Here is a 144179-nt window from a genome sequence, read left to right as displayed (position 1 = left end):
ATGAGCGGTTGTTGTTTAGCTGCTAAGTCGTGTCTGACTCTTTGCGACCCTATGGACTGTAACCTGTCAGGATCCTCTGTCCCTGGGATTTCTTAGGCAAGAATACTGGAATAGGAGTCCATTTCCTTCTCTAAGGGATTTTCCCAGCCCAGGGATGGAACCCGTGTCTTCTGCATTGGCAGGCAGATTCTTTACTACCCGAATGAGCTGATAAACACAGAAAGGTTCTGGTACAGAGCCTAGCAGGGCCAGTATCTCTCCTGGAAAAGACTCCAAGGCTTTGGTGATATTATGAGATGAATTTTTATTGTCTGTAACACTTTCTGTGCTTAGTCACTCAGTCGTGTCCTACTCTTTGCGACCCCACAGACTGTAGCCCGTCAGGCTCCTCTGTCCATGGGGATTCTCCGGGCAAGAATCCTGGAGTGGGTTGCCATGTTTTAAAATCTCCGCCATCTTCCTTCTGCTTTGTCTTTCTCCCTTCCCCCCACCCCCCCACACCTCTTTCCCTCTCTCTAACCACCCATGGGAACTTCCCCCACTCCCTTCATTTAGCATTCTTTTGAGTCTTCAGAGCTTAGCTCATTCAGTTTTGTCTGCGAGGTGGCAGTGCCTAACTCAGCCAGCAGATGTCACTGTCGAGTAGTTACGGAATCCGCCCCCACCAAGTCTCAGGTCAGAAGCTTCAGGTTCCCTTGGATGGATTTACTCCCTGCTTGGTTGGCTTCTGTAAGGTCTAAAACCTGTGCATCATATTTACTCGAGACAGTGGTGTGGCCACCTCTCCACTTCAGATATGACGTTCAAGAAGCGATCTCCCCGGGGTCTGCGATCCCCAGCTTTCACCGGCCCCCAGCGGCAGCACATTGCCTCATGCCCCAAGAAGTCACAGTTGCCCTTCAAGGCTGGTTCAATGGCATTTAATGGTATCTAACCCTGGCCCATTGCCCTCTGGACTTGGATCTTGAAGTTGTGGCCAAAATGTTAGCTCCGAAGATGGAGACGGGATCAGGTACCACGAGGTCCCGAGGGCAGGAGCCAGTCTGAGTATGTCCCGTCACTTGATAGCAGACAGGACTCTTCATCAGCTACTCAGGACTCCAGGCGCCAGGCAGCAAGTTGAGGTCAGGGAGTTTGTTTTATCTACTGATTTGGAAAAATATTTAGCCTCCCTGGAACAGGGATGTGCATTCCGTGTGCCTGAAGCCATGAAATTTGGCAAGTCCCATATCAGATGCCTAAAACCGTTATACAACTCAGTCTAATTTAGAGTGTAAGGCTTCCAGAGGGAACCAAGTCTCTCCCTTGGTCCCAAAGTTCCTGCTGGCAATTCTTAGGGTCCAACACTATGAATCCATAACAATAAAAATGGTAATGATAATAATAACCATTGCTCAGATTTGACCTACAGTTCAAGACACACAGCTTTGAATAATCAGAAGCTTGATTCAGCCCAGAGGGAAATATGAGTACTTGTGTAATAATTTGGCCATTCTACAAATGAAGACAAAGGTACTGAGAGTGTGAGCTGCAGTGAAAACATCTCCCGAGTGACTGTTTCTTCCACAATTGGCTCTGCCAACGAGAAAACGAAAACCATCTTTCTTGCCATTTTTCAAAAGAGAGGTCATTCCGTGTCTCATATAATCTTTATTCAAAATTGTCTTAACAGGGTTTAATCCTACTTAATTTTGCATGGTATATACAGATCTGCAAGAGCAAGTACTTAAAACTCTGTTCTTCAGGGAAGTAACACTTAAAATGGAAAAGTCAACTTACAACTAGAACGTCTAACATATAACTTCCACGTGATTTAACGGTACTTGTGTGTGTGTATGTGCACAGAACTGCAGAAAGAACATACATTTTAGACTTAAGTAGTTTTGTGTTCAACCTGCTACTCAGCAGATTCTTCAGTTTTCTCATCTTTATGTACTGTTCCTTACACAGAAGTGTATTCCACTAATTTTGTAGAATAAGGGAAAAAAGGTCACAGGATAGAAAAAGGGTACAAAAGTTAAATAAGTTTGGGAGGTGCTGGGTTGAAAAAAGTTCAACTGATGCTTTAATTATAGTATCACTCAGAGCCTTTAATATATTAAAATAGAATGAGACTATCACAGAGGGAGAGCAATAGACAAAGCACAATGAATATCCTGCTGCTGCTGCTGCTAAGTCGCTTCAGTCGTGTCCGACTTTGTGCGACCCCAAGACGGCAGCTCACCAGGCTCCCCCGTCCCTGGGATTCTCCAGGCAAGAACACTGGAGTGGGTTGCCATTTCCTTCTCCAATGCATAAAATTTAAAAGTGAGAGTGAAGTCGCTCAGTCATGTCCGACTCTTAGTGACCCCATGAACTGCAGCCTACCAGGCTCCTCCATCCATGGGATTTTCCAGGCAAGAGTACTGGAGTGGGGTGCCATTGCCTTCTCCGAATGAATATCCTAGAGTTGTCCAAATTTGGGGCAACTATGGAAAATTTTTCTCCTAGAGCATCTCATAGAATTCAGGGAAATAATGACTACATTCCTCAGTGCTCTTCAGGTTGCAAATGATAGAGACCAGACATCAGCTTAGAAACCAATAGCTTGGGGAACCAAATCAAAGGCAGGGCACAGGTGGAGGTAGGTAGCCTCATGGCTGGCTTGAGCAGCTTATAGTAGTATTTATCGTGAAGTGACCATGTGCCAGGCACCATTCAACAGATTCATAATTTGTTCAACCTCACCACAGCCCCATGAGTTAAGGACAAGTATTATCTTCTTTTTACAAAAGTGGAAGATCAGGTTCAGAGAGGTTGCATCCCAGGCAGTCTGACTCCAAGCCCACACTTGGAACCATTGTTCATTGTGTGTCTCCAAGGACTTAAATGCTGTTAAAGTTTAATTTCTCTGTGACTCTTGTACCCTTGAGTCTCTTTCATTCTCTTCAGCTCTCCCCATGAGATTAGAGACCCAGCTCCTACCTCTGAGATCGCCCTCTCACCTCCTTCCTACAAAATGCTCCTCCCCCTTAATGTTCTATTAAAAAACCTTCTGCAGAAGAATTCTGACTAGTCCCTGACTTGAGGTCAGGTGGCCAATGTGGGGACAGGAGTGTGGGGTGTTCTAATGAGCTCAGCTCACGTGCCAATACTGTGGCCAGGAGAGTGGAGAACTACAATTAGCCACACCCGCTATGTCAACAGGGTCCTTATAGGGTGATGGGAGCAGTTCTCTAAAAGAAGGTGTGTTTTCCAGAAGAGGCCTGAGGCACTGACATTCTGAGCTCTGACACAACCCATGGTCTTATAAGATCACAGGGGAGATGTATGAATAGTGGCCCACATATTTCCAGGCACCGGAGTAGGTTGTTAGCTCATTGCAGCTACTCTTCGGGTTTCAGAAGAGAAATATCCTCCTTTGATTGGGGCTGCTAAACTAAGCAGGTGGAAGAAACTAGCTGGGAAGAGTGCTTTGTATGAAAGCCACAGAGTTAGAATAAGGTGTGACTTTCAGGCCAAGGTCCACGTCTCAGGGGACAGGCCAAGCTGGAGGACAGACAAAACCAGGTCAGAAGCCCAGGGAATGGGGCAGCAAGATCCAGCTTTGTCATGAAACACAAGATATGTTCAGAGGAAACAGGCCAGGAGTCAGCATGCAGAGGTCTAATCTTGGTGAGCAGGTACAGGCTGCCCAAAGCCAGGTTTGGACATGCCCACTTGGGCTGGAGCCCAGGAGGCTGAGGTTAGTCCTCAAATGTAGAAAGGAGGCAGAGAACAATGCCTCAGATTTCAAAATCTGGGACTGACTAGGGAGCCAAGTGATACCAAAGAGACTTTCCTCCAGTTCCTATAAGGGAGAGTCAGCACAAACCGCACTCTGATTTGCTTCGACCATCTATGCCCACTCATCTGAAGATCACCATGGACCCCTTGCAGGAATGGGCTGTCAAATACCAGAGAGTGATACACACGGGGCCCTTGGTGCCAGTGGCTTCGGTTCTGACTGGCAGTCTTCAGGGCAGTCTTCGTGTCAGCCACTTTGTTGTCAGGATCGGTAGGGAGTGGGGTCCTCTTGTTTGTGAGACTTGGTCCACATTTGTCAATTGATCGTTTCGTACTGCTGCTGTGATCAGTTACCACAAACTCAGAAGACCTGGGGAAAAAAAACAAACATGAATTTATTATCTCATGGTTCTGGAGGTCAGAGATGAGAACAGGTTAAAGTCATTGGACTGAAATCAAGGTTTGGGCAGGGCTGTGTTGCCATGAAATTAAAAGACGTTTACTCCTTGGTAGGAAAGTTATGACCAACCTAGATAGCATATTCAAAAGCAGAGATACTACTTTGCCAACAAAGGTCCATCTAGTCAAGGCTATGGTTTTTCCAGTGGTCACGTATGGATGTGAGAGTTGGACTGTGAAGAAAGCTGAGTGCCAAAGAATTGATGCTTTTGAACTGTGTTGTTGGAGAAGACTCTTGCAAGTCCCTTGGACTGCACAGAGATCCAACCAGTCCATTCTAAAGGAGATCAGCCCTGGGATTTCTTTGGAAGGACTGATGCTAAAGCTGAAACTCCAATATTTTGGCCACCTCATGCGAAGAGTTGACTCATTGGAAAAGACTCTGATGCTGGGAGGGATTGGGGGCAGGAGGAGAAGGGGATGACAGAGGATGAGATGGCTGGATGGCATTATGGACTTGATGGACATGAGTTTGAGTTGGTGATGGACAGGGAGGCCTGGTGTGCTGCGATTCATGGGGTAGCAAACTGTCGGACACGACTGAGCGACTGAACTGAACTGAACTGAACTGTGTTCCTCCTGCGGGTTCTCAGGGAGGCTCCCTTTCTTTGTCCTTTTCAGCATCTAGAGGCTGCCTGCATTCTTTGATTCTTGGCCCCTTCCTCCATCTTCAAAGCCAGCAGCCCAGCGTCTTCCAGTGTCTCTAACTCTGAACCTCCTGCCTCCATCTTATAAGGACCGTTGTGATTACCTTGGACCCCAGCCCTTTATAATCCATGATAATCACCTCTTCTCAACGTTTCTCGCTTAATCATACCTGCAAAATCCGTTCTGCTGTGTGAGCAAACACATTGACAGTGTTTGAGGATTAGAAGTGGACCTCTGTGGGGAGGAGCATTGGTGAGAGTCCACAGCTGCCATATTCACCTGTGAACCTCCAGACAGCTTTGGCCTTTGTCATGTGCCCCTGTCATTGTCACGGTGCTTCCATTGGTCCGTTCCAGATTTTAGAAGCACCTTTCTGGGTGCTTGCAGGATGAGAGCTGCACACCCTGGACGTATGAGGTCTCCTTCTTTGGGAGGATGTGGGTAGAAGGGCCATGCTATTTCCCGAGTTGGGGGGCTTCTGTGAGAGCCATTGCATGTGGGAGAGGCCCTAAGCACCCCAACCTTCCCTGACCATTGTGTTTTCCTCCATGAAGGGGAGACTTTCTCAGCAACCTCTAGTCTCTAGTTACAGCCATATAAATTGCTATACTTAAGCAACCTTTATGGAAAAGCAACTGGGATGGATAAATCTCTCTGGAAAAACTCTCATGGCTGTGCTCCAGGAAAAATGCATGAGAATATTTACCAAAGTCTTGTTTGTAACAGTGAAAAACTGAAAGTAAAAAAAAAAAAAAAAAACTGAAAGTAAGTAAAATTTCTTTCAATAGCAGAATGGACACATAAATTATTGCTATACCCTACAGTGATCAGCATGAATGGCTTAGAAGTATGCATATTGATATGGAAAAATATTTAAAATATAGTGTAAAGTGAAAAAAACCCAAGTTATAGAATTATATTGTTTAAAGTCATAGGAGGTACAAGTGTAAAATTATGTTTGGTATGGAAGCACCCCAGCTTCTAAATGGAACTGGGTTCCAAGTGAAAATGGAAAAATGGAAATATTTATTATAGCTAAGTGGTTGGGACCATGGGTTTATTATTCTCTATACTCCTCTGTTGGAGAAGGCAATGGCACCCCACTCCAGTACTCTTGCCTGGAAAATCCTGTGGATGGAGGAGCCAGGTGGGCTGCAGTCCACGGGGTTGCTAAGAGTTGGACACGACTGAGCAACTTCACTTTCACTTTTCACTTTCATGCATTGGAGAAGGAAATGGCAACCCACTCCAGTGTTCTTGCCTGGAGAATCCCAGGGACTGGGGGAGCCTGATGGGCTGCCGTCTATGGGGTTGCACAGAGTCAGACACGACTGAAGTGACTGAGCAGCAGCAGCAGCAGCATACTCCTCTGTATATTTTAAAATATTTAATAATAGAGCAATAATTAAAAATTTAAGCATAAGACATAGTTATTTGGGTTATTTTTGAAAGCAACTTTTTTTTTCTATCAGTTCAATTCAGCTGCTCAGTTGTGTCTGACTCTTTTCGACCCCATGGCCTGCAGCACACCAGGCTTCCCTGTCCATCACCAACTCTGGGAGCTTGCTCAAATTCATGTCCATCGAGTTGGTGATACCATCCAAACATCACGTCCTCTGTCTTCCCCTTCTCCTTTCTTTCCCAGCATCAGGGTCTTTTCTAAGGAATCAGTTTTTTTTTTTTTTTTTTTCTATAATAAAATGTTAAAAAGAAATTTGAACTAGTTTCATCATGGAGTCAGACTACATACTGAGCCAATGAATGATTCAGTTTTTCAACACTTTACCCTGTTTAAACATTGATCTGAGTAATCAAATGTCAACTCTTCAATTATTATATAATTAGTAATTTTCCTATTTGTCTTTCTAAACAGCGTGGTTAATGAGAATGTATTCTCTTGTTTTCCTTTTGTACAAAATTCTACATGGAAAGGGGGGTAAAGGGAGTTTCTCTATCTAGAGTAATTCTTACTGAAGCCCTTGCTAGTATGGTAATTACTGCAAGGACTTGCTTTAGCAGGATCAATGTTCCAGAATTTTTCCTCCAGGGACTTATGTAACAGATATTAATTTTCTCCATGGAATTGGATGTAGACATATGCTAGATAAAATTTTTACATTGAATTCAGAATTTCTTCACCCTGATAATATTCAATTTTGAATATGACTTTATCCAGATACTAAGATGAGAATCCAACCTTACCAGTTCTACATTTCTATCTTATACAAAATGCTACTAGTAAATATGAAAGCAACTGTCACTTAGAAATTTAATCCAGTCTTCCTGCCTATTCTCTAGTCACCTGGTACTATGTACAGTCTTTACTCTGCAAGTATCCTGTACTATTTCTCCAATTCTCCCAAATTACAAGGATGAGATTCTTGACAGTTTGTGGGGAAGGAGAATTTAGAGTTGAAAAGCAAGATTTTGAGAGTTCCAAAAGTGCAGTCAGAAGTGAACATACAACCGTTCTTATACATTTTGTAGTTGCTCTCTAGAGAAGTAAAGATAATGCTCCTCTGTGCAAAATTTGAGATGCATCTTTTTCTCTGGGTGGACATGAATGCAATTGGCCACATGCCCTTTTGCAGTACACAACTTTCCCAACCATACATAGCAGCTCTAAGAGGGATTATCTCTAGTGTTTTATATACATCTTAAAAGAGTAAATATGCTACAAACAATTTAAACGTGCAACCCCTTGCTTGATAGAATTTTGTAAGTGCCTCTTTGCACTTGCAACAGTAAGTATGCAATTGGCTTGGGTCTGCTGAGATAGCATGTACAATAAGAGGCATTTTTTTGGCATCTGTTTCTGCATGTCTACTCAAATAGTCTTAGAGTCAGGACTGTTGAGTCATTTCTCCCACTCACCCAGAGAGGTTCCAACCATGATGTCCCCAGCAGAGACTGGGGAGGGGTGGTGGGGCAGGCATGTACTTGGGCCAGTGATCCATACAGGGTTCAAGCAGCATGACAACACAGTGATGCAATGGTAAATTGGTTCTGCACACAGATGGCACCCTTGAGTAGAAGTACAGTAGCGCCAAGTTATGTCTCCTAAATAATTTTGCAATGCCCCGTGCAAGCTCATCCAGTCAGTGGAACATCAGCAGTCCCAGGCAACAGGAATTCTGAAACTCAGTAAAGCATGGCACCTAGAACTTCCTATGGATGGAATGCATGATGAATTTCTTTTATTATTTAATACACCTCCCAATAATCATCTAGGATTAGAAAATTCCAAAAGGAAATAAAACCTGGACAAGTCTTTGTTGAATTTGTTCGGATCATTGTCTCTGTTTCGATTAGAGTTGATTTAGTGTTTCTACATGTACTTTAGAAATATAATACACACATACATAATATATAAATATAACATACACACACATATATATATGTATGCATGCTAAGTCGCTTCAGTTGTGTCCAACTCTGTGTGAAAAACCTATGGACGGTAGCCCACCAGGCTCCTCTGTCCATGGGGATCTCCAGGCAAGAATATTGGAATGGGTTACCATCCCCTCCTCCAGGGAATCTTCTTGACCCAGGGGTCAAACCAGCATCTCTTGTGTCTCCTGAATTGGCAAGCTGGTTCTTTACCACCAGCGCCGCCTGGGAAGCCTGCACACATATACACACGTCCACATGATTTTGGACAATCACTCAGAAAATTTGCAAGTGCAGCACAGGGTTAATCTTTACGACTGAGACTTCTCTTTTCCCCTTTGTAATTAATAAGTATTTTGTGGGGAGAGTCTGACACTATGTAAATACCTGTACCTATTAATTTATAATTCAGTGATTGTTTTATCAGTGTGAACAGGGGCATATATGTTTGGGTAATAAACTATTACTACCGTAATTTATCTTGATATATTATCCTTGTTTTGCCCCCATTCAAGCTGGATTTTGTGTTCTTTGGGCATCCCCTCATTCTTTGAACACTTCTTGCTTTTTCTAGCATAAGATGATCCAGGCTTATCGTCCACTTTCCCCGCTCCAGCCTGGAGCTGCTGTTTCCTCAAAGAGCCTTGTTTTCTTTCAGTGGAGGCTGGTGTTTGGAATCCAAGAACCCTAGGTGTGCTCATTTCTCTTGGGGTGTTTTTGCTCCAGGCCCTTTTAATGGATAGCTTTTCTGTCTGTCTGTCTGTCTGTCTCTACACACACACACACTTCTTATATACTATTCATATATATATACACACACACACACCTCTATCTGTATTTATTGCTATGCAGTGCTGTGCTTAGTCACTCAGTCATGTTCTACTCTTTGGGACCTAATGGTTTGTAGCCCACCAGGCTCCTCTGTCCATGGAGATTCTCCAGGCAAGAACACAGGAGTGGGTTGCCATGCCCTCCTCCAGGGGATCTTCCCAACCCAGGGATCGAATCCAGGTCTCCCACAATACAGGCAGATTCTTAACCATCTGAGCTACTGGGGAAACCCAAGAATACTGGAGTGGGTAGCCTATCCCTTCGACAGTGGATATTTCTGGCCCAGGAATCAAACCTGGTCTTCTTTACCAGCTGAACTACCATGGAAGCCCCATCTATTGATATATCTACCTATTTATTGAAAACTGTGACTTCACATCCATATCACCAATTCCAATCCATCCACTGAGCTCATTTATTCCTTTCCATATTTGCATCTTTCTTCTGCACAAACAACCAGGCTCCATTATCTTTACTTTATTTGCTCCTTTGATCAACCTTACTGTATTTGTACACGCTACCATCCCTTCTCTGCCAGAGGCTCTCCTTACCGCATGTGGACATCCTTTGCTGGGCTGCCTTTCCACACAGACATCCTTCTCAGCCTTGCCTCAGTGCCCCACCTGGCACCTCCTCCCTCTGCTCCCTGTGCAAGAGCTCTGTATCCTCTCGGACTGTGTGTGTGCTGCGTTCTCCTTGCTGAACTCTGACACCTGCTCTGGGCCATTGAGGCTCTTTCCTCTTCTGGTGCACAAGCCACCTTGTTCTGCCTCACCTGAAAGTCTTGGGAGGAAAGAGAAGGGAAGCAGAGGAGGAGGGGGGTAGGAAGAAGAGGAGTTATATGTACTTTTGAATAATGAAAAGCCCCTAACTCTCACCTCACCCAATAATCACTGAGCCATTTTAAAAAGTAGCATTGATTTGAAGACGTGCTACATTGTTGGCCTTCCTGGCAACTCCTGCCTCTGCTCAGCCCTGGCTGTCAAGCCCTCTTATGTATGTTTTAGTCCCTTCCTTCTGTATGATGCCAGAGCACAAACCCAAGGAAATAGGCTTCTCTCAGCTTCCTGTATCTTCCTGCCGTCCTCCCTGCAAAAATGCCCTGTGATTTACCTTTGTTTATTATTCTCAACAGTCCCATTTCCACCCCTGCTCTTCCTTATCTAAATATGCCCGTGGATTGACTTGGGTTTACTGGAATCAAAATTCTCAGGCTCGCCAAAGAGCTGGATAGCAATCAAGGTTTATTGCCAGAATTTGTGTACCAGGAACTCCTGACTGAATTTCCATACGTGTTTATTCCTGAGTCTGGAGCTTTCCTTAGGTAACTATTTCTGTCTTTTAAGCCTTGGCATTGTACCTGGTACATGATGGGCAGTCAGCGTGTATTTGTTAGATTAGAACAACTGATCCTGCTTGATATACTAGCCTACATGTTCCAACACTTGAGCTGAAACTAGAAAAACTGTCATTTTCAGTCTTCTGATAATGTATTAAGTTGTCCCCGTGCTCTGGGGAGAACCAGTCAGAATAGCTGTTAGTGATGAAAAGTGGAGCAGTGACCCTCCTCTGGGATGGAGGGCTGTGGGGTAAATCATCTTGGAATCACACACACAAGGGCTGTTACTGGGCCAGGCTGCCTCCCCACTTTCTTCCCTCCAGGAAGGGGAGGGCTTTCTAGATCTGGACCCAGGACATGATATTCCAGATATTGGAGCGATGCGTGTTCTTGCTACCATATCTGAGTGGAGACCCTGAAGAGCCTGGCTGCACACACAGGCCACACATTCCCTTCCCTTGTGCGGCAAGAGACACGAGAGACTGTGTCAGGGTCAAGGAACTTTGCTGGGAGCAAACGGACTCCACATGGTGTTGTTGAAGAGAGAATAACCCTCTTGGCAAATGTACTGATCTAGAATGTGTTCTGATGTCTTTGGGGGCTAAGGAACAACATCCAGTCCCAGGGGGAGAGGAGGGAGTCTCCCCTGAAAGGAATGGGCAGTCTGACCACCAGTTGTCCTGAGTAGAGGTTAGTCCTGGGGAAGGAGGTGGGAGCCTTAAGAGGAGCGGGAAGAATGTCCTTCTTTCCCCAGGCCTTGGGTAAGTCTGGCCTGGATGCTAAAAAGCGGAAGCTTCAAAAACCTTGTGTGGTGGTGGGGTGTGCGGGGCTCTGTGCCCTGAAGGCAGATGGGGAGGGATTCAGAACAGGTGGTGTCTGATTCTCATCTTTATGTTGTACTCCTTTTCTGTGATTTTGGAAACACACATAAACAAGCAGACAGACACAAACATAATTCACAACACCTAGATTGGAAGGAAAATATCCTTGGAGCTATGGGTAGATTTCATCATCTATATATTAAGAAAAACAGGATACATCACATAGGTTTGGCACATTCCAGGTCGTGCTAGAGGTGAATCCGACTGCCAATACAGGAGACTTATATAAGAGACACAGATTTGGTCCCTGGGTTGGGAAGATCCCCGGGTTGGGAAGATCCCCTGGAGGAGGGCATGGCAACCCACTTCAGTAATGTTGCCTGGGAAATCCCATGGACAGAGCCTTGTAGCCTTGGCAGGCTACAGTCCATGAGGTCACAAAAGAGTCAGACATGACTGAGCGACTAAACAACAAAAAAATCACCCCATACTTTTCTAGATGACCCTGGGATGGAAGGAAATAATGTTCTGTTGAGCACCACTAAAGCCTTCATTTTCACTTGAAGATAAGTAGGGTTGATGAGTTCACATAATGTGTCAGATTGCAGACCAATAAGAAAGCCAAAAAGGAAACCAAGTCATCTAACTCCTACAGGTAAATCTTATCACCCTTTTTACCTGGATAAAGAAACAAGTTGAGTGGTTAAGAACATGCCTTACACCACACAGTTCATAAATGTCAGTGCCTGTGTTCAGTCCCAGACCGAGCTGGTTTCAAAGCCCAGCCATTGTACTTAAAGCCCACCCATTGTACTTCATCACATGATGCTTATAAGCAGATTCGTATCCAGATAGGAAATGAAGACATCGTATCCAAATAGGAAATGCTTGACACTTTCAGCAAGATGTTTCCTCCATTTGTTGCTCACAACTAATCCGGGGATCATCCAGAGATTTTCTGATATTTCAAAAATTATCTAATTTTCTTTTATAAGTTACTGTAATTTTTACTCATAAGCTACTGTAAAAGTGAGAGATAATATATAAACCTCTAGAAAAATTTTTTTGTTATTACCTACTTCTCAACTCATTTTGAATTGTACAAATAAACTTGCCCAATCCTACATTTTTTCAGTATGACCAAATTCATCAAGGGAGTTTTCATACAGAGATATAAAATGTCAATGTCAGGGTAAAATTACCCTGAACGTACTCCTATTAAAGGTAAATCCTTTAAATACCTGATTGTGGAAATTAATGATAACTGTATTTTGTGAAATGAAGCTAAATATTAAGAGGAGGTTTCTGTGTAGACGTTTTTCACAAACTTAGCATTTTGACTACTGCTAATTCTGTTAAGCATCACTACGAACAAAGCTAGTGGAGGTGATGGAATTCCAATTGAGCTATTTCAAATCCTGAAAGATGATGCTGTGAAAGTGCTGCACTCAATTTGCCAGCAAATTTGGAAAACTCAGCAGTGGCCACAGGACTGGAAAAGGTCAGTTTTCATTCCAATCCCAAAGAAAGGCAATGCCAAAGAATGCTCAAACTACCGCACAATTGCACTCATTTCACACGCTAGTAAAGTAATGCTTAAAATTCTCCAAGCCAGGCTTCAGCAATACGTGAACTGTGAACTTCCAGATGTTCAAGCTGGTTTTAGAAAAGGCAGAGGAACCAGAGATCAAACTGCCAACATCTGCTGGATCATGGAAAAAGCAAGAGAGTTCCAGAAAAACATCTATTTCTGCTTTATTGACTATGCCAAAGCCTTTGACTGTGTGGATCACAATAAACTGTGGAAAATTCTTCAAGAGATGGGAATACCAGACCACCTGATCTGCCTGTTGAGAAATTTGTATGCAGGTCAGGAAGCAACAGTTAGAACTGGACATGGAACAACAGGCTGGTTCCAAATAGGAAAAGGAGTACGTCAAGGCTGTATATTGTCACCCTGCTTATTTAACTTATATGCAGAGTACATCATGAGAAACGCTGGACTGGAAGAAACACAAGCTGGAATCAAGATTGCAGGGAGAAATATCAATAACCTCAGATATGCCGATGACACCACCCTTATGGCAGAAAGTGAAGAAGAACTAAAAAGCCTCTTGATGAAAGTGAAAGTGGAGAGTGAAAAAGTTGGCTTAAAGCTCAACATTCAGAAAACTAAGATATGGCATCTGGTCCCATCACTTCATGGGAAATAGATGGGGAAACAGTGTCAGACTTTATTTTTGGGGGCTCCAAAATCACTGCAGATGGTGACTGCAGCCATGAAATTAAAAGACGCTTACTCCTTGGAAGGAAAGTTATGACCAACCTAGATAGCATATTGAAAAGCAGAGACATTACTTTGCCAACAAAGGTTCATCTAGTCAAGGCTATGGTTTTTCCTGTGGTCATGTATGGATGTGAGAGTTGGACTGTGAAGAAGGCTGAGCACAGAAGAATTGATGCTTTTGAACTATGGTGTTGGAGAAGACTCTTGAGAGTCCCTTGGACTGCAAGGAGATCCAACCAGTCCATTCTGAAGGAGATCAGCCCTGGGATTTCTTTGGAAGGAATGATGCTAAAGCTGAAACTCCAGTACTTAGGCCACCTCATGCGAAGAGTTGACTCACTGGAAAAGACTCTGATGCTGGGAGGGATTGGGGGCAGGAGGAGAAGGGGACGACAGAGGATGAGATGGCTGGATGGCATCACTGACTCGATGGACGTGAGTCTGGGTGAACTCCGGGAGTTGGTGATGGACAGGGAGGCCTGGCGTGCTGTGATTCATGGGGTTGCAAAGAGTCGGACATGACTGAGCGACTGAACTGAACTGAATTCTGTTAATCTGTCATCAGAATCATGCTGTCCTTTAGAACCAGTGCACACAAGATTGCCTTTTCCTATATGGATGATCTGAGAGTTACTCTTCACTGAAATATTCTCAGTAGTATCTGTTCATGTTTCCAATCCACTTGTAAATAAGGCATAATCATAAATTGCCGCTGCTGCTGCTAAGTTCCTTCAGTTGTGTCTGACTCTGTGCGACCCCATAGATGGCAAGCCCATAGGGCTCCCCCACCCCTGGGATTCTCCAGGCAAGAACACTGGAGTGGGTTGCCATTTCCTTCTCCAGTGAATCAAAGTGAAAAGTGAAAGTGAAGTTGCTCAATCGTGTGGACTCTTCACGACCCCATGGACTGTAGCCCACCAGGCTCCTCCGTCCATGGGATTTCCCAGGTAAGAGTACTGGAGTGGGTTGCCATTGTCTTCTCCAAATCATAAATTAAATAGTCTGATTTTACTGGTGAAAATCAAAAGCTTTCTCATTGTTATAACATAGGTGGTCAACCAAATAATCCACAACATGCTAATATGTAGTTTTTTGGGTTTATTTTAGAAATATAATGCAAAATGTCAATATTCTTGGGGTACTCTTATCTCACATATAAAAGCATTTCTTCATAACTATCTGTACTCTGTCCTTTTTGAAAAGATGCTGTAGTTCTTAGCGTAACTCAGCCATATAATTTGAAGTAACTTTTAGAATGTCAGTGCATGTAAAATTTGGTTATGTTGGGTTGATCTTTTAAAATAGAACAGAATGTCATTTAGTCTCACTGGATGAGAAATATTTCAACATTAAACACTGTGTTTCATAGTCACTAGATAGTAAAATTTCCCATATGTGTATTTACTCAGGAGAATAGCTAATTATTAGCAATTAATAACTAGAAGGGTGATCTGAATACTAACCTCTGCTTGTGAACTCAATTTGCATGCTTTTTCATACAATTTAACAAATAAATATGAATATATTTATGTGCATAAAAGCTTGGAAATTAGAGCTTTCCCCTACTTAATAGAGGTTATCAGAAGGCTGTAAGGTATTTTTCTTTTTAAAATACATTTGCAGGATATCAAGGGCTTAAGAACTATCAGAATGCATGTGGAAATTTTACACCAAACACATATCTAGCAATTTATAGCAGCAAATCATTGTTATACCCTTCAAAGGGTTTATCTTAGGAGGGTACACATTTATACCAAGGATGATGCCATTGACCTAAACCACTGTTTCTCATACTCGGGGGGGGGGGTCATGATTTCTGGGGTTCCAAGGACATAGTCTCAGATTCTCCATTAGTTTCTTTTTTTTAAATATATATGTATATATTTTTTGGTTATGCTGGGTCTTAGTTGTGGGACTTTGGATCTAAAATCTTCATTATGGCATGCAGGATCTTAGCTGAGCGTGCAAATGCTTATTGCAGCTTATGGAATCTAGCTCCCTGAGCTGGGATCAAACCCTGGTACCCAGCATTGGGAGCATCAAGTCTTAGCCCCAGACCACCAGGGAAGTCCCTCCACTAGATAGTTTAAAAGTTGCATTTATATTTATAAGGTATCTCAAAAATTTAATATCAGCATATTATGGATCATCTGAATGACCAGATCATAACTGAGTACTGCCAAAAATTTCTATGCTTCTGTTTTCGTTTGTGTTCTTCATTCATTAACATCCAGCAACACCACTGTAATTATCATGGGCTAATAAGAAAAGAGCACAGCTATTATCACACCAAACGAAGGCCAAGCAATGACCTGGTCCTGCTGTCCCAAGCTTTCCCAGGAGACTGAAGGGATAAATAAGAGGGAATTGCGTCATCACAAGGCATGCAGTGGTACAGCCGTGCTGAACTCCAGAATATCCATAGTATAGCGGTCAGTGCTACGTTCACGTTACGAGTCACAGCTTAGCTTCAGAAAAACAGCACCTGTCAAATCTTATGTGAGTAATTTGAATTGTATTGGTTTGTCATTTTCTTTGAATTGAATGTTAAACTTTGATGTGGCTTTATAATTTTATAAGTGCCATAAATCCAAGGATTTTTAACCCCTAGTTTTATGTTGGCACACATCAAAGTAACATTGCAGTAAAAGTAATTTAAGACAACACTAGATGATCCATGAGAGTATTTCGTTTATAACCTTTCATTTATTTTGTTTATTAAAAGTGGTCCTTTGAAGAAGCAGTGCTCTTAATACTTTAGACCCTTTCTTTAGGAAATGCCTCTATTGTGCAATTCTTTGAATATTTTCAAGTGTATAAATCGTTCTGTCTGATCACAGACATGTTAAAGTCATCGCAGCAGATACTTTGCATTTGCCAGACTAGCACCTGAGAAGCCTCTTTTGGTCATTGTCCCTCTGTTTTCCTTTCTGGAATGCAGTCTTGGTGGAGCTGCCAATCACGGTGCCCCATCCTTCCTCCACCCCCCACCCCCTGGCCTGGGGCAGGACAGGGGATCCAAATGACATCAGTCAGACTCTCCCTGGAATTTGAAGCTTGAAGCAGAGTGACATGAGGACTGAAAATAGTTGAAGCTGATTCATCCCAACAATGGAAGTCTTAAGAGGCTGTCTGTTATTTCCTGCTCCTTTATTCCCTGGTTTTGCCTGGATTCTGATCCTTTCCAAGATTTGCTGGTCAGCTGCCACTTAAATTCTGTGGACTAACCTAACCTTTCAACAAATCCCTTTATCTTTGATAAATTTAGCCAGAGTTGGTGTCTGTTAACAAGTAACCATTGATGGAGATATAAGAGTGAAGTCTGATATAAAGGGTTAGTGACAATGCCAGGAAATTTTATTTGGGGTCAATAAAATAATGTGGAAACACTGTAGGTAGCATTTACTGGGGCTCCTTATCTGGCTGGTGGTGGTTTAGTCTCTGAATTGTGTCTGATACTTATTCAGATATTTATTCCTCTGGCTCTCTCCCTTCAAGGTCACCTTGGGCTAGCTGTGTCTCTCAACTAAAGGTGGTCTCTTCAGGGGGTCTCTACCCAGTTCTCTTCTGATTTCCAGTGGTCTCTCCCTTACATGTGCCTTTTGAGCCTAATGTATTAACTATCCCTGTGGTTTTCCTACTGTTGTTTAGTTGCTGAGTCTTGTCCGGCTGTTTGTAGCCTCATGGACTGTAGCATGCCAGGCTCCTCTGTCCTCCACTATCTCCTGAAGTTTGCTCAAATACATCTCCATTGAGTTGGTGATGCTATCTGACCATCTCATCCTCTGCTGCCCCTTTCTCATTTTGCTTCAATCTTTCCCAGCATCAGGGTCTTTTCCAATGAGTCGACTCTTCCCATCAGGTGGCCAAAGTATTGGAGCTTCAGCTTCAGCAACAGTCCTTCCAATGAATATTCAGGACTGATTTCCTTTAGGATTGACTGGTTGGATCTCCTTGCACTCCAAGGGACTCTCAAGAGTCTTCTCCAGCACCACAATTTGAAAGCATAATTTCTTCAGTGCTCAGTCTTCTTTATGATCCAGCTCTCACATCTCACATTTCTCACACTACTGGAAAAACCATGGTTGGTTGGTGGTTTAGTTGCCAAGTTGTGTCTGACTTGTGACCCCATGAACTGTAGCGGTCAGGCTTCTCTGTCCATGGGATTTCCCAAGCAAGATTACTGGAGTGGGTTGCTGTTTCCTTCACCAGGGGATCTTCCTGACCCAGGAATTGAACCTGCATCTCCTGAGTCTCTTGCTTTTCAGGCAGATTCTTTACCACTGAGCCACCTGGGAAGCCCCTCATCTGGCTACTCATTCTATAAACACTATTGAAAGAAGCTGTGGCGCCTCGTGGCCTTAGGATCAAATAGAGCTTGTTTTTTTCATTTCCTAGCTGTGTGACCTTAAGCATGTTACTTAAACTCTCTAAGCCTCAGTTTCCTTGTAGATAAATGGGGCTTAATAATAGTATATGGGCTTCCCTGGTAGCTCAGTTGGTAAAGAATCTGCCTGTAATGCAGGAGACCCCAGTTTGTGGTATTGTGAGGATTAAATGATACAAAGTATATAAACCATGTAGTAAACATTCATTGTCTAAAGATTATGATAAATTTGGAGGGGAATTTTATTATTTATCTGTTTTGGCTGTGCTGTACAGCATGTGCGATCTCAGTTCCCTGACCAGGAATTGAACCTGCACCCTCTGCAGTAGAAGTTCGGAGTCTTAACTGCTAGATAGCCAGGGAATTCTGATGATTATGATAATTTTAATATGTTTTATGAAGTCATCATTGAGCTACATGCTGGGGCTGCTAAAATAATCAAAGAAATTAAATCCACTCATATTCTTCTTGGAAAAAGCACTGACTTTGTTTGAAGTGGCACACTGGTATTCAATTTAGGGAGAAAGCAAGGAATTAAGTACCCTCAAGGAAATGTTTAAGTGATAGCCAAGTGAGGATGGAGAGAGAAGATATGTTAGCCAGGGAATGACAGATTAGACATTTCAGACTGAAAAGTGATGTAATATGATCTGGCCTCTCTAAAATGAGGGGACTCTTGCCATCTGTGTTTTATTTCTGGTGTTCTATGTGGGATTATTGAACTAAGAGACAACACCTGGTGATAATTCATAGTTGCTCACTTTATGCATAGAAAACAGATCCTTGAAACAGATTTTGGGACTGGGTTGTGTATGTGTTCAAGAAGCACAGAGACTGCTTCCTTAACAAGGCAAGGGGATATGGGCCATGGGTAGCTCGTAGCCTGGAGTGGATCACGACCACTTGAATCATCACGGAGTGGTATCCACAAGTAAAGTGCAGGTGGAGGAGAGAAGGCATGGGGAGATCAAATGGCCATAGGACTTACTTGTTATAGCGACAGTAATGTTTGTAAAGACTGTGGAGTCACCGGCTTTTTCTGACAACCGTAGATGATACGAGAGAAATGGAAACCTCTGAACATAGATTTAAGAATACTCACAGGGTTTACCCATCAATCCCAATCTCCGGATTCCTCCCCACCCTTTTCCCCCTTGGTATCCATATATTTGATCTCCATGTTTATGTCTTGATACTATGCATAAAATAGATAACTAATAGAGAACATATTGTATAGCAGCAGTCTCCAACCTTTTTGGCAGTAGGGATCAGTTTCATGGAAGACAATTTTTCCACAGACTGGAGCAGGAGGGGGTGGTTTGGGGATGATTGAATTGCATTACACTTATAATGCACTTTGTTTCTATTACATCAGCTCCAACTCAGATCATTAGGCATTAGATCCTGGAGGCTGGGGACCCCTGCTGTATAGCACAGGGACCTCTGCTTAATGCACTGTGGTGTCCTGAATGAGAAGGAAGTCCAAAAGGGAGGGGGAAATTGTGTATGTATGGCTGGTTCATTTTGCTGCACAGGAGAAACTAACACCACATTGTAAAACAACTATACTCCAAATAAAATTAATTTAAAAAGAAAGGGTACTCATCAGGAACCAGATGGCAATGTAACCTCAGTGTTGGTCCAACTGCGGGGTGAAGGATGAAGTGTTAAAGAGTCAGTGCAATACTCACACTTGCTAGGCCTCTTAGCCTAGGGTATAGGCCTTATCCAGATAACCACGATGGTGTCATCACTCACCTAGAACCAGACATCCTGGAATGTGAAGTCAAGTGGGCCTTAGAAAGCATCACTATGAACAAAGCTAGTGGAGCTGATGGAATTCCAGTTGAGCTATTTCAGATCCTAAAAGATGATGCTGTGAAAGTGCTACACTCAATATGCCAGCAAATTTGGAAAACTCAGCAGTGGCCACAGGACTGGAAAAGGTCAGTTTTCATTCCAATCCCAAAGCATGCTCAAACTACCACACAATTGCACTCATCTCACATGCTAGCAAAGTAATGCTCAAAATTCTCCAAGCCAGGCTTCAACAGTACATGAACCGTGAACTTCCAGATGTTCAAGCTGGATTTAGAAAAGGCAGAGGAACCAGAGTTCAAATTGCCAACATCCACTGGATCATCAAAGAAGCAAGAGGTTCCAGAAAAACATCTACTTCTGCTTCATTGACTATGCCAAAGCCTTTGACTGTGTGGATCACAACAAACTGTGGAAAATTCTTCAAGAGATGGGAATACCAGACCACCTTAGAAATCTGTATGCAGGTCAAGAAGCAACAGTAAGAACTAGACATGGAACAACAGACTGGTTCCAAATAGGAAAAGGAGTACGTCAAAGCTGTATATTGTCACCCTGTTTATTTAACTCATATGCAGAGTACATCATGAGAAATGCTGGGCTGGAAGAAGCACAAGCTGGAATCAAGATTGCTGGGAGAAATATCAATAACTTCAGATATGCCGATGACACCACACTTATGGCAGAAAGTGAAGAAGAACTAAAGAGCCTCTTGATGGAAGTGAAAGAGGAGAGTGAAAAAGTTGGCTTAAAGCTCAACATTTGGAAAACCAGGATCATGGCATCTGGTCCCATCACGTCATGGGAAATAGATGGGCAAACAGTGGAAACAGTGACACATTTTATTTTTTGGGTCTCCAAAATAGTGCAGATGGTGACTGCAGCCGTGAAATTAAAAGACGCTTGCTCCTTGAAAGAAAAGTTATGACCATCCTAGATAGCATATTAAAAACCAGAGACAAGACATTGCCAACAAAAGTCCATCTAGTTAAAGCTATGATTTTTCCAGTAGTCATGTATGGATGTGAGAATTGGACTATAAAGAAAGCTGAGCACCAAAGAATTGATGCTTTTGAACTGTGATGTTGGAGAAGACTCTTGAGAGTCCCTTGGACTGCAAGGAGATCCAACCAATCCATCCTAAAGGAGACCAGTCCTGAATATTCATTGGAAGGACTGATGTTAAAGCTGAAACTCCAATACTTGGGCTACCTGATACGAAGAACTGACTCATTTGAAAAGACCCTGATGCTGGGAAAGATTGAAGGTGGGAGGAGAAGGGGACAACAGAAGATGAGATGGTTGGGTAGCATCACCTACTCAATGGACATGAGTTTGAGTAAGTTCTGGGAGTTGGTGATGGACAGGAAAGCCTGGCACGACACGACTGAACAACTGAATTGAAAGGCATTGGTGGGACTGGAGTGAGACAGGAGCCATGGCTCGAAGACATTAGGATCCTACAGTGATCAGCATGGTTGAGGACTTTGAACCTATAAATTCCCCTGACTCCCTTTCTGGCAGAGGAAACCCTACCCCTCTCCCCCAAGGGAACAAACCTTCTGCTGCTTAAAGTCTTTGATATGGAAATACCTGGTGCTGTCTCCCAAAGGAGGTCACTACTCTGCCTCTAGACCTGAAACAAGAGCTAAAATCTAAAAGAGGCCTTTTTTTTTTTAGTTCTGATGGAGAGGCATGAAGGCCAGTCTTTGAAGAGAGAGTTTATACACAGATGTAAGATGTCATTGATTGGACTTGACAAGAGTCTGGGGAGCTGCCCGAGAGCCTGGTGAGAGTGAATTCTGAAGGTATTACACCAAACAGGACAACAATTAAATCTCTTTTGGCCTGAATTTATTAACACTGGGGCATATGCTGATGACACCACCCTTATGGCAGAAAGTGAAGAACTAAAGAGCCTCTTGATGAAAGTGAAAGAAGAGAGTGAAAAAGCTGGCTTAAAACTCAACTTTCAAAAAAACAAACAGCATGGCATCCGGGCCCATCACTTCATGGAAAATAGATGGGGAGACAATGGAAACAGTGACAAACTTTATTTTATTGGGCTCCAAAATAACCACAGATGGTGACTTCAGCCATGAAATTAAAAGACACTTGCTCTTTGGAAAAAAAGCTATGACAAACCTAGATAGCATATTAAAAACCAGAGACATTATTTTGCCAACAAAGGTCCATCTAGTCAAAGCTATGGTTTTTCCAGTAGTCATGTATGGATGTGAGAGTTGGACTATAAATACGGCTGAGCGCCGAAGAAATGATACTTTGGAACTGTGGTGTTGGATAAGACTCTTGAGAGTCCCTTGGACTGCAAGGAGATCAAACTAGTCCATCCTAAAGGAAATCAGTCCTGAATATTCATTGGAAGTACTGAAGCTGAAGCTCTAATACTTTGGCCACCTGATGGGAAGAGTCAACTCATTGGAAAAGACCCTGATGCTGGGGAAGATTGAAGGCAGGAGGAGAAGGGGATGACAGAGGAGGAGATGGTTGGATGGATTCAATGGACATGAGTTTGAGTAAGCTCCGGGCGATGGTGAAGGACAGGGAAGCTTGGTGTGCTGCAGTCCATGGGGTCGCAAAGAGTTGGACACAACTGAAAGACTAAACGACAACAACAAAATTCCAACAGGATTCCAGATTTCACATGTTGACTAGACTTGGCCCTGGTTTGGCAGCATGGTATATTATCCAAGTTGTTTGGAATATATATCACATTCCATATTTATCAGTTTTTCTGCTATCACAGTATAGTTTGGAGAAAGAATGGTTATTTTGATATTCCATGGTAGATGGAATTATGCTAATGGGACTTGATGTTCAGGAAGTAGAAAAATTCCTTGAATGCCTTGGCAAGACACATGCATGCCCAAGCATGAAAAGTAAGCCCCAAGAAAGATTAGGACTTTGCTATCTTAGTACCTTTCTAGAGTCCAGTGATCCAGGTATTTGGGGATACTTCTTTTACAGTGAGGGATTTGTTGCTGCACCCTGCCTCTCTCACCACTAAGAATGAAGTATAAAGCTTGGTGAGGCTCTGTGTGTTTTGGAGGCACATCCCATTTGGGCACCAGTTTTGAATAGGGCTTCTCTGGTGACTCTAGGGGTTCCCTCATAGCTCAGTTGGTAAAGAATCTGCCTGCAATGCAGGAGACCCTGGTTTGATTCCTGGGTCGGGAAGATCTGCTGGGGAAGGGATAGGCTACCCACTCTAGTATTCTTGGGCTTCCCTTTTGGCTCAGCTGGTAAACAATCTGCCTGCAATGTGGAAGACCTGGGTTCGATCCCTGGGTTGGGAAGATCCCCTGGCAAAGGGAAAGGCTACCCACTCCAGTATTCTGGCCTGGAGATTCCCAAGGACTGTCTAGTCCATGGGGTTGCAAAGAGTCAGACATGACTGAGTGACTTTCACTTTCTTCCTGGTGGCTCAGCAGTAAAGAATCCACCTGCCAATGCAGCAAAGGAGACACGGGTTTGATCACTGGGTCGGGAAGGTTCCCTGGAGAAGGAAATGGCAACCCACTCCAGTATTTTTTTCCTGGAGAATCCCCATGGACAGAGAAGCCTGGTAGGCTATAGTCCATGGGGTCGCAAAGAGTTGGCTATGACTGAGGGACAGACTTTTGCTGTTTTTTTCCCCCCCTACTTTAAATGGGGCCTGGAATAAAAAATGTCTCTGCAGTGGGTCTATGCTGTGACCCCAGCTGCCCAGCCATTGGAGCCTTGTGACCCGACAGAACCAGCAGTAAGAGAAAATGACTTTGGGAAAAGATTTCCTCATTTTTATACAAATAATACATACTTCATATAGAAACTTTAAGAATACAAATATGGGAGAAAGAAGAAAATCAATCAACTATAACTTCACAACTTGGAGTCTATCATGGTGCATACCCTCAGTATCCTCCCAGCCCCTCCCCAACTTTTTTTAATGCATGTAAATACTTTTCTTTTTCTTCGGAAAACTAGATCACAGAGAACACAAAACTTTGCAATTTACATTTTTCATTAAGTAGATTGAAAATACTCATTGTTCTTCAGCAACATTATTTTAAATGTCTGTTTCATTTTTCATTGTATGGATGTCTCATGATTAACTTAATCTTTTAGTTACATATGTTTAGATTGTTTTCAATTCCTAGCTACTCTGATAGGTTTTACTGATAAACACATTTCAATTTTTATTCTATTAAATTAAACCCAAACTTAGGAAAGAAAGAAAATTGATATCAGAAAAGTAATATACCTTTAAATGAAAAAATACTGATGTGGAAGGAAATAGAGACATACATTTTGAACTGATATAGAGAAAGGTAAAGCATCCATCTATCCTTTAGTTCAGTTCAGTTCAGTCACTCAGTTGTGTCTGACTCTTTGAAACCCCATGGACTGCAGCAAGCCAGACCTCCCTGTCCCTCACCAACTCCCAGAGTTTATTCAAACTCATATCCATTGAGTCGGTGATGCCATCCAACCATCTCATCCTCTGCCATCCCCTTCTCCTCCTGCCTTCAATCTTTCCCAGGATCAGGGTCTTTTCTAATGAGTTGACTCTTCCCATCTGGTAGCCAAAGTATTGGAGTTTCAACTTCAACATCAGTCCTTCCAATGAATATTCAGGACTGATTTCCTTTAGGATGGATTGGTTGGATCTCCTTGCTCTCCAAGGGACTCTCAAGAATCTTCTCCAACACCACAGTTCAAAAGCATTAGTTCTTTGGTGCTTAGCTTTCTTTATAGTCCAACTCTCACATCCATAAATGACTACTGGAAAAACCATAGCCTTGACGAGACGGACCTTTGTTGGCAAAGTAATGTCTCTGCTTTTTAATATACTGTCTGGGTTGGTCATAACTTTCCTTCCAAGGAGTATGCATCTTTTAATTTCATGGCTGCAGTCACCATCTGCAGTGATTTTGGAGCCCCAAATAGTAAAGTCAGCCACTGTTTCCACTATTTCCCCATCTATTTGCCATGAAGTGATGGGACTAGATGCCATGATCTTCGTTTTCTGAATGTTGAGTTTTAAGCCAACTTTTTCACTCTCTTTCACTTTCATCAAGAGGCTCTTTAGTTCTTCTTCACTTTCTGCAATAAGGGTGGTGTCATCTGCATATCTGAGGTTATTGATATTTCTCCCAGAAATCTTGATTCCAGCTTGTGCTTCTTCCAGCCCAGCATTTCTCATGATGTACTCTGCATGTAAGTTAAATAAGCAGGGTGACAATATACATCCTTGATGTACTCCTTTCCCTATTTGGAACCAGTCTGTTGTTCCATGTCCAGTTCTTACTGTTGCTTCTTGACCTGCATACAGATTTCTCAGGAGGCAGGTCAGCTGGTTTGGTTTTTGCATCTCTTGAAGAATTTTCCACAGTTTGTTGTGATCCACACACTCAAAGGGTGTGGCATAGTCAGTAAAGCAGAAGTAGATGTTTTTCTGGAACTCTCTTGCTTTTTCGATGATCCAACAGATGTTGGCAATTTGATCTCTGGTTCCTCTGCCTTTTCTAAATCCAACTTGAACATCTGAGAGTTCACGGTTCCTGTACTGTTGAAGCCTGGCTTGGAGAATTTTGAGAATTACTTTGCTAGCATGTGAGATGAGTGCAATTGTGTGGTAGTTTGAGCATACTTTGGGATTGGAATGAAAACTGACCTTTTCCAGTCCTGTGGCCACTGCTGAGTTTTCCAAATTTGCTGGCATATTGAGTGTAGCACTTTCACAGCATCATCTTTTAGGATCTGAAATAGCTCAACTGGAATTCCATCACCTCCACTAGCTTTGTTCGTATTGATGCTTCCTAAGGCCCACTTGACTTTGCATTCCAGGATGTCTGGCTCTAGGTGAGTGATCACACCATTGTGATTATCTGGGTCGTGAAGATTTTTTTTTGTATAGTTCTTCTGTGTGTTCTTGCCACGTCTTCTTAATTAATATCTTCTGCTTCTGTTAGGTCCATATAATTTTTGCCCTTTATTGTGTCCATCTTTGCATGAAATATTCCTTTGGTATCTCAAATTTTCTTAAGAGATCTCTAGTCTTTCCTTACACTAATGTTAAACTTCCTGAACTTAATTATACTTTGGTCATTTAGGGGATTATTTCAGTAATATATCCTAGCAGCACTGATCAATGTCCAGGACAAAACCCCATGTAAAATCCACAAACTTTGTAGATTTTTGTCTTGCTTGGTTTTTTTTTTTCCATATGACAATGAATATCAAAGAGCTCTACTATGATATTTTATTTTTGGTTAACTTTGCCTAAGAATGACTTGCTCAATAGATGCCTTCTGTATTAATCATATCTTTATTTTGTGATACTTTGACATCTTGGAGCGGTCTTACTGTCTAGAGAGAGACTTGCCCCCCCAGGATGAACTGCTTCTTAGAGATGGTAAGCAACTCACCTGTAAGCGGAACTTTCCTGTGTACAGTAATCCATCCAAGGGCCCTGTCCCCAGCCACTAGACACCAAACCAATTTCCCTGCCTTAAAAATTGAGATCTGGACAACAGGAGACCACTCCTACAGCCTGGAATCCTGTTACAAAATTAATTATTCAAATGATTCGATTCTATGCTTGTTCAAACTTGCCAACCCTGCCTCACCCATTCCTTCCCACAGAAACGACAATAAAAGCTCTTTCATACTTTCTCCTTTTCTCCTCTCTCTTGACCCACTGACTGACTTGGTGCTTCCCCACGTGGTGCTGGGGGCTGTGTCAAACCCCGTTACTTGGGAAATGTAAGCGGTGAACTGTACTTTCAAAGGCAGTTATGTTCAGTAGTGTGCAACTCTTTGCAGCCCTATGTACTGTAGACCACCAGGCTCCTCTGTACATGGGATTCTCCAGGCAAGAATACTGGAGTGGGTATTGTCATCTCCTTCTCCAGGGGATCTTCCTGACTCAGGGATTGAACCCGTGTCTCATCTCATCTCCTGCATTGGCAGGCAGATTATTTACCACGGAGCCACCTCGGAAGCCCCTTATCACCTCACCACACCTGACTGAAACAAATTCCGGGTACATTTTAGAACACCTTCTTTCTCTCCTTAACTGTAAGCATCCAAAAGCTGCCTGGGGTTCGAATTCTATGCCTATTCTCAATACACTTTCCCAGTTTATAGCAACATCCAGACAGGGTCCGTTGTGCTTCTGAGGTTTTAGGATTGCCCAAGCCCTGTGTGGGCAAAGTTTCTTCCATAATACAGAATACCTTTTGGGTATTGAAATTTGTTTTTTAGTTTCCTTGAGCTAGATCTTCATGGTTTTTCCTTGTTCAAAGAAGAAAACAATCTTATTTTGCTTCCTCATCTTTAATAGCTGTGACGAAAATACGACTCCCTCAATGCAAATTTTACACAACGTGAATCTTTCTCCAAAGACCAGTAACTGGCCGTGTAAAAGATGTGTCAACCAAAGGCTCCATTTGATCTCTGTAGCTCTAGCAGCTTAAAAATAACTCCCATTGAGAAATAGAAGGGTGGCTACTCACGATGACAGTGGGGAACACAAGGACTTTGAAGAACAAGTGATTCACTCGGAGAGGATAAATCAAATAGAATCAAAACCGAATTAAAACCATCTTTTCCTAAAAAAAATGAGCTTTGAGATTTTGTAAAAAAAAAATGACTTGATAAAATTCAGAATTTAGAACATTTAGAAAATCAGGTCAAATACTCAACAATCACTGAGTAACACCCCCACACACTTCAGGCTCAGAAGAAAAATGCTCAAGGTTCTCAATAACATAATATATGATGAGACAAGAAGATGTATCCTCCTTAGGAATGACAGAGTCATGATGCCTTAGTTCTTGGTTTTGCTTCCTTGGGTGGCACTGGGCATGCATTGAACTTGTGAGGCTCTCGTGTCTGTGAAATAAAAGGATGGGACTGGCTGAATTCTAAAAACCTGACATGTTAGTAATTTACTTGGAATTCACTCTATGACTATTCCATGCTCATTTTTTAGGTCTTACAACAGAAACCCTCAGGAGTAGAGCCCTTTCCTCTTACTTATTCAGTTCAGTTCAGTTCAGTCACTCAGTCGTGTCCGACTCTTTGAGACCCCATGAATCGCAGCACGGCAGGCCTCCCTGTCCATCACCAACTCCCAGAGTTCACTCAAACTCATGTCCATCAAGTCCATAATGCCATCCAGCCATCTCATCCTCTATCATCCCCGTCTCCTCCTGCCCCCAATCCCTCCCAGCATCAGGGTCTTTTCCAATGAGTCAACTCTTCGCATGAGGTGGCCAAAGTACTGGAGTTTCAGCTTTAGCATCATTCCTTCCAAAGAACACCCAGGACTGATCTTTAGAATGGACTGGTTGGATCTCCTTGGAGCCCATGGAACTCTCAAGAGTCTTCTCCAACACCACAGTTCAAAAGCATCAATTCTCTGGCACTTAGCTTTCTTCACAGTCTAACTCTCACATCCATACATGACCACTGGAAAAACCATAGCCTTGACTAGATGGACCTTTGTTGGCAAAGTAATGTCTCTGCTTTTCAATATGCTATCTAGGTTGGTCATAACTTTCCTTCCAAGGGGTAAACGTCTTTTAATTTCATGGCTGCAGTCACCATCTGCAGTGATTAGCAGTACCTCTTTTGATGGGCTTCCCTGGTGGCTCAGTGGTAAAGAATCTGCCCGACAATGTAGGAGACATGGGTTTGATCCCTGGGTTGGGAAGATCCCCTGGGGGAGGAAATGGCAACCCACACCAGTATTCTTGCCTGGGAAATCCCACAGACAGAAGAGCAGTTCATGTTGTTGCAAAAGGGTCAGACATGACTTAGAAACTAAACAATGATGATACTTTTAGTATATGTTGAAAAATAAATGCATGTACTGACATTTTGTAATAAATGAAAAGTGACCTGACTTCCACAGCAGAAGGCAGAGCACTGAATTCCACCTATATCACCTTAAAATTGAGAGGAGTGGAGGCTGGGGAGGCTGTTAGGGGGTGAAAAAGCCTGATGAATATTCATTGCAGCCAGCACCTTGGCCTCTCAATTTTCACCCTCAATAATATCCCCATATCTCACAGCCAAACAAGAAAATCACCAAACACCGGGAGTTAGTCCTTATGTACCTAAAAATGCACAGAACAACTCAAATCACATCACTGGTCATAGTAACAGGATTCTGAATCAGAATTTCTTTTTAAAAAAAAATTTATTTGGCTGGACCGGGTCTTTGTTGTGGCGTGAGAACCCTCAGTTATGGCATGTGGGATCTAGTTCTCCAACCAGGGATGGAACCTGGTTCCATGCACTGGGAGCTTAGAGGCTTAGCCACTGGACCCCCCCCGCCCCCCCCCCCCCCCCCCCCGCCTCCCAGGGAAGTCCCAGGATTTCTTGATAGGGTCCATTATTTCTCTAATTCTGTGGTGTTCCCATCTCAATATTCCACAGCTGATGGACCACATTGTAAAGTCATCAGTATGACAGTGGAGCAAACAGAGAGAAAGAAAAGCAGAAAATAGGTAGAATACAGAAACATACATGGGATAGAAAGAGGATGGAAACATGAGTAGAGATTAAGTCCCTTGTATCTGTACCAAGTCAGGAGATTGTAATTGGGTTTAGGGACTTCACCATGCCATGGACTCCTTGACTTCAGTCGGTATCTCAGCTTGTTAGTGCTCTTCACTCACTGAGTTGGCCCCAACCTTTAATTCACAGAGTCTGATTCCTGGCTCAGATATGCTCCTGTATCTGTTTATCACTTGTATTGATGTGGGAGGAGGCCCCTCCTGGGAGCTCTTGGATTCCATTCATATTTCTCCTGCTCACACTGTGTTTCAGCATACTGAGTTCCCCTTGACAGTCAGGATCAATCTTTCTGGCCAATTTAGGACCAGTTTAGGACTTATCCCATTTTTTGCTTGTTTACCCATTGGTATGAAGATCCCAAGTAGCCACTGTCAATTGTGAAATCATTCCTTCATAGGTTCAAAACCAGCAGAACCCAGAGGCACAGAGATGGGAGCGTAAAATTTGAAAGTGGGTCATTAGGAATAACTGCAAGGAGATCTAACTGGTCAGTCCTAAAGGAAATCAGTCCTGAGTATTCATTGGAAGGACTGATGCTGAAGCTGAAACTCTAATACTTTGGCCACCTGATGCGAAGAATTGACTCATTTAAAAAGACCTTGATGCTGGGAAAGATTGAAGGCAGGAGGAGAAGGGGATGACAGAGGGTGAGATGGTTGGATGACATCACTGACTCGATGCACGTGAGTTTGAGCAAGCTCCGGGAATTGGTAATGGACGGGGAAGCCTGGTGTGCTGCAGTCCATGGGGTCACAAAGAGCCAGACATGACATGACTGAACTGACTGACGAGTAATAACGAAAGGTGAATCCCATTTCTGTTTCTTCATTCCTAGATCCATGTACTTTGGCTCTGGGAGCAATAGCAGTGTGTATTGACTGAAACTCAAATAGGTCATTCCTACATACTTGAAAACCTTCTGCTTCTGATCAGTGGTGAGTATATGATAAAATCTGCAGATCTCACGGGAATGAGAATATTACCTACCTTTTTTCATTGTTAAGTTAATTCCTTGGTCATAAGGGATGGTGTATGGGATACCAGGACAGTAATTCCACAGATAGTGGAGCTGGCAAAAGCATTGTGAGGAGACGAATCTAAATACAGAATAAATGTACATTTCAGTGAAAATACACTGCTACCCAGAGGAAGGGGTTCAGTGTAGTTAGCCTCCCTTCAGAGAGGTGAATGGCTCACCCAGAGAATGGTCTCTGCTGCGGTCAAACTGGGTACTCACAATAGCACTAGTTAAGTCGGTTTTGCCAAAGTGAAAGTAATGAAAGTGTTAGTTGCTCAGTCATGTCTGATTATTTGCAACCCCATAGACTGTAGACTGCCAGGCTCCTCTGTCCCTGGGATTTTCCAAGCAAAAATAGTGGAGTGGGTTGCTATTCCCTTCTCCAGGGGATCTTCCAGACCTAGGGATTGAACCTGGGTTTCCCGCATTGCAGGCAGATTCTTTACTGTCTGAGTCACAAGGTGAAGTCTATTTTGTGGAGGCTATGCATGAACTCTGCTCCTGACAGCACAGGCACTTTATGAGTCTTCTGAACAGCAATGGAGTGACTGGGAGGGAGCTTCTAGACCAGGTCATCTTTCCCATCTGAATAACTAAGAGTGAATCTGGAGGGGGAGGGGGTGTCTATAGACCCACCAGTGAGGAATATCTTCAAAAGACTTTTTGGTATAACAGGAAAGAACACAAGGAAAATAAAAGCAAGTTTTAAAAAGCCATACAAATATCCCAGTTTACATAATACAAGTTACTCAACCTACTTTGATATACAAGTTAGCATTAGGTTCATATGTATTGACCAAAAACTAAAAAATGTGAGTTGATTCACTCCTGTAAAAGAAGCCTGCAGGTCTATCACTGGGGACTCAGACGCTGATTTTTTTCTTTTCCACCATCCTGAGCATAAGGGTTCCATTCTCAAGTTCATTTCATGGTCTAATATGACTGCTGAGCTCCAGCGATCATGTACATTTTCCAGGTAAGAAGAAGAGAAAGGACCACAGGCTTCAGTCTATGCCCTACCTTTAGAAACAACCTTCCTGAAACTTTAACCCAACAACTTCTACTTACATTTGATTAGTCAAACTTTGTTTCACATGGCCATGCTAAGTGTCAAGGGAGGCTCATCAATACAGTTTTTAAGCAGAGAAGATTGCTTCCTTGAATAAAATGGGGTGCTAAGGACAAAGGGAAGAATGAACATTGGATGGACAGCAGCTGTGTTTGCCATAGATTGCTTCCATGGCTCAGAAAACCTGTTCAATAGATGTCTTTCAGCTTTAAAGAGCTGGCAAAAGCCCAAAGCCACATTGCCTGTATTCTGTCTGTACCTTGAGCTCCTTTCTGGAATATCCATGATGGGGAGCTGTCATGTCATGTCATCCAGCATGGGGAGCTGTCATCTTAGAACCCATCACCTCAGTGCTCCTTCAGCCTCCCAGGGTGTCTCAAGCCAGAAGAGCCAACTTTTTTCTCTGGGCTTGTCCTACTTGGTTTCAGGTTTTGGCCAGGAAGTTGTATCTCTTCCCTAGGTGACTCTCAATAAAACTCACCATTGTAAGGTAGTATGCCATGGAAACATCTGTCTTCTAGCATGGTAGATTAAAAAAATTTTTTTAATTGAGTTATAATTTACATACCATACAGTTCACTTTCTTTACTTGCACAATTCAATAGTATTTGAATTGTGACTATGCAAAAGTCATATGCAAAAATGTGCATATGCAAATTTCAAAATTTTTAAAAATTTGTTTGTTTGGTAGAACCGCATGTAGGATCTTAGTACCCTGACCAGGAATGGAACATGGGCCCCTTACTTTGGAAGCATGCAGTCTTAACCTCTGGACCACCAAGGAAGTCCCTGGTAGATTCTTATTTTAACAGCCACCAATGAATCATAGACGGCTTCCCTAGTGGCTCATCAGTAAAGAATCTGCCTGCAATGCAGGGGACACAAGTTTGATCCTTGGGTTGGGAAGATCCCTTGGAGAAGGAAGTGAAAACCCACTCCAGTATTCTTGCCTGGAAAATCCCATGGATAGAGGAGCCTGGCAGGCTATAGTCCATTGGGTTTCAAAGACTCAGACACAACTTTGTGACTAACAACAGCAACAGCAATGAATCACATATCTGGTACTCCTTCCCTTATGTACCTCCTTCCCCGAGTGACTCTGGGCTTGGCCATGGGACGTGCTCTGACCAATGAGGCATCAGCAAATGTTGGGTCAGAGACTTGCTATGTGCTCTTGTACTGAAGCTTGTGTTCTTGGATCACCTCTGTGTAAGGAACCCAGGCAATCTTGTTGGAGAGGTTAGCCCCAGCTAACGTGAGTGAGGCCCTCTTGGATTTTCCAGCCCCAGATAAACTACCAGATTGTGGTAACCACGTGAGAAACTGTAGATGCAAAAACCCCAGAAGGACCACCCAGCCGAGTTCACTTGTAGAATTATGAGTAAATAAATGGTTGCTGTTCTACGCCATTACATTTTGAGGTGGTCTTTTATGTAGAAACAGAAAACTGAGACTTATTGGATATTGCTCAGAGAAGTTATGGCTGGGATTAGGGTTATGGGTTGATCATATCCCCTAACCACAAGGCTGTAGTTTTAAGAATATATTCTTCAATGAGCACTTGTTGTTTTTGGCCACTCAGCATCCATTTCACCCTAGGTAAGAACACTAAGATTTTACTCAGGGCAATCAATTATTTAATTCTCACATGTGATTCTTTTGGCCACAGTGTTTGGACGGCTTGAGGTAGATGACTTAATTCAGACAATTAAAGGTCAGGTCTAGGACTTTTGGTCAAATTCTCTTTTCCTCTAGAAGACAGACTATGAAGTTATGAAGGATCTGAGGATATTGTGGCCCTCCATTTCGGAAATTAAGGCATACCAAACAGCCACTGGAAGCATACTAAATTTTGTAAAGAAGTTCCTGAAGGAAGCCTTCATGTAGAGCTAGCTGGTGGGAGTGTAAATCGATGCTGCCCTTCTGCTGTAATAGGCCATAGTAACCAGAGTAAAAACACATATACCTTTGATGAAACAGCATATACTCCAAGGAAACACTCATGTAAGTCCATAAGGGAACACAGATAAAGATTTTTAAAGAGCAGTTTCTTGTGGCAGGGAACTAACACAGGTACCAAAAACTAGGAGAATGGAAGTTCCCTGATCGCCTAGTGGTTAGGATTCTGGTCTGTGACTCCTGTGGCAGATTCAATTCCTGGTAGGGGAACTGAGATCCAGCAAGCCATGCAGCTTGGCCAATATCAAAAAACAAACAAACCAATCAAAAAATGGGCAGAATATGAAATCTAGAAAGATGGTAGTGATGAAACTATATGTAGGGCTGCAACGGAGACACAGACATAGAGAACAGACTTGCGGACGAATTACGGGAAGGAGAGGGTGGGACAAGTAGAGAGCGTAACGTGGAAACATATACATTCAGATCAGATCAGATCAGTTGCTCAGTCGTGTCCGACTCTTTGCGACCCCATGAATCGCAGCACACCAGGCCTCCCTGTCCATCACCAACTCCCGGAGTTCACTCAGACTCACGTCCATTGAGTCAGTGATGCCATCCAGCCATCTCATCCTCTGTCGTCCCCTTCTCCTCCTGCCCCCAATCCCTCCCAGCATCAGAGTCTTTTCCAATGAGTCAACTCTTCGCATGAGGTGGCCAAAGTACTGGAGTTTTAGCTTTAGCATCATTCCTTCCGAAGAAATCCCAGGGCTGATCTCCTTCAGAATGGACTGGTTGGATCTCCTTGCAGTCCAAGGGACTCTCAAGAGTCTTCTCCAACACCACACTTCAAAAGCATCAATTCTTCAGCGCTCAGCCTTCTTCACAGTCCAACATATACATTACCATATGTAAATAGCTGGTGGGAATTTGCTGTATGACACAGGGAGCTCAAATCTGGTGCTCTGTGACTACCTAGAGGGGTGGGATGGGGTGAGAGGTGGGAAAGAGGTTCAAGAGGGAGAGGACATATGTATGTCTGTAACTGATTCATGATGATGTATGGCAGAAACCAATACAATATTGTAAAGCCATTATCCTTCAATCAAAAATAAATCTTAAAAAATGGGCAGAAAATCTAAATAGACATTTCTCTAAAGAATACATACAGCTAGACAAAAAGCTCATGAAAAGATGCTCAGTATTGTTAATTATTAGAGAAATGCAAATAGAAATTACAGTAAGATTCCACCTGACATGGGTAAGGATGGCCATCATCAAAAAAATCTACAAACAATAAATTCTGGAGAGGGTGTGGAGAAAAGGGAACCCCTCTACACTGTTTATAGGAGTGTAAATTGTTAAAAACATGATGCTAAAAGTATAGAGGGTCCTTAAAAAGCTAAAAATAGAGCATATGACCCAGCAATCCCACCCCTAGGCATATACTTAGAGAAAACCATAATTCAAAAAGATACACACACCCCAATGTTTATTGCATCATTATTTACAATAGCCAAGAAATAGAAGCAACAAGAATGTCCATTGACAGGAATAGGTAAGGAAGATGTGGTGCATTTTTACAATACAATACTGCTGCTGCTGCTGCTAAGTCGCTTCAGTCGTGTCCGACTCTGTGCGACCCCATAGACGGCAGCCCACCAGGCTCCCCCATCCCTGGGATTCTCCAGGCAAGAACACTGGAGTGGGTTGCCATTTCCTTCTCCAATGCATGAAAGTGAAAAGTGAAAGTGAAGTCGCTCAGTCGTGTCCAGCTCTTAGCGACCCCATGGACTGCAGCCCACCAGGCTCCTCCATCCATGGGATTTTCCAGGCAAGAGTACTGAAGCGGGGTGCCATTGCCTTCTCCACAATAGAATACTACTCAGCCGCAAAAGAGTGAAATAAGCCATTTGCAGCAACATGGATGGACCTAGAGATTGTCACATGGAGTGAAGTAAGTCAGACAGAAAGACGAATAGCATATGATATTGTCTATATGTGGAACCTAGAAGAAATGGTACAGGTGAACTTATTTACAAAACAAAAATAGAGTCACAGATGCAGAAAACAAAATTACGGTTACCAAGGGAGAAGAGGGGGAGGGATCAACTAGGAGACTGAGACTGACAAGGACAGAGAAGCCTGGTGTGCTGCAGTCCATGTGGTTGCAAAAAGTTGGACACTACTGAGTGACTGCACAACAACAACAACAAATATTACTGTACACAAAACAGATACTAATAAGAACCTACTCTACAGCACAGGGAACGCTACTCAATACTCTGTAATGATCTATACGGGAAAAGAATCTAAAAAAGAGTGGTTATATGTATATGTATAACTGATTCCATCTAACATAGGTCCGTCTAGTCAAGGCTATGGTTTTTCTAGTGGTCATGTATGGATGTGAGAGTTGGACTATAAAGAAAGCTGAGCACCGAAGAATTGATGCTTTTGAACTGTGGTGTTGGAGAAGACTCTTGAGGGTCCCTTGGACTGCAAGGAGATCCAACCAGTCCATCCTAAAGGAAATCAATCCTGAGTGTTCATTGGAAGGACTGATGTTGAAGCTGAACCTCCAATACTTTGGCCACCTGATGCGAAGAGCTGACTCATTTGAAAAGACTCTGATGCTGGGAGGGATTGGGGGCAGGAAGAGAAGGGGACGACAGAGGATGAGATGGTTGGATGGCATCACCCACTCGATGGACATGGGTTTGGATGGACTTCAGGAGTTGGTGTTGGACAGGGAGGCCTGCAGCTCATGGGGTTACAAAGAGTTGGACACGACTGAGGGACCGAACTGAACTGATAACTGATTCACTCTGTTGTACATCTGAAACTAACACAACATTGTAAGTCAACTGTACTCCAATAAAAGTTAATTTTAAAAAACCTAGGAGAATGAACAAGTAAAATGTGGTAGAACACATCAGTATTCAAAAGTAATAAAACTAAGTTTTAAAACGCTGAGGGCCTCAGTATACGCCCTCCCTTTAGAGACAACCTGAGGTGGCCAGCAACATGGCCACTGGGAGGCCCCAGTGCTCACCTCCCCGGTAAAAACAACAGTATATCATCTCATCACATTGCACACTTTAAATATGTCTGATTATATGTGACTATTATTCCATGCTAAAGTTAGAAAAAAGAGATGAGCAGTTCTAAAAATTAAGTAAAACAAAGGTAATGATGTAGAATTTTCTTCTAATAGTTTTGTTAAGATCTATCCTTGATACTCTATGCGAACATAAGAAATAGCGTAATACAACCTCTGTACTGGAATAACACACGCATGCACAAGAAACACTCTTTTTCAAGAATACAGACTTATATCTATGGCATATATGGAATGTGAAGGAAGAAATGAAGGGAGAACTTGAAATAAGACAAGAACCTTGCAGATTGATCATGAATGTGCCAAGAATGGAGGATATGGTTAATTAAAAAATGTGTACATGAAGTTAAACAAAAACCCCAAGGTGATTCACTAGAACATGAATGACTCGCAATTTGAGACAATTTGTACATTTATATACACTCAAATATGAGAGATTACCCAAGAGGAGAGTCATTTCCACATTCTACCTCCAGACTTCCAAAAGCAACAGGGTTCAAATTAAAATAACTCTTACTATTTTCCCCAGGCAGTTAGTAAAGGGAAAAAGAACAGAAAGACTGAAAAGGGAATAATTTTGTAGGAAGGATGAAGAGAAAAGAAGAACATTTAATGTTAGAGGAGTTACCAAAAATTGAAGTAACAATGTTAGCTTGATTAAACAGTTTTCTCCACTAATGTCAGGGTGAAATCTGATGTCACAACCTGATCACCAAAAATACGAGAGGGCAAATGTCAGGAATTTTCCTGATGTTTTCCTCATGGCATACTATTCTATTTTAGTCTTATGCATCAGCTATCCAAGATTTAATACCTCATGGAATGTACTTGCTGGAAAGAAACAAAAAACTATATCTCACAACATTGCACATGATGGTAACACAAATTTTCCTCATCATCTTTAATTACTGTTCATAGCATTATAAAAGATAATGATTTAAAAAAATTTTTTAGGATACTGATTTTTCTCTTAGCAAGGAAATAAAAATTAGGTATGAGTGATGAGGTGCTGGTATATCAATGTATGAAGATCTCTTGAAGTTAGTATTTAGGATCTTTGGCTTCTTATATTGCTTGTGCAATCATAAGTACAACATGATGATATCTGAATGTTTAAAAAATTATGTTAAAAGTTATATCTATGAATATATAAATATGAGCTAATTTCTCTTTGAATTATATTTTTCCTTTCACTGCTTTATTATTTCTCTTTTAAATTCTGTTTTATAGGAAACTTGCATTCTTTGGGTTTATTACTGGTAAAGTGAAATTTCGAGTGCTTACTTCATCATGGAGGATTAAGGAAAAAAATAATCCCAGCTCTCATGGAGTTTACATTCTAGTGGATTCAGTTCAGTTCAGTTCAGTTCAGTTGCTCAGTCGTGTCTGACTCTTTGCGACCCCATGAATTGCAGCACGCCAGGCCTCCCTGTCCATCACCAACTCCTGGAGTTCACTCAAACTCACGTCCATCGAGTCGGTGATGCCATCCAGCCATCTCATCCTCTGTCATCCCCTTCTCCTCCTGCCCCCAATCCCTCCCAGCATCAGTCTTTTCCAATGAGTCAACTCTTCACATGAGGTGGCCAAAGTACTGGAGTTTCAGCTTTAGCATCATTCCTTCCAAAGAACACCCAGGACTGATCTCCTTTAGAATGGACTGGTTGGAGCTCCTTGCAGTCCAAGGGACTCTCAAGAGTCTTCTCCAACACCACAGTTCAAAAGCATCAATTCTTTGGCGCTCAGCTTTCTTCACAGTCCAGCTCTCACATCCATACATGACTACTGGAAAAACCATAGCCTTGACTAAACGGACTTCTGTTGGTAAAGTAATGTCTCTGCTTTTGAATATGCTATCTAGGTTGGTCATAACTTTCCTTCCAAGGAGTAAACGTCTTTTAATTTCATGGCTGCAATCACCATCTGCAGTGATTTTGGAGCCCCCCAAAATAAAGTCTGACACTATTTCCACTATTTCCCCATCTATTTGCCATGAAGTGATGGGACCAGATGCCATGATCTTTGTTTTCTGAATGTTGAGCTTTAAGCCAACTTTTTCATTCTCCTCTTTCACTTTCATCAAGAAGCTTTTCAGTTCCTCTTCACTTTCTGCCATAAGGGTGGTATCATCTGCATATCTGAGGTTATTGATATTTCTCCCGGCAGTCTTGATTCTAGCTTGTGCTTCTTCCAGCCCAGCATTTCAGTGCTGATTAATTTGGAGTATTAACTGTTCAATATCATGGCATAATAATAACAGGAAAATTAGTTTTATACAACTTTTTGATTTTCACAAAATGTAATAAGATGTCCACAAGGTGAAATTTGATCTATTTTTGTCCTGATAATGTTTCTCTTAAACATTGCACATTTGACTATTATGATTGACTATCACACAGATTTAAATATAACTTGGGTCAGATATCTTTGAACAAAAACAAGTGAATGTCTGATGCAATAGGTTTACGCTATAGAACACCACCATCCTTGACACACTGAAAGTCGCTCAGTCGTGTCCGACCCTATGGATTATACAGTCCATGGAATTCTCCAGGCCAGAATACTGGAGTGGGTAGCTGCTCTCTTCTCCAGGGGATCTTCCCAACCCAGGGATCGAATCTGAGTCTCCTACCTTGCAGATGATCTCCTGCATTGCAGGCAAATTCTTTACCATTTGAGATAGAGGAACTTGGTGGGCTACAATCCACGGGGTCGCAAAGAGTCAGACACGACTGAATGATTGAGCTTGCATGCACGCAGGCAATATTCCATTGTGTATATGTACCACATCTTCTTTATCCATTCATCTGTCGATGGATATCTAGGTTGCTTTCATGTCCTGGCTATTATAAATAGTGCTGCTATGAACATTGGGGTACATATGCCTTTTTCAATTATGTTTTTCTCAGGGTGTATGCCAGTAGTGGGATTGCTGGGTAATGTTGTAGATTGATTCCTAGTTTTTAAGGAATCTCCATACTGTTCTCCATGATGGCTGTATCAGTTTACATTCCCACCAACAATGTAGGAGGGTTTCCTGGAGAAAGTAGCATTGACCAGCAGACACTATCATGTGTAAAATAGATAGCTGGTGGGAAGTTGCTGTATAGCGTGGGAGCCCAGCCTGACACTCTGTGATGACCAAGAAGGGTAGGGTAGGGGGAGGGGAGGCAGGCTCAAGAGGGAGCGAACATAATTATATTTAATAATACATAATTGTGGCTGATTCATGTTGTTGTATGGCAGAAACCAACACAACATTGTAAGGCAATTTACCTTCAGTTAAAAAATAAATTTAAAAAAGATCCAGCACAGCCAAAAATAAATAATTTAGCAACTAAACAACAATAAATACATAAATAATATTCTATTAAAAAAAAAAACAAACGTGTGAAGGGCAGCCGTGGGGTAGCAAATATGAGCTCTTGTTCTCTTTGCCCTACTATGTAGAGGACAGAACACTGAACAAGCTGCTGTCTCAAGCTTACCAGGAAATGTCTCAGTTTGGGAATCTAGGGCCAACATCAAGTGTTAGTCATTCAGTCATATTTGACTTTTTGCAACCCCATCGACTGTAGCCTACCAGCCTCCTCTGTCCATGGAATTCTCCAGGAAAGAATACTGCAGTGGGTGGCCACTCCCTTCTCCAAGGGATCTTTCCCATCCAGGAATTGAACCTGAGTGTCCTGCATTGCAGGCAGATTCTTTACCATTTGAGCCACCAGGGAAACCTAACATCAAAGTGATCTGCCAAAAGAGTTCCTCCAAAGAGGCCACTATTACAGAGCGTTAAGTAAAGTCTGTTGTGATCAGGCAATAGATAATTCCAAACAAGGTATGCATAAGTCATCTTGGTTTTGGGTTTTGAATTCATTCATTCATTCATTCCATGATGAATTTATGGAACATCGTTCAAACACTTACTTGGTATAGTGCTCTTCACCAGGCATTGAAGGGAATGTAATAACAGCTGCTATTTATTAATTTCCTACTTACACAAAGCACTGCACATCTTTTTTTTATTTTTCTGGCTTTTCTACAACACCAGGACAAGATTATTATCTCCATTTTAGGAGGGGAAAACTGAGGGAAAGGGAAAACTAAAGGGCAGATGCTGCTGCTACTGCTAAGTCGCTGCAGTCGTATCCAACTCTGTGCGACCCCATAGACGGAAGCCCACTAGGCTGCCCCGTCCCTGGGATTCTCCAGGCAAGAACATTGGAGTGGGTTGCCATTGCCTTCTCCAGTGCATGAAAGTGAAAAGTGAAAGTGAAGTCGCTCAGTCATGTCTGACTCTTAGCGACCCCATGGACTGCAGCCTACCAGGCTCCTCTGTCCTTGGGATTTTCCAGGCAAGAGTACTGGAGTGGGGTGCCATTGCCTTCTCCGAAAGTGCAGATAGGTGAGGAGATAACCTTGGGACACATTGTGAGACTTCTAAATGCCTTTTATTCCCACAGGATATTGCCCTGAGAACTGGATCCCCACCCAGACTGGCTCCTTGTAAATGAAAATAAAATTTCTGGAAATAAAATCACATGTGATCACGACCCCAAAGGATGCTGTGGGAACTCAGATGGGAGAAGTGATTGCTGAAGTTTGGAATAGTCAGTAAAACCTTAAGAAAAAAAAGAGAGTAGGATGCAACGACTATGCACTTTGCCCTGAGGAAAATTCTCTAAAATCCCGTTTCATATTTTTACATGCCTTCTTAAGTCCTTTTTGACATAACGCCATGTACAACTATGTAAACCAATTAAATGGAGTCAGAATTGGCATGGATGGAGTTGAGGCACATACACTTATCTTTGTGAATCTCATGATTTATATTAAATAACTGGTCTATAAATCAATGGTGAGAATTCTTGATGTAGCTTGCCAATCCCAGAAAACCTCATGCCAGAAATTCAGACTAAATCACATTTGAGTTCTACATTTTTCAGAAATGTTTCTAATGTCATTCTATCTCAGAAGATTTACAAAGAAATGAAGAGAGATTGCGGTTGATGGAAAGTGAGGAGGACAGTTACAAATACATTGTAATACAGAAACAAAACTGGCAATAAGGAGCTAAATCTACTGGAGCTGCATTTTCAAAAGGGTCCTTCGAGACCACACTTAACTGCATTTTCTGATGAAATTAAATCATAAGTTTAAATTTAAATAAATATATGTAATTGCTATTATTATAGTGCTGGGAAAAAAAACTGTAGATTTGTATAAAAGAAGGGAAGAGATCAATTAACAAAGTCTCTGCTAAGGAAAGCTAAAACCTAGAGGTAAGTTTTCAATTTAATTTTTTGGCCATTTATTGATTTTCTTCCCATATCTCCCTCTAAAGAATCAACTGTATGTTAAAAACAAAATCTCAGCACTCATTGAATTACAGAAATCTTCTTGAATTACATGTAATATTCTTTCATGTTTTCTGCCTCTAGGGGGAAGTGTGTTTTCAACAATTCTGTTCCCATAAGATACTTTCTTTGTGGGCTACAGGCTTCATAGCATTATTCTTCAATATGACTTCAGGGCTGGCTTAACAAGGAAAAGGAGAGTCATTTTGAAAGTCACTTTAGAAATTGCAGCCAGGCTTCTGAGGGAGATGGTACAGACTGTGACAACTGGTGGAGAAAACTTCGTTCTGATGGCATGTATATTTCAAACAATGGCTGGTTGAGGTTCCCTATAGAATGTTGTTTTTCCTGTTGGCAGAGTAATGCCATAGAGACATGATTTCATTTCACAGATGGAAAAAAACAGCTGAATACTTCATAGAAAACTTGCCACTTGATTTTAATAATAAAGTTAAAAAACAAGATTTATAGATATTGATGACAAGAGATCTAAATCTTATTAAAAGTGTGTTGGTTTCTATAATATCACATTTAGGGCTAACATCGCTTTTCATTTGGCTAATTTTATTTTGCAGCATTTCCCTGTAACTTTCTTTTGTTTTCATTTGGAATTGTAGTCAGAAAGAATGCATTGAGTGAAAAGGTTAGTAATCTTTTGAACGTTAAAAAAAGTGCTTCTCTCTCCCACTCCTGCCTCCCATTTCAGTGTTTTACAGAACTGAAGAGAATAATGTTTAAAAATCGAGTCCAAGGCATGAGTTACTCCTTTTTTCTTTTTTCCTACCTACATGGTTTGATTCATCTTTATGATCATGATGCTGCAAAAATTAGACTACAATCTATTAGTATCTTTCTTACTATGCTGCAAGTTTTCAAAATAGCAACATATAAAATAAATTTTTGATATAAAATGTGTTACTCTTAAATGGCATTAAGCTTTGTTCCCAACCCTTTTTTACATGCTGTAATAAATATTCATTTCTAATTCAGTGCCATTAAAAATTATCTTCCAGGGGGTGAAGAGGCATATAAGTATGACATTTATATTATTTGGCCTAGATTCCTCATGTAGAGAGCAAAATGTCTCAGGTTAGGTGACTTCTAAGGAGATCCAACCAGTCCATTCTAAAGGATATCAGTCCTGGGTGTTCATTGGAAGGGCTGATGCTAAAGCTGAAACTCCAATACATTGGCCACCTTATGCGAAGAGTTGACTCATTGGAAAAGACTCTGATGCTGGGAGGGATTGGGGGCAGGAGGAGAAGGGGACGACAGAGGATGAGATGGCTGGATGGCATTATGGACTTGATGGACATGAGTTTGAGTGGACTCCCGGAGTTGGTGATGGACAGGGAGGCCTGGCGTGCTGCGATTCATGGGGTTGCAAAGAGTCGGACACAACTGAGCTACTGAGCTGAACTGAAAATTTTTCCAGCCATAAGATTGGAGAACTCCATGATACTCACACACACTCTCAGCTGCCAGGGTAAGTCTGATGGAAAGAGAATAAACTGATAATGTTAAGTCCATATACTTATATTACTTGGCAGTTCTTCCTATAATCTTGTGCCTATTTTCATTTGAAAAACTTAAAAAAAATCCTAATTTCTATAAAATGATTGAGTCATGGCAATGTACTGTACAGCATAGTGACTACAGCTAGTAACGCTATATGACATACTTGAAAGTTGTGAAGAGCAGATACTAAAGTTCTCATCACACAAAATTTTTGTTTTCTAACTACATGGTGATGATGTCAACTAGAGTTGTGGAGATGATTTCATAGTATATACAAATATCAAATCATTGCGTTATATCCCTGAGGTTAATATAATGTCATATGTCAATTATACCTCAATAAATACATCCTAATTTCTGCTCAATGGAAAAATGTAAGGGATGTTTTGAGCACTGGATTCTCTGGTTCAGCTGCCTAGTTTGGGGGCTCTTCCCTTACAGGGCTTAGTTTGTCAGGGCTCTTGAATGACAAACTGGAAGCTGAGAACTCTGATGCAAAGGCCACTCAGAGGCTGTGATACTCACTCCACCGTAAAGGCATTGCCCTGCCCGTGACCCTTGGCGCGAATGGGCAGCGCCTGCAGGGGGAGAGGCCTTCTTGCCCGGGGTCACCCAAGCCCTTCCGACTAAGCTATGCTACACCAGGCGCAGCATCAAATCGCCATTGCCCAGTGTTCCCCAGACACAGAGCAGAGCGAGCAGTAATAGCAAACCCTGGTTCCTCCACGTCTCCTGGCAACCAGTTTCGAAATCTATTAAGACCCTTGGAATTCGGGATTTAGCCTCTCTCTCTCCCTCTCTCCCTTCCTTCCCTCCGTTCCTTCTTTCTTCTTTCTCTCTCTTTCCTTCCTAGGAGTTCAGGGGGGATTTTTTTTTTTTAAATCACTGTGAAAAGCCCTAAATCTTAATTTCCAGTGTGTGAAAACTACGTTTTTTTGTGGAATTAAATTGTATACGGATGCCTCGTTTATTACCGGTTAGCAGCTCTAATAAGATAAATGAAAGTTTTCACAGGAGTTAGAAGATCCTACTTGAAGATTCAGGGATCGCAGTGCAAAATCTAAAAGCCCTGCAGGGTGAAACGTTACTCATCATTATATTTATGGTGCCAGAAAGAGCGATAAGGAGGGTGCTGGTAAGGCTGATGAGCGCTGATGCCTCAAGTTGTAACATCTCCGGAAGCCCCAATTTACCTTTTTCATCCTCATAAAAGAGAGCGATTGCTCTTTGAGGCCTCGGCTTTCAACAAAACTAAAAAAAAAAAAAAAAAAAAAGACCAAAAAAGCGAACTCGGGATGATGGCATCGGGGATACAAGTCGGCTACAAGTTTCTGCCGAAAGAGGGCGTTGGTCTAAGACGAATAGAAATTTGTGGACACGGATGCCCAGTCAAATGAAAGACCTTTGAAAACATTTTCTAATTTATTTTAATTTGTGGGACTTAAATATCAGAATTCACCAATCGAATATAGCACGTTCATACTGCAAATGACCTCGGCGCGTTACCACGATCGAAGGGTCAAGTTCCCTTTGAACCTGCCCTGCAGCTCGGCGGACCCTGGGGAAGCTCCTCCGGCCACCAACTTCTCCACGACCGTGTCCATCCTCGTTTCCCCCGCTGCTGTGCCTGCCTGTGACAAGTGACAAGCGACTGAGTCTTGGCCGCAGGTCCTTCCTCCGCATTGCAGGATCCGGAGCACCGGGGAGAAGCGTTGGGATTTCCGAGCGCACGGATGGCCGCTGATGACGCGCCTGCACCCGGGGGACCCTCAGGGGTGAAGCTTTAGGGAGAAGGTCTCTTTATTTAGTTACCTGGCTTAGCTTAGCACATAAAGCCCAGAGGACGCCTTGGAGATGCTTTTCAAGCTTTCTGCTACCTTCAGAAGAACCGTTTTTCCCTTTGGAAGCAACAAGTTTCGCTTTTCTGCTCGCTGCGCGCCGCGGGAGATGTGGGTGCGCTGGGACACTGGATCCCGCGCGGCACGGCGACTCCGGCGCGAACCCGCGGGGCTCGCGGGGAGGTGGCCGCCAAGGGTGGGGAGCGGGGGAAGAAGTGGGGCGAGGACGCCCGGCAGCTAGGCGTTCCAGGCCCTCGACCCAGCCGTCTGCCCCGGGACCTTGGTCCCTGTTTCCTGACCTTGCGCCAGGGGACCGCGAAGGTCGAGAGCCCGTCCCAAGTAGGCGCGTCTGGAGAGATTGTGGCTGGAGTGAGAGAGAGGTGAGAGCAAACGGGACCTAGGGTGTTTGTTTGTTTGTTTGTCAACCAAACCACCAATTTCTGGGGCCATCCCTTTCCCTTAATCCTGTTTTTTTTTTTTTTTTTGCAAGGCGTGTGTGTGTGTGTGTGTGTGTGTGTGTGTCTGCGCGTGTTTCTTTACTTTCAAACACATTTCCATTTTTAAAGCCCGGAGCTGGAGAAAGAGCTGCCGCGTGCCGGGCCAGGGAGAGGCGGGGACCCTGGTGGCGGTGTAGCTTTGTGGGGGCTTCCGCGGCTGTAGAAGTGAGCGATTGCGGCTTTAAGGAAAACGCAAAAGGACTGGCGGGGAGTGGGAGTGAGGGACAGGGAAGGGGTGGGAAGAGTAGGGGTGCGGGGAGGAGGAGTCCTGATGTAAGAATGTTAATAAGAGACTCCCCTAGCCCAGCCCCCACTGCTCCCCACCCCCACCCTCCCCACCCGCTGGAAATACCAGCCCGGCCTCTGCGCGCCTTGTGTGGTAACACGCTCCGCGGCTGCCACGCTATTTAAACGCGGGTTATGGATCCGGGAACCGGCGCGAATCAATGAGATCAAACGCGAGGGAGATGCACCGTCAATTACAAGCACTTGGACAAGTCTAACTTTTTCTTCTTTTACAAATGCTCTTTCCAAAGCAACCTTAGCAACGCCCATATAAGAAGCCACCTCTAAGCAAAATAGTATATATCAAGGGAGGGCTAATCTATGTATTTATAAAAAGTATATATATATAAATATACTATAGGAGTACAGGTTTACACCCAGTTAACTTTTTCTTTTTCTTTCTGTCTTCTTTCTTTTTTTTTTTAAACGAGTGGCATTGCAAAGGAGGACTCTTCCTCTCTTTTGGCGAGTTAGTGAAGGGGGTATTCTTTTATTTTTTCTTAGAGCGCCCAAGGGGGCGCAGGAACCTCGGAGAGGAGTGGGGAGTTAAGAGGTAGGGTGGGTGGGGGGCAGAGGGCGAGTCCGCAGCGAGGGCAGGCGCTTTCCTGCGGCACGATGCCGTCCCTACTGGTGCTCACTTTCTCCGCGTGCGTCCTGCTCGGTTGGGCGTTACTGGCCGACTGCACTGGCGGCGGTGGCAGCGGGGGCGCGGGCCCGGGCCGCGGGCGCCGGGAGAGAGAGGCACTGCCGCCGCAGAAGATCGAGGTTCTGGTGCTGTTGCCCCAGGACGACTCTTACCTGTTCTCCCTTGCTCGGGTGCGACCGGCCATAGAGTACGCGCTGCGCAGCGTGGAGGGCAACGCGACCGGGCGGCGGCTCCTGCCAGCCGGCACTCGCTTCCAGGTGGCCTACGAAGACTCGGACTGCGGCAACCGCGCACTCTTCAGCCTGGTGGACCGCGTGGCGGCGGCGCGGGGAGCCAAGCCGGATCTCATCCTGGGGCCGGTGTGCGAGTACGCGGCGGCGCCGGTGGCTCGGCTAGCGTCGCACTGGGACCTCCCCATGCTGTCTGCCGGGGCCCTGGCAGCCGGCTTCCAGCATAAGGACACGGAGTACTCGCACCTTACGCGCGTGGCACCCTCGTACGCCAAGATGGGCGAGATGATGCTCGCCCTGTTCCGCCACCACCAGTGGAGCCGCGCCGTGCTGGTCTACAGCGACGACAAGCTGGAGCGGAACTGCTTCTTCACCCTCGAGGGGGTCCATGAGGTCTTCCAGGAGGAAGGCTTGCACACGTCCGCCTACAATTTCGATGAGACCAAAGACTTGGATCTGGAGGACATCGTGCGCCACATCCAGGCCAGTGAGCGAGGTGAGCAGCAGTGCGCCCCGGGTCCCGGGCCCTAACCCAGCCCCTTTCCGAGGCTCTCCCTACATGCCTGTTGGCTCCCCTGGAGACCCCACTACTCCCTGCTGCACTGAGGATCAGGGTAGGGAGCGCCCACCGGGACTCGCCCGAGTGTGCGTAGTCTGGCTGCGACGACCTTCGACCATACCCATGGTTATGGTGGGGTGTACGTAGAGGGTCCTGGGGAAGTGATGAAGCCTGTGGGTGGGGCATGTGAGCAGGCAGACTTCCCGGGCTCGTGCCCTGGTCCAACAGGTGCTGTCAAACCTCTTGGGTTTTTTCTTTCTCGTTCTTCTGTGTCCGGCCCCGAGTTAGGGGCTCACTGCGGGAACCCGCCTCCAACTACAGTCTCAAAGCGTGACAAGGGCCAAAGAACTTGTTACCGGGTCCTTTTCCGACGTGCGCCGGCTCCTAGCGAGGAAGCGTACACTGAGTTCCACAGCCCGCGCTCCGCCTCATGGTCAGCTCCGGTCTCCGGATTTCCCTTGCTGCTCCTTCCACAGACCTCAGCTTTCTTTTAAAGACTCATTGTATCGGCCTTCTCATTCCTTCCATGGCCCCTCCAGCCCCGTATAAACGGGCTTCTGTGGTTTCCATAAAAAATGCCTTGCAGTGTCTGGACCCTGGTGACACCCATTGCCCCCTGCGCGTTCAGCGTCGTGGTCTCCAGTGCGCCAGCAGCTAGGCTTTGGGAGAGCGCGCGCGCTGGAGAAGCGGGCACTGGACCTCCTTTCCCTCTCTAGTTTTCTCTGTGGGTCTGTGGGGGTTTGGAGCTCAAGGTTGAGGATAGTGGCTGTGGTTCTAGGGGATGGGAGGAGAAGTGGGTGGTCACGGATACAGAATCGCAGAAGCCCCCAATGCGGCTCATTTTACTGCCCAGTAGATCTGTGCGAAGGCGGGCGGAGAACCCAGCATAGCGCAGTTCCCTCCTTACCAGTGTCAGGTTTGGGGTGCAAACGCTCGCTCGCGGGATCCCGCCGGCTCCCGCTCAGCGCTCACGCGCCTGGATTGTCAGTGGCGCAATCCCAGTAAAGCTCCCCACTACCCACGCGGGGAGACGGAAGGGGAGAGGGGCAGAGCCAGGCGCAGGGTTAGCCTACGACTTGGCATGGCTGGTCACCTGGGCGCTGGCCATGGGATCAGCGCAACCGGAGGCAAGGGGTCTCGGGAACAGGTGAGAGAGGGTAAAGACGCCGCGGAAGAGGGCTCTGCGGCCATCCCCTTCCCAATTTGGCCACCCCGCACTCGGAGTGAACCGCATTCTTTAGAGTGAAGAGGCGCGAGGTGTTGACAGAGGGGAGGCATGGCCAAGTTTTGAGCGTTCGTACTCCAGGCTGTCTGCGCCGAGTTCCTGCCAGCCAAGCAGGCAGGGCGCCGGCTTTGCTGATTATGAAAAAGGGCACTTGTATCCAAGGGCGGCGGATTCGCCACGCCGGGCCGAGAAAATCACATCTACTTCTTTCCTGTTCTCAGTCCCCAGGTCACTGCAGACCCCGAAAAGCGTTCTTCAGCTCTCGGCTCTCAAGGGCTTGGAGCTAGACTTCCCAGCTTGGGCTGGGGATGGGGGTGTGTCCCCCTACCGGCAAGAACCGCGGTTGGCCAACGTGTTTGTGCTGCCACCGCCCTGAAGGTCTTAGTGCCCGCCGTGACTCCCTGCGCACGTGGCCTGGGATTCGTGGTCGAGGTCAGCCCGGATGAGGGCATATCGAGGCCACCGGGAACCCCTCGGCCTCACATAGTGTGTGGCTGAGCCAGGGGGTAGGGAGGGGTGGGGCTAGAGGGCTTCGAAGAGCTTGGGCTACAGTCTGCGGCGGCTATTTTTTCAATTCCAAAAAGCAGATGTTCCCAAGTTTCTTTACTTTTTTTCTTCAAAGTTTGAATTTAGTGGTCACAGTTTGCTTGGCTGACCCGTATGTTTTGCAGGTGATAAAGTTACCATTTTTACTCTAAAAAATATTTCTGACAGTGACTTGGCAGATGTTCAGAAATAAAAAATGAAAATAATTTCTCCCCTTAAGCCCTCCTCCCTCAGCAGAAATTCCCTACACTCAAGACAGAAAGATGTTTGGTAACAGCTGTCTCTGGGGGTCTCTTAAGTTTTACTGATCACCTGTACTTCACCAAAAGTGGTTAATGGGTTAAATAGGGGCCCAATACAATGACTGAGTAGAGTTTGAATTTTCAGAGCTCTTAGCCTGCCTCAGGCATTCACTGGCCAGGGAGCTGGGGCTGCTATCAGACTCCAGTTATAACGGGGGTAGCCAGGGTAGTCTGTTGTTAAGTTGTGTCTGACTCTGCGTTCCCATGGACTGTGTGCAGCCCACTAGGCTCCTCTGTCAATGGGATTCTCCAGGAAAGAATACTGGAGTGGGTTGACATTTCCTTCTCCAGGGGATCTTCCTGACCCAGAGATCGAACCCAAGTCTCCTGCTTGGCAGGCAGATTCTTTACCACCCAACTGCCAGAGAATCCCCAGTCAGGGCATATCTACAGAGATAATATCCTTTCCCACAAAGTGAGACCGCACTGTGGGAAGAGAACCCAGAGGTGAGAAGCAGACCCTTTGGATCTGGCGGCTGCACTCAACTGCTGCAGGGCCTGCCCTAGTCATTTCCTGACTTTCTCAGAGTTTCCTCCTCTGTGAAACAGAGGTGGGGTGAGAATCAGGCCTGTTCAGACCAGTGTTTGGTGGTTCTGATTTCTGCTCAACTCAAGTGTAAAATGGAACGGTTTTTGTCTTTGAAAATTCCACATTAAACATCATAGAACTAGGGAGTCTTTTTCCTCCCTCTTTTGGAGATACATTTTTAGCACTTTTTTTTTTTTTGGACTTGAAGTTCACCTTTAAAATCAGATCACAAAAGTTTTAATCTCTTAAAGGGTTAAACTAATAATGCCACCATTTCAATAATATGACTAAATTTTAATTTGGCTATGTGTGTGCTATAGAATTAAACACTGAGGGGTATTATTTATTCTTCTTAGGGATTTAATATCAAAGTCAATAATAAGCATTTTTTTCTCACAAGTCGTAGCCAATGTATATCACTAAAATACATGCACGTGAGCATACATTGTTTTTAAAAAGTCAACTATGCCCTCAATATTTAATACTCAATAATAAATTTATTTTTATAAAGAGGCATTAAAAATATTTTTTCAAGCAATAAAAGTGAGCAGTTGCTTTGTCATACATATCATAAGATGCAGAACCAGAATTATTGTGCACACAACATTTTTGTATGAAGAACTGTAGTTCTATCTTTTTTGGTTATTAATATGTCATTATTCTTGGCCTGTATAACAGCTATGGTGATAAAAGCATTTAATCAATACAAGAGTGATTTATTTTTAGAATAGGCTGGGGTAAATGACCGAGCATTTGGTCAGAGTTTTTAACCAAAGATGTTAGACTTTCTGATTCAAGACTCTGTTTTTGTTATCCCTTTTCTTGTATTTACCACCTGTCATTTAAAAAAAGTTCCTCTTACTTAGTTATTTCTTTGGATGCTCCCAAATACTGTTGAGTTTTAGTTTTAAATTTCTCCTGTCATATTTTCAATTTGCAGCACATGGCATATCTTGCTTTGCTTCCATGGAAAAACATCTCTTTTCCCTTCTAAGTTTAGAATTAAGTAGAAGATGGATGTAGGCATCAGTTGGAGAAGATGAAAATATCATTTTTATTATTGATAAAAAACCTATTGCAGAACATGGATTTAGATCAGTTACCAAAAAGGGCCTGCCTGCTATTATTTTCCCCATGAATTCGGCTGGGTCATCCTCTAAATCACAGCTAGTATGGCACACCCCACTCCAGGACAGACCTCACTACAGGGCGAAAGTTACCCATGATGTGTGCTCTCTGCAAGCAGATGCACCTCAAAGAGGAAGAAAGGGCTGAGTCCAGTATGCCCAGTTTTCTCTTCTAGACTCAGCCATCAGACAGGTCCCTCCTTTCCCTCTGGAGGTGGGAAGAGGGGGGTAAGTGAAGGCACACAAGGAGATGAGGAGTGTCCTTCTCTTAGAGATTGCTCCAGATGGAAAGCTGAAATGGGTGAAAGGGTATCTCCCTCATTCAAATATGCTTCCTGGATTGTTTCGGGGGTCCCCAAATTGACTTCTCTAGCCACGTCTTTGCAAGTGATTGCAAGAACGTGTTGCTATAGGGAGAAGCCACTTACAGAAGACACTGTGGGAATCAGGGAGTGGAGGGTGACATGGAACCCCACAAGTTCTCCAGCAAGGAGGGAAAAATGGAGCAAAATGATCAAAAGCCTATCCGGAAACTTGGACTCACACCACCATTTCCTCTTTTAGAAGTTTTAACAATTTGACCCCCAAAATTAGTATTTATTTATTTAATATGCTTAAGTATATATTTAAATACGTACATTTTAAATCTATTTAAGTACAGAAGGAATTATCTGAATTGACCTCCACTTAAGCAGCTTTCAGGATTAGCTGATGCTCTCCTTTTCTCTATAAACTTTTTTGGCTGCTGGTGAAAGCTGGTAGCTAGTCTTGCTTTTCTGAGGTTTGCCAGCACACTTCTCACAAATCTGTTTATACCAGTTGTACTTATTATAAGTATGCAGTTTAATTAGTCATTATGTAAACTGATGAAACATGAGAAGAAGAGAAAGCTATTTTAGTGAACGCTATTTTAAACCTTCCAAAAGATTGTATAAAGGCGTGTTGCTAAAAATACATGCTGTTGAATTAGGCATGAATGAAAAAGCCATGACAGATTGGGGAGCATCCCACAAATCTAGAAGGACTCTGTGTTCTGACTGCTTGGCCAATGTTTTTAAGTGTTTGCTCCAGCTTAAACTGGGTGACAGTGTGCACTATGGGTTTTCTTTTCTGGAAGGAAAACAATACCTAGCCCACGAAGTTGGGAGTTAGGATTTCCTTTTGAGAGCTGGACTACATTTGTCCACATGTCCATTTCATTTGTCATGAAATGGCTGAGATCTAAAATAATTCCAGACTGTTTAGATCGGCCCAGTGCTGCTCCAGGTCACTCTTGCTCAGTTTAAGCAGGTACTGACATTTAAAGAAAGAATGTGCCCATTGGAGGGGGTTGATCTTGGTGGTGATGAGGAAAGAGAGGAGATGGGCCAGGGCTGTAAAAATAGAAAAGAAGTGACAGGCCAGTGTAGGGCACGGCCCATCTAGGGCTTGGGGAAGCATGTGCTCCGGCCTGAGGACACAGACTGTTCGGACCTGAGCCAGGTGTAGCTCTCCCATGGATGCTTCAGGTTATCAAGGCCTGATGCCTTTGGCTGCCTGGACCCTTCAGCTGACCCTCCTCATCCTTCTTGCATCCTTACTAACATCCTGCTGTTTACAATTTGGCTCCTTAATTGGCACCTCCAGGTCTATATTGACACAAACATATTTGTGACTATTTTGGTCCTCATTGAAATTAATCTTCATTTCAGATTAGCTAAAAATATCTAAGTTAGGTTATTAGAATTCTTTTCCCCAAACAATGACTCTACACTTTATGTGCTAACAGAGTCCTGTTGGGGAGTGATCTAGAACTAGACTCTTGATTATGGTCAGTTGATAGAAAAATGATGACTGCAGTTGGACAGTCAGCCAGAGCTTCCTGGAGCCTCTTGGGATCCACTTGTCCAGCCTTAGCCCAGGCTGTTTTGTGGGACACCTTGGCTCTTTTGTCTTCCCTGGTGGTGCTAGTGGTAAAGAACCTGCATGCCAATGAAGGAGACTAAGAGAAGTGGGTTCGATCCCTGGATTGGGAAGATCCCCTGAAGGAGGGCACAGCAACCCACTCCAGTATTCTTGCCTGGAGAATCCCCTGGACAGAGAAGCCTGGTGGGCTACAGTCCATGGGGGTCACAAAGAGTCAGGCTTGATTGAAGTGACATAGCTCACGCACATGCATAGGTTCTTATCATTTAAGGGACTAGAATCGAATGAGAGCAGAACAAACATTTAGGTCACAATGAGTAATGAGAAATTTCTTCAAAAACTTTGTTACTGATACATCTTGGAATTCGACTATTTATTCTAGATATATAACTATATTTCCAGGCACAAACAGCACTTACTCCCGCAGTTAGACATCTTAAGAAGTTTGGTATGGTTTTAAAAACTTGCTCTGCAGAGCTTTCAGCCTGTACTTTGAGCTGTTATGTCGTAAGAAATGTCAGAGTCATGACCAAACACTCTGAATTAACCTATGCAGTAAACGAAATGTCAGCAAGCGCCTGGCCCTTGGCGCAGGTTGCCAAGGCGGCTTTGGCACAGCCTGAAGTTTGTTCTGCATCATTCCTCACCCGTGCTTTTACAAAGAACAAACACACGGCACGGGGCCGGCGCGTGTGGTGATAATGCGGTTATGGCACCCAGGCCTCTCCTCTCCTCTGTCTGTGCAGAAAAGCACAGCGGGTGCTGTCATGGAGGTCAGGGGCCGTCGACAGTGATCCAAATAAGTGGATGAAGGCCAGGTCTCTCTTCCCTTTCATCCCTTGTAGTTGTTACGTGACAGGGAACAGTATTCTGCAGCTGCTTAAGGCCTCTCGGCTCTGACAGTGTGGATGTGAACCGAGAGCGTGTGGGAAGGGACCTGGAATCTTGGTAACTATTTCCTCTATGTGTTGAGACAGCTTTAAAAAAAAGTGTTCTCAAACATCAGAAAGCCTGTCCCACCTGCTGCATCCTCTGATTTGCCAAATGAAAACCCTTCGAGTTGTTTTCTGAGGAAAATGTATTTGCTATGCTGTGCTAAAGTTTCTTCAGTCGTGGCCGACTCTTTGCCACCCCATGGACTGTAGCCCACCAGGCTCCTTTGTCCATGGGATTCTCAGGCAAGAATATTGGAGTGGATTGCCATACCCTCCTCCAGGGGATCTTCCAGACCCAGGGATCGAACCTGCGTCTCTCTTATGCCTCCTGCATTGGCAGGCAGGTTCTTTACCACTAGCACCACTATGCTGCTGCTTCTGCTGCTGCTAAGTCGCTTCAGTCGTGTCCGACTCTGTGCGACCCCATAGACGGAAGCCCACCAGGCTCCCCCGTCCCTGGGATTCTCCAGGCAAGAACACTGAGTGGGTTGCCATTTCCTTCTCCAATGCATGAAAGTGAAAAGTGAAAGTGAAGTCGCTCAGCCGTGTCCGACTAGTAGTGACCCCATGGACTGCAGCCCACCAGGCTCCTCTGTCCATGGGATTTTCCAGGCAAGAGTACTGGAGTGGGTTGCCATTGCCTTCTCCGCTCCACTATGCTAGTAAGGTATAAAAACCAGTTGACATGTCTCACTATCTTATATTGGGCCAATCTGGGAATTTACTTGAAGTATTTTAAAAAGATTTATTTTGAAATAATCTTGTGTTTTTGGAAAGGATGTAGGAAAGTATAAAGCACCTCTGGCTTGCCTTCACCCAGATTTTCACTAGTGGTAAATGTTCTGCCACTATGCTTTGTCATTCCAAATCTCTCCCTTCCCTCCCCTACCCCTTCCAAATATATACTCATGTACATATATATGCACAAATATTGCTATCTTTTTATGAACTATTTGAGGGTAAGTACAGTCATCATGCTTTTGTACCCCTAAAAATTGAAGTGTGCACTTCCCAAGAAGAAGAACATTCACTCATAGAACCACAGTAGAATTATGAAAAGCAAGAACATTAACACAAACATAATACTATTATCCATTTTATAGACTTATTCAAATTTCTCCAGTTGTCTCAACAATGCCCTTTATAGAAAAACTTTTATTATTATTATTTTTAAGGCCCAGGATCCAATCCAGGATCACACAGTGCATTCAGCTTTCTGTTTCCCTGAGTCTCTGCTAGTCTAGAACGTCTCAGGCCGTTTTTGTTTTTCATGAAAGTGACCATTTTAAAGGGTGTAGGTTCACTGTTTTAGTCACTGTCTCCCAAATTGGGTTTGCAGCTGCTTCCCTCTGATTAGATTGAGGTGGCCAGTTTTGAGGTTTGGGGCTCCTGATGTGTTACAGCAGGGGGCTCATGAGTCTGCTCACATGGTGGGTACCGTTGGCATCCATCACTTGGTTGTGGTGGTGACAGATAGCTTTCTCCACTGCCAAGTTACTCTTCTGCCCTTTGTAACTCATGAGTAATTTGTGAGGATTCTGTAGGACCTTAGCAGAGCCCTGGTCCACATCAGATGCTGTCCTCTGTGCAGGGCCATTTCACGCATCCGTTTTTTCCTCCCCACAGTGGTGATCATGTGTGCGAGTAGCGACACCATCCGGGGGATCATGCTGGCGGCGCACAGGCACGGAATGACCAGCGGGGACTACGCCTTCTTCAACATCGAGCTCTTCAACAGCTCCTTCTATGGTAACTCTGCCTCTGGTTTCCCCTCCTGCTGCTGCTAGGCTGTCAAAAAGGGGTTGTGAGACAGGGCCAATAACTCGTTTCAGTCGATATGATTTCCATAGGTGGTGGTGTTCAGTTGCTCAGTTGTGTCTGACTCTGCGACCCCATGGACTGCAGCACACCAGGCTTCCCTGTCCTTCAGTATCTCCTGGAGTTTGCTCAAACTCATGTCCTTTGAGTCCGTGAAGCCATCCAGCCATCTCATCCTCTGTTGCCTCCTTCTTCTCCTGCCTTCAATCTCTTCCAGCATCAGGGTCTTTTCTGATGAGTTGGGTCTTTGCATCAGGTGGCCAAATTACTGGAGCTTCAGCTTCAGCATCAGTCCTTCCAATGAGTATTCATGGTTGATTTCCTTTCCATAGATAGGATTTTGGAAATTTGTGATTCTGAATACTCCCACTTCTCCTAAATTCTCAAGTTTTTCTCCCCTGAGAATTCAGAGCAGAAAAATAGCACCACCTATGAGTCTATGGGACTAAATGATCATAAATCCAGGCCCTGAAGACTCCTCCCAGTGCATTTTCAACTTTGGGTTGCTACCATGGTGGACTGCTGGAATATTTTTATCGAGATTTGGATGGAAATTTTAGAAGCATGGAATAGACTAACACATCAACATAACAGAACATGTCAAAGCGTGTCACACATAGCATACATATGGTTTCACAAAACTTTTAAGTAATGTGATTGCATGTTTCTGCGGATATATTTATACATGTCACACATATATTTGTAATGAACCATAATGTGAAACGAGAAATAAATAACCATTTCTGTAAACTGAGGTAAAATATTTTGGAAGTTGCTGCTACTAACCCCTCTTCCTTCCAGATCATTGTTGTTGTTGTTCATTCACTAAGTCTTGTCTGGCTCTTTGCCCCCATGGACTACAGCATGCCAGCTTCCCTTCCAGATTACTCCCTCTTAAATTTCTCTTATAAAATGTTCAGGGGCCACTAACAGATATGATCCAAAGCATTTAATTCCTTAAAATGGGTCTGGAGAAGTTCCCAAGGTACCTGCGATGGAGGCTGTCTAAGTCATCAAGATCACAGGTCACAGCATTTCCTCCCAAGCGTGATTAGGATTCTCTCTGAAGTCAACAGTGTAAGGCCATGAAGCATTTTCTCAGGTACCACACACTGGCAGTTACAGGGAAACTGTAAGTGTGTATATCACAAATGGCATGTTTGCATGGAGCTCCACTTCCCTGCTATTGCAGTTGAGGTGTAGTCAGATGGGATCTAAACCTTAGAGCATGTGCCTCAGTTTCCTGCTTTGGTACACTGGCTTACTTAAGCTATCAGGTCAGTTCAGTCACTCAGTCGTGTCTGACTCTTTGTGACCCCATGGACTGCAGCACGCCAGGCCTCCTGGTCCATCACCAACTTCTGGAGTTTACCCAAACCCATGTCCATTGAGTCGGTGATGCCATCCAACCATCTCATCCTCTGTTGTCCCCTTCTCCTTCTGCATTCAATCTTTCCCAGCAACAGGGTCTTTTCAAATGAGTCAGTTCTTCGCATCAGGTGGCCAAAGTATTAGAGTTTCAGCTTCATCAGCATCAGTCCTTCCAATGAATATTCAGGACTGATTTCCTTTAGGATGGACTGGTTTGATCTCCTTGCAGTCCAGGGTACTCTCAAGAGTCTTTTCCAGCACCACAGCTCAAAAGCATCAATTCTTTGGCACTCAGCTTTCTTTATAGTCCAACTCTCACATTCATACATTACTGTTGGAAAAACCATACCTTTGACTAGATGGACCTTTGTTGGCAAAGTAATGTTTCTGCTTTTTAATATGCTGTCTAGATTGGTCATAACTTTTCTTCCAAGGAGTAAGCGTCTTTTAATTTCAGGGCTGCAGTCACCATCTGCAGTGATTTTGGAGCCCCAAAAATGTAAAGTCTGACACTGTTTCCACTGTTTCCCCATCTATTTGCTATGAAGTGATGGGACCAGATGCCATAATCATAGTTTTCTGAATGTTGAGTTTTAAGCCAGATTTTTCACTCTCCTCTTTCACTTTCATCAAGAGGCTCTTTAGTTCTTCTTCTCTTTCTGCCATAAGGGTGGTGTCATCTGCATATCTGAAGTTATTGATATTTCTCCCAGAAATCTTGATTCTGGCTTGTTCTTCCTCCAGCCCAGCATTTCTCATTATGTACTCTGCATGTAAGTTAAATAAACAGGGTGACAATATACAGCCTTGACACACTCCTTTCCCAATTTGGAACCAGTCTGTTGTTCCATCTCCAGTTCTAGCTGTTGCTTCTTGACTTAAGTACAGATTTCTCAGAATGCAGGTCAGGTGGTCTGGTATTCCTATCTCTTGAAGAATTTTCCACAGTTTGTGGTGATCCACACACTCAAAGGCTTTGGCATAGTCAATAAAGCAGAGGTAGATGTTTTTCTGAAACTCTTTTGCTTTTCCTGTGATCCAGTGGATGTTGGCAATTTGATCTCTGATTCCTCTGCCATTTCTAAATCCAACTTGAACATCTGGAAGTTCACGGTTCACGTACTGTTGAAGCCTGGCTTGGAGAATTTTGAGCATTACTTTGCTAGCATGTGAGATGAGTGCAATTGTGCGGTAGTTTGAGCATTCTTTGGCATTGCCTTTCTTTGGGATTGGAATGAAAACTGACCTTTTCCAGTCCTGTGGCCACTGCTGAGTTTTCCAAATTTGCTGGCATATTGAGTGTAGCACTTTCACAGCATCATCTTTTAGGATTTAAAAGAGCTCAACTGGAATTCCATCAGCTCCACTAGCCTTGTTTGTAGCGATGCTTCCTAAGGCCCACTTGACTTCGAATTTCAGGATGTCTGGCTCTAGGTGAGTGATCACACCATCATGATTATCTGGGTCGTGAAGATCTTTTTTGTACAGTTCTTCTGTGTATTCTTGCCACCTTTTCTTAATATCTTTTGCTTCTGTTAGGTCTCTACCATTTCTGTCCTTTATTGTTCCTATCTTTGCATGAAATGTTTCCTTGGTATCTCTAATTTTCTTGAAGAGATCTGTAGTCTTTCCCATTCTGTTATTTTCCTCTATTTCTTTGCATTGATCACTGAGGAAGGCTTTCTTATGTCTCCTTGCTATTCTTTGAAACTCTGCATTTAAATTACTTAAGCAATAGATCAAAACTGGGTGTTTATCCTGCAAGCCTCAAGTCTTCAGTTTTATCCATTACAGGGGAAAAAATTACTTTTGCTTCAATAACTTTTCTTTATCCCCATGAGAAGTGTGATTTATTACATTCATTCACAATGATCTATTGCTTCAGATCAGATCAGTCGCTCAGTCGTGTCCGACTCTTTGTGGACACGACTGAGCGACTGATCTGATCTGATCTGTGGACACGACTGAGCGACTGATCTGATCTGATCTGATCTGCGCACACGACTGAGCGACTGATCTGAACTGATCTGATCTGATCTGAAGCAATAGATCATTGTGAATGAACGTAATAAATCACACTTCTCATGGGGATAAAGAAAAGTTGTTGAAGCAAAAGTAATTTTTTCCCCTGTAATGGATAAAACTGAAGACTTGCGGCTTGCAGGATAAACACCCAGTTTTTCTCTCCTTGCTCTCATCATTGTCCTTTCCCGTCTCTTTACATAAGTAGAGTGGCAGTTTTGCTTCTTAGCCCAAGATCGGAATGTAACTACACTATTGAATACAATTTTGAATTCATTGAGATACTGGTAGAGATTTGTGAAAAATGAAAACAGTTTATTGAGTTTAGCAAGTTGGCTAGTGCAAGCATAGAATTTGGAGACAGTGCATGAGAATGCAAGTACACAAAAAATTAGGTACTGGAATTTCTTTCATCTCTGGATAAAGCTTGCATTACTTTTTCCTGCTCATTACAATACATGAGTATTACAGAAATTTTGAGAAATGTAGAAAAGCACAGGGAAGAAAATAAGTTGCTGCAACTCTACTATCCAGATAAAAGTACACTGATAATATTTAGGTGTACAGCTTGTCTATTTCATTAAAAATATGAATTTATGGAAAATATTTTTCAATAAAATGATCACATTATCTAAGTATAGTTACATAGTATTTTATAATGCTAATATGTCATCTTAATCAGTCTTTTAGTTTTTGGTGTTTTTGTTGTTTCCAGATTTTTATTATAAGAGCAATGTTATATTGAGTTGCCTCGCTGTGGGGATGCATTTGTGCGTACACATGTGCTGTGCTGTGCTTAGTCGCTCAGTCGTGTTCAACTCTTTGCAAGCCCATGGACTATAGCTCACCAGGCTTCTCTGTCCATGGGAATTCTCCAGGCGAGAGAACTGGAGTGGTTTGCCATGCCCTCCTCCAGGGGATCTTCCGAACCAAGAGATCGAACCCAGGTCTCCTGCATCACAAGCAGATTCTTTATTGTCTGAGTCACCAGGGAAGCCCAAGAATACTGGAGTGGGTAGTCCATCCCTTTTCCAGTGGATCTTCCTGACCCAGGAATTGAACCGGGGTCTCCTGCATTGCATGTGGATTCTTTACCAGCTGAGCTACCAGGGAAGCCCATACACATACAGACATTCATATATATATGTGTGTGCAATCTGTAAGACGTGCTTCTAGAAGCAGAATTTCTGGGTCAAATGTTATATGCATTTACCTTTTGATGGATATTGCCAACTTGTCCCTTTAAAAGGTTTGCCAATTTACACTTCTGCAACAACATATGAGAATGTGTTTTCCTGCATCTCTGTCAATTCTGCATCATCTAACTTTTAAATTATTTTATTTATTAAAATTTCTTTTTATGTATATAGCAAAGTTTTGCAGTTTTCTTTATTTGAATTTCGCATCATTCTTGCTGAGTTCATTCTTAGACATTTTATGTTTTCTGATTGTTGTTATGATCCTGACCTCTTCCTATTACATTTTGTAGTTGTTACATAGAAACAGAAATTCTACATATTAAACCTTCTATTCTAATAGTTTTTAAAATCATTTTCAAATAATAGCAATAGCTAGCTGTCCATTTTGATAGTTGAATATTATTTTTCATTTTTCACTCCATTGACAATAGCCTCCAGAATAATTTTGTGTAACAATGGTGGTACTTAATTTTTAGTATCTTATTAGAAGTAGATGTTAAAATACTCCTTGGTTTATTAAGTGTGGTTTAAAAAAATTGAAAGTGAGTGATGAATGTTATCAAATACATTTTACCTATACTTTTAAATAAATTTACTAGTATTGAGCCATTATAATATTCTTGAAATTAAACATAGTCTGCATGATTTTTTTTAGATGTATTGCCGATTTAAGTTTTTAGTATTTTATTTAGGAGTTTTGAATCTATATTCATGAGTGAGATGGGACAGTTTTCTTGCCCTTAGCTCAGTTCAGTTGCTCAGTCGTGTCTGACTCTTTGCGACCCCATGAACTGCAGCACATCAGGCCTCCGTATCCATCACCGTCTGCCGGAGTCCACCCAAACCCATGTCCATTGAGTCGGTGATACCATCCAACCATCTCATCCTCTGTTGCCCCCTTCTCTTCCTACCTTCAATCTTTCCCAGCATCAGGGTCTTTTCCAATGAGTCAGCTTTTTGCTTCAGGTGGCCAAAGTATTGGAGTTTCAGCTTCAACATCAGTCCTTCCAATGAACACCCAGGACTGATCTCCTTTAGGATGGACTGGTTGGAGCTCCTTGCAGTCCAAGGGACTCTCAAGAGTCTTCTCCAACACCACAGTTCAAAAACATCAATTCTTCAGCACTCAGCATTCTTTATAGTCCAATTCTCATGTGCATACATGACCACTGGAAACTTAGGTGGTACTCCCCTATTTTAATAGGGCGATATTGCAGGCGGAAGATCCAGGGGATCTTCCCAACCCAGGGATCGAACCCAAGTTTCCCTCATTGCAGGCAGATTCTTTACTAGCTGAGCCACAAGGGAAGCCCAGGAATACTGGAGTGGGTAGCCTATCCCTTCTCCAACGGATCTTCCCAACCCAAGAATTGAACCGGGGTTTCCTGCATTGCAGGTGGATTCTTTACAAACTGAGCTATCAAGGAAGCCCTATTTTAATATCAAGTTAATATTAGCTTTATAAAATCAATTGGGACACTTTCCATTGTTTTTCTGCTCCAGAACAGTTTGTGTACCATTAAGACTATTCCTTGAAAGATGGAAACAATTCAACTTTGTCTCTGGACCTAACCTCTTTTTACAGGTAATTTTTGGCAAATTAAAAAAACTTTTGAAATAATTTCAGATGTACAGGGAACTTGCAAAAATAACACAGAATTCATGTATACCTTTTACTCAGATTTCTCTAGTTTAAACAATTTATATAACCATAGTGCACTTAATCAAAATAAAACTAACATTGGTACAATACTAAGAACTAAACTACAGGCTTTATTTCAAATTTACCACTTTTTCTCCTAATGTTCCTTTTCTGTTCCAGGATTCAGTCCACTGAGTTGTGTCTTCTTAATCTTCTCTAATCTGTGATAGTTCTTCAATCTTTCTTTGTTGTTTATGACCTAACACTTTGAATAAGTCTGTTATTTTGTAGACTGTCTCACAAGATAAGTTGAGTTTATACATCTTTGGCCAGAATACTACAAAAGTAGTGTTTGTCTTTCTCATTGTGTAATATCAGTGAATGAGAAGATATATATATATAACTTACTGTTGGTGATTTGGGGACAACTTTTTTTAACTTTTAAAAGCTTTTTTAATATGGAAAATTTAAAACGTACACAAAAATGGAAGGAGTAGTATAATAAATCCCCATGAATCCATCAATTAGCTTCAAGAATTATTGATACATGGCCCATCTCATCTCGTCTATATCATTCTTTTTGGGAAAACTTTTTAAAAATTTAAATTTATTTTTAATTGGGAATAATTGCTTTACAATATTGTATCAGTTTCTGCCATATATCAACATGAGGGACAACTTTTCAAAGCTTATTTTTTCACTAGTTCAGTTTTTCTTCTTGAAAATTTAACTGCATGGAGTTATACAGTGTGCTCTGATACAATCTACAAAGTATCCTTGGTGTTTCTTTCTTTTTTAAAAAATAGTCTTTATTATTGTTATTTTTTATTAAATAAATAAACTTGGCTATGCTGAGTCCGTGTTGCAGTGCTCAGGCATTCTCTATGTATTAAGGCACGTGGAAGCTTCTCTATAGTTGTTAAGTCACCGATCGAGGGCTTAGTTGCTCTGTGGCATGTGGGATTTTAGTTCACCAAACAGGGTTCGAACCTGTGTCCCCAGCATTCAAAGGCTATCCTTGGTGTTTTTGCTTATATCCCTTTCTTTTGCCTTTTAAAGCCTGGTTGCTTAGGCTTTGAGCTCAGCTGTCAATGTGCCTGAGAGGCTGTGCCACAAACCAGCTCTTGGCAAATTGATATCACCCTGCCCTCATCCTCAAGCTTTAGTTTCTTCTAATAATAATAATAGTGCTTATCTCATGGCATCAGGCAGAGTAGTAAATGGTGTGGTGTGTGTGAAATGCATAGAAAACTTCTTGGAACATGATGAGTGTTTAGTAAATGTTAGTTATATTTACTATTAATTTCAATTTACATCAACAGTTATATATAGTACTTAAAAATGATAATTTTGAAAAAAATATGTCTGTACATTTTCCTGTGGTGTAGTTTTATAGCTTGATTTAGGCCATACATTGTTCTTTTAGCAAATTAATCAGCTTTTGTCTAATACCTCATAAGGACCTGGGTGCATTAGGAAGTATATCTGTATGCAAATAACCAAGACTCCTAATTATAGTAATTTAAACAAATGTAGAGATTTATGCTCTCACTTGTAAGAAGTCCAGAGGTGGGCAAACCAGGGCAGAATGATGGTTCCATAAAGTCATCAGGGATCTAAGCCTTTTCGCGTTTTTGGCTACCTCAGTCCTAGTGAATGGCATCCATCCTCAAGATGATGAATTCGTGGCTAGAATTCCAGGGATTAGATCTTAATTCTAGGGAAGGCAGAAGGGGAACATGAGAGGCAAAAGAGATCCTTTCAGTTGACTCAATTCTGTTTGAAGGGTTCTCTGGAGGCCCCACTCATTATTTTTTGGTTACATATCCTTTGCTACCCCTCGTTGAAAGGGGGAGGCAGGAAATGTGTGCTTAAATTTAGCTGGTCTCATTGGTACTCCAGATCAATCCAGGAATCTGTTAGTGAGGGACATGGGAGAATAGATGCAGGGAGGCAACTGTCCGTGTTTGTCACAGTCCCTGAAGCACCTTCCCTCCTCAGAGCAGAAGCAGCAAACAGGATCTTACGGAAGGCACAGTGACCTACCCAAGGCTCTGGAGTCTGCTGCTCACAAAGGGCCTTCTCTGAGATTTTACATCCTAAGAATCAGCGTTTCCCACGTGGCACAATGGTAAATAATCTGCCTGCCAATCAGGGGACACAGGTTTGATCCCTGGGTCGGGAAGATCCCCTGCAGAAGGAAATGGCAACCCACTCCAGTATTCTTGCCTGGAGAATCCCAGAGACGGAAGAGCCTGGTGGGCTACAGTCCATAGGGTTGCAAAGAGTGGGACACGACTAAGTGACTAAACTACCACCAACACACATGTTCACAAAAAGTTATCCAACACCCTCCTCTCCCTGTGCGTCTTCACGTGAAACTCTACACCACTGTTAGAAAAAGGCTCTATTTAAATAATCTTTGAGATTTTTTTTAAAGAAACATATTGATAGTGTGCCCATATTTACTGATTATCTGATTGTCTTGGTGGGCACTCAAAAAATTTCTCAGGTCTGCCCCCAATTATATTGTTACAGGAGTTCTGAATTTATTATAAGGAATTCAAATGATGGAGAATAGATTGAAAGCATAGATTTAAAAAAAATCTAGAGTGAAATTGATATATATTGCTGTGTAGAGTTTTGGATGGCACTTGCTGGCATTTCCATTCCCTGGCATTATCTTGTCTGGATGTAAGTTTAGATGGAAAGTCATTTGGGTGATCCTGTCTGGGACTCTATTGTATTGTAGCACTTCTCCTGACTTCCTGAGAACTCAGAGTGCACTAGTTAAGGTGAGGATGGAAGTATCCCAGGGCTGGTAATGCACTTAAATTACTTGACTCACTAACAGTAGGATAATGACAGGGAAACTGGGGAGGAATTGGATTTATATTTTGTTGTTAAAGTGATATGTTCCCAGGTGGCGCAGCGGTAAAGAATCCACCTGCCAATGCAGGAGATGCAAGAGATGTGGGTTCAATCTCTGGGTTGGGAAGATCCCCTGGAATAGGAAATGGCAACCCACTCCAGTATTCTTGCCTGGAAAATTCCATGGACAGAGGAGCCTGATGGGCTAGTCCATGGGATCACAAAGAGTCAGCCACGATGGAGCAACTGATTGTGAGTGCATGCATGGTATAGTCAGTTTGGAGTAATGAGAAAAGAGAATTCTCACACAGTCTTGTGGTCTGTGTGGTCTTGAGGGAGAGCTGAGTATTGGAACAGTGGGGAAAGCTGACACCTTTTGTGGGTTATTAGCCAATTTTTGTAGCCTCAAGGCAAAGAAAATTCCTGTTGGAAGGGTAGCATTAGGTGATTGGTTAGGATGCTATAGGGTGGGTATGTTTACCTAGTATGGGGTCAGGGAGCTGGATGGTTTCGATCAGGATTCTCAGGGCAACGGTTCCTATGGGGCTTGGTCTGTTTGGGAGATGACCTTGGTACAGGGCCTTGGCACAAGACTTTATGTCTGTGACCTTGGTACAGGGCTCCACGAATCTTTCAACTGTGACAGTTGTTAAACCGCGTTTAAACACTTCCTTTTCTAATCTTTCTTCCTCTGTTCTTTTTTTTTTAAAGCACTTTTGCTCTCCCACTGAATTTGCAGTTTTATTTATTTTTTAAAATAATTTAATTTATTTTTGGCTGTGCTGGTCTCATTGCTGTGTGGGCTTTTCTCTAATTGTGGCAAGCAGAGGCAAGTGCCGAGTTGCAGTGCTTGGGCTTCTCATTGCCGTGGTTTCTCCTGTTGCGGAGCACAGGCTCTAGGGTATGTGGGCTCAGTGGCTGTGGCTCCCAGGCTCTAGAGCACAGGCTCAAGGGTTGTGGCACACAGGCTTGGCTGATCTGTGGCACGTGGGATCTTCCTAGACAAAACATCCACCCTGTGTCTCCTGCATTGGCAGGCCGATTCTTTACACTGAGCCACCAGGGAAGCCCCCCATTTGCAACTTTAAGTCTTGGAACATCCTAAACTTCGATGAAGTGAGGAGGAGCAGGCATGGCACCGGTGTTTGGAGGCTGGGCTTGTGTTTGAATCCTGACTTCCCTGGTGGCTCAGATGGTAAGGAGTCTGCCTGCAGTGCACGGTTTGATCCCTGGTTTGGGAAGATCCCCGGGAGGAGGAAATGGCAATCCACTCCAGTACTCTTGCCTGGAAAATTCCATGGACAGAGGAGCCTGGCAGGCTACTGTCCATGGGGTCGCAAAGAGTCAGACATGACTGAATGACTTCACTTTCTTTTCTGTGTATTTACCAAGTGACTTCAGGCATGTTTAAGCCTCAGTTTCCTCATCTGTAACATGGGGATCATACTTCAATATTTCTTATAGAGTGTATATATATATATATATATATATATATATATTTTTTTTTTTTTTTTAAATGAGGATTAAAGAATGAAATGCTCTAGGCAAAGCCGTTCACAATGGCTTCACTCAGTAAGTGGTGCTGTTATCACTGGTGGGAGGAACTGGACCAGCGAAGGTCAAGGCAAGCATGTAACATTTGGAGAGAGTGGCTTAGGCAAGGAGGCTGATGCTTTTCTCTCACTTAAATGGCTGCCAGAGGTCAGGAGCCACAGTGTTCTGCAGCCATCCTGGTTGTACTCCAGGTGTCATTTCTTGAATGTGGTCTGTGATGTCTCAGCTTGTCACTCAGCCCACATTTACCAAAGGCTTACTATGTGCCGAGTCTTTGGTAAGTTTGGAGAACTACAGGATGACATGGTTATCCCAGTGTGGGTACCACCAGCCTGAGCCAGCTACCTGGCCACAGGATTGCCAAGTCTAGGGCTTGGTGCTGAGCAAGATATTTCCTCTTTCACAAATACTCTGTACCCTTCTCACACAAAATGCAAGCTTGCATGCATGCATGCTAAGTTGCTTCAGTCATGTCTGACTCCTTGCAACCCCATGGACTGTGACCCACCAGGCTCCTCTGTCCATAGACTTCTCCAGACAAGAGTACTGGAGTCGGTTGCCATGCCCTCCTTGAAGGGATCTTCTTGACCCAGGGATCAAAGCTGCGTCTCATGCCTCCTTCATTGGCAGGCGGATTCTTTACCACTAGCGCCAGTTGGGAAGCCCAAATGCAAGCTTGGACCTCCACAATGTTTAAAACCAAACCAAATAAAGCAAATGCACTTTTCTTTATTCCTGAGAAATCTACCAGAGTCACCTTCTCTGCCTACCCTCTCATTAGCTGCCTTCTTTCTTCTCTTCTTAATCCCTTGTTCAGGATGACTGTAGGAGTAAGACAATAGACCCACCACTCCTCTGAGAGTGCTGGGTCACCACTGACATCCTCACCGCCAAAGCCATCCGCCTTACCGCAGACCACGCGTACGTGGCTCTGAAGCAGTGCTGGCCAGTGGAACCCTCTGTGATGCTGGTGGATGCTATTCTGTGTCGCCCAGTACAGGAGTTATGGCCCATATGACCATTGTACGTTGAAAATGTGGCCAGTGTGACTGAGGAACTGAAATTTTAATTTAATTTAATCTTGGTTAATTGAAGTGTAAATAGTCACACATGTGGCCTGTGGCTGGTATATGAGGTCAGCTCTAGTTCTTGCCCTATTGCTTCTGTCCATTTCTTTCTGGAATCCCTGTTGTTTTTTAGCCTTGGTGGCACAGCATTCTTCTGGCTTTCTGTTAGCTCCTCTCACTCCTGTGCCCATTAAAACAGCACCCCCAAAGGGTTTATGTTCACCCTCCGCCCTCTCCTCTTGAGTTCTGAGTGTAAGACCTGTGGACGTGACCTCCAGCACTTTCTCTAGCCCTCATTCTTCTTGCTGGCTTCAGACCACTCTTTCCAGCCGCAGCCTGGTGCTGCCACGTGGGTGTTCTGCAGTCAGTCACCTTGAATTGACCGTGACCCTAACTGAAATCACTATCATTTCCACATCCACTAACCCTTTCCCCTCCCTCTGGCTCTGCTGTTTCCTCTGACAGCCGTTGGCCTTTCCTCTCTGGCATCACCGCTGTCGTTCACTCCCTCACTCTTGTGGAGTCTTCACATTCCTCTTGCACAGCCCTCTGCATTCATTCTCAAGGGCTCGCCCTCTTTTAATGATTCTAAAAGCACATGCTGCTGAAAATTTGCTAAATTCAGAAAAACACAAAAGGAAAAGAAAACTTGCCTGTGATTTGAACCACCCGGAGACCCATGTACAATTTTTTTTTTTGGGTGGGGAGCTGTGACTTCGCACATGTAACCTCTTGTAACCTCTTGCCTGGATTACTGTGGCTCTGAACCCTCAGTGTCTCCCCAGTCTAATCCACTGCTATTTCCCTAGGCATGAGTCTAATCATGTCATTCTTCTGTTCCGCTCGTAAATCTCCAGAGGCACCCAGTTGTCTGTTGAATTAAATTTGTCCCCACTGATGGGGCATCACGCCAAGCTGACCTCCGCTTTCCTAGCTTTCAATGGCTCCGTATGGGAAAGGTTACTGACGTAATGCAACAAGAGACTTGCTCAAAGCAGGAAGTCATAGTATCAGTTTTGCTTGTGACTATATACCTGTTTAATTTGGCTTACATTTATTAGTCATTTTTATTTCCATTCTTTTTTTTCTAGAAAACAAGATTGTGGTAGACAGCTGTATTGTACCAAATTTCGCTTCTTTCAAAATAAAAAAATGCTTTTCTCCATATTATCATAGTAACTGAGATAGTTGCTATTTCCGGTTCTATGTGTATTTTCTAATTATGCAACAGAATACGTTATAGGGTTATTTCCTTTCTTGTGCCCTTGGAGAGGACTCATACCCAAAGCTGAGAAACACTGACTCTGCCCAAGAAGCATCATTCCTGCTGACTCTTCATACCTTGAGTCAATTCAAAATGAATCAATAAACATGGATTGCACTAGAAGAAATGGATTCCTTCATGGGCTGAAGATCTTCTGGATGTTCTTAGAATTTGGGGTCTTTCTAGCAAATGAAATTTGGCCCCTTGACAAAAGGCCATGTTGTCTGTGTCTTGAGCACACAGCAGGGTTGACCCTGGCCTGGCCAATGACAGTGACACACAGCTCACCCGCTCTCTGAGCACTGGCGTAGCTGTAGCCTCATCAGTGTTCAGGAGGTTTTGTCCGGGAGAAGAAGGAGGACAACTTCATCGAGTTTTGTTTGGTGGCCTGAAATTTAATCTTGTGCTTATTGTGAACGGATCTAGCCCTTAATGAATTCTGTCCTTGGCTCTATCTTATTTATCTTTTAACAGCTCCCTGGCACATAGTAAGCAATTAATAAATGGTTGCTATTATTAGGATTATGACTAAAGAGAGGTCTCCACAAACAAATTCTTTGTCCCTGTCTTTTCTCCTGCTCCAGACTGAGGTTCCCAGCTGCCCACTGAATGTTATACACATTTGCACCTTTGCCTGTGCCATTGTAGGTTCTGCCAAGCATGCCTTTCCATCCTCTTCTCATCTTATTAAAATCCTATTCACACATTTCAGGCCAGGTGGATGCCTCTTTCTGGCATGAAACTTCCTTCATTGGAGCCGGTTACCTCTTCCTCTATGCTCTGTGTGGTTTCCATGTGCCACTTGCTACCCTGTGCTGATAAAGAGAAGAAGAATGATTCTTATCCATGTAATTCGCCTTTGCTTTTGTGAAAGGGAGCGCCATGAAACAGCAGGTTTCTGAATGCCTTGGTTTCCAAGAATGCTGGGGTGGGCTTCCATGCCCTCCTCTAGGGATTCTTCACAACCTATGGATTGAACCCAGGTCTCCTGCATTGCAGGCAGATTCTTTACTGTCTGAGTCACCAGAGAAGCCCCTATCTGTAAAATAGAGAAGATAACTATACCCAATTTTCTGTAAAATTGTATCCCAAAATCTGTAAAATTAATATGACCAACCTAGACAGCTATTAAAAAGCAGAAACACTACTTTGCCAACAAAGGTCCATCTAGTCAAAGCTATGTTTTTTTCCAGTAGTCATGTATGGATGTGACAGTTGGGTCATAAAGAAAGTTGAGCACTGAAAAATTGATGCTTTTGAGCTGTGGTGTTGGAGAAGACTGTTGAGAATCCCTTGGATTGCAAGGCAATTAAACCAGTCCATCCTAAAGGAAATCAATCCTGAATATTCATTGGAAGGAATGATGCTAAAGCTGAAACTCCAAGACTTTGGCCACCTGATGTGAAAAACTTATTCGTTGTAAAAGACCCTGATGCTGGGAAAGATTGAAGGCAGGAGGAGAGGGGATGACAGAGGATGAGATGGTTGGATGGCATCACCGACTTGATGCACATGAGTTTGAGCAAGCTCCAGGAGTTGGTGATGGACAGGGAAGCCTGGTGTGCTGCAGCCCATGGGGTTGCAAAGAGTTGGGCATGATTGAGCAACTGAACTGAACTGAAATTGTACCCACAGTCACACAATCTTGAGAGGGTTAAATGAGTTTATACCTTAAAGTGTTCAATAATGAGGCTTTTATTATTATTATAATATATATATGCTCAATAAATGCTAGCAATTTTTATTTTGTTACTGCTGATGCACTGATGAACTTGTCTAATAAATAATCTTTATGATATTGCCAGCACTAAAGAGATACATTTTCAAGTTCACCTAAGCTACTTTTCATCCTGAAGAGATTTGAGAAATAGTTCAATAATCTCAAATCTCTTTTTCTTTTAGTACCAATTTTATAATACTTTATAAATTCATTTTCATATGTAGCCATCCTTGCCTTCCACATCTACATAGCATCGGGTTTATTGTAGCATGTTAACAACTTGGTTGACCTTCATAGTTGATTTTAGGTATTGAATAATTAGGTATTCAATAATTAGGTATGATTATTATGTATTTAATAATAAGTGAATTTGTTGTTCAGTCACTAAGTCGTGTCCAACGCTTTGTGACCCCATGGATTGCGGCACTCCAGGCTTCTCTGTCCTTCACTGTTTTGTGGAGTTTCCTCAGATTAATGTCCATTGAGTCCATAATGCTATCTAACCATCTTTTCCCCTCTCATCCCCTTTTCCTTCTGCCCTCAATCTTTCCCAGCATCAGGGTCTTTTCCAATGAGTCAGCTCTTTGCAGCAGGTGGCCAAAGTATTGGAGCTTCAGCTTCAGCATCAATCCTTCCAATGAATATTCAGGGTTGATTTCATTTAGGATTGACTGGTTTGATCTCCTTAAAAAATAAGTGTGAATGGAAAGGGATAAACCTACTTCTTATTCCTGCAGTGCTGTAATTCTTGAGGGCCTAAAATTCCAGTTACATGGTTATTATAAGGCAATGAATCTAACAGTGCTTTTCTCTGTCTCACATTTCAAAGGAACACGTGTCCAGAGGCCTTCTTCTCCCTTGATGATCTTGACTTTGTCACTTTACACCCAAGTGCAAAACTGTGACAATACCTCCTGCCCCAGCCGCCAAAAGAAACACAGAAGCATATCGTGGTAGAAAAGGGAGAATGGCCCCTTTGTGGTGACTGGCTTGGAATTATAAATATTTTTACTTCTCCCGTAGGAGATGGCTCGTGGAAGAGAGGAGACAAACACGACTTTGAAGCTAAGCAAGCGTACTCATCCCTCCAAACAATCACTCTACTGAGGACAGTGAAACCTGAGTTTGAGAAGTTTTCCATGGAGGTGAAAAGTTCTGTTGAGAAGCAAGGGCTCAGTGAGGAAGATTACGTAAGTGTTTGATTAGGAGCCTAGACCTTCAGTATCCTCAAAACAGTCGTCGAATTAAATCAGATGTGATAAAGCATCCCGTTCTGAATCATTCAAAGATTCCTAGGTTCAGGTCTGAATGTCACTGTTGCTCTGTGTGTGTGTGTGTGTGTGTGTGTGTTTCCTGGCCAACCTTCCTCTCTCCTCCCCATTTCGCCCCCATCACCCCACCCTTCACTTAAACTTTTCCAGCTGCTGCAGGAAGAGAAGTTGCTTTCTGTGGGTGCTTGTGGTCATGCTAAGCAGAGGTCTGGAGACTTCCCTCACCTCTTCTGCTAGCAGCATGTTGGGAGAGAAGACAGATGAAGGATTGCCAAAGTTTGGCATGCCTAACTTTTCCAAAGCTTGGTGGAGGAAGGTATTTTGGATTTTAGAAGGCTCCTTCTTTAGGCCCTCTGTCTTAGCTTCGTGGCCCATCTGCTTCGCTCGCTTGTGGCCCTGTTGTTGCCTCTTTCCGCTGCGGGCTGTTTCCTACTGAAGTACTCCAGAGCACCCCACTTCATGAGTGTGGTTGCTACTCAGCATCTTCCAAGATGCGTCTTCTAACTCCGACTGGAGTCAGGAGCTCAGGGGCCAGGCTCAGGATTAAGCAGCAGGACTTCTCACTGTGTGATCCAGGGCAAATTCCTCAGTCTTCCTCATTTAGACGAGGGTGGGAGGATCATAGATAATCTAGCTGAAATCTTTAGTCAGATCAGATCAGATCAGTCGCTCAGTTGTGTCCGACTCTTTGCGACCCCATGAATCCCAGCACGCCAGGCCTCCCTGTCCATCACCAACTCCCGGAGTTCACTGAGACTCACGTCCATCGAGTCAGTGATGCCATCCAGCCATCTCATCGTCTGTCGTCCCCTTCTCCTCCTGCCCCCAATCCCTCCCAGCATCGGAGTCTTCTCCAATGAGTCTCTAGTACTATCTGGTCAAAAAGTTGGAACCCAATGAATGGTGCCTCTTTTGTCCTATTGTTATAAGATCATACTTGTCTTTGTAGGAATTTGCTATCCAGTGACATACAAAGGGTCTTATAAACAGATATTAATGTCTTAAATGCCATATATATACATGTATATAACACATCACTTAAAATATCTTTTGATTTTCTAGATCAGCACTGTCTTCTAGATATGTAATGTGAACCACAAGTGTAATTAAAAATTTTTTGGTAGTCACATGTGAAAAAGTTAAAATCAGGTGAAATTAATTTTAATAATACATTTTATTTCACTTAGATATAAAAATATTTCAACATTTAATCAGTGTAAATTATGATTGAGATTGTATATATTTTTTCTTATATGAAGTCCAATATGTATTTTGCCCTTGCATGCTAAATTATTTCAGTCATGTCTGACTCTTTACAACGCTTTGGACTGTAGCCCACCAGGCTCTTCTGTCCATGGGATTCTTCAGGCAAGAGTACTTGAGTGGGTTGCCATGGCATCCTCCAGGGGATTTTCCAGACTCAGGGATTGAACTTGCATCTTTATCTTGTGCACTGGCAGGCAGGTTCTTTACCACTAGCACCACCTGGAAAGCCCATTTTACCCTTACTGCTGCTGCTGCTGCTAAGTCGCTTCAGTCTTGTCCGACTCTGAGCGACCCCGTAGACCACAGCCCACCAGGCTCCACCATCCCTGGAATTCTCCAGGCAAGAACACTGGAGTGGGTTGCCATTGCCTTCTCCAATGCACAGAATATCTTAATTCAGCTAAAGTGCTTGACCAGTGGCTGCCATATTGGACATCATGGTCTGAATTATGAAAGAAGTAGGGTTTCTGTAATAGAGAGGGGGCTTCCCAGGTGGCTCAGTGGGTAAAGAATCTGCCTGCAATGCAGGAGATGCAGCAGACTTGGGTTCCATCCCTGGGTTGGGAAAATCCTTTGCTGTACTGACTGCAATACGGTAGTTACATTTGGGAAAGCCACCTCACCTCCCGGGCTTCCCTTGTGGCTCAGATGGTAAAGAATCTGCATGCAATGAGGGAGACCTGGGTTCCATCCCTGGTTTGGGAAGATCTCCTGGAGAAGGGCATAGCAACCCACTTCAGTATTCTTGCTTGGAGAATCCTCATGGACAGAGGAGCCTGGTGGGCTATAGTCTATAGGGTCGGAAAGAGTCAGACATGACTGAGGCGACTTCAGTTCAGTTCAGTTCAGTTCAGTCGCTCAGTCGTGTCCGACTCTTTGCAACCCCATGAATCGCAGCACGCCAGGCCTCCCTGTCCATCACCAACTCCCGGAGTTCACTCAGACTCATGTCCATCGAGTCAGTGATGCCATCCAGCTATCTCATCCTCTGTCGTCCCCTTCTCCTCCTGCCTCTAATCCCTCCCAGCATCAGAGTCTTTTCCAATGAGTCAACTCTTGGCATGAGGTGGCCAAAGTACTGGAGTTTCAGCTTTAGCATCATTCCTTCCAAAGAAATCCCAGGGCTGATCTCCTTTAGAATGGACTGGTTGGATCTCCTTGAAGCGACTTAGCACTCTGTAATAGAGCCCATGTTTTTTATAGAAACTTATAGGCTGTAGTCCATGGGGTCGATAAGAGTGGGACACGACTGAGCGACTTCACTTTCATGTTTCACTTTCATGCATTGGAGAAGGAAATGGCAACCCACTCCAGTGTTCTTGCCTGGAGAATCCCAGGGATGGGGGAGCCTGGTGGGCTGCTGTCTATGGGGTCGCACAGAGTCAGACATGACTGAAGCGACTTAGCAGCAGCGGCAGCATGATCGTTTGTCATCGTCGGAATCCTTTGCCCCAGGAGCATGGAAGGGCACAAAGGCCATCATGACTCCTTTAGTAGTTCTGCCAGAGGTGGTCTGTGCCAATATTGAAAGCATCTGAGTCTTTTACATATGCCATTATAGGCTATTTTGCTTTACTAAATTCATATTAATTTTCTGCTTCATATTAAAAACTCAAAAATGGTGTCATCTTGTCTAATGACAAATTTTGTCTTCTTCCTGAAGTTGTTGAAGTTCAAATATTTCAGTATAGGTTGGCCAACACTGATGATATTCAGCAGGTGACAGTTGGCATTCCACTGCTCCACCAGGTATATCTTCTTGATCATTAGTTATCTTGTGTTCAACATATTAAATCTTATTTTAATGGTGAAGTGAAAGTTGCTCAGTCATGTCCAACTCTTTATGACCCCATGGACTATACAGTCCGTGGAATTCTGCCAGGCCAGAATACTGGAATGGGTAGCCGTTCTCTTCTTCAGCGGATCTTCCTAACTCAGGGATTGAACCCAGGTCTCTATTTTAATGGTAGTCTGGGCAAGATCTTCCTGAAAGGTGTACCTACTACAGAGATCCAGAATACATTCCAATCAAAGACTGCTGCTTTAGAGATTATTTGTAGTTGTAGATTATAATACTACTTTTATTTGATGGTGGGATCATTAAAACAGATTTCATTTTATTTATTTTTTGATACTTAGCATTGGTGTTTATTTAGTTTTGCCACACCATGCAACATGTGGGATCCTATTTCCCTGACCAGGGATCCAACCTATGCCTGATGCATTGGAAGCTCTAAGTCTTAACCACTGGACCACCTTGGATCTTATAAATAGATAAAAATGATCATGTAAAGTAGAAATCGGAGCTCCTCCTAATGACTTTGTCTTTCTAATTATGTGTGTTTTAGCTGTGCTGTCTTGAGTGTCATTGCAGATGTTTGTTGGGTTAGTTTAGACAGGTGGTTGTGGTGGGTACCATGAAGGAGGGAGCTATGGGGCCTGACACTGGTTAGAGCTTGATCTCCTGCAGCAGGAGATGCCGGAGCAGACTAGCAAGACATGGTGGTCTTCATCTTAAGGCTCAGCTCTTTCCGGGTCTGTTTCTCTTGTTTGTACTAATGGGTTGTCTCATCTGCTTACTTGGAACTTCTGTTCATGACATTTGTCATGAGTTTTACAGTCCTGGCTATTGATCTCAAACCCAGAAACTTTGGTGGACTCTCTTGATTACTTCTGAATTTTTACTGTGCATTTCCTAAGCAATCACCTGAACTGTGAATGGTAACAGTTTTGTTTCTTTCTGATTCTTCTTCCTTTAAGTATGCTTAAGAGCATACTTAGTTACGTAAGTATTCTGAATTAAAATTAAGTAAAATTAATTAAATAAAAACCTTTAAGGATACTGGCTAGGATCCCAAGGCAATATTGAATATAAGTAATGGTAGTGGGTGTCCTTGCCTTCTTCTTAACTTTAAAATGAAGAATGTACCAGGGATAACATTTTGGCAAGATCTTTCAAAGTTCAAAGGCACATACTTAGCAAATTTGTATCTAGGGATTTATCGTTTAGCTATGTAAAGCACTTGGAACAATAAAGCAGGTGCTGAAGTATAAGCACTGGCATTACAATTGTACAGAGTATTCACTGCAGCATTATTTGTTATGGCTGAAAACTGGAAATAATCTAATTAATTGCCCATCAATAAGAGACTATTTATATAAATTATAACATATGCATGCAATGGGATAGGATGGAATTGTGAAAAATAAGGACAAATCTCTGTGTACTCAGGTGGAAAAACCAGCATGATATATTAAATGATAACAGCAAAGTACAAAATAGTGTATAAATAGTAAAAGAAAAAAATAAAATGAGCATATAACACATTTCGTATCTGCTCATATCACCATTCAAGTGTGATTTGGGGAAAGAGTGGAAGTTCTCTTTTATTTTTATTTGTTGGTGAGTTCTGTTTTGGCAAAATGATGCCCTTTATTAGGATAATTGAAATAAAAATAGCACAGAAAACATTAAGATTCATGTAATGTACATTAAGGGAAGGATCTGGACACAGATTTTTTTATTTCAAGTATAACTATTTGCAATGTTATATTATTAATTTCTGATGTACAGCAAAGTGATTCTGTTATATATGTTATATATATATAGTGATTCTGTTATATATATGTTATATATGTATATATACATTCATTTTCATATTCTTTTTGATTAAGGTTCCACAGATATTGACTATAATTTCCTGTGCTATACAGTAGGATCTTGTTGTTTATCCAGCCTATATATAATAGTTCGTATCTACTTATCCCAAACTCCCAGTCCCACTCCCCTACCCCTCCCTTGGCAAACACATCTCTGTTCTCTATGGCAAGACACACATTTTCATTGTAGGCATTATAAACTGTTGGATATCCTTGACTCCATGTCATGCATATTAGCATTGTGGTTGTCATATTAGCACGTGGTTGGCGTCTTTGGAAGGCTTGTGATCTCAAAATGCAAAAGTTTGAAGCTTTAAAAATTTTATAAGGCTATATTTAAATATTGGAAGGATGGAGTGGCAATAAAATACAATTATTATTATAATTTTAAAATAAATAATTTTATTTTAAAAATAAATAAAAAATTTTAAATAAAATTATTATTATATATTTTAAACTTACCAAATTTTATTATCAATGTGATTGTTTCTCCCCTCTTTTTCTCTCTTTCCTTCTCTCTCTCTCTCCCTCCATCCATCTCCAACTCTTGCTTTCTCTTTTTTTAAAGTGACTTTTTAATTGAGATAAGAGCAAATTTACATGTAGTTTTAAGATGCAATACAGAGATATTCCTTATATATATTGCCTGCTGCTGCTGCTGCTGCTAAGTTGCTTCAGTCGTGTCCGACTCTGTGCGACCCTACAGACGGCAGCCCACCAGGCTCCCCCATCCCTGGGATTCTCCAGGCAAGAACATTGGAGTGGGTTGCCATTTCCTTCTCCAATGCATGAAAGTGAAATGTGAAAGTGAAGTTGCTCAGTCGTGTCCGACTCTTCGCGACCCCATGGACTGCAGCCTACCAGGCTCCTCCGTCCATGTGATTTTCCAGGCAAGAGTACTGGAGTGGGGTGCCATAGTTTTCCCAATTGGTAGCATTTTGGAAAATTTCATGCATCATCACAACCAGGGTATTGACACTGATAACAAGGCACTGATTTGACTCAAATTTTCTCAATTTTATTTGTACTTATGTGTGTATATATGCATGTGTTGGTATAAATTCTATGCAATTTAATCACCTGTGTAGGTTGAGGTGATTAAATTTTATCAAATACCTTTTCTACATCTGTTGAAGTAATCAGATTTTTTCTTTATTCTCTTATAATGTGGTGAGTTGTGTTACCAGGGTTTTCCCCCTGAACCCCAGTTGTACTGAGATATAATTGACATATAACAGTATAAGTCTAAGGACAACATAAGGATTTGATATTTATGTATATTGAGAAATGATCACCATAGTAAGTTTAGTTAACACTCATCATCTGGGATAGTTACAAAATTTTTTCTTGTGATGGAAACTATAAAAACTATTCTTTTAGCAACTTTCTAATGTACAATACAGTATTGTTGACTATGGTCATCTTGTTGTATATCACATCTCCAGAATGGATTTATCTTATAATCGGAATTTGTATCATTGGACCTCCTTCATTACTAGAGTTTTTAAATTTTAATAATCTCCAAGCAACTTGGAATAATATTTCTGCTCTCTCTCTACATCAAGTCTTGGACTCTTTTATTTCCTGGTTCTTATCTTGGAGAATATAATTGCAGTTGAACCTATACACGTTTGTCAGGGTGGAGCTTTCCAGGCCATTGACAGCCTGTAAACTAGCCTTTCTGGGTCAAAAGTCTGCTCCTGTCTCGCTCACCTCTGGTGGGTGGTTGGGTAAGTATATGTGTGATATGATGGAAAATAAGATTGCCCAGGGTTGGGCTGTTGTTGGGGCTTTGGGTGTTGTGTATACTGTCATGTCTAGTTGTTAGCACTTGTATCTTATGACACTGTCTCCACCATCCCTGTGGGTGATACAATAGTATTTATTTATTTATTTTTTGGCCGTACTGGGTCCTTGTTGTGGAATGTGGGATCTCTGGTTGTGGCATGTGGGTTCTTAGTTGTGGCAAGTGAGATCTAGTTTCCTGACCAGGGATTGAACAGGGCCCTCTGCATTGGGAGTGTGGATTCTTAACCCCTGGACTGCCAGGGAAGTCCCAGTAGTATTTTTAAAGTATATTTGTTCTTTTACTAGTGAATCTGGTGAAAACCTAATCTAGTCGATGCATCATGTTTTAATAGGGCCCATTATATCCGGGGGACAGTATAGTGTTTAAATGTGCCAGTTTCCTTTTCATAGACCTTGATCTGCCTCTCAGTGTTTTTATCTTGAGCATGTTTCTGAAACTGTGCCTTAGGTTTCTGACTATAGAGTGGAGATAATAATTTTTAACTGACAGGTTAAAAGAATTTCAGCATTGTATATAAATATTTAAATATATTGAACACAATGCCAGGCACTAAGTATTCAGTGGATGGTAGCCATTATTTCCCTTCCTTTTGCTTTTTATATTCCAGAGCAGTGTAACCCATGTGTCTGAGGTTCCTGCATATAGTGTCCTCTTTAGCTCCCCTGTTCATCCTTCAGATGTTAACTCAAGTAACACTTTCTCAGGACATTTTCCCCGATACTCCAGACTAACTCATGCACTCTGCTCCTCGACATCATAGCCTACCTCTCTGGTTGTAACCACATGCCTGTGTGTGAGATTTTTAAATTACTTCTGACTTCCTCTACCACACTGGAAGTTCCATGAGAGCTGTCTACTCTTGCCTCCCCCTTACTATATGCTTGACACTTAGGAAGCAGCCAATAAGTTATTATTGAACAGGAAGACATCAGACCCAGCCCCGCTCCTACACAGTGGTTAGGACTGAAGCCCTGGGAGGTGAGGTGTGTGTGTGTGCTTTGTCGCTCAGTCGTGTCCACCTGAGCCTATATACCATATAGATTGTGACCCTGTAGACCATAGCCTGCCAGGCTCCTCTGTCCATGGGGATTCTCCAGGCATACTGAAGTGGATTGCCATGCCCTCCTCCAGGGGATCTTCCCAACCCAGGGATTGAACCCAGGTCTCCCACATTGCAGGCAGATTCTTTACCATCTGAGCCACCAGGGAAGCCTGGGAGGAGGTGGCTTTCCCAAATGTAACCCCTGTATTGCAGTCAGTATAGCACTGTTGGGTGGTGACAGAGTCTTGTACTTAGGCCTTAGCAGGTGCATAGCGCCAGGAGTTCAAATCCACTCCTACTGTGGGAGATGGTACTGGGGGGTTAGTAGTGGGTTTTTATAGTGGGGATTCTGAAGGCCATCTGAGAGGGCATCAGAAATCTAAAGTTAGCAGTAAAGTCCCATGGGAGAGGCCCTGTAGTATCAGTAGAGCTTCCAGCGGCTCAGACAAGTGCTCGCCAACTGTCTGTCTAGCCTTCTCTGGTGGTTTTTATTGGGTTGCCCACATGTGCAGTGGCTCTCACTCAAGGGTGTCTTAATGGAGCTGTTTGGCTTCTGCCACCGAATGGTTTCAATTCTAGAGCACTGGTATTTGGTTTTAGAATGCGCTGTGTGGTGGCCAAGCCAAGATTAGTGGCGTCCCCTGACTCCCAGTGCAGTGACTTTCTTTTTCCACTACATCAGTCTGACCTTTTTAACAACAATGTGCCCAATACGAGGGCAAACCCATGACCCAGAGATTAAGTGTCTCAGACCCTACAAGTGAGCCTGGCAGGCAGCACAGGCAGGAGCGCTTCCTTCCTTTCCCTGCACCCCGCTTGCCCAAATACACACTTTTAAGGTATCAGTGTCTCTTTACTCTTTCACATACTAGACAAAGTCTGATCAGGACTTGGTCTTCTCTCCATCTGCTGGGATTTATTTTGCATGTTTTCTTCTGAAGTGTAAACAATCATGTCCTAAGTCATCAGAGGCTGTTTATTGAGCACCCCAGGGAGCATGGCTGTGAACTTGATCCTGGACCATGTAATGGTCCCATCTTGGGTGGGATCTTCGTCACCTAAAAATACTTGAGCAAGGATATAAATATCCATGAGCTCTGGGAGCTACAGAGGCTGCAATTCTGGTGCCAGCACGGACGTAAAACATCATTCACTTCAGTGTCAGCACTCTGACACACTGACGGCATTCACACAAGTCTGGACAATTTATCTTTTAGTAGACCAAATGTGGCACATGTGTGAAAATATCCATGTTTCAAGAGAAATGAAATCAAACACAGTGGAGTGGGTTCACTTAGTTCTTTAGTAGGAGGCTCCTTCCAAATTCATCCAACTTTCCATGACCTCTTTACGTAGATGACTTAGGGTGCATTAACTCTTTATAATTATGTACAAAATTTTGTGTGTAAGTGCACATGTGTATATTTCTCTCAAGAAATATGCAGCCTTCATCTGACTTTTAATGGCATCAATCTCACAAAAAGGTGAGAATCATTGAATTAGACCAGGGTTAGTCAGCATATCATTTGACCTGTTATTGTCCCAAACCCTGTTTATTCACACGGATAGTCTACAGTGTAGTGTAAGCAGGGCTACATTGAAAACTCACTCCCTTAGAAGAAAGTGAAGAAACACCTAAATGCCCTACTATTTTTTAATCTTATTCTGAAACCATTTGTTTTATTCCTGAGATGGAAGGAAGAGATACTATTCATTTAATCATACTTTCATTCTGTACTAGGGAGTCAGTCTAGTCTTTACACCTACCAGTGTTTTCACATCTTTAAGAGGGAGACTTAAATTTGTCCCAGCTACTATTTCTCAGTTTAGCCTGAGCCAGTGCTGGAGACATCTTTTCCCGTCTGGCAGCCGCCCTGACTCCCTGGTCCTGTAAATCCCGCTCTTGGCTTTGCCCCATGCTCCTATTGTGTTTGGCACTTCCGACACCCATTCAGCGGCTGGCCCTTTAACAGCTGGCTCTGCTCTTGGGTGAAGCTCACCCTCTTTCCTTGATGTTGTAGTTGTTTAAATCAAAATAATACATGAATTTCTAGATTGCGTACAATGAAAAACGACCCACACTAAATTAAAAATACATTCATAGTACTCTTAAACACGAGTCTCCCATTCTGCTCTACTCCACTCCTAACACCCATTCTTTGGAGGCCATAATTCTTAATGTTTTTATTGGTCCCTGCTGTTTCCCTTTATAGTAAACTAGCTTATTTATATTGATGTTTTTAATACTATAATTTTTGATATTATGTTGCAATTTCCTAAAATGGAAAAAGATTTAACTCCTTTATACACTCTTCCTCTACCAATACTACCCATCTTACCAATATTTTATGACATAATTTTCAGTTAAAGGTATAGTCACAGAATAAAATCTGAAGAAAGACTAAAAAATAGAACTTTTATTATTATGACATACATATATGTGTATATAAATATGTATGTATTTACAACAGAATCATGTAGTATTCTATGATTATATTTCCTTTCCTATGTAGCTTTTTGTTTTTTCTGGAGTTAGTAATTTCCTTGGTTTTTTATTTGCTTCCATGTAATTCTCACTATTTCTTTCTCATTCCTTCAGTCAAAATTTTTAGAAAATGATGTTTCTTTTTTTTTTCCTATTGTCTTCCTGCTCTAGTTTAGAGTAACAGCTTTCTTTCATATCAAACTTTAGTTCTGTCCTGTACCAGATCCTTCTTTTTCTTAGATACCACATCTCCTTCTTTGTTGAATTTCAACTTAGTTTTGAAGGACAAAGAGAGTATGAGTGGAAAAACTTTTCACACCTTGCATGCAATCAGAAAATATTTTTTTTGTTATATTTAATTGATTACTTATCTGGATATAAAATTGTAGTTTGAAGATTATTTTCTCTAAAAATTTTGGGGTCATTGCTCTATTTTTTTCCAGTTTTTGGTATTACCATTATGATTATTTATCTCTTTCATACTATTTTCTTTTTCTCTACTTCTAGAAGCATTTAGTACTTTCTCTGTATCATTGGTTGAATGAGTTAGGATCCAGTCAGGAAAACAGAGTCTACACAAGGTATTTCAACAGAAGGAATTTAGTAGGAGAAGCTAACTTTAAGGTATAAGAAAAGCTAAGACACCAAATAGAAGAGTAAGGCAAGCCAGCGATTGGCAACAGCAAAGAGCCATTACTGCATCTAGAGCTAGAAGGCTCAGAGAAAATACAGTTTTACCAGGAACTCCAGAGTTAAGGCTGCTCATGAGAGCTAGAAGCAGGGAAGAAGCATCGCCCTGCCAGAGAGGCTATCTAAGGCAAAGAGAGAGGGAGCACTATCCTGGGTTTCCCTCCTTTCTGGCGCTTTAACCAGTGCTTCTTGTTGGCATCTTCATGCAAAGATGGGCTCGATAAAGGACAGAAATGGTATGGACCTAATAGAAGCAGAAGATATTAAGAAGAGGTGGCAAGAATACACAGAAGAACTGTACAAAAAAGGTCTTCAAGACCCAGATAATCATGATGGTATGATCACTCACCTAGAGCCAGACATCCTGGAATGTGAAGTCAAGTGGGCCTTAGGAAGCATCACTATAAACAAAGCTAGTGGAGGTGATGGAATTCCAGTTGAGCTATTTCAAGTCCTTAAACATGATGCTGTGAAAGTGCTGCACTCAATATGCCAGCAAGTTTGGAAAACTCAGCAGTGGCCACAGAACTGAAAAAGGTCAGTTTTCATTCCAATCCCAAAGAAAAGCAATGCCAAAGAATGCTCAAACTACCGCACAATTGCACTCATCTCACATGCTAGTAAAGGAATGCTCAAAATTCTCCAAGCCAGGCTTCAGCAATACGTGAACTGTGAACTTCCAGATGTTCAAGCTGGTTTTAGAAAAGGCAGAGGAACCAGAGATCAAACTGCCAACATCTGCTGGATCATCGAAAAAGCAAAAGAGTTCCAGAAAAACATCTATTTCTGCTTTCTTGACTATGCCAAAGCCTTTGACTGTGTGGATCACAGGAAACTGTGGAAAATTCTGAAAGAGATGGGAATACCAGACCATCTGACTTGCCTCTTGAGAAACCTATATGCAGGTCAGAAAGCAACAGTTAGAACTGGACATGGAACAACAGACTGGTTCCAAATGGGAAAAGGTGTACATCAAGGCTGTATATTGTCACCCTCCTTGTTTAACTTATATGCAGAACATCATGAGAAACACTGGGCTGGAAGAAGCACAAGCTGGAATCAAGATTGCTGGGAGAAATATCAATAACCTCAGATATGCAGATGACACCACCCTTATGGCAGAAAGTGAAGAGGAACTAAAAAGCCTCTTGATGAAAGTGAAAGAGGTGAGTGAAAAAGTTGGCTTAAAGCTCAACATTCAGAAAACGAAGATCATGGCATCAGGTCCCACCACTTCATGGGAAATAGATGGGGAAACAATGGAAACAGTGTCAGACTTTATCTTTTGGGCTCCAAAATCACTGCAGATGGTGATTGCAGCCATGAAATTAAAAGACATTAACTCCTTGGAAGGAAATTTATGATCAACCTTGATGGCATATTAAAAAGCTCAGATATTACTTTGCCAACAAAAGTCTGTCTAGTCAAAGCTATGGTTTTTCCAGTGGTCATGTATGGATGTGAGAGCTGAGAGCCAAAGAATTGATGCTTTTGAACTGTGGTGTTGGAGAAGACTCTTGTGAATCCCTTGGATTGCAAGGAGATCCAACCAATCCACCCTAAAGGAGACCAGTCCTGGGTGTTCATTGGAAGGACTGATGCTGAGGCTGAAACTCCAGTACTTTGGCCACCTCATGCGAAGAGTTGACTCATTGGAAAAGACTGATGCTGGGAGGGATTGGGGGCAGGAGGAGAAGGGGATGACAGAGGATGTGATGGCTGGATGGCATCACCGCCTCGATGCACATGAATTTGGGTGAACTCCAGGAGTTGGTGATGGACAGGGAGGCCTGGTGTGCTGCAACTCATGGAGTCACAAAGAGTCGGACATGACTGAGCAACTGAACTGAACTGAACTTGTTGGCTGAATGAACCAAGAATAAGCTGACAGGGAAATGCAACCTGGGTGAATCACCCTTCTATGATATAACACAGCAAACAGATGTAGGGAGGGAAATAAATTGGAGTTCTAATAGGTAGACTGTTGGCTCAGTGGTGTTCTGAAATTTCATGATGGTGAGTTTTGGTGTGGGTCTTTATAAATCTGTACTAATCACTTTGTTTGCTCTTTCTGAAAAATTTTAAAGTTGGATGTCATGTCTCCTCAGTTGATTCTTTAATTTTCTCTTTTATTGTTCAACTCTGCCAATTTCTTTTATTTTCTGAGATTGCCACAAATTTATCTTCCAATCTGTCTATAGAATTTTTAATTTTTGCTATCAAAATTTTAATTTACAAGACCTCTTTTTCATTCTGAGTGCCAATACACTAACCCTGTTTCCTGGATGCAATATCTTTTTTTTTCCTGAGTATACCCTTTCATCAGTTCAAGAATATACTTCTTTCACATTTTAACTTATCTAAAGTTGGGATTCGTTTTGTTATTGGTGGGCTGTCACAATTTTTTCTGTCTAAGGGCACATAGGAGAAGGAAATGGCAACACACTCCAGTGTTCTTGCCTGGAGAATCCCAGGGACAGAGGAGCCTGGTGGGCTGCCGTCTATGGGGTTGCACAGATTTGGACACGACTGAAGCAAGTTAGCAGCAGCAGCAGCAGCAGCAAGGGCACATAAAACAAAGGTGCTTCTTGTAATTGCAGGCATTTCATATTTGTTGATATTTTTAAAAAGTTTTATTTTATTTCCTGCATTGCCCGTGTCTTTCAAGTTTTTTTAAAAATATTATTTTTGAATTCTTTCTATGTTGTATTATAAGCTTTTCTTAAACTGTTGGTAATCCTTATCTAAGTTCTGTGTGTATGGGAACTTGTCTAGTGGTAGATTTTAATGTAGGGTAATAAGATGTCATGGAGAAGGCAAAGGCACCCCACTCCAGTACCCTTGCTTGGAAAATCCCAGGGATGGCAGAGCCTGGTGAGCTGCCGTCTATGGGGTCACACAGAGTCGGACACGACTGAAGCGACTTAGCAGCAGCAGCAATAAGATGTCAAGTTGGCATTTTCAAAAGGTCATCTCAAATATGATTATATGGAGGTTGTTTCTCTTAGGGTGGTCCGTTTCAATAAATAATTGTTCTCCAAATATCTTCTTGAGAGTCATAAGGCTGCCCTACATTCTGGCAGCCTAGAAAGGGGGGACTCTTACCTTTAGGACTGAGGGCTTTTCACTTATACCTCAATTTTCAGCTGTGATTATACCCTCCTGGTCAGACATTCTTTGCATCAACATTTGGGAGTAGGGGATCTAATATTTAAATGTTCTTTGTACAGATTTTCAACTAGCCCCGTTATTTCCCACCCCACTGCATCCTTGTCTCCAGAGGTAACTAGTGTCTCCAACTCTAGAACCTCTAGACCCTCTAGACTGGAGTTCCTTACTTTTTGTTGGAGTTCCCTGTCATGCTCCCCCACACACTTGGATTTAGGTTTCTCAGGTCTGTTGAGTTACTTACCCCTTTCCAACTTCCAAATTTTATCAACTCTCCTCATCCACTGTTTCCTTCCTATATTCTTTGAGCTTTTAAATTTACATCTTAAAAATTTCATTGTCATTTTCGTGGGGATTTTGCAGGGAATGTATGGTTAAGTGGTTGTGACTACCAGCAGTCTCTGTGGATTGTTGAATTTCAGCACCATGCAAGTAGGCAGAGATGGTGGTGCCATCCTATTTATTTTTGGGAGTGGTAGTCGTTGTGAAGGGAGGGGAAAAGAGAGAGTGTGTTTGAGAGAGGGAGTTAGTGTATTTCTTTTGGTCCAGAATGTCCTTATTCCTTTAGAAATTCTCTTTTGGTTATAGTTTCTCTTCTAGTGGCTACTTAATCCTGATTTATTAGCTCAGTGCTTACTTTCTTACCCTCACAGTTATGCCTGTCCTCTCTGATTCTGTAAAGGAACTATACAGAGGCAACATCCATTAACAATAATACATACTCACTAAGAAAAGGGCTGTTCTTTTCCAGTTTTATCATACTGATGTAGAAAGGCTTCATTTTACTTTGTGTCCAGGGGTGTTTCCTCTAATATAGCTCTTGTGCCAGATTCATTTGAAAAAGGAACATAGATAAGAATGTCGTCTAGGAATCCTGATGCCAGCACAAGTAGAAGTCTAAGTTTTAAAGTAGATTTTTAAAAAGCTAAGTTGGCTGACTTTTAAGGTTGAGAAATGGGATATTTACATAAAATAACCTGTTTATGTCCTGGTGGGTTATTTGCAACTTATCACGATGCAGTGGCAGCGGTTTTACACCTTCCATAGAATCAGAAAAAAGTTGAAAACATTGGAAGACATAGACTTGTTTAGAGGGTTCCAACTTGGGATTCAGTCATCTTCCAATGCACCCTTGAGTAGTAGAGACCATCTCCTCTGAACAGAATATGTTGGGCTTCCCTGGTGGCTTAGACGGTAAAGAATCTGCCCGCAATGCGGGAGACCTGGGTTCGATCCCTGGGTTGGGAAGATCCCCTGGAGGAGACCATGGCAACCTAGTCCAATATTCTTACCTGGAAGAATTCCCATGGACAGAGGAGCCTTGGAGGCTACAGTCCATGGGGTCGCAAAGAGTCGGACATGACTAAGCATGGTACCCTAGTGATCTCCAGTGTCACAGGCAGCATTGTTTTAGACCCAGAGGCAATCCAGCTGGGAAAGGAGCTGTAGGAGAGAAGGCTGACCCTGGACTTGGGCTGAGAAAGCCCTTGGCTTGGTGTCTTTAGTTCTTGGGGCTTCCTCTGTTGTAAGACCAGAGATCCCATTCCTAGGTTTCTATTATTATATGTACAAAGTGTTTTTCTAACTTTAGTGTTAATTTAGAGGTTGTACTTCATTGTCACTATCTGGGTATGGAATTATTACAGTAAAGCATTCTGCTGCTTATAACATTACACCATAAAAGTCTCTTGGAGATTTTCATTACTCCAACTTTAAAATACAAATGACCAACTTTTCTTCAGCTCCAAACTGGTCATCATTCTGCAGCCTGAAACCATCTGTATGTGCAAAACTCATCTTTGTATACAAAAATTAAGTAATTGTAATGTTCTGCATCCAATTTGCATTTGCAAGGATCCAGCTACAAGTGTAGTTTTGCAAAGACAAAATTAGAGCCTAGTTTTTAAGAGTGTATTAGAAGCTTTTTTTTAAAAAAAGTATTTTTCCAATTAATCTCAGAGATGGTTTTTTGACGCTATTGTCAAAGAAAGGTGTTGTAGTTATAGAGAAAGTGCAAAGTCCATTTTTTTATGAAATAATGCCGCATCCTTGGTACTCTGGTTTTCAAATTCAGTTTCATACTTCTTAATGCAAGCTCTGTTTTTGACTTGGGGTAGAATTTGGTAAATGCTGTTTTTATTTCTAACCAGGTATTCTGAAAAGGGGGTGATTTTATAACCTTGGATATTTGCTCATTTGAGGTTAGCAGGCCACCCATAGCTTGTTTTTTCTCCTTATTTAAAAGTTGAAAATGTAACTAATTAAACAAATATTCCAGCCATGTACGATGGCACAGCAGTATTGTTAGGGAGGTAGGATGTGTACTGGGCAATCCCTCTCTCCCAGGTCTCCCTCTGACACTCAGAAAAGAAATGGGGGCCTGAAGTCTACACCTTATCTAGCCACAGTATTCAAAAAGAGATAGGGTTTAATAAATCATTGTTTAGATAGGCGAAGCATTGCAGTTTGGAAAGTCCAAGATGTTGAATAGTACACATGTTATTTCCTTCAATGAGAGGAAAGCCCAGCAGTAAATCTGTCTAATCCAGCTTGTGTTTTGACCCTGGTTTTGCACAGAGGCAGTGTGGGAGGTGACATTAGTTGAGAAGTTATCAGTTCAGCAGTAAAATCTTGGCTGGGCCTTTCCCTTCCTCTTGTCTTAAAGTGAAAGTGTTAGTGGCTCAGTCGTGTCCCACCACCAGGCTCCTTTGTTCATGGAATTCTCCAGGCAAGAACACTGGAGTAGGTAGCCATTCCCTTCTCTAGGGAATCTTCCTGATCTAGGGATTGGACCCAGGTCTCCTGCATTGCAGGAAGATTCTTTAAGATCTGAGCCACCAGGGAAGCCCCTCTCCTCTTGTCTTGTATATCATTTAATTGGAACTGTATACTCTCACTGAGGGCTTCCCAGGTGGTGTGAATGATAAAGAACCCACCTGCCAATACAAGAGACACAAGAGACTTGGGTTTGATCTCTGGGTCGGGAAGATCCCCTGGAGAAGGGTCTGGCAACCCACTCCAGTATTCTTGCCTAGAGAATCCCCATGGACAGAGGAGCCTGTTGGGCTACAGTCTATAGGGTCTCACAGAATCAGACGTGACTGAAGCGACTTAGCTGGCATGCATGCACACACTCTCACTGAAATTTCCAGTTAGCTCTTCAGTAAAACCAATGAAAGAAGGAAAAAAAAAAAATAATGCAGCCAAGGCAAGCAGGATCTGCCCCACTTCTGGTGAGAGTGTGCACAGGCTGCTTTTGTGTCTACCAGGGCTGCCTCAGAATAGAGGACCTGCCCCACACTACCCTGCCCTGTGCCCTCACCCTCTTCCTTTCAAGTCAGCCGGAGAATAATTTGTCCAAATGAAAAGACCCTTTCAGGCACTGGAGGAGGGCTTTGCTAATTGTATTTGAAAGAATAAAAGCAAACCACAAGTTGACTTTTAACAACAGAAAAATAATGTGTTCACATGCCAACATATCAATAAGATTAGTTTTATTAGAAAAATGTAATCAGGCAGAATGAGGATGCCAAGAGGAATGGCTTATTAAAAGCCATTCTCTTTTTTCTTCTAGCTAAAGAAATTATCAGTCGACTTGGAAAACACATTTAAATAAAGATGTCCTAAAATCTAAAAAAAAAATCACTTTTTTCCTTCACCTAAAAGAGAAAATGCTTTAAAATTGTCTTTCTGTAATTTTAAATAGCTTTAGTTGTGCTACTAAATATTAGAATACTAAAATATTAGAATTAGAATATTAAAAAAGTTGGGACTCTCCTGGCTAAAGCATCTTTATTTGATTGTAAATAGGCATTCATCTGCTTGTGATTCCCACATGTTGGCAGATGTGGGTCTATTCATTGCTGTTGAACTGGTGCAATTGGAAAACGTTCAAGGAAGCTCCATAGCACCCAGGGGAAATGGTTTTTCCACGCAGTGGACCTCATTTGGACCTGTCAAGTGACAATCACTGCGTTTTGTTTTTGTTTTTTACTGTTATGTGCAGCGATGCAATTTTAGTTAGAAAGGTATTTTGCAATAATGGTGACAACATACTCAAATATGCACAACTAAAATAGCAATGCCGTGTGGAAATATGTTTCACAACGAAGGCCAAGCTGCTTTCCTTTGTTTTTTTTTCCCTGAATTGTCACTGAATGGAGTAGAAGGGCCAAACTCTTTAAAGTGGAAGCACATTCTTCTTTTTTTTTTTTTAATTTTATTTTATTTTTAAACTTTACAATATTGTATTAGTTTTGCCAAATATCAAAATGAATCCGCCACAGGTATACCCGCGTTCCTCATCATGAACCCTCCTCCCTCCTCCCTCCCCTACCCTCCCTCTGGGTCGTCCCAGTGCACCAGCCCCAAGCATCCAGTACCGTGCATCAAACCTGGACTGGCGACTCGTTTCATACATGATATTATACATGTTTCAATGCTATTCTCCCAAATCTCCCCACCCTCTCCCTCTCCCACAGAGTCCATAAGACTGATCTATACATCGGTGTCTCTTTTGCTGTCTCGTACACAGGGTTATTGTTACCATCTTTCTAAATTCCATATATATGCGTTAGTATACTGTATTGATGTTTTTCTTTCTGGCTTACTTCACTCTGTATAATAGGTTCCAGTTTCATCCATCTCATTAGAACTGATTCAAATGTATTCTTTTTAATGGCTGAGTAATACTCCATTGTGTATATGTACCACAGCTTTCTTATCCATTCATCTGCTGATGGGCATCTAGGTTGCTTCCATGTCCTGGCTATTATAAACAGTGCTGCAATGAACATTGGGTACACATGTCTCTTTCCCTTCTGGTTTCCTCAGTGTGTATGCCCAGCAGTGGGATTGCTGGATCATAAGGCAGTTCTATTTCCAGTTTTTTAAGGAATCTCCACACTGTTCTCCATAGTGGCTGTACTAGTTTACATTCCCACCAACAGTGTAAGAGAGTTCCCTTTTCTCCACACCCTCTCCAGCATTTATTGCTTGTAGACTTTTGGATCGCAGCCATTCTGACTGGCGTGAAATGGTACCTCATAGTGGTTTTGATTTGCATTTCTCTGATAATGAGTGATGTTGAGCATCTTTTCATGTGTTTGTTAGCCATCTGTATGTCTTCTTTGGAGAAATGTCTATTTAGTTCTTTGGCCCATTTTTTGATTGGGTCTGATTAAAGACAATCTCTTTAACAAGTGGTGCTGGGAAAACTGGTCAACCACTTGTAAAAGAATGAAACTAGAACACTTTCTAACACCTTACACAAAAATAAACTCAAAATGGATTAAAGATCTAAACGTAAGACCAGAAACTATAAAACTCCTAGAGGAAAATATAGGCAAAACACTCTCCGACATACATCACAGCAGGATCCTCTATGACCCACCTCCCAGAATATTGGAAATAAAAGCAAAAATAAACAAATGGGACCTAATTAAACTTAAAAGCTTCTGCACAACAAAGGAAACTATTAGCAAGGTGAAAAGGCAGCCTTCAGAATGGGAGAAAATAATAGCAAATGAAGCAACGGACAAACAACTAATCTCAAAAATATACAAGCAACTCTTCTTTTTTTTAATTAAAAAAATTCTTTATATTTAATTTAAGGATAACTGCTTTACAGTGTTGTATTGGTTTCAGCCTTACATCAGCAGAAGCACATTCTTTCTAGAAGAGTCAAATCACTCAAACTATGGACTAAAGACACATTGCCAGTTCAGTTTCCAGAAAGAACATATATCAGTGTGAACCATTGCACCCATTAGCAAAGAAGCATGGAGGCAAAACTGTAGAGGAAGAAAGCTCAGATTTCTGTTTTCTGCCTTTCTCTTCCCTTTCGATGTCTTTGTGGTCTGGGGGCGTCAGGGCCTCGGCATCTCCCTTTCTCTACTTGGTGAGGAACTCATTTCCACACAGATATTGAGGGGTCAGTAAATTAACTTTATTACCAGGATATTTCATTTAAAAGAGGAAGCTGGAAAAGGAAGACAACGTAAATGAATCTAAAGGTGATATTTTGCTTTCGGGTGGAGGAGATGAGCGAGTCTTTCAGATGTCAGGGTTTAGTTTTTCTACAAGAGAGCTCTACTCAGGAAACATTACTTTAGTCGGGCCACCTGTGGCTGGAGCAGTGTGGTGCTTTCTGAACATTAACTCCTTTACATGAAGCTTAGCATTTTACTAATAGAGCAGCAAAGCACCACATTTCACATAACTTGACAGGAACCAGGAAGGATCTCATGTGTTCAGCCTTGCAACTTGGAAGATGGGAGGCCAACAGGCCCCTGTCAGTTTCGCTCGCTGCTGCACTGACAGAGGACTCTGGTGTTTGATACTGGCAGCAGCCACAGGTTCTGGAAGTCCTTGGGCAGAGTCGGTTTGTAAGGCCTGGCCACAGATGCTGCTGTCCGTGTTTGTGGATGTGGCGGAGGAGTTCAAGGTCGTGGTTCAATAAATGTTCATTGATGGGCATAAAACAATGGATGACCCCAGGGCATGCCACCTTGTGTGCCCAAGACTTTAATCTGTGAAATGGAGAAAACCACACCAAGTTGCTCTTGGACGTTGTGAAAAATGATTGTAAAAGGGTTTTAGAAGCTTAAGCGTTTTGAGTGATGGTGTCCAAAGAAAACAGACCCAACCGCAGAGAGCAGAGCATCCCCATGGCCCTGCAAGCAGTGTTCAGCAGCAGTGTTGAGTGGCATCCTTTTTGGGTCCAGCCAAAAGAGGGGAACTAGAATAACATTGCTGGGGGCTCAACCCTCATTCTGGCTATGAATTTGAAAGTGGCTTAAGCTGTAGGAAATTATTTTGGATTAGTCTTTATCATCTGATTTCCCCCTGGAGTGAAATTACTTCATTTTATAAGGTTCTAAAAATCTTGCTCCCACAGGCTGCAATTTAGAGGTAGAGATTTTGCGTGCCTGCTCAGTCATGTCTGACTCTTTGCAACCCTTGGACTGTACCTGCCAGGCTCCTCTGTCCATGGGATTCTCCAGGAAAGAATAGTGGAGTGGGTTGCTACTTCCTCCTCCAGGGGATCTTCCCAAGGTAGGGAGGAAGTGAGCAAAGGATTTTGTGTGTGTTTGTATAATGAACAGTTTAACAATTGGCATAAATTTGGGACCTGTGTTATTTATTTCCTTTGCCCAGTTATCTCTGGGATAATTACTAAATCACTGCAGTCAGCCAGCTGTGTTTTTATCTTATCCTTAAGATCTTAAAGAGATTTCATTTTTTTTTTAAGTAAATAGTCCTACATCAAATTGCCACTCTAATTTGCCCACTGTTGCCCTACAAATCATAGTCATTTCAATTTGGGGCCATTTTTTTCTTTTTTGTAACTCAGCAGTGACTGAAATCTACTCAACAGTATATTTATAGTAACCATATGTCTATGAATTCCTTGGGTAGGACAGATTTCAGATATAGCTCATATGCTATCTATATGCACACGCATTTTTGTTGATCACTTGACCCTGCTTATTACCAGGCATGCAGTTCAGCCTGCAGACGGTTTTTGATCGAATGCCCACCACTGCACACTTACTGAGCGCTTCCTTCAGGCAAGGCACTGTGTCCTGTGAAGACAGTTCAGCACTTATGTGGGTGGCTCTTGAAGGATGGGTAAGACGAGGTGGTACAGAAGAGCTTCCTCAGAGAGACCAATAACAGGAATCCCAGCTTAGAAATAGGATGCAGTAGAAGGCAATGGCACCCCACTCCAGTACTCTTGCCTGGAAAATCCCATGGACAGAGGAGCCTGGTAGGCTGCAGTCCATGGGTTCTCTAGGAGTCAGACACGACTGAGTGACTTCACTTTCACTTTTCACTTTTATGCACTGGAAAAGGAAATGGCAACCCACTCCAGTGTTCTTGCCTGGAGAATCCCAGGGACAGGGGAGCCTGGGGGCTGCCATCTATGGGGTTGCACAGAGTCGGACACGACTGAAGCGACGCAGCAGCAGCAGCAGACACATCTAGGGAATAGTAAGCAAAATCACCTGGCTTGAATGAGGGGATTTTGTCGAGGAGGGTGTTTGGAAAGGTCTTTCTTCTTTGAAAGTTGCTCCTCCCTTGGCTGCCAAAGCACCACCATGTGCAAGTGGTCTGCCTGTGTTGTAGACCTTCCTGGTCTCCTTTCATGACTCTTCTTTTCCACTTGCTCCACAAATATTCGTGTTTCCTAGGTTCTTCCCTTGGCTCTTTTATCTCTCAAAACTTTCTGGGCAGCACATCTACTCACTTGAATGAGATGCTCATCTCCATGTGGATAACGCCTACATTTCTATCTCCAACTCCAGACTCCCTCGGAGTGGCAGGCACCCAGTTCCAGTTGCCCATTGGCACCTCTGGCTGAATAATACTGTGTCTACCTGTCTCATCCTTTCGTTCAGAATTGCTCCATTCTGAGATCTGCTGAACCAAGTGTAGAAGGGGAGTCAAGCAGGACGGAAGTTTGAGTTCAAAGAATCTGTTCTGTATGCAGAAAAAAGTAGGAGACTGTAGTCAAAAAGAGATTTTCAAGAATTTGGAAAGTGGAACAGTACTAGGTGATGATAAGACCTAGGGTTTTGCTACTCAAAGGGTGGTCTGTATACCAGTGCATCAGCATCACCTGGGAGATTGCAGAAATGAGGAGCCCTAGTGCTCTGCCCCTCAGACCTATTGAATCAGAATCTGCAATTGAACAAAATTCTCAGGTGAGCTGCATGCACAGTTCTGAGAAACTTTGTTCCAGGGTATGTGCCTGAGAGTGAACTGAGGAAGTTCAGTGGAGTAGAAATTCATCAAATAATGGCAGTCAGGGAACCAAGAGGCTACAATATTGAATGAATGGATAAAGCACAGGGACATTGAAATGGTTCAGTATGAGTGCAATAATGTGGGTGGCGAGGAAGAATTTGAGCTGACTGCCAGCCTCCTCAATGTATTATGTCCCGGAGTGAGGGAGGGTCCTTGCATCGGATGACAGTGATATTTGATGTGGGATTTTTGACATCTGAGTTCATTGGAAACAGAGCCTCTGATTAGGATCTTTCCCCTTTCAAGTTCTGTTGCTGTTGCTTAGTCACTGTGTTGTCTCTGATTCTTGCAAACCCTTGGACTGTAGCCTGGCAACCTTCTCTGTCCATGGGATGGCCCAGGCAAGAATACTGGAGTGGGTTGCCATTTTCTTCTCCAGGGGATCTTCCTGACCCAGGGATTGAACCTATGTCTCCTGCTTGGCAGGCAGATTCTTTACCACTGAGCCACCAGGGAAGCCCCTCTAAGTTCTGTGCTTCAGGGCTTAAAAAATATAACAAGTCCTTACATAATGGTAAATTGACTTTATAAGCAGTGGGCTTATACAAATCAAGCTCTTTGATCAATTTACTTCTTCTTCTTCTTCTTTTTTTCTTTTTTAAAGCAACCCTGGAGGTTTAACAATCTGGTATCCAACATCACCGTCCCTCCTACTTTTGATTCTGTTTTCCTGACAGTTAATTAAAAATGTGTTTGCTGGGGCAAATTTTTTCTTTCTTTTTTTCTCTCTCCTAATACACATGAAACATCTTGAAAATCTTATACATGTTAGAGAACTCATATTGGTGCTGTATCCTTGGGTGTGGGTTTGGTCTTTAAGGAGATGCTTTGCTTGATAGACGAATCAACACTGATGATGAAGGTCCTGATTTGGAGTCAGGAGATTTAAGTTCCAGTCACAGCTCTATCCTTACTATCTGTGCGACGTTGAGTGAATCAGGCAACTGTTACGGCCTTCAGGTTCTCATTTACACAACATGCTGGTTGGATTATATGAGCTCTGAGTTCCCTCTGAGTTGTAAACTTGTGATTCTGTAATTCTTTTAGGCTGTTAGGAATGCCTATAAGGTTAAAATTATGCATCTCCCTAAGACATGTGGGCTGCCGCCTATGGGGTTGCACAGAGTTGGACATGACTAAAGTGACTTAGCAGCATAGCAGCAGCAAGACATGTGCTCAAGAGTCTCTCTTGTATTGTGGCCAATATATTTATTAAGCTCAGTGTCGTTCTATCCGTGATTCCAAATGAAGACACATCTGCATCTAGCATACTCTGCATAGTTCTGGTAGCTTTCTTAGGAGAAATGAGTCTCCTCACAGAAGCAGAATGTGTTAGCCCTAAATATTTTAAAAAAGAAATAGGGTATCTTTTAGTTGCCCAATTAGGTGAATTAATTTTCTTATGAAATAGACTGAAAAAGATCAATCTCTTCAAAATGTCACATGATCCAAATGTGTGAAGACTGTGGGGCATTCCTTGAAATGTGAAGACGTAACTGAATTCTCAAAACTGTAGACCTGAAGGGATACTTTCAGGATAATTACAAGGAATGACTATTTTTCCTGGTAGTTAGTAAGCATATGAAACTCATTACTTGCCTAGTTTCCAAAGGCTGTCTTCACATGGGTTCCAGAATGATTTAGATGAGTTCATTATGATGGATCCCAAATGGGATTCAGAACGTGTTGATCTTTTGGTGTGAGGCCCCATTCTTTAGAGCTGATATCTGAGATATACAAATGCCTTTAAAAATTATTGCTTAAAAATTTTAGTTCAGTGATAGAAAACAGAACTTGATTGGACAAAACAAGAACGTTGACCTTATGATTATGTATTTTCTTATAGCGGCAACTGTGGACAAATTTTCCAGGCTTGTCCTGGAATGTTCATTTAGGGGATTAATTAAGAAAACTTTTTACTGTGGGAAACCTTCAGTATATACAAAAATGGAGAGCACAGTACTGTGAAACTCCATGCTCTCATCACTTAGCTTTGTAATTAGCCAAGTCTAATTTCACTTCTAATCTTTTCCCTACCCTTACCTTCAGTTTAGTTCAGTTTAATTGCTCAGTCATGTCCAACTCTTTGAGACCTCATGAATTGCAGCACACCAAGCCTCCCTGTCCATCACCAACTCCTGGAGTTCACTCAAACTCATGTCCATCGAGTCGGTGATGCCATCCAGCCATCTCATCCTCTGTCGTCCCCTTCTCCTCCTGCCCCCAATCCCTCCCAGAATCAGGGTCTTTTCCAATGAGTCAACTCTTTGCAGAGTTTCAGCTTCAGCATCAGTCCTTCCAATGAACATCCAGGACTGATCTCCTTAAGGATGGACTGGTTGAATCTCCTTGCAGTCCAAGGGACTCTCAAGAGTCTTCTCCAACACCACAGTTCAAAAGCATCAATTCTTCGGCACTCAGCTTTCTTCACAGTCCAACTCTCACATCCATACATGATCACTGGAAAAACCATAGCCTTGACTAGATGGACCTTTGTTGGCAAAGTAATATCTCTGCTTTTCAATATACTGTCTAGGTTGGTCATAACTTTCTTTCCAAGGAGTAAGCATCTTTTAATTTCATGGCTGCAATCACCATCTGCAGTGATTTTGGAGCCCAGAAAAATAAAGTCTGACACTGTTTCCACTGTTTCCCCATCTATTTTCCATGAAGTGATGGGACCAGATGCCATGATCTTCGTTTTCTGAATGTTGAGCTTTAAGCCAACTTTTTCACTCTCCTCATTCACTTTCATCAAGAGGCTTTTTAGTTCCTCTTCACTTTCTGCCATAAGGGTGGTGTCATCTGCATATCTGAGGTTATTGATATTTCTCCTGGCAATCTTGATTCCAGCTTGTGCTTCATCCAGCCCAGCGTTTCTCATGATGTACTCTGCATATAAGTTAAATAAGCAGGGTGATAATATACAGCCTTGATGTACTCCTTTCCCTATTTGGAACCAGTCTGTTGTTCCATGTCCAGTTCTAACTGTTGCTTCCTGACCTGCATATAGGTTTCTCAAGAGGCAGGTCAGGTGGTTTGGTATTCCCATTTCTTTCAGAATTTTCCAGTTTATTGTGATCCACACAGTCAAAGGCTTTGGCATAGTCAATAAAGCAGAAATCGATGTTTTTCTGGAACTCTGCTGCTGCTGCTGCTGCTAAGTCGCTTCAGTCGTGTCCAACTCTGTGCGACCCCATAGACAGCAGTCCACCAGGCTCCCCCGTCCCTGGGATTCTCCAGGCAAGAACACTGGAGTAGGTTGCCATTTCCTTCTCCAATGCATGAAAGTGAAAAGTGAAAGTGAAGTCACTCAGTCGTGTCCGACTCTTAGCGACCCCATGGACTGAAGCCCACCAGGCTCCTCCATCCATGGGATTTTCCAGGCAAGAGTACTGAAGTCGGGTGCCATTGCCTTTTCCATTCTGGAACTTTAGGCCCTGGTAATTGTGAAGCAAATCCAAGGCATCCTCATTTTGTCTTAAGCATTTTAATATTTATCTAAAAGATTAGTTTCTTTATTATTTAATTAAAATAAAATTTATACCCAGAGAAATCCAAAGCTCTTAATTGTACACCTTGATCACCTTTGATCCTTGTGTATGTCTGTGCAACCACCACTCCTAGTAAGATATAGATTTGCATGACCACATAGTTTCCCCATGTCCTTTTCCAATCAGTTTCTACCTCCATAAGCAACCTGTCTCCTTCCCTCTACCTTTAATGAGGTATAACTGACAAATGAGTTTAAGGTATACAAGTATAAGGATTTGGTATATGTATATATTGTGAAGTGATTACGACAATAAAGTTAGTTAATACAACTGTCACCTCATATATTCAGTAGTTACCTTTTCGATTTTTATTTTCTGGTGGTGAGAACATTTTAAGATTCACTCTCTTAGTAAATTACATGTCTACAATACAGTACTGTTAACTATAGTTACCATGCTGTGCATTAAATGCCCAGAACTTACTCATCCTATCACTTAAAGTTTGTGCCCTTTTACCAACATCTCCCCATTTCTCCCACTTGCCAGTCACTGGCGACCACCATTTAACTCTCTTTTTCTGTGAATTTCACTTTTTTAGATTCCACACACGTGAGATCATTTAGTATTCCCTCTTTCTCTGTATGGTTATTTTACTTTACCTAATGCTCTCCAAATGTATCCATATTGACCCCAATGGCAGGATTTCCATATGGTTGAATTCTGTCTATCATTTATCTGTCTGTCTTTCTCTGTCACACACATTTTCTTTAATCATTCATCTGCCAATGAACACAGCTGTTTCCATATCTTGGCCATTGTGAATAATGCTGCAGTGAACGCAGAGTGCAATTATCTCTTCCAGATACTGATTTCAGTTCCTTCAGATGTATACCCATACATGTATACCCATGTACACCCATGTATACCCTGATAGGCTTATTAATAGGCCTTTTTATTCACAGCTGGGCAAGAGCAACTTTAGCAGAGTCAGAAATCCTGATTCACTTGATCTGAGCTGCTGGTTTAAATGTTTGCTTAACAATTAGCATGTTTCCTCATGTCCCCTCTCCTCTTTTCTTCTTCCATCTTCTGCCCTCTCATTCTATCTCTAGATGTGGTTCTGTCCCTCCCTCATCTTGTAGTACTGTTCATCTTTTCTGCTATAGACCCTTGTTGGTCTTTCTAATCTACACACTCAACTTGGAGAGCTCTGCAACTATGGACCAGTTAGAAACAGAAACTAGAGCACAAAGCTGTTTTCAAGTATGAGCTGGCTGAACATATGTGCCAGTTGGATAGATGTCATAACTAGGCAAGACACGGTTTGGACCCTTACTTAAGAACTTGCCCACTCAACATTTTCTGGACTTTAGACCCCATCCCCTGACCAAGATCTCTTCTTTCTGTTTAGGATGTTAGAGTCTCTATCACAGGATAATAACAGTGTCCATTCACACAGTTTTGTAAGGACTAAACACGTGCTGTTGTCATGCTCAGTAGCTTCAGTCATGTCTGACTCCTTGCGACTCTATGAACTGTAGCCTGCCAGGCTCCTTGTCCATGGGATTTTCCAGGCAATAATACTGGAGTGGGTTGCCATTTCCTCTTCCAGGGCATCTTACCAACTCAGGGATTGAACTTGCGTCTCCTGCATTGCAGGCAGATTCTTCACCGCTGAGCCATCAGGGAAGATCCTAAACACAGTAGAATTTAAATTCTACTAAGTTCAGCTCCTAGAATATAGGAGATGTTCAATATCATAGCTATAACCTGGAAGTAAAGAGCACTGTTTGACTTTGTTCAATCTGGCATTTTGTGAACTTGTTTAACCATGATAGTGCTATTTCTGGAAGCATCTATTAACATTTTAAGGAATACTGCTGCTCTATGGAATCCAGGTTGGGAACCCTGCGTTAAGAATTGAACAAAATCAAGCTGTTGACTGTTCACAGTGAATGAAGAAATCAGTGCTGCTTAAACTAGAAATTGGGCTTCCGGATCTTAGCTCAGTCCTCACCACACGTTGCTTGAATAAAAAGGAGAGGTTTCATTTTAAGATACAAGACAGAATCAAAAAGGTGGCGCTAGTGGTAAAGAACCTGCCTGCCAATGCAGGAGACATAAGAGATGTGGGTTCGATCCCTGGTTGGAGAAGATCCTCTGGAATAGGAAATGGCAACCCACTCCAGTATTCTTGCCTGGAGAATCCCATGGACAGAGGAGCTTGGCGGGCTACAGTCCATGGGGCTGCAAAGAGTCAGACAAGATTGAGTGATCTGTCTATATGAAGCCTGGATTTTTGCTCATCTCTTCCTTCTAGTCACATCTCCAGGTGACTCAAGAAATTCAAGGAAAGCTATCTGAAGTTCTCTGGATCAGCTGTCAAGGATGTCATCAAGTTGGATAAGTTAGAATTTACATGGTCCTTCTGATTTTGGCCTTTCAGAAACAATGAGGCCAGACACTGTCCTCCTGTGTTCCCTTGTCTGTGTCTCCCTCTGCCTTGGTCACCCTGCTTCATGTCTTGGGGCTGCCTTACTGCCCATCAGGTGGCTGCTCCCTGCCCCTGCCCTCCACCTTGGGTGGGGTGTGTGTGTTCACCCACCTTGATGTTGTGCCTGACAGAGGAACTCAGATCCCTGGAAAGTGAGGCCAGTGAGTGACCAGAGCAATGTGTGGAGGTCGGGTCCCCAAGCTTTCCGGAGGCACAGATGGTCGAGCACAGGTGGGACATCCAGGCCAAGGACAGACATTGCTCACTTGATCACCTGAAAGCCAGGGACGATTATGTCATTAGGAATGTGCATTTCTCAACTAAGCCTTTAAGAGCGATGGGTGAGGAGAAGCATCCTTATATGACATGTGTGTGTGACACGTTCAAAGGGCACACGTATCAGATGACTGAATTCCCTGCGTGAGCCATGGGAGAATTTTAAAAAGTCATTCTTGTGCTTGTGCTCCACACCCACCAATCCCAGGAGTCCATTTCCAGTTCCAGGAGTCCAGTTTTCCTCCACTTCGTTTCTCAGGCGGCTCTCCTGGCTGGGGTTGGTGCACGGATGTGATCTGCAAGCACTGTGATACCTGCGGGCAGTTTGCACTGCTTTTCTCTTCATTAGAGGGACAGCCAGTTGCGGTAGTGTGGAAGATGCATGAGGGGTCAGAACCAGACTTAATGATCTCCTCAGGACTGCTGTTGTTTAATGATCCATTTTGTCTTAGGTAATGAGAAAGAGAAAAAAAATCTGCTTTTATTTGCAGGCGTCAGCCACATTTTAGGCTAGCTGATCCGAGTTAATTTACCAGTCTTGGGCATTACTCTGGGGGCTAGAGCCGAGCCTGGGATGGAGACAGTCATTTATCAATTTAGGGCCCACTTCCATCCCAAAGAAGTCTGCCAGGGGATACGGTGGTTCTTTGGCCAAGCATAGGGCTGGACCCCGGCTCCCTCCTGAATCTGCTGTCTGACGGTTAGAAAGCCATTTGCCCTTTGCACGAGGATAGTGTTCTTCAGAGTTCACTAGGATAGGGAGGAAGGTTTTCAGCTTCAGTTTCCTCAAGGCTAAAATCAGACAGCAAGTGACCAAGTATGAATTCCCTGAAGGCAGGCCCAATAGAAAAGAGCAGATGTTGGGGGTGTCTTCCAGTAAGAGTGAGAACTCCTCTTTTGATGTTGAAGAATTTGTGATATCACTTGATTTATTGTTACCCTATATTGTAGATTTTTAATTTTATGATTCAAAGAAAATTGCATAAAAATAGACAGTATCTATATGTTTCTTGTATGGAGGTCACGTGCGTAGTGTTCATCAAATGCCTAATATCCTTTAACCTTTGACCTCCCCATGCAACATGCCCAGGCCAATTTTTTCTCATCCAGTGGCCTGGGAGGGCAGGACAAAGTTCATCTTCAGGGTCTTGTTTCTCATCATTCCAGATGAAGCTGCCATTGTTCTTGCTCTGATAGGGAGAAGCAGGTCCTGGGCCATGTCTCCTCTTATTTACCTGCCATCACAATGTCCCTGTCCCTGATGAATGGATACAGAAGCTGTTGTACATATACACAATGGAGTATTACTCAGCTATAAAAAGGAACACATCTGAGTCAGTGCTAATGAGGTGGATGAACTTAGAGCCTATTATACAGAGTGAAGTAACCCAGAAAGAGAAAACAAATAGCATATTTTAACACATATATATGGATTCTAGAAAGATGGTGCTGATGAACCTATTTGCAGGGCAGTCATGGAGATGCAGACATAGAGAACAGACTTATGGAAATGAGACCAGGGGAGGGAAGGAGAAGATGGGATGAATGGAGAGAGTAGCATGGAAACATATATGTAAAATAGTTAGCCAGTGGGAATTTGCTGTTTGATACAGGGAACTCAAACCGACGCTCTGTGACAGCCTAGAGGTATGGGATGCTGTGGGAGGTGAGAGGGAGATTCAAGTGGTAGGGGACATAGGTATCAGTTCAGTTCAGTTGCTCAGTCATGTCCGACTCTTTGTGACCCCATGGACTGCAGCACGCCAGGCTTCCCTTTCCATCACCAATTCCCAGAGCTTGCTCAAACTCATATCCAAGTTGGTGATGCCATCCAACCATCTCATCCTCTGTCGTCCCTTTCTCCTCCTGCCTTCAATCTTTCTCAGCATCAGGGTCTTTTCCAATTAGTTGGTTCATCGCATCAGGTGGCCAAAGTATTGGAGTTTCAGCTTCAGCATCAGTCCTTCCAATGAATATTCAGGACTGATTTCCTTTAGGATTGACTGGTTTGATCTCCTTGCAGTCCAAGGGACTCTCAAGAATTTTCTCCAACACCAGGACATAGGTATGCCTATGGCTGATTCATGTTGATGTATGGCAGAAACCAACACTATATTGTAAAGCAATTACCCTTCAGTTAAAAATAGTTTAAAAAAGTACTAAAAAAAAAGTCTTTGTCCCTGACCACCTCTTTGACTGAAGGAGAGGTTAAAGGTCACCTTTTTTTCGAAAGACTTGAAAAATGCTGCCCAGCACCCTCCACTTTGCTCATTTGCACTGGGAACCATTGATTTGTGGTGAGGAAGGTAGATTCACCTGATGAATACTTGAGTTCATGTGGATTCCACTAGCCAAGCCCTGGGACAGCCTCCCCCTGTACTCAGCTTTGGTAGGTTTCTCCCAGTTGCCTCCATTTGAGAGCTTTATAGGCTTTCTTGGATGTCTAGACAGCCCTGGGAGCCAGATACTGCCAGCCTATTCATTCTCGCTTTACACAACAGCTGAGGCATGTAGCGTTCTCTGCTGACTTGTTTGGAACACAGCCACTGAGGAATTCACCTATGAATTTGTCTCCCCAAAAAGAAATGAGAAAAGACTCTGTCCACAGTTATAGGAGCCATGGTAGAAATGGCAACTGTTTATGCTCAGTTAAAAAAGAACTCTGCCTCTTTTTTTTAAATTGAAGTATAGCTGATGTACAATGTTATATGAGTTACTGGTATCAATATAATGGTTCATGATTTTTAAAACTTTAGTTCATTTGTAGTTATAAAATATTGGCTATATCCCCCATGTTGTACAATATATCCTTGTAGCTGATTCCATATCTGATAGTTTGTACTGCTTAATCCTCTCTATTACTTCTCCTTCCCTTTTTTCTCCCCACTGGTAACCACTAGTTTGTTCTCTATACCTGTGAGTCCACTTTGAAAAAGAACTAGATTTCTATTCTGCCTTCCCCGTGATGGAGATTTAAAAAGAAACCACATTAGCAGACAGACATGGCTAACAGGTACTATCAGAAAGAAAAGTCAAAGGCAAAAAATGGCTTTCTTTTACATGGAATAGCCCAACTCCAGAGGATAAAATCAAGGGAATTGAGATGAAATGAAGGGAGAGCATGCTTCCTTGTTCTGGCAAATTCCCCAGAATGAATGAAAGATGGTGAATGATGATCATCTTATTTGAACGATAAAAGCAAATCATTATTACCCTGGAGCTGGTCCCTCTTGGGGGTTAACTTCACAGCTGCCTTGTGTGGAATCCGTCTCTGCACCCATGGGGAATGGTGGTGCTGTGTAGGGAGACTGGAGACTCCTAGGGATCATGGACTGTATGGTTCTCTTAACTCCATTTGGTGTCCAGCAGGGGAATGGCTACATTTACAAATTTAGTGAAGGCTTCTTTCTTGCTGGAAAGTGAAAGTGTGTTAATCGCACAGTTGTGTCTGACTCTTTGCAACCCCACGGACTGTAGCATGCTAGACTCCTCTGTCCATCGGATTCTCCAGGCAAGAATACTGGAGTGGGTAGCTGTTTCCTTCTCCAGAGGATCTTCCTGACCCAGGGATCGAACCTGGGTCTCCCACATTGCAGGCTGATTCTTTACTGTCTGAGTAACCAGGGAAGCCCTGGCTAGAAATGAGGCTTAATACAAGAACAGGTCAGTCAGAAGAGGGAATCCTATTTTCTTCTGTTGGTAATGACACCATGCTTTGTCAGTCAGGATTTTGAGGTTTGGGTGTTGTTCTGTCCAGAGGCAGGGGGTAGATCAGATAAACTTACAATGCCTTTCAGCCTGGAAGTCCAGTGGAAAGAGTTCCAAAGGCAACTTAATACTCTGGATTTATTTTTCTCCCTCGCTTTTTACAAAAATTTGCACTTCCAATTTGCAGTGTCTATAATGTGCTAACGGGCTTTCCTCCCATTAAAAAACACGTGTGGATGTGAGAATGTTTCTCCTTAAGAAAAGACGGTCTCTGGGGCTTTGCTTCTGGCTTGAGGTCCTATGAGGTAGGTGTGAAGAACCCTCCCCCGCAGTGGGTGGGGGTGTGAGCGAACCTCACTGGGGGCCAGCAGCTCTCCTGCTAATTTTGGCAGGAGAGGGAGACACTCAGCTACTTGGCGAGGAAAGAAAGTAAATTTTGTGATTCATTTGCAAATCGAGATAAAGTGAGTTTTCAGACATGTGTTCAGAGCCTGTCTATTCTCTTCTACCATTAAACCTGTGTGTGTGTATGTGTGTGTGTGTTTGTGTGTATTAGTTGCTCAGTTGTATCCGACTCTTTGTGACCCCATGGACTGTAGCTCGCCAGGCTCCTCTGTCCATGGAGTTCTCCAGGCAAGAATACTGGAGTGGGTTGCCACTCCCTTCTCCAGGGGATCTTCCCAACACAGGGATCGAACCCAGGTCTCTCACATGGCAGGCAGATTCTTTACTGTCTGAGCCACCACGGAAGCCCTTAAACCTGTTAGGACGGAGGTAATCCAAGTTCACATTTTTCAGTCAAATCATTGTTCTTCCCATTCTGGTGCTTTGGGTGGCCAGTGGCAGCATGGTGGCCTCTGGATTAGGATTTTGAGAAGATGGAGAGAGAGAAGTGGACAGGTGATGTCTAGCAGCTGAAACTTTATAGTCTGTGTGGAGGCTGTCTTAGGCTCCCAGAACAAGGAATATAGATGGAAAGCTTCCAGAATTCTAGAAGGTTGAGAGAGAGTGATGCTCTTTAGGTCCTCAAAGTAAGGAGTCGATTAGATCGGAGCTTTTTAAAAGCACCTTATATTCACCATATCCCACCATCTGTGATTCTTCCTGCTATAGCAGGGTGATTTTTATATAATTATCAAAGAGAAGATAGATCTTTTGAAAAAATATTTTTTATTGTAGCTTGAGGATTAAATCACGCAGCTCAAGTCCACTCATGAACTCATTAGCATACATACTTTCTCAAGCCATGATGACTTCATGGGCTAAGTGAAAATTTCATTCCTTTGGAAAATTGAATTAGTCTAGCCAAATCAGCAGAAAATTATCTTTGACTAGTAGGTGTTATTTCTACACCATTCTGCTTTGCCTAAAAAAATAATGACCCTGAGACTTTAGCTAGATGGCTAAGCAATAAAGCCAGTGTCTGCCATTTTCTTTCACAGTCCCAAGAACTGTTGTAGATGTTTTACACACACTTGTTCATTAATCCCCAGAAGAGCTCTAGGAGATAAATTGATACTAAACTCTCATTTAATCGATAAGGAAATTGAAGATTAAAGAGATCAGGCAACCTGTCAAGGCTTGGATTAAACTTTGGGTGTAGCGGCTAAGTGATGGCTCTCCTGTAAACTCTACTAGTCTGACCTCTGCCTCTCCCAGGGGGTCAGTAAAACTGACCAGCTGCACTCATCATACTTGGGTGGAATTAAGGATGAGACATCGTGGAAGATCCCTGTTTGGGATATGAAAGCATGAACAGGGAGTCTTAGTTTCCATGAAAGTGGGTCAGTAAGATATGCTGTAACAGTAAGTAGATCACTTATTTTCTGAACACTGCTATTAGGAATTAGAAGCCTTAGCAAGATCCTTAGGTTTATAATTCTCTGTCTCCAAACGATAAGAACAAAAGGTAACAGTGAGAGCTGACGTTTGCAGATTTTATATCTGCTAATTCATTTAAAATGACAACAACCCCTTGAGATAGCTATGGCTATCTTCCTCATTTTCTAGATGGGGAAAACTGAGACCCAGAGTGGAGCAGAAATAGCCAGGAAGTGGCAGAGCTGGGTGTGAGCCCAGGCTGTGTAAGCATTATTCTAGCCTGCCTGTCAGCAGCAGCACTCGGCTTTGGCAGTTCTGAAATATTTGCTTCTGTGATGCATATAGGACTTAGTCCTTCAGAGTGGGATGAGGCTGAGAAGAACTGGACATTGAGCTATGTCTTCTGTGAATGTTCGTGTATTTGAACCCGGTGGCTCTCCTCCTCTGGGTTTTTTTCCTAGGGATGGGGCAGGAATGTCCCTCACAGGGCTTCCCTGTGGTTGTCTGTGGGATACCCAATTCACCCTGCTGCATGGAACTGTGTTCTTGACACACTCTTCTGAAATAAGAAGGCTGGAATTTGGGGGTACTCTTCTACAGAATCTGTAACTCTTAAGTGTTTCAAGATTGTATTTGCTTATTTCATCTTCAGTGAACATTAATGGGTTTAAATGTGGTATCAGAACTTGCCAAACGGTGCTTATAGAAGGAAACAGGCTCAGAAAGATTAAGTGACTTCTCCAATTTCACACGAAGTTGTATGTTACTGAGTGCAAAGGCTATCTTACTTGAGCCAGGAGTCAACCGAGATAAATCAACGGCCTGTTTCTGCTCTTGTCCTTGGAGCTTGGCAGGGACCAGAAGTAGGGAGGACTCAGATGCACTGGAACTACTCAGAACACAAGTGGGAGAGAGAAACTGAGATGCTGATGCTGATAGAAGAGAGGACAGAGAGGGGAGAGCCACACCCACTCCTCTTTGCACACTTAGGCATCTGTGCTCCTCAACTAGGCACGTGGTAGTATTTGAATATGAATGAATGGATCCCTACTGTCCCTTCAGTTCTGCTCCATATTCAGAGCATGGAAAGCACAAGGGTTGGTGAGGGTGGAGAAGACCTCAATGGGGAGATGGCTTCAGGTAAAGAGCAGACATGGGAGTAGAGGGCATGTGTTCAGAGGTATCTGTGGGCAAAGGCTGATTGAACCTGGAATACTTAACGTGGCCCACAGGTACATTTTCCTTAACTTCGGTAATATCTTGTCTTTTCTCCAAATACTCAAATGGGGAAAGAGTTTTCCTGACATGAGCCAGTGCCAGGAAAATTGTAGCCTTTTCTTTGTTAGTTGCTCTTCTGCACACTTCTGCCATTGCCATGCGCTTCGAGCCTAACCTGTTAACCATTTGGATTCTCTCACATTATTCCTGAATGTGAGTCATGTGGTGTCTGGGCTCACCCACCTGGGCTTTCCTTTCCAGGTGAACATGTTTGTTGAAGGATTCCACGATGCCATCCTCCTCTACGTCCTGGCTTTACGTGAAGTACTCAGAGCTGGTTACAGTAAGAAGGATGGAGGGAAAATTATCCAGCAGACTTGGAACCGAACATTTGAAGGTGAGGATTCAGTCTACAAGCTCACAGCATTCTGCTGCCAATCAAGTTGCTTTCTTCCTGGTTCTGTTTTTCTCTCTTATAACTATGGGACCTTGCTAGTATCTTAGTTTTCCCAGCTATAGAAGGATAATAAGTCATGATCGACCTACTTCACAGGCTTGTGAAAATTAAATGAGATAAAGCTTATGAAAGTGCTTTGAAAGAGTCCCACTGAAATAGGAAGCACCTTGTTTCCTGACGGCAACAATTCTTTGCTAAGTCACTTCAGTCATGTCTGACTCTTTGCAACCCCTGGACTGTAGCCCATCCGGCTCCACTGTCCATGGGATTTTCCAGGCAAGACTACTGAAGTGGGTTGCCATGCCCTTCTCCAGGAGATCTTCCTGACCCAGGGATCGAACCCCAGTCTCTTGTGTCTCCTGCGTTGGTGGGTGCGTTCTTTACCTCTTTACCACTAGTGTCACCTGGGAAGCCCCTAGGCTTCTTTATTTTATTTTTTTCCCTAGGCTTCTTTAAACGTGTCATAAGCCTCATTCACAGCAATCAGTTTGTGAAGAGTTCTGTGATCAGTTTTAGAAGGAATTATCCCAGGTACACTTTCCTCTGTTCCAAACATCTGGAGGTTTGAGATGATGAGCAGGTCCAGTTGAGCTCTCTCCTTTCAGTTTTTGAAATGGTGAATACTGGTTGTTGCTTTCTTAGGAACAGAGGAATTATAAGAACAACAAAAGAAATGGCATGTCATCTCCTCACTCAAGCAATTTTATTGACATTTAAAAATTGTACAAGAGTGAGACTATTCTTGGCTGGAAAGTTAAACACTACAAAAATGTACAAAATGAAAAGTGAAAGTTTTCCTTTCCATCCTAGTCCCCTCTCCCCAATGTAATGGCTATTAAAAATTTCCTATGAGTCAGCCTAAAAATATTCTGTGCCTCCTGCCAGCACATATGCATTTGTATATCTTATCTAAAAAAATTACACAAAAGGGTCATACTAGGAATGCCATTCCTCATCTTAGCTTTTTCACTTGTATGTCAAGCAGAAGAATTTTCCATATGAGCGCTCATAAATTCAGCACATTTTAAAATGATGGTTCCACATTTTTCCATTGTTTGGCTGTACAAGGATTTCTTTACCCAGTCTTCTATTGATGGATACTTCAGTTGTCTAGGTTTTGCTATTATGCAAAATGCTATCATGAGGTTACACATCTTGATGAATTTCTGTGAGTACACCCAACAGGGAACAGTCTTAGTCATGGCCTATCTGGGTCCAAAATTATATTGGTGCCTTTTAAAGTGTGTTGTTGTTCTGTCACTAAGTTGTGTCCAACTCTTTGTGACCCCAGGGACTGCAGCATGCCAGGGTTCCCTGTCCCTCACCATCACCCAGAGTTTGCCCAAGTTTATGTCCATTGAATTGGTGATGCCATCCAACCATCTCAGCCTCTGTTGTCCCCTTCTCCTGGAGGAGGGAATGGCAAACCACTAAAGTATACTTGCTGTGAGAATCCCATGAACTGTATAAAAAGGCAAAGTACATTAGATATTGCCACATAGCTTACAGAAAGGTCTACTAGTCCATATTCTTGCTAATGGTGTATAAAATACTAGTTTCCTCTCACATCAGTTCAGTTCAGTTCAGTCGCTCAGTCGTGTCCAACTCTTTGCGACCCTATGAACCGCAGCATGCCAGGCCTCCCTGTCCATCACCAACTCCCAGAGTTTACCCAAACTCACATCCATTGAGTCAGTGATGCCATCCAACCATCTCATCCTCTGTCGTCCCCTTCTCCTCCTGCCTTCAATCTTCCCCAGCATCAGGGTCTTTTCAAATGAGTCAGTTCTTTGCATCAGGTGGCCAAAATATTGGAGTTTCAGCCTCAACATCAGTCCTTCCAATGAACACAAAGGACTGATTTCCTTTAGGATGGACTGGTTGGATCTCCTTGCAGTCCAAGGGACTCTCAAGAGTCTTCTCCAACACCACAGTTCAAAAGCATCAATTCCTCGGTGCTCAGCTTTCTTTATAGTCCAACTCTCACATCCATACATGACTACTGGAGAAACCATAGCCTTGACTAGAAGGACCTTTGTTGACAAAGTAATGTCTCTGCTTTTTAATGTGCTATCTAGGTTGGTCATAACTTTCCTTCCAAGGAGGAAGCGTCTTTTAATTTCATGGCTTGCAATCACCATCTGCAGTGATTTGGGAGCCCCCCAAAATAAAGTCAGCCACTATTTCCACTGTTTCCCCATCTATTTCCCATGAAGTGATGGGGCCAGATGCCATGATCTTCATTTTCTGAATGTTGAGCTTTAAGTCAACTTTTTCACTCACCTCTTTCACTTTTATCAAGAGGCTCTTTAGTTCTTCTTAACTTTCTGCCATAAGGGTGGTGTCATCTGCATATGTGAGGCATATTTCTCCCGGCAATCTTGATTCTAGCTTGTGCTTCATCCAGCCCAGTGTTTCTCACGATGTACTCTGCATATAAGTTAAATAAGCAGGGTGACAATATACAGCCTTGAAGTACCCCTCTTCCTATTTGGAACCAGTCTGTTGTTTCATGTCCAATTCTAACTGTTGCTTCCCGACCTGCCATCAGTCAAAAATGAGGATGAAACTCAATATTAGAACACCCAGTTGCTGGAGCCCTGGGGACATCAACTTCATATTCACTCACTCATTCATTCATTCATCAGGTATTCTTGAGCACTTCCTATGTGCCAGGCACTGGGTTAGTTCAGTTCAGTTCAGTCGCTCAGTCGTGTCCGACTCTTTGAGACCCTATGAACCGCAGCATGCCAGGCCTCCCTGTCCATCACCAACTCCCGGAGTTCACTCAGACTCACATCCATTGAGTCAGTGATGCCATCCAGCCATCTCATCCTCTGTTGTCCCCTTCTCCTCCTGCCCCCAATCTCTCCCAGCATCAGACTCTTTTCCAATGAGTCAACTCTTGGCATGAGGTGGCCAAAGTACTGGAGTTTCAGCTTTAGTATCATTCCTTCCAAAGAAATCCCAGGGCTGATCTCCTTCAGAATGGACTGGTTGGATCTCCTTGCAGTCCAAGGGACTCTCAAGAGTCTCCTCCAACACCACAGTTCAAAAGCATCAATTCTCTGGCACTCAGCTTTCTTCACAGTCCAACTCTCACATCCATACATGACCACTGGAGAAACCATAGCCTTGACTAGATGGACCTTTGTTGGCCAAGTAATGTCTCTGCTTTTGAATATGCTGTCTAGGTTGGTCATAACTTTTCTTCCAAGAAGTAAGCACTGGGTTAAGGAGCTGATAACTCAGCAGTAAATTAAAGATGTTCCTTGCAGTAAGCTGAGCTTCTGTGGAATAAATACACCACTTCAGGGGCTGGAAAGTGAATCAAGTTAAGGGAGATAGAAAGTTATGGGAGGGATATAGTAGGGCTACTAATTTAAATAGAGTTCAGCGAAGTTCTCTCTGATAAGTGGCAGTTGGGTACAGACCTCAGGGAACTGAGATACATGACACAGCTATTTAGGAGAGAATAGTCTAGAGGTAGTAGCAAACACAGAGACCCTGAGTGTAGCTGGGGAACAGTGGCGAATGCCCTGGGAAGAGCCTGTGGGCCTGTGTGGCTAAAGCAGTATGGGAGTTGCAGTGTGAAGTGAGCCAGAGACAGTGTGAAGTAGGACCAGACTCTGTGGGCCTGGAAGCTACATTGAGGACCTTGAATGAGATGGAAGCCACCAGAGGGTGTCAAGGGAAACAGGATCTATCTTGAGTCTTTAAAAGGGAGCCCTCTGGGATCTGGGTGGAAAATAAACTGTAGGGTGTGTACAGATCTAAGAGTTGGATCACAAAGAAGGCTGAGCACTGAATAATTGATGCTTTCAAATTGTGGTGCTGGAGAAGACTCTTGAGAGTCCCTTGGACAGCACGGAGATCAAACCAGTCAATCCTAAAGGAAATCAACACTGAATATTCATTGGAAGGACTGATGCTGAAGCTCCAATACTTTGGCCACCTGATGTGAAGAGCCAACTCATTGGAAAAGATCCCGATGCTGGGAAAGACTGATGGCAAGAGGAGAGGAGGGTGACAGAGAATAAGATGGTTGGATAGCATCACTGACTCAATGGACATGAGTTTGAGCAAACTCAGGGAGATAGTGAAGGATACACCAGGGAAGCCTGGTGTGCTGCAGTTCATGGGGTCACAAAGAGTAGGACACGACTTAGCAACTGAACAACAGCAATGCCGATGGATATCATCTGAGGACCACTGACATACAGGTCATTAACCAGGTCAGAAAACCAGCATCCTAGCCACTGACTGTCACCTCAGTCCTTTCATTTTCTCCTTGGTCACCTGTACCAGGAGGGGTTGGATCAGCTGATGACTGACAAAGGCCCTTTCAGTTCTGCATCATGCCAACAATTTGAGCCCTTGAATGTACTGGGGCTGTGCCTGTCTGCCTTACCAAGATTAGATTCGGGGCACATACTGTGTTTCTCACTTAGGACTCTCCTCTACTCTACTGCCTCACCTTGTTCTTGGTCATTAGAAAGGGTAAGATGGTATAGAGGGGTCAGGTTCCAGCGAGAATTATCTGGGCAGCAGCTATGGTGACAGTTGGTGGATTTCATTTCTCCTTGCTAGTTTTAGTAGATGCCACGTCTTACTCTAACCCAGAGTGGCATCTGCTTTAACTTTGAACAGATTGTGGGATGTGAACAAATCAAATAACCCTTCAGGGTTGTCTTGCTTGACCTCTGACAGCTTTAGTTGAGGAGCTGAAGTCAAATGGGATCAGTCAAGGGTCATATTAGGACAGAATCAAATTTCCCAGAAGTTGTGTCCCATGCCCTGAGAGCTGGCATGTGTGGATACAACCTTGGTAGGCCACATCCCGTTCCTAGCTGTTCCTCTCTGCATGGTGTGGTCATTTGCTCTTGGTCTTCCAAGGGAGGTTGTTAAGGGAAGGGCAGGTGCCCATAATGGCTGGAACTCAGTTTTGCATAAAGGGCATGGACTAAATTTTCCTGTGGGCCAATCTGAGGCTTCCTTTCTAGAGCTGGTCTACACAGACAATACTAAATGAGTCCCAGAATAATCAGCTGTATAGTTCAGTCCAAACTTAGAATCTCATCTGTCCAATGTAAAGATAACTGAAGCCAAGCTAAGTGTTGATCTTGAATTGTTTGGGGAGCTCGTTCTATTTGCTAAACAATGATCAACCTGAGGGTAAACCCCCAAAGAACTATAAAAAATCCCTAACTGTTCTAAAATTAAAAACAATGAAAATTTTAATAGTCACTGTAAGTGACCACTAAGTTGTCAAGGGAAAAATACTCTGGATGTTATTTGACAAATTTGGATTTTATTACCGTGAAACTTATGACCAACTCTCAAGACTTTCAATAAATGGCCTGGGAAGAAGCTGAATTTCCTCACTGTGGGAGAGGTCAGGGTGACAGGGTAAATAGGACTGTGGCTCAAACCCTGAGCTCCACTGCAGGCCAATAGAAAGGAGGGTAGGAAGTCTAATTACTTATGTACAGGAAAATTCTGCTGTCAGCCTGACGCTCTCACCTTATGTAGAATACTCTCAGGTGAAGTCTCACTTGCTAATTGGCCACCCTGAGGGTTCACACCCCATTTCTTGGCAGAACTGTAATAGCTTAAAGCGTAATGAGGTCTTGGATTACTAGGGCCACCTTGTCTTATAAAATACTCTGCAAAACACTTAGCAGAACACACCATCATAAACACCTCCAAACAGAACAGCATATGGTTTTGGACAGCCAGTATCTTTGTAGATACATCTGTATCTATTTTTCAGTGACATTCATTACTTAAAAGTTGTATAGACTGTCAAGAATAAGCCAGCTTGAGATACGTGTATCCTCTGTAAGCAGTCTCTATTAAGAAGACAAAAAAAAAAAAAAACCCAAATTAGGATGAATAGTAGCTCCATTCTGTTTCCGGCAAAGTAGACCAAAGTCTGGAAAAATCAGAGGGCCTTCAAACCACAACCCAGAGGAGAGCAAACCCAAATACTTGCTCTCTCCAAACCACACTAGAGGATGGAACTTTCCCTTGGGACTCCTTTTCCCAGACATTCATTTTATTTCCGGTGAGAACCAAATCAATAGAGACCCCAATTAAGAACTCTACTGAACTCTGCCACAGTTTAAAATGAAAGAAAACAAATACTTAGGATGTGGCTGACACATATATTCTCTTACTTAGTTAAGGAAAATGACAATATAGACATAGTGAATATCAGCTGGTGATATATACATGTTCGCTTTTATTGATTAGCTTCTGTAAGCCACCATTGCTAGCCTAAGCAAGCCTAACCCTTTGTGTGGCAGTCCGGGCCCTCCACGCTCTGGCCTCCCTGCTGGAGGTTTACAGCTCACTGTTCCCTTCCATACACATGAGCCACCTCCCCCCAAACCCCCAAACCCCTCTGTCCCCTTGATTCCTTTCAGCATTTGTGCCTTTGTAAATACTTGCAAGGCTGCCTTTCTGCCTAGAGCACTCCCACACCCTGCTGGCTGCTTGTCCAAATCAGAGGCTTCACCAACATGTCTACTAAAGGTCTGCTCTTCTACTGGGTCCTCTGCGAGTCTCCAGCTAGATGTTCCAGCCCATCCCCTGAATGGTGTGGACACCATCCTAGGTCCTCTCCCAGATTCCAGGCATAGCGATAGTAATAACAAAAGAAGAAAACAACTGACTTCTCTGAAACCCACAAGTACTTTACCTGTGTTAGCTCCCTTAATCTTTTCAGCAGCCTCTTGGCAGAAAGGTACTATCCTGCTTTTTTTTCCAGTTCTGGAGACTGGGGCTCAGAGGTCTAACTAAATCCTTGCCCAAGGTCACAGAGCTAGGAAATGTGAAAGCTGGGATTCAGATGCAGGTGGTCAGATTCCCGCGCCAACAAGATAAATTCCTAGTCCAGTCTCTTGAGCAGACATTGTGTCCGGTTCATCTTTGCCTCTGCTGCAGTATTGAATCCAGCCCCTAGTAATTGCTGGATAAACAATGAATGATTTATTGTATCTATAGGAGATGATGAGTGTTAACTAAACTCATTTCACAATATTTTTGTTAAACCTTTATGCTGGACTCCTGAAACTTACACAGTGAGATACGTCGATTACATCTCAATTTAACTGGAAAACAAAGATAAAGCCCCTCAAAGGATGGATGCATGAACACAAGTGGGATAAACTAGCTCTTCTTTGGTTCTCGGCTCCCATGACCTGTGAAGCAGGCCCTCTGCTCTCCTGTGCATTCAAGGAGCCCACACGGAAGCACATTCACTGAATCCTGGCCCTGGAACAGGTTTTCCTTTGTAATGTTTGTCCAGTGATAACATGAACCCATGACAAGTCTCGGAACGTGCTACACCTCTGCTTCTTACTCTGCATTTAAAAAAAAAAATACAAAACTCTGGGATAAGCATACTGCTTTCAGGATTAGCCTTAGCCTTTTTTTTTTTTTCCTTTAACATATTCCCCAAAAAAGGTCATTTGTTTCTTTTTCTTTTCATTTTTAAATGGAGAAATGTTAAGAATTTAGGAATGCAGACACAGATGAAATTACAATGTCTTTCTAAATGCCAACAAAAATGCTCCGAGTCTGATGAGATTCCCTGTGGCATGAGTTTGTTTAAAAAATCCTGTCAATTCATTTTCTTGTTTTTGTTGGCGGACAGAGGTATTTTAAATAACCAACTGGAGCTCCTTGCATCTCATCTCCTAGGTATTGCTGGGCAGGTCTCCATAGATGCCAACGGAGACCGGTATGGGGATTTCTCTGTGATCGCCATGACTGACACAGAAGCGGGTACCCAGGAGGTAAGCAGATGGGACCTCCACCCCAGACTCCTCTGCTTGTTGAGATTCCAAGGAATGTATTTGTCCTGGTATCCAAACAGCTGCCCCCAAAGCAGCTTCCAAATAAAAATGAGCTGAACACTGGGAGTTTCCAAGTGAGGGGATTTCCTTCTGGCTGAGGGTATCAGGGAAGGCTTTAGGAAGTGGTTCCTTGTTTATCCTAAGTGGAGACATCCTACCTTTCAGGTGGCCGAGAATCACACCTCAGCCCTAAGATGCAGGACAGTGTCATTGAATGAGAGACTTAAAGTGAATTTGTGTATTTATTTCCTCCCTTAAAATTTGAAAAAAAATTTTTTTTTGGCAGGGAGTAGTTACAAACTGGACCATGCATTAGTATGTCAAAAGATGATGGAGTTTCAGGATAGCATCACTAGAAAGAAAAGGGTGCCCTGGACATAGAGATGAGTCTCTGACACTTACTGGGGTATGAGCTCTCTGCCTCAGCTTCCTCGGCTGTAACAAGGAGATTGTCATATCTCCCTTGCTGACCTCACATGGTGATCATGAGCACCAAATGAAATGGAATCTGAAGAAGTATTATATAAATTTTGCATGATAAATATATAAAGAGGATGTGAATCCACCGTGTTTGAGGTCAGATGATGCAGTTCCTTCTTTAATTCTCTGATGGCTCTCACCCAGGGTTGATGACTGCTGTCACACTTCCTGTGACCTGGCATGAAGGACTTGCTGTTCTTCTCTTTGTCCACATGGACCTGGCCTCAATGGGAGGGGCCAGGCCACCAGGATCTGTACTGGCTACCTTCGCTGTAAGATTTTTTTACCCTCGATGATCTGAGTCTCATGTATATTCCAGTCTCTCCTCTATAGAAGGCGGCTAGTAATAGAGAGGGTCATGGTAAGGACTCAGGTGTGAATGTGTGTAAAGTACTTGGTACATGCTCAGTACATGCCAGTGACTGTTGGAGTTTGGTGATTATCTAGAATTCTTTTCATTCCAACATGAGAGCCTGTGGGGCCTCTTTCAGGAGAGAGAAGGCAGGGGGTGTCACCGTCCCCCGGGAGCAGGGTGCTGCTGTCCAGACAGTAGGGAGGTGGATCCTGAGAACCTGGGTGCGAAGGTAGTGCTAGATCAGGGATCGGTAGCTGATGAAACAGTTGTTTAAACCAGAAGCTGAGGGTAACACTTGAACTGAGCCATAAAAGAATACTGATTTTTCAGAGGCCACAGGAACTAACTGAAAAGAGTTCAGCTTGGATGTGGGGTGCAAATAGGATGTGTTCAACAGAGAGGAGAAGGTAACCCTCAAAGTCAAGATGGAGAAGAGCCTTCGAACCAGAGGAAGGTGCAGTGGAAGATTCCTAAAGAGGCTCTCTGATGCTTGAATTCTGTGTCAGGCTTCACTGACCCAGGAATAAGATGGGTCGTGAACTCCCTCTTCTTGGAACAAACTGGGGCCTGACAGATGGCTGACCTGCAGGCAGGAGGGGCACCACTCTCTCCCAGGAGCAAGGGGAAAGCCATACCTTCCGAGGTTACTGCTTTCTGCATAACCACCTTCCCCACCATGGGAAGCCTGTGCTTTCTAAATTACGCTCACTTTACAAGCACTGTTGGTACTTTGATTTACAAAGATTTCAGAAACTCACTATTGTAGTCAGCCTGGAGGGTCTGGGGGCCTACTCTGGGCCTCCTTTGCAGAGAACTTCGACCTTTCAGTTTGTGCATTTTTTTTCTTTTATATAGGTTATTGGTGATTACTTTGGAAAAGAAGGTCGTTTTGAAATGCGGCCGAATGTCAAATATCCTTGGGGACCTTTAAAACTGAGAATAGATGAAACCAGAATGGTGGAGCACACGAACAGCTCTCCTTGCAAAGCATGTAAGTTTAGAGACTTAATTCGCTCTGTTTCATCGTCTGCAGTATCCATATAACACAGGGGTCATTCAGGAGCTCCTGTTCTGAAAAAACAGATTTCTGTCTCTGATGTGGTAAAATCCACGGCAACAGTTCACAAACTGGCATCCACCTTCATTACAGGCTTCTAGGTCCTTTTTCCCTTCTATCCTTTTCCAAGATGGTAGAAGGTGTCTTCCTATCTTTACATCTCTTACCATAGTCTGTTATTATTTGAGGTTTTATACTTTTAGGGAAAATTAAAATATCAAATACCAAATGTCACTCACTATTCATCTATTGTTTCAAAGTTTATTTATTCTCTTACCCACCCAGAACCAAACAATGTTCCTTAGACACCTAAAAATTTACAATTAGCAAGTAAATGTAAAATATGTAGCCTTGTCATAAATGTGGAAGCAAGTGGAGGTTCTTATAAAAGCTTACAAACGAGAAAGTGGTTGACATCATTGCTTTAGAAAGACCCTTTGATAAGCAAAGTGGGAGAATTAAGTGAGTATCGATCTTTCAGGGAAGTGGTTCACTTTAATATCTGGTGGCTCAGACAGTAAAGAATCTGCCTGCGATGAGGGAGACCTGGGTTCAATCCCTGGGTCAGGAAGATCCCTTGGAGGGGCATGGTAATCCACTCCAGTATTCTTGCCTGTTGAATCCCCATGGACAGAAGAGCCTGGCAGACTACAGTCCATGAGGTCACAAAGAGTTGGACACGACTGAGCAACTTTCACTCACTCACTCACTCACTCATTCACTCACTCATGTGTGCTCCTTATGTTTTGGGAACAGTCTTCAAACTGTGTATATGCAATAAGTGGAAAGGCATAAATGTGTTAAGAACACAGTCTCTGGAGTTACTGGGCCCGGATTTGAAATCCCATCGTGGTCACTTACTGTGACCTCAGGATCATTTCTTCATTTCTTTAAGCCTCAGTTTTCTCAGAAGTAAAATGAAAGAAATGTACCCAACTCTCAGGAATGCTTTGAGGATTAAATACAAGAATGTGTTAAAAACTGTGTCCTAAACTCCTTCTACACAAGCTAGCTATTTATCATTTTTACGTAATATCTGGGACACTACAGAACTTGATTGTTTCAAATTGTTACATTTTCACAAAGCTTTATAAGACATTTTGACGTGAAACTCTGGCTCTGGTGAGAGAACATCTAAAAACAGAACATTAACCCAATAGATTTTTCACCAAATCTCCCAGCACTTGGAAGTGTCATCATCCATCTGTGAAAATGAGGGGAGCCGGCTCAGCCCCATGGTGCAGGTGGTTGTCCTCTCTGACTGGAAACTCAAAAGAATGTGCATAGATCTGAAAACTTCAGTTTCCAGTTGTCCTCAAATCCTTCTCGAACCTGCTCTGTTCCCATTGTGCTCACTGTTTTTGTAACAGTTTGTTCATCTAGTATTTTCTTAAGTGCTTTTAAGCTTTGCACTTGGTGAACAACAACAAAACAAAACCCATACGAAATCACCAGCACCACCACCACGACCACCACTACCACTGCCATCACCACCACCACCACCATGACCACGACGACCACCACCACGGCCACGAGTAGCACCACCACATGACCACCACTGCCACCATCACCATGACCACGACGACCACCACCACGGCCACGAGTAGCACCACCACATGACCACCACTGCCACCACCACCATGACCACGACGACCACCACCACGGCCACGAGTAGCACCACCACATGACCACCACTGCCACCATCACCATGACCACGACGACCACCACCACGACCACGAGCACCACCACCACATGACCACCACCGCTACCATCACCATGACCGTGACCACCACTGCTACCATCACCATGACCATAACCATGACCACCACCACCACCATGCCATCACTGTCACCACCAGCACGACCACGACCACCACCAACCACCATGACCACGACTACACCACTGCAACTACCACCACCACCAATATGACAACCGCCACCACAACAACAATGAACAGAATTGCCTAGAAAAAGTTTCTTAAAAAGAAAGGAAAATTGGAAAATTTGCCTCAAATGGTAAACCGCGAAATATCTTCTAATGAATGAAAATTTTCAGTGAATGAAAAGTCAGAGTGAGGCATTTCTAGCTGTTTTTCAAAATGAACTCAGATTATCTATGTTTCTTTTTCAAGCAGGTGGCCTAGAAGAATCAGCGGTGACAGGAATTGTTGTGGGGGCCTTACTAGGAGCTGGTTTGCTAATGGCCTTCTACTTCTTCAGGTTAGGACTGCTTTATAAAGTTTTAAAATTTACTCTCTTTAATTGCCTTTGTCATTTGCCTTTGCACGATCCTCCTTGTGACTTGTCCATATCTTGTGCTCACTCAGAAAGCAAGGTAGTGGAAACAGCTAAACCTTCCGTTGGTGTGACTCTGGTTTGGTGGTCAGGGGGTTAGCATACGAGGCAATGGATCAGGGTTTCTACTGTAGCCCACTGTGGGCCACAAAACCATTGCAATCTTTTGCTCACAAATATTCTGACCTGAATTCCTCCCACCCACCACATGCATAAGTGGAGACAGAATCTAGACAAAGGGGAAATCAACTTCCCCAGGCTCAGGCTTCCTCCAATTCAGAAATAGGTGGTGAGTTCACTTTCTGTAGAGAAGGAAGTGACTCTGAGCAGTCCACACTCTCAGGAGGTCTGTGCTCAGTCTTTGAGAGCCCATATGCTTCGTGCCCCCTGTGGTTAAGCCCTGAGTCTTATAAACTTGTAATATTTATGTGTGTTCAAGATACTGATAGTTTCACCTCTTGAGGGCTGTCCATTCCTTTGTAATCTTTGGGGGTTGAGTTTGAGGCTTATTAAGTCATTGGACCATGATTTTTTCATTTCTGCATGGTAATGTAACTCTGGGTGTGTATGACTCTTGGTGGGAACAATTGCATTCCTGTATACTTCATCTGATCTTTATCTAGGGCATATCCTGGGAGCTGGGGGGAGAAATGTGGCAGAACAGACAGGACTTAACCCGTGAGGCACTCAGGGAAGAACGGGAAGGCTTGTTCTATGGTGTTGGGGAAGCAGGCCAATTTTTCTCCTTGAATAAGGGCAGTGCGCCTTGGGGCATCCCACTTTAATCTCTGACCAGGGCTTCAGAGTCTGTCACTTCTCATTTATCAACCCAAACCCAGACGTCCCTCGAGGGCATTCTTTGTAAGAGAAACCATAGTATTTTGTAGCCAAATAAGGTTTTATTACTACATTCACTTTCCTTCTACCCAGGAAGAAATACAGAATAACCATTGAGAGGCGAAACCAGCAGGAAGAAAGCAACGTTGGAAAACATCGGGAGTTACGGGAAGATTCCATCAGATCCCACTTTTCGGTGGCTTAAAAGGAAGTCTGTTCTTTTGGCTTGAGATTCTTTAAGGAGATAGATGGGATGAAAGACATCAATGGAATAGAAGGGGCGCTCTTGAAAAACTCATTCTTTTAAGCAGTTAGTAATTTTGTTATAAAATTTCTTTAGAAGCTCAGGAACTATTATTAATCACCATATGCCCGCTGGCCTCTCATCTCATGACAAACAAACACAAGAATATAACATCACTGCTAAATGTTGATTCTGTTTCAAGGGCATATGATTAGATTTATGTTCTGAAAGTCTGAGGTCTCCATATCTTGGTGGCGTTTGGGGGCATTTTACACAAGGCTATAAAATGTGTTTTACTTAAGTGAGATGTTTTATAGCTAGAATAAAATCATTTTTACATGTAGGATATTATTGAAAAGGATTTAACCCCAAGAAGAAGAATGTAATGGAAAACCTCAAGGTTGAAAATGCAGCATTCCTCTCTCTAGAGCTGGTGGAGGGATCTGAGGTCAAGGGCTGTTCTATCTGATATATGCATTCACATCCTGACTTTATGTTTGAAAAAGAATTTCCCCCACCTCTTTCAGTGTCTTGTAAGAGCTACTTTGGAAAGTTGTAATTATGAATGAGATAAGAGGATTTATGCAGAAAAAGCAAATCTAAACTATTTCACTTTTTAAAATATAAAAAACCCTATTTCACACTAACATTTTATTTTTAAGTATTTTAATCTTATATTTTCCTATTAGAAAATGTGTCTATTTTTTCATTTTGAAGATTAAATTTCACTTATATTTTAAAAACATGGGTAATGTGTACAGCAAACCAATAATGATGAAAGATGCCTCTCTTTTTTTCTCCCTGTTTCCCTCTTCCCTGTGGCCATAGCCCAATACGAATTGCTGCTTGAACTACAGAGATCTAGAAATGTGTTCGGATTGTAGACTCTACAGGAATACATCAGTTTACTTGTTTTAAATGCAAGCTATTTTAGGGATAGTCTCCTTCCAGTTCTGGCCAAAGGATGAAATTTATTAGAGTTAAGTCAGGTTTTATAAAGGGAGGCAACCTTTTTTTCTCAAGAAGAACTTTATAGAGAGTTAGAACTTGGCAGTACGCATAGAAATGATAATTTAATAAATGACATTTTACCAAAATTGACGATTATGATTTTGGTTAAAAGAGGGAATCTAAACAGCTACTATGTTCCCTTTTAGTAAACACCGCAGAACTTTGCAGTCATCCACTAATAACTTGTGTAACAGGGGTTGGGTACGGATATCAGGAATTGGTCAAGGTTGAATAATTATTTGCCGAATCTCAACTTTGCACCAAGTACTCTGTGTATAGGTAGGTTTAAGCTTAGGTTGCCACTTTCATGTATAATTTGTGGAGAAAACAGACAGTGAGGGAAGAATGGGAAGTTGCCAGATCGGTGTACTATCTTATAATGATATCATGAAGGTGCTTCCTCAATAATGTTTGGAGCATCTGGAAAATAGTGTTAAAGATTATCTTAATGTCTATAAAAGACCATCTACAAGAGGAAAATAGGACAGCTTAAGAAAACAGGGGGGGTAGAAATTGGAGCCATTCCTAGGTAGTGATGAAAGCTGTGGTTTACACTGGTAATGGAGGTGGAGGTGGGGCATGTGCGAGCTGCACGTCCTGGAAGTTGGCCTGAGCTTGCTTCCCTGGGGGCATCTGTCTCTTCTATTTCAGCCAGTCAGAGTGAATGGGTTATTTCCGTGTAAGGCACATTTCCCCTATACTGTTTAAAAATGGAATGCGTGAAGCTGGAGAGCACGATAAAAGGATGAACTCTGATCAACTGAAAGAGCTATGTTGTAGCTCTCCATGCTGAGTGCAGTGGAAAGAGTGCTGGAATCAAAACAGGAGGGAAAAAGAAGGCAAGAGAGGCCAGCTCCAGAAATTCTAACATAGGAAAAGAGCTTGGGAAGTGAAATCCAGGAAAGCAAAGTGTGTAGCATCTCAGGACTGCTCAACATGAAAACAGAATGGAAGGGTTGCATCTGTCTTATTTTTGTGAATTGAGAGTTTATTTCTCTCTATTTTTATTTTTCAGTGGTATTTTCCATGTATTTTAGAAGTACTCATTTTCTATTATCTTGTGTTTGTAAAAAAACATTTAAATTTGAGCCTGTGTACTTATTACAGGGAAAAAAACTCTCTACCTGGTTGCAGTCTTTGGGTGGAAACATTTCTAACCTTTCTAGAATTTTTATAGGGGTGATTAACTCTAATTTTTTTTTTAATTTTTTAAATTATGAAAGCATGATAACACATTTATAGGTGACTTGGAAAATATAGAACAAAGTTACATGTAGTTCCACTATATATTATAATTATTTTTTATGTAGATAAATTAAGATTCTTAGTTGGAGTTTCAATATCAAATTCTCAAAAATTAATAGAATGAATATACAGAGAAGTAGGTGGATATAGTAGACCTGAAAAGCACTATGAACCAATTTTACATAATTAAGATTTATACAATTTTCACACAACAGTAGGATACAAATTCTATTCAAGTTCCCATAGACTATATACTAGGAGACATTGGAACACAGCCAGGGACATAAGACCAGGTGCAAAAATTTGATGGTCTAGAGATATTGAAATCATGCAGAATATGTTCTCTTGTTACTGTGGAATTACGTTAGAGATCAATATCAAAAGATATTTGAATATAACAACTCTAGTATTTTTAAAGCAGATCTCTTTTATTTCTATTTCAGGTAGAAGAATAGTAGTAAACTTAATATTATGATTCCCACATAAAATCTTAAAAGTTTTAAAGGATAATTTAGTCTTTTAAAAATGGTAGAGCCAATCATGAGATGATATGTGGATGCCATTCTCTTCCAATCTTAAAGCAGTTCTACAGTTCTTGAGGTTGATTGCTTATTTACACATCTGTTGTCTATCCTTTCTTCCTTGAAATTGTCATGAAAAGTTGGAAAACCTTTGCTAAAGCTGTAGGTGTTTGGCTCAAGGTTACCCTGGTTTAAGACTTCTGGAGATTTACAACTCAGGATTTAATTTTCTAACTGCTAACATCTTTGACAACTAGTCACTCACATCTAGGCACTCACAACTACTCACTAACATCTTTGACAACTAGTCACTTTGCCAGTAGCCACATATCATATAGTAAGATAAACAAGACTGTAGTTGTTGGATCATTTTATAAATTATTACCCTGAAATCCAGGGTGTTCATATTCCAAAAGGGGATACTTTATCAGTATTTTTTCATCAGGTCTAACATAAGTTGTCACCGATACAGGTCAAAATAAGTATATACTTTTAGTGTATTGACTCTTGGTATTGGAAATAAGTCTAGGTTTTTATGGTCATCATCATTATTTTAGATTTTTTTCTTTGCTGGACTCAGAAATAAAAGCTTTCTCTAAATGATCACTTCTATCCAGGAAGAACTTCCTGTATAGAGTGTATATCTGCCCCCACAGGTTCCCCGAGGAAATCCATGTAAACACTCATTTCTCAGAAGAACCATCAGCTTTTCCTTTCCTGAACCACAGACATAGTTCTGCAGGCTTTAAAATGGTTCTTGACTCTTCAGGGAGGAGAGAAACATATGGAAAGTTGATGCCTTCTTTTCTCCTCTTCCTTAAATTCAAAGACTTATTTTGGAATGTTAGTCACGTCTCCCTACTCACAGGATCCTGGGATCACTCATTAATTCAAAGCTCCTGTGCCTTTTGTGCCCATAACTGGCCACTTCCCTTCTGGTTGCTGCTGATTTTGGGAATGTGATATTTGTCCTTGACCATGGAATTAAGGCCATTGTATAGACCTTAAACAGATAGAGACCGGAATTCAGAGTAGGTCCAGTGGCCTTACCACCTTCTTGTGAGTGAGCATGAAGTGTCTTTTTGTGAAAGCTCTTTGGGAGACCAAATAGAATATTATGCCACTGGTATTCAGGGAGTGTCTGTAAACGGAAAGGAATACCTACCTATACTTTTTGGGACACAAAGCATTCAGATCCTGAGTGGATGCAGTCATAAGGCCAAACACCAACGAAAATCAAGTCCCTTTCATGGGTTTTGTTTAGTTATGCCCTGTGGTTCAGTGCTTCATGAAAAAGCTGAAGGTGAGCTGAATTTCCTCCTTAGTGAAAAAATAGGAAACTAATAACATGGAATATGTTTTGGGAGCAGTGTGAAAGCACAGAGCAAGATGGTGCTGTTCAGAGGAACTTGTTTCTTTTTCAGTGCATCTTTAGAACCACCTACAATTCCAAATCACCTATAGATTCACCTCTAGAACCACCTGTAATTCAGCTCCTCTCCCACAAGAAGAGTCAGGATCAAGCTCTTCCAAAAGAAATGGAAGAGGCCAGTGTTGCCAGCTGCCGTCATATTTACCACCCCTCTCCCCTCCGCCATCCACTGTCTATCATGGCTCCAAAGATAGCAGCTTCATGCCATGCAGGTAGCAGCCTGTGAGTAGGACCTCCATACTTCCTCAAAGGGCAGAAAGAAGACAATGTGCCGGCTGTAAGAATGTGGCTGACTTTTGATCAGAACCCTTACCTAACTTGACCACGTGCTCCTGGGGCAGTTCAAGCCTCTGATGTGCATGTACTCCAATAAAACTGGCTTCAGTTTTCAGCGTGGAGCTCTCGCAAATGTCTCTTGCAGGTGTGCCCCCATAGCTAGACCCTAGGATTAAAATGACTTTCAAGAGGTGCCGGATTGGAGTTTGTTCAGATTTCTCATTAACCACTAATGTTCATTCATACCAAAGCAATTTTAAACCAGCTGATGCTGTTAATGTTCATATTTTAAGCTACTTCAAACACAGTAAAAAGGTTTCAATGGGAGCCAAGGCTCAGAAGTAAAAATCCATATGTTATAATAGCTCTTTGATGTACTAGGCGGTGATTCCCAGGGGACATATTTGAACAAGCAGAATTAAGAGTTAGCAAAAAGTGCTGCATTGCTTTGAGTCACATGTTTAAAGACCTAAATTTCTATGTGCAAGGAATAAAGGGCCCATTCACCAGCCTAAGTCACAACATAGGCTACTGAAGTGGTTTTTATTTGCTGGGAGAACAAAGCTGTCATAGCACATAATACCAAGGCAGAGAAGGTTGAGAAACAGGCACATTTGGATTTTGAGACACGGTGTCCTATTTATTATTCAATGTCAAGATCTTAAAGTGTGTAGTGTGGTGTGCCTTACAAAACAGCAATGAGGTGCCCTTACCGCCCTGGAGATGCTGTGAGTGTGCAGATCTTTCCGCTGGATCCTGGGAATCTGAGCATTGTTCCCTGTGCATGGTGAATAATCGAATCCAAGGGACACAGAACAGACATGTGGGCAATTACTTTTGCAGCCCTTGTCTTCCGGGCCATATTATCATCAGTAATCTACATATTGGACTACCGAACATTATACACTTACCATGAGTCTGGTAGAAAAACGAAAGTAAAAAGCTGACAGCTACATACAGTTTATTATTCTAATGTAAGTAGAACTATCTGCATATAATGTGATTTAATTTATTGTTGTTTTGTGTAGAAAATGAAAATTAATGACTGTGGATATAACCCCTGTTTTGTATAATATATTTTCTTTCTGGTGCAAATTGGTCATTGAAGATATCTCCATTTGGTGTTTGGATATAAATGTGTATGTGTTCTTATAAATGTTTCTGTTAAGCAAGAATGCCACATGCTCACAGGATAACAATGTGTTCTCATTAAAAAATACATCCCACTGAAACCTTTTCCTGTTTATAATTTAACCAATATACACTGCAAATATTCATATTCTCTGAGGACTTCCTGTTCTCCTAGGACCAGTTTAGAGAAAGTGGAAGTGTTAGTTGCTCAGTCGTGTCCGACTCTTTGCGACCCTGTGGACTGTAGCCTGCCAGACTTCTCTGTCCATGGGATTCTCCAGGTGAGAATACTGGAGTGGGTTGCCATGCCCTCCTCCAGGGCATTTTCCTGACCCAGGGATCAAACCCTGGTCCCCTACATTGCATGTGGATTGTTTACTGTCTGATTTACCAGGGAAGCCACAGTTTAAGTACAAGAATATTCAGCAGATGTGATAAATTGGGCTCTCTCAGGGATACCCATGAAAGAACTCAAGAATTTCTTTCCAGAAAAGGGAAATTTGCAGAAATAAGAGGATGTATTATTAGAATGAGGAGTAAACCCTGAATTGTCAGGTAAGGGAAGAAATCTTTGTGAATGATATTTTAAGTCTCTGCAGCTTGAGAACAATGCATAGCTACGTGTTGGCCCCGTTGACTCGTATTATTATGTCCCTTGCCCACTTTGATGAGGTCCTAAGTCAGTTCTGTCCCTCTAAAATGCTTCTCAGGCTCTAGTGTCCTGGACAAGTCAACAGCCTCAAGCATCTGCAGGCACCTCTGGTTTGTAAAAAGTTGCTTCACTCTCTGGGAGGTTAGTCATGATTTACATTAAGCCCAAGAAATACACAGTGATTCTAGGGCTGGATCAATATGCCCCAGGTCCTGCTTCTGCTGCTGCCGCCACTGCCAGTGAGGTCCCCTGGCAGTGCCATCAATGTCACTCACACTGGGTACCAGAGTTTGAGAAGATTCTGCAGCAGGTGGGGGTGTGGGAATGGGAGGCTGGGATGTGGGTGGGTGTTGCGGGAATGAAGGGTGAGGCCAGGAAACCTCCAGGAAACACAGGTTGTCTCAGTCCATTCAGGCTGCTGTAACAGAATACTATGCACTGGGGCTTACACGACAGAAACGTATGTCTCATTGTTCTGGCCCGTTTGGTTCCTGCTAAGGGCTGTCCTCCTGCTTTATAGATGGCTTCCTTCTTCTTGTGTCCTTACATGGCCTCTCGTGTGTGTGTGTGTGTGTGTGTGTGTGTGTGTGTGTGTGTGTGTGTGTGGAGAGAGAGAGAAAGGGAGGGAGGGAGGAAGAGAATGGGGAGGAGGGAGGCTCTTTGGTGTTTCTTCCAATGAGGACACTATTCCTATGATGGGGCCCCATCTTTATGACCTCATTTAATGTTACTTCTTTGGAGGCTCTGTCTCCAAATACAGCCACACTAGGGGTTGGGACTTCAACATATGAAATTTGAGGAGGACACACACATTCAGTCCATAACACAGTGTATTCCCACTACTTTCCTCCATCACTTTGGGGACCATGGCTTTCCCGAATCTTTCCATTCTCCAACCTGCTCATTTTGAATTTTTTCATGAACACCCAACACTCCACAATACGCCAAAGATGCCTCATGACTGTGGCTAATGGCAGGGGTTGGGGGAGGCTGTGTCTCTGGAAGAAGCCTTGGGAGTTCTGCATACCATTGATTTAGGGCCTTATCTTAACCCCAAATCTTGGGCTTCTGAGGTTGATTTAAATAGCAGCTGCTATTGTGCATCTTTACAAGAATAGCAGCTTAATAAACCATCTCATCACCAAAGGAGAACCAAGAAAAAGAATTCCTTTTGCAGACTTTATGCACCCCTGACTGTTAAAGCTCCTGAAGCCACGTCATTTGCACTTCATAGATGAGGACTCATGGAGCCGGTCTCCTGGGGTTTATATTTGGGTTCTGACCCTTGTGGCTCACATCACCTGCGTAACAATGGTGCTGAGCTCATGGGGCTGCTGTGAGGACTTCAAACCTAAGCATGCTGTGAAGCCGTCAACAGAACAATCCCTACACTCTCCCACTTCTTTGGATAAGAAGGGAAAACCCTCAGCTGGCCATTTTTGAGGCTTTTCCAGACAATTTGGTTTGACAATATCTAGTCCTGCCCTCTTAGAGGATGAAATCAGAGACTGTGAAGAGAAAGAGGTCCCTTTTCTGTACACTGTCCCCCCGGACAGAGGGTCCAGACAAGGCCTAGAGGGGACAGTTCCAGCCTCACGGCCTGCAAAGCTCTCACAGGGCCAGAGCAGTCACATTCAAGCCTGTTTTCTCCTCAGTTGGACCAGTGCATCACACCTGCCACACATGTCCTGCTTCCCACCCCCCACTGAGAGGGCCCTGAGGACCCCCCTCCCTGGACTCAGCCTCCTGGACCATGACACTAGCTTTTGGGATCAGTCAGAGCAGCCCCCGCTCTCCATCCCACCAAGAAAAAGGACCCTCAGGTGTCCTGAAGGACATCTTTCCCACCAGGGGCTGCCCTCTGCCCTGGTCTCCCTGCGAAGGCTGGGATCTTGTCCCAAATGCAACAGCGGCACCTCATAAGTGTGTCAGTGGATGGGGGGATTTGCCAGTGTAGACGAAAGGGGGTTCTGATTCCACTACCACTTCAGTTAGCCAAAGAGAGACCAGGCATCATGAAGCCTGGTGGAAAGTGACCGCAGCAAAGGCCCAGAATTCCTGGCACCTGTGGGGCTTCTCACCCCAGGCCTAGGGCCCCAGAGACCAGATGAAGACAGGGCGGTCTCCCCAAAGGCTGCCAAGTGCGGGGAGTCAGCCAGGCCGGTCTGGGAGGCTGCATTCCAGGCTCCGTCACCTCCTCCACATCCCTTCTCTCAGGAGCCAGTGCAGGGCACCCTCTAGGGGGGGTGGGGCGGAGGAGGGGTGGATAGGCTCCATTAAAAGCTTGAGAAGCACCAGCTGTGTGTGAGAGCTATACTCCCCTGGGGGGCCAGCTTCAGTGCCGTCAAAGGTATTTGATGCTTTCAGACAAAAATTTGGCCAGAGACTATCTAAATAGAACTTGCCACCTGGTGTCTTAGTTATGTAACCTTGATAGCAGTTCTTGGCATTTTATTCAGAAGGAAAATGAAACATGAGCAACAACTGCGTGCCCGTCCCCCTCCAATTCCAGTGGCTGTTTATGGAGAGCACCCTACAAGCCAAGCCTGCATGGAGCACCTGCACTGGGATCGTTTATTTCACCAGACATGGTTATCCATATGTCACCCCCACGAAGCAGGACTGTGGTCATCCCCTCACTTTGTGTGTTAGTTGCTCAGTTGTGTCTGACTTTGTAACACTATGGACTGTAGCCTGCCAATTTCCTCTGTCCATGAGATTCTCTAGGCAAGAATACTGGAGTGGGTAGTCATTCCCTTCTCCAAGGGATCTTTCTGACCCAGGGATCGAACCTGGGTCTCCTGCATTACAAGCAGATTCTTTACTGTCTAAGCCACCAGAGAAGCCCCCTCATTATTTTAGAGGTGGGTAAACTGAGGCACAGGGAGACTGAGTAACTTGCCGAAGGTCTCCCAGCTACTACACAGCAAGGCTGGGGTTTGAAGGCAGACTGGTGATCCTATCAAGGCTTGTGATAGGATCAGCAGTCTACTTGTGGCTGGTGATCACATTAAGTCTCCATCAGTAGACCTCATGCCCTCTTCATTACCTTCCATGTTCAATCAAATTCCCTATCTCTTCTTCTCTGTTTCTACTGCCATGAAACGAGGCCTTTATAACCTCACCCCACATGAGCAGGGAGAAGCCTCCTAACTCTTCTGATTTCTAAGCTCTCCTCTTTTAACTCATTTTTCTCACCATTGCCCTGTCAGTCTCCCTAAAATACTGCTGTGATGACACTCCTGTCCTCTTTGATAACCTATAATAACTCCCATCCTCAGAGGTCGATTGCATATTCTGTGCCTGGTGGCCCAGCCCTCCCCCTTCAGTCTCTCTTTATTGCCTTATTATTCACTACCTCTTGTTCAGTCGAATGGTGCTGAAATTGACTTGCTCAAATTGATTTACTTGTCATCTACTAAACATTCCTTGCTCTTTCCTGCCAGCAGTGTTTCATTCCCACTGTTTCTCCCACTTGAAAAACGCTTTGCTTTCTAACTGGGTCCATGCATCCTTCACCTACGGTTTACATCCCAGGTCCTCAGTAAGCTCCCTCATCCACCCTCGCTAGGCTGGGCTCCACCCTATTCTGTGACATTTATTGTCTCAGGGGCTATGAATGGGTGGTCTACAGATGTGTTTGGCCAGTCAATGTTTAGACAGGGAAAAAAAAAAAGAAATTTGAGTGTTTTGAGATGGGACAAATGCTCTCCAGTTTGCCGGATCCCTGCACTCTTGATTTTCTTACACCCAGTTTTCTTGGGGCTTGCAAACTCCGCTTGTACAGCTAATCGGGCAACCGCGTGGAGCATCCCTTCTACTGCCACCTTACTTATCTTTTCAGCATCATAACTTCCAAGTTGCTGGTCTTCAAAGAATTCTCTGACACTTGGATTTGTTTCTCTTCCTTTACCATCTTTGTCAAGTACTAGGTGACTCTGAAATAAAAGATTTCCTGTCCCAGGGGAATTATTACCCCCAAAAGATTCCGTGTGGTTTTGCAATGTTAATATTCAATACATAATGTTTCTGCTTTGTGAAAATTTTTAAAACTGGGATATTCTTAAATGGTCTCCCACAAGGAGGACTCTAGAGCTTAAAATCCTGCTTTTCTATTACTAACTTTGGGGCCTAGCAAACCTCACTAGCTGTGAGGCCTTCCCAAGCCTCAGTTTCCTCCTTTGTACAATCAGGAGAATAATAACCACTTCATTGGGTTCATGTGGCACCTGATATGACCAGAAACTCAATAAATCAAAGCTGCTACTATCTTTATGAGGCAGCCTTATTTAACAACTCAGGTTCTTGGGTTCCTGGGGGTGAAGCCTGGCCATAAACTGAGACCATGGGGTCTTTTGGCATGGACCTTGTCTGGTGGCTCAGATGGTAAAGAATCTGCCTGCAATACAAGAGGCTCAGGTTTGATCCCTGGATCAGGAAGACCCCCTGGAGAAGGGAATGGCAACCCACTCCAGTATTCTTGACTGGAGAATTCCATGGACAGAGGAGCTTGATGGGCTACAGTCCATAGGGTCACAAAATGTCAGACAGGACTGAGTGACTGAGCGCACACATGTGTGTGCACGTGCGCATGCGCGCGCGCGCACACACACACACACACACACACACACACACACACACACAGTGTGACACTAAATCTTGTCTTTTGGGCCAGCCTCCGCTCATCTCCTTTGTGCATCCCAGGAGCTTAAAGATATCTGTTGAGTAAATCTTCACTGGCTGATTCTTTTAAGGGCTACACAAAACCTGTGTCCCAATGCAGGTTCCTGATAGTTCATCTTTGCCTTCCTTTGAGTGATCCCTCACATTCTGACTAGTTGGGATTAACAAGTTATCTTCAAACCAAAACTGTTGGCAGAACAAACCTCTCAGACTGAAGCCCCTTTCTTCAAAGGTTTCATGGCTGTTTCTCCAAACCAGTCTCCAATGCTGAACTTAGAGCAGCTAAGTTAAAAAGGCTTCAGATCAGATCAGTTGCTCAGTCGTGTACGACTCTTTGCGACCCCATGAATCGCAGCACACCAGGCCTCCCTGTCCATCACCAACTCCCGGAGTTCACTGAGACTCACGTTCATTGAGTCAGCAATGCCATCCAGCCATCTCATCCACTGTCGTCCCCTTCTCCTCCTGCCCCCAACCCCTCCCAGCATCAGAGTCTTTTCCAACGAGTCAACTCTTCACATGAGGTGGCCAAAGTACTGGAGTTTCAGCTTTAGCATCATTCCTTCCAAAGAAATCCCAGGGCTGATCTCCTTCAGAATGGACTGGTTGGATCTCCTTGCAGTCCAAGGGACTCTCAAGAGTCTTCTCCAACACCACAGTTCAAAAGCATCAATTCTTTGGCGCTCAGCCTTCTTCACAGTCCAACTCTCACATCCATACATGACCACAGGAAAAACCATAGCCTTGACTAGACGAACCTTTGTTGGCAAAGTAATGTCTCTGCTTTTGAACATGCTATCTAGGTTGATCATAACTTTCCTTCCAAGGAGTAAGCGTCTTTTAATTTCGTGGCTGCAGTCACCATCTGTAGTGATTTTGGAGCCCAGAAAAATAAAGTCTGACACTGTTTCCACTGTTTCCCCATCTATTTCCCATGAAGTGGTGGGACCGGATGCCATGATCTTCGTTTTCTGAATGTTGAGCTTTAAGCCAACTTTTTCACTCTCCACTTTCGCTTTCATCAAGAGGCTTTTTAGTTCCTCTTCACTTTCTGCCATAAGGGTGGTGTCATCTGCATATCTGAGGTTATTGATATTTCTCCTGGCAATCTTGATTCCAGCTTGTGCTTCTTCCAGTCCAGCGTTTCTCATGATGTACTCTGCATATAAGTTAAATAAACAGGGTGACAATATACAGCCTTGACGAACTCCTTTTCCTATTTGGAACCAGTCTGTTGTTCCATGTCCAGTTCTAACTCTTGCTTCCACCTGCATGCAAATTTCTCAAGAGGCAGATCAGGTGGTCTGGTATTCCCATCTCTTTCAGAATTTTCCACAGTTGATTGTGATCCACACAGTCAAAGGCTTTGGCATAGTCAATAAAGCAGAAATAGATGTTTTTCTGGAACTCTCTTGCTTTTTCTATGAGCCAGCGGATGTTGGCAATTTGACCTCTGGTTCCTCTGCCTTTTCTAAAACCAGCTTGAACATCAGGAAGTTCATGGTTCACATATTGCTGAAGCCTGGCCTGGAGAATTTTAAGCATTACTTTACTAGCGTGTGAGATGAGTGCAATTGTGCGGTAGTTTGAGCATTCATTGGCATTGCCTTTCTTTGGGATTGGAATGAAAACTGACCTTTTCCAGTCCTGTGGCCACTGCTGTGTTTTCCAAATTTGCTGGCATATTGAGTGCAGCACTTTCACAGCATCATCTTTCAGGATTTGGAATAGCTCAACTGGAATTCCATCACCTCCACTAGCTTTGTTCGTAGTGATGCTTTCTAAGGCCCACTTGACTTCACATTCCAGGATGTCTGACTCTAGGTCAGTGATCACACCATCGTGATTATCTGGGTCGTGAAGATCTTTTTTGTACAGTTCTCCTGTGTATTCTTGCCATCTCTTCTTAATATCTTCTGCTTCTGTTAGGTCCATACCATTTCTGTCCTTTATCGAGCCCATCTTTGCATGAAATGTTCCTTTGGTATCTCTGATTTTCTTGAAGAGATCCCTAGTCTTTCCCATTCTGTTGTTTTCCTCTATTTCTTTGCATTGATCACTGAAGAAGGCTTTCTTATCTCTTCTTGCTATTCTTTGCAACTCTGCATTCAGATGTTTATATCTTTCCTTTTCTCCTTTGCTTTTCGCTTCTCTTCTTTTCACAGCTATTTGTAAGGCCTCCCCAGACAGCCATTTTGCTTTTAGGTTTCAATATGATGGTTTGGAAGGATACACTAAGTGGAGTGGAGTGGACATATTGTTGCATGATTGTCACTATCCTGATTGTTGTTATTATGATAAGCTGATCAGTAGTGATCTATCTTACTACAGAAGCTGCTTGTAAAGTAACTAAACAGTAAACTCAGGTCTAGAAACCAGAGTTTCAAAAGTCTATTTTACTTTTTACACTAGCAGATGAAAGATACCCCATGCTCTAAAAAGAACCTTGAATGTTAGGATAAATTTCCCAGCTTAATAACAGCCCTGGTGAGAGTTCTGCCCGGAGCGTCTGCTGGGAGATCAAAGATTTTGATTCTTTTAATGGAAATCCTTAAAATATGAATATGTTTTTGTGATCTCAGCTAAGGTTCCCAATTGTCCCTCAGTATTTTGGTGAGGTTGTGTATGCATGGCAAATTGGAGGATTGTTGCTGAAGCTGAAGTCCAATGCTTTGGCAACCTGATGCAAAGAGCTGAATCTTTGGAAAAGAATCTGATGCTGGGAAAGATTGAGGGCAGGAGAAGAAGGGGGTGACAGAGGATGAGATGGCTGTATAGCATCACCAACTCAATGAACATGAGGTTGAGCAAACTCTGGGAGATAGTGGAGGACAGAGCAGCCTGGTGTGCTGCAGTCTATGGGGTTGCAAAGAGTAGGAGAGTCAGACATGACTTAGTGACTGAATGACAAAAGAGATGGGATTTTTGAGAGGGAATCAGGATTAAAAGAGAGCATGAGGGTATAGCCCCTATGATGCGATCAGTGCCCTTAATACCACTGTTTTACCAAAAAAAAAAAAAAAACCCGCTCTTTTTCATCTCCCCAGTACTCCATCAATTCAGTTAATCACCAGATCTTCATTTTGTCTTTGAAGTATCTATTGAAATGGTCACTTCTCTGTTTGCACTAACATGAACTAAGTCATTAGTTATCATTGGTGGCCAGAGTGGTTGCCATCATTTCTCGCCTATTACTGCAACAGCTTACTTTCTGGACTTCTGGCATCCACAATGACTCTTTTTTGGATCTCCTCCAACTCTTTCTCCTGCTGTCACGGTAATCTTTTGAAAACATAAATTTGATCATGTAAGCCTTCTACTTAAAATCTTGGGCTTCCATGGTGGCTCAGTGGTGAAGAATCTGCCTGGCAATGTAGGAGACACAGATTCTAATCCTGGGTTGGAAAAATCCCCTGGAGCAGGAAATGGCAACCCACTCCCATATTCTTGCTGGGAAATCCCATGCACAGAGGAGCCTGGTGGGGTACAGTTTGTGGGGTTGCAAACAGTCAGATATGACCAAGTGCCTGAACAACAACAACAACAACAACAATGGGGAGAATGACACAAAAGGGTAAGACTTAGTGGGAATTTGATCATTGGAAACTTTGCTGTTGAACTTTTTAGACCCCCTTCCCACCTCTTTAAATGTACACCGACTCCCACACATCACGTAGCACATGTGGTAAAATTGGGAACATGATAAAAAATATAGAAAATAAAAATTTAATTCAAAACAATTGAAATAAAGTAGACCTTCCAAAGAAGCAGTCCATATCATTTGCGCATCACTATCTCTTGTGACATTTTCAGTACTGGTATTATATTATAGTGTTCAGTTCAGTTCAGTTCAGTCGCTTAGTCATGTCCAACTCTTTGTGACTCCATGAACCGCAGCACTGCAGGCCTCCCTGTCCATCACCAACTCTTGGAGTCCACCCAAACCCATGTCCATTGAGTTGGTAATGCCTTCCAACCATCTTATCCTCTGTTGTTCCCTTCTCCTCCTGCCCTCAATCTTTCCCAGCATCAGGGTCTTTTCCAATGAGTAAGATCTTTGCATCAGGTGGCCAAAGTACTGGCATTTCAGCTTCAACATCAGTCCTTCCAATGAACACCCAGGACTGATTTCCTTTAGGATGGACTGGTTGGCTCTCCTTGCAGTTCAAGGGACTCTCAAGAGTCTTCTCCAACGCCACAGTTCAAAAGCATCAATTCTTCTGTGATCAGCTTTCTTTATAGTTCAACACTCACATCCATACGTGACAAAAAACCATAGCCTTGACTAGATGGACCTTTGTTGGCAAAGTAATATCTCTGCTTTTTAATATGCTGTCTAGGTTGGTCATAACTGTCCTTCCAAGAAGTAAGCGTCTTTTAATTTCATGGTGTAGAAGCTATCTAAGAACACTTATAGTAGAGCAAAGAAAATTTTCAGGGCTTCCACAGAGTAATGAATGCATGCATGCATGCTAAGTCACTCCAGTGGTGTCCAACTCTTTGCAACCCCATGGACTGTAGCCCACCAGGGTCTTCTGTCCATGGGATTCTCCAGGCAAGAATACTGGACTGGGTTGCCATGCCCTCTTCCAGGGGATCTTCCTGACCTAGGGATTGAACCAATGTCTCCTGTGGCTTCTGCACTGCAGGCGGATTCTTTACCGCTGAGCCACTGGGGAAGCCCAGAGTAATGGATATGATTTCCTAAACAGAATGAGAAACCCAGCATCAGCCTCCACCTCGGAAACCATTTGTGTGAATGACGTAAACTCTGAGACTGGCTACCATCTTTTTTTAATCTCTTAGAGAGCAAACAGTGTTTTTAATATACCCTCATAAAGTCAACAAAATGAATACAATAACATAATAAGTCAATTTCCAGGTTATTATCTGCATAGCCCAGCTACTGCCTTAAAGGACTTACATTTTCCTCTCTCTTCCCTCACGAATGCTTAGTCCTCCACAGGCATCACATCTATGCTTCCATAATGGTATTTCTGACTCAGTTTTCGACTCTCAGTTTCATACCCAACCTCCAACCATCCAAACTTGACCTCCTTTTCTTTCTTAGGAACTCAGGTACATTGTAAATGTTCCTGTTGATGAGCTCAATGTACAGTGTTAATAGGGTGTTCACATAGATGCAATGTTATGTTAAATAAAAAAGAGCAGGGAATGTTCTTCACGCCAAGCCAAGCCATGGACTCATATTCGGGTATTCAGATTGCAATGATCCCCTGAAGTTTCAGGTATGAGTGATGGTTTCTGCTGCACAAATGAAGGACTGTGAATAGGCATGAAAGAGTGAGTGCAATCCAGTACCCTCTGCAGGCATGGGGCCAATTAGATGTTCACTATTCTCCTCTTTACTATTATCACATACAACCAGGATATGGGGAAGTGTCGGAAGCTTACACTGCTAGTATAACACAGAACTTAAAGAGAAACCTATCTGAGTAACCTCGGTAGACTTTCTATCGCTGTTCTCACATATCATGTAGAAGATAGAGCGTCCAGGCATGGCTCACCTCAATGAAAATCGCTCTCTAATTGTTTCACTCCATTTGGGGAGGAGATCCCCAACATGACCTCGGCTCCTCACCCTTTGCTTGAGAAGCCCATGGTAACTCACTTCAACTCGTTGGTCCCCAAGGGCTTCATTCTTTAAATCCCATTCGAACATGTACAGGAGACATTCCTGTAGCCTACTTAGGAAACTATTTCTTGAGGAACAGTCATCACATTTCTGAAAAATTATGGTGGCAGCTGATCCAAAATCTTGGCCTTGAACTCCAGCCAATGTTTTCTTGACTCCAAAGTGTCCTGCCAAAACAAAGTAATCGCACAGCTGACAGAACCTCTCTTGTTACCTCTTAGGAATGACCATAATTTACAGCCTGCGCTGCCAACGGGGGTCTCCCAGTGAACACACAGCTACTCTGGGTGCGTTTCAGTGAGTCATCTCAGGGCTAATAACCTCATGTTTACCTTCTCAGGGAAACACGGAATTCCTTGTTGGAGGAGAGCGAACATCACCGATAAGGAACTCTGCTTTTACTGTAACTGTGTGCCCCTTTTTCCTTCCAAGGTGCCTTGCTGGTTTCCTGACTTGACAGTTTGGTGCCATGTCCTGAGGCCTCCAATATTTCTCCCAGATGCTTGTTCCAGACTTGAGGGGGCCATGACCAAAACTGTCACTATGGAGACTTTTTAAAGGAAACACATCACATTTGGCTTTAACAGCAGACAGACTCCCTCCTTCTAAAAGGAATAATTGTGTAATTTTCAGAAAGAGCATTCTAGTCTTGACTATTCCTTTTAAGGCAGAGTAGGCTCTGGTCTCAGGACCCTCTGGGCTACAGATTCTAGGCTCTAGGAGCCTGGTAGTGGGGCAGGCAGGAAGAGTGAAAGATGTAACCATCAACTTTGTGAACCTGGGTGAGACGATAAGGAGCTAACGGCTCCTGAGAGACTAAATGCCCAGAGCTAGAGGACTCTGAGGGTCTCTAGGGTTTTTTATGTTGTACTGAAGTAGCTTCAATGCCCTCTGCCTTCTGATAAAGATAAACATATCCAGAAGACCCATTGAAGAAAGTTCACCCTGTCCTTCCTCAGGACTAGTCAATGGGAAGAAAGATCTGGGCGCTGGTTCTGGCCAGAAGGCTACAAGGTCACCAGAGAGACACCAAGTCATGGCACATTTTCTCAGAAACTTTCATTCTCTGTTTGTGAAAACCCAAGTCCTGGTTTCTGTAAACTGGCAAATCCCCACCCTCTTTGTACCAGGGTTCATGCTTCTACTGCTCCAGCGTCCATTCCATTCCTTATGCATTTTGAGCCCCTGGAGCTCTCCACTGATTTTTTTGGTGAGCTCAGGTATGCATTTGAAGGAATGTTTGTTAGCGTTATCCAGTATTTCTAACTGTTCTGCAGTGGGAAGTCTCCAGGTAATCCTATCTTCCGTACTACCAGAAGTGAAGTCTTTGAAATCTGATGTAAAGGGAACTGAAAGAGATCAACAATGGATGTGCTTTCTTACCTTTAGTAGAAAGTGTCAGACACCATGAAGTCCCAAATCAAGGTCTTTGAGGCAAGGTAAATTTCTGTAATGGGTGGTCTGTATTACTCCTGCGAGGAGTTTTCTGACATTTTGTGCGGGGCTTCTGTGTCTGCTGCCTAGACTACGTCTGTTGGTCACACTTCCCACCTGGGGAAGGGAGGCTGCTATTCACGCCTACGGACCAGACTACTGGTTCCTGTTTCTTAGACTCTGACCCACTGGCTGGCCTTCTTTTCATTTTTTGCTTATCCTGTGCCTGAATGTTTTGAACCATCACCTTGCTCCAAACTAAAGGACCATGCTATTCCACCCTTAGAATGCTCCCGAGTCCCAACCCGCTCCAGTGTTCTAGCTCCCAGGATGCAGCACTTTCTCTGAGTCTTCTCCCCAGCACAGACAAAGGCACAGCATATGAAGACTCTGCTTTGACAGGTCGGGTAGTACGGATTCTAAGGAGGACAGAGGGAGTGGGTCTGTGGCATCAAAAGATGCAGATCTACCAAGAGATTCAGAATTGAGGAGACTTGAAGTTAGCAGACAGGAGGTCTTGCATAAGCCTTTCAATCCCTTTTATATCCAAGGTTACTGTTTGTGCTCTTTCTTCCTTCATTCTCTGCAGCCTCAGTAATATCCAAGTTACAGGGAAGGACAAGTCTAGAGCCCTTAAAATTCTCCATATTCTTTCCCCCTTCCATCTTCCTCTTACCTGTGAGGAAACCTCTCATCCAATCTCTCCTGAAGTTAATTGTCAATGAAGGGAATGGTAATGTTTTGTTGTTGCAGTGGTGATAAAAAACACACCACATAAAATTTACCATCTAAGCCACTTTAAGAATACAGTTCAGCAGTGTTAAACATACTCATGTTGTTGTGAAATAGATCTCCAGAACATTTTTTATCTTTCCAGATAAAAATCTTTTTATCTTAATTCTATACCCATTAAACAACAACTCCCCATGTCCACCTCCCCATAGGCCCTGGTAACCACCATTCTTCTTTCTATTTCTATGAATTTGGCTACTAGATGTCTCATATAAGTAGAATCATACAGTATTTTTACCTTTTTGGGACTGGCTAGTCTCACTTAGCATAATGTCCTCAAGGTTCATCCATGTTTTAGTATGTGTCAGAATTTCTTCTTTAAGTCTGAATAATATTCCACTGTGGGAACACATCACATTTTGTTTTTACTTTCATCTGTCAATGAACATCTAGGTTGGCTATTGCTAATATTGCTGATATAAATGTGGATGCAAATATCTCTTTGAGATCCTGCTTTCAATTGCTGGGTCACATGGTTCAATTCAGTTCAGTTCAGTCGCTCAGTTGTGTCCGACTCTTTGCGACCCCATGAATCACAACACGCCAGGCCTCCCTGTCCATCACTAACTCCTGGAGTTCACCCAGACTCACGTCCATCGAGTCAGTGATGCCATCCAGCCATTTCATCCTCTGTCATCCCCTTCTCCTCCTGCCCCCAATCATTGGGCACCTACTGACCTGGGGAGTTTCTCTTTCAGTATCCTATCATTTTGCCTTTTCATACTGTTCATGGGGTTCTCAAGGCAAGAATACTGAAGTGGTTTGCCATTCCCTTCTCCAGTGGACCACATTCTGTCAGATCTCTCCACCATGACCCACCCATCTTGGGTTGCCCCATGGGCATGGCTTAGTTTCATTGAGTTAGACAAGGCTGTGGTCCTAGTGTGATTAGATTGACTAGTTTTCTGTGAGTATGGTTTCAGTGTGTCTGCCCTCTGATGCCCTCTTGCAACACCTACCATCTTACTTGGGTTTCTCTTACTTTGGGCGTGGGATATCTCTTCGTGGCTGCTCCAGCAAAGTGCAGCCGCTGCTCCTTACCTTGTATGAGGGATATCTCCTCACTGCCGCCCTTCCTGATATGGTAGTTCTATTTTTAATTTTTTGAGGAAGCTCTGTGCTATTTTCCATAGCAGCTGCCTAGTCCCACCAATAGGGCACAAGGGTTCCAAATTCTCCTCATCCTTGCCAACACTTGTTATTTTCTTTTTTTTTTTTTTTTTTGACAGTAGCTATCCTAATGGATATGAGGTGGCAAAGTTTTTCTTATATTTCTTCATAAAGTTTCTGGAATTATGGATGTTTTGAAAGTATCCCATCAGTCAACCTCTAGTTGTTCAGTTCAGTTTTCAGTGGTGATGGGGATTCAAATAATCTTCAAAATTCAAAGAAGTTGTTACAAATTAAGGGTTTTCTGATCAAGAGTAAAAACATCTAGAAAGTTCACGTTTGCTTTCCATCCAAAATTATCACTCAATTAATGTTCACCACCAAATTCCACCTAGGTTCATTACATAAGTTTTATAGAGCTCTCCTTACAAGCCTTCTGTGTGTTTTCCTAATGATGGAAAGACCTTTTCGTATTGGCTTCTGCTTTTCTTGTGCCATGTTTTTATTTATGCTTGGACTAGACTAGAACTATAGGAGTCCATTACCTTCTGATTTTCATTCTTGATCTCTCTTCTCAGTCCGGGATTGTTGGCTTCTTTTTGGAGGTCACAAAGGTTGCCTTGGCTACCTTTAAGTAACAACTACAAGCAACATAGCATTTTTACTGCAAAAGACTTTCTGTTCATCAAATATCATTTGCAGTTGATATTGGATTAGAACCTGGTGATTTAGCTTGGCAAGATGGTTCCTGTCAGCATCATGCCATTTCCAAGGAGGGCATCTCATGGTGTTTTCTGCCTGGTGTGACTCTCTCCAAAGCATGGCTCTGAAATGAGAAATTAAACCTTTTACATTCCCCTTTATTTTCTTATTATCTCTTTAGTTACAGCTCTGTACTCATTCAACACAACAAAATACATGGCAAGGGGAGAATTAATGACTCACAATCCATGAATATTTTATCTTATTGGAGATAGCCTGAAGGAAACAGTGTGCCATGCTATGCTTGACCCAACACCATTAAACATTTCAGTCAAGTACAACTGAATGCTTCTGACCTTGAAACTCATTGGTGGCTGGGACTTTATAGATAAGTTAATCTGGGACCATGACACTTTTTGGTTATGTGACCAGGGTGGTAGTTCTCAAAAATACACACCTTGGGGAAGCAATGTATCCCACGGACCCTATTTATTCACACTTGAAAATGCCTTTCAAAAATGCCCTCACTGTAATTAAAGGATAAAGTGAAGACACTTTAAATAACAATTCAATGAGAGATTGATATAAGAAGAAAATTTTTCCTTCATGATTAAAACAATGGTGAACATAAGTCAGAAATCTTAAAAAAAAAAAAAAATCAGTGGCAGAAAAGAAAGATGGAAGAAAATTGGGTCCTTGAAGAAGCTGATGACCCATCTGGGGCCACCATTATAGGGACTTCTTGTTAGGTGATATTACTATTATTTAAGCTAGTTGAGTGGGTGTTCTCTGTTATTTGCAGCCAAATGCATCTTAAGTCATGAAGTCTTGTATAGGGTTTGGTGTTTAATGAATGAACAATGGGAAGCTGTTAAGGGATCTCAGGAAAAGTGTGACAGGGTCAACCACGAGCTGAAAAAAGATGATCTAATTTCAGTGTGTGGAGACAGGGTTGTAGGGGTTTAAGGAAGAATGTGTGCTAAGTCGCTTCAGTTATGTCCTACTCTTTGCGATCCTATGGACTATAGCCCGCCAGACTCCTCTGTCCATGGGATTCTCCAGGCAAGAATACTGGAGTGGGTTGCCATGCCTTTCTCCAGGGGATTTTCCTGACCCAGAGATTGAACCCATGTCTCCTGTGTCTCCTGAATTGCAGGCAGATTCTTTACCACTGAGCCACTGGGAAAGCCCAAGGAGGAATACAGGGTTTAACTATTAAGGAGAACCAGGCTTAAGGGGGAAGTCTAAATAAACTCAAAGATTCATAAAAGAAAAAGCCCATCCTGAAGAGATCTTAGGGTCATGAAACATTTCCCTCAAGTCTTCCCTCTGATGAGCATGCAGCTAGCTGTCTGTTTAAGATGGTAAGATCACTACAAATTATTGGCTTCCTGATTTTTGATTCAGTCTAATTATCAAGATATATAAGAGATAAAATAATCTTTACTTTGACCATGGCAATCTTATAGCCCCCCACCCAAATTTCTCATTTTTCTATCTCTTGTAGTCTTCCAAATTAGATCCTTTCTCAAATGAGTAAGAAAGGGATGTTGCATTTGACCAAGCAGGCTTCACAAATGGCTGGAGCATCAGAGACTGATATAATCTGCAATCTAAGTCAATAGTCTCAGCTTTGTCTTACTATAGTTTTGCTTTGTGACTGTGTTTTCAGCTGATGTCCATCCAAAACAGCACATTTAACATCCAGCTAAATTCATTATAAAATCTAAGAGTTGGCAAAGAATTGATCCATTATTATGGGACATTTGAATAAAGTGCAGAATGGAAGATGACACGTACATTTGTTTTTATTTTTAAATTAAGAAATTTAACTTAAAAAATTAAAGTATAGTTAATTTACAATATTGTGTTAGTTTCAGATACACAGCAAATTGCTTCAGATACATGCATACATATATGTATATATATATAATTTTTTAGATTCTTTACCATTACACATTATTACAAGATATTGAATATAGTTTCCTGTGCTATACAGTAGGTCCTTGTTGGAAACTTACATTTATTGATACCTTCTATTGCTGGGCTTTTTAATAGTATTATTTCATTTGATAAGAGGAAAAGAAGTATATGTATATTTGTTTTCTGGTTTTACCTATATGTTAATAGGTAGTTGAGAATTTTGAAAATCACTAGTCCAATTACATGAGAAATTTAAGATAAAAATTAAACTAAATGATTTACAGTCCTGGGTTTTTAATAAATCTAGTTTGGCTCTTCTGCTTTCACACATCCAACAGCCCCTC

The 144179-nt window shown here is 42.8% G+C and overlaps 1 protein-coding gene and 1 long non-coding RNA gene across 3 annotated transcripts; one reads left to right on the top strand and one right to left on the bottom strand.

Moving 5' to 3' along the window:
- Positions 1-44718: 44718 nt before the first annotated feature.
- LOC113878965 lies at positions 44719-45941 on the bottom strand. Its single transcript, XR_003507171.1, has 2 exons — positions 45128-45941; positions 44719-44946 (listed from the first exon to the last, which is right to left on the bottom strand). It is a non-coding gene; the product is annotated as an uncharacterized LOC113878965 (long non-coding RNA).
- Positions 45942-45985: 44 nt separating this feature from the next.
- NPR3 (natriuretic peptide receptor 3) lies at positions 45986-123401 on the top strand. 2 transcript variants are annotated; one of them, XM_027520157.1, is made up of 8 exons: positions 45986-47307; positions 55566-55688; positions 71491-71657; positions 107943-108078; positions 115846-115940; positions 117691-117826; positions 120027-120111; positions 121117-123401. In XM_027520157.1, exons 1-8 carry the CDS (start codon positions 46551-46553, stop codon positions 121226-121228), a joined length of 1611 nt encoding a protein of 536 aa, XP_027375958.1. In that variant the 5' UTR covers positions 45986-46550; the 3' UTR covers positions 121229-123401. The 2 variants fall into 2 exon arrangements, with proteins under 2 accessions (XP_027375958.1, XP_027375957.1); XM_027520156.1 differs by having other exon boundaries at positions 45987-47307; positions 120024-120111.
- Positions 123402-144179: the final 20778 nt, after the last annotated feature.

The sequence above is a fragment of the Bos indicus x Bos taurus genome, chromosome 20, assembly GCF_003369695.1.
Source record: "Bos indicus x Bos taurus breed Angus x Brahman F1 hybrid chromosome 20, Bos_hybrid_MaternalHap_v2.0, whole genome shotgun sequence".
Taxonomy (NCBI): domain Eukaryota; kingdom Metazoa; phylum Chordata; class Mammalia; order Artiodactyla; family Bovidae; genus Bos; species Bos indicus x Bos taurus.
The sequence above is the reverse complement of the archived record's forward strand: the minus strand, read 5'-3'. Positions and strand labels throughout refer to the sequence as shown.

Excerpts from the sequence above, each read along its gene's own strand:
- NPR3 (XM_027520156.1), top strand. The coding sequence starts at position 46,551 with ATGCCGTCCCTACTGGTGCTCACTTTCTCCGCGTGCGTCCTGCTCGGT. Across the intron at positions 47,308-55,565 it reads CATCCAGGCCAGTGAGCGAG|TGGTGATCATGTGTGCGAGT; the intron begins GTGAGCAGCAGT and ends TCCTCCCCACAG. Across the intron at positions 55,689-71,490 it reads CTTCAACAGCTCCTTCTATG|GAGATGGCTCGTGGAAGAGA; the intron begins GTAACTCTGCCT and ends CTTCTCCCGTAG.